Below are 116,362 nucleotides of genomic sequence, written 5' to 3'. Positions count from 1 at the left end.
CTCCCTCTCCCGTTTTTGATCAGATAAACCTTAAGACACTTTGATTATTTGTACCACACTGTCCTTTATTTCTTTCTGAATGAATATGTACGTATATATAGCCACAGACACTAAAAGTTGAAGCGCATAAATTAATGCTTCAAAGTTCATATTATCTCAAGAAATTCATGAATTGAATAATGTAATCAGAAAACCATAACAAATTATCAATCATATAAACATAAACCATTCATCAATGAGCACAAAACATGATAAGCACCAGCTAAGAAAGTTGATTAGATGGAGTAAAGTTCTACAAGGTAAATTAAGGAAGGCTGTAATTGACATATAACACAGAAAAAAGTACTTTGGTTGTTGGCATTCTAAACAAAATCACAGTTCCACCACGTTTTTTGAGGCTAAGTATGCAGTAAAGTGAATGATTAACATGACTTTTTTTCCTGTGTGCCTTCTTTAGAATTGTTTAATTACCTACACAATGAATGACATTATGTTTTAGATTCTGCCTTGTGTCCGACCGAAGCTTTAATGGTAAGATATTTTGATCTTATCATTTTTTTTTCTTCATGTGGACAGGGAGAGATTGTCAATCAAAACAATATGCACTATCTCAACCAAGAGAATCTAGAGTTTGTCAAACTGGGGACACCTACCTTATTGTTTTAGTTGCCAAATTACTCCCACTTGAAAAACCCTTTCTCAGAAAGCTTCTAAATAATTTTAAAGTTTGCATCAGTGTCTCCAATATGCTCTAACATTAGAGGCCTACCTCTCTGCCCCCATCCAATTTCACTTCCTTTGCTGGAAACTGCACTAATATTCCCTCAGCATTATTTTTAATTTTAATAACCATTTTGAGGTACAATGTCTTATTGTTTGACCTAGTGCTGAAAGCATGAGAAGCCAATCATTTTTTCTACTTTAAGCAAGATAATCTTTATCGGTAGTACTACTACGAAAAAATAAAGTCGTGTGGCATCACGATCATGAAAAAAATACCAAAACAATAATGATTCATGTGGGTAGAAATAATGAACAAGGTGTGGTTGATCTCAAGGACTGTTAAGTAAAGCTGCAATGTTATATGGTCACATGCTGCAGTTTAAATCCCTTTATACTGCAACAACCCATTTGCTTCTAAATGGTAAAAGGTCGAATTTTCTGTTTGGCACAATGGCAGAAACTTCTAGTCTCTAGTATGAAAGCAGATAAGAGATAATGGCAACAATATGGGATGTCATCCTCAACTTATAAGTGCTATCCAACCATAATTTGACTGACATATGCAGCATAGTTCCTAGCATTCACATATATCTATCACCACTTTTCTGGCATGGACTAGAAAAAATTGTGAAACTGAAAAATTAAATAATCCACTTTAGGATATTCTGATAATGAGGGAACAGGATATGGAACGGATATTGCTAGTTGCATGTGTGTGTAAGTGTGTAACGATCACTTCTATTAGTGGGAGTTGTGTGATTTGCTTGAGAAACCTACAGTTGCACACTGAATTTTCAATTTTTTTGTAATTGTTCTGTTTAGTTTTATGATTAGTTACAATGAAGATAACTTGGTCTTCTCTACAAACTCCACAATTTAAGTACATATCCAATTGGTAATGGTCTTTTATGCAAGTTAATTATTTTTTGAGGCATATAAAGCTCTTTTCCAATCATTGATTTTTCCTCTAATTCGGGCACTGTATCTGGACTAATTTGATTCAACTTTACGCCAAACTTTACAACCATATCCTTTAATTCGAAAGTCTTTAATTTGCTCCTACTTAATTTGGCTTTTTCTTGCTTAAAGGTTGTGTACTATATTCTTCACATTCAGAAATAAGCAGAGCTAACACTAACTAAAAAAAATAAAACTACCTGTAAAAAAAAATACTAAAGATAGAAACCGTGTATGATTGTGAGCAAGTCAAGAAATAAGTCCAACTAAGCAACGACGCGTGGAAGCCAGTTTTCTTGTAATATTGCTATTGTGCTATGTTATGTTTGTTAGTCCAAGGAACATGGTTCTTCTTACAAGGACAAATGGGATCACATTGTTTCTTCTAAAGGTGACTAATTCAGTTATGGTTCCACCAATGGTTGGACAACACTTGAGTCATGAGCTGCTAATTGTGGTTGTTATTTAATTACGCGTTTGAACTTAATTTCTGATTCAATAATTGTTATTTTCTGATTACTATTAAATGTTCCATTGGTATCAAGGCTAGCTTGACATTGAGGAATGTTGGTTTGTCTAACTTAATTAATGTTATACTATAAGTCATCAACGCATGATACACATGATGTTGAAATGCTGCTAGAGCTGGTTTTGATTTATTCATCGTACACACCTTATGCTTATAAAGTAATCATTTCTAGAACATTTCTGTTAAGTTTTCTATTTTTCTTAATCCTATTTAGGTATTCAAGTAGAAGATAGCATGCGGTATTTGACATTGTGGGGGCAAGCTTACTAACGTGGTCTGACTAATTAAGAAGTATAAAGTTTTTCTTAGTACTGACAAAAATTTCCATCCCCTAATAAATTTGAGAATATTGTTGTTCTTACCTATAAAATCATGCACTGAGCTGTTATGAACTTATAAACTTACACAAATTATACGAAATGTCTCACTGGTTTAGATTTAGATTTATGGGTGATTTTTTCAAAGCGTTATTAATTAGTGTATTTAGATGTTGCCATAAGGTCAGCAGTGATCATTTTAGTGTATGGAGTGTCGGTTGTAAACGAGTGAGTTTTCCAAAAAAATTGAAGTTCAAATGCTTATAATAATTATGAAATGACTTTCTATTGGCTCCTATGTTATTAGTCGTTGCACTTATGTCATAATAATCTAGAATAAAATTTGCTTATGTGAAGAACATTACGTAGTATACATAAGTAAGATGGTTATTAGACTTTTGGATGTTTGGAATTATTATTCCTTTCACGCTCTTTTCAAATGATCAGGTAATAAATATTAATAAATGTAAAAAAATAAAATTAATCTTACTAGAACAGTACCTATGCTATCCACAAGCAACAGAGAGGAAAAGAGAGAGAACAGTAAACTCATGTTATATAAAATGTTAACCTGTAAATATAAAAAATGGTGATTAGACAATTTATATATATATATATATATATATATATATATATATATGATAAAGTATTAAATAAATAAATTTATCTAGTAAATGGAAAAAGATAAAACTAATTGAATGCGTCATACTTATTCATACACTTACTAATTTCTAGTATATTTATTTATCATTTAAACAATTTAATTTATATTTTTATATTTTTCAGATACAAAATGACTCTTTTATCAAAAATAAAAGATGATATTTTGTTGAACCTTATTTTACGCTATTTATTTATCATTTTATATTTTATTGTATGCTGTAGTTTTTGTTCTTTTTTAAATTTTAAATAAATTTACATATTAAATAAGTTAATATATAATTTAATATTTAAAATTAATCAATATATCAATAATAGTTATCCAATCATATCATTATTTATCTATAATAAATTTATTAGCTTTTAAAATAATTATCTTAAAATAATTTAAATAATGATATTTATTTAGATGATGGTGAAAAATTATTTTATATAATTAATATATAGGCATTAAATTCTTATAATTTTTCTTTTTTGTTGTCCTTGAGAAAAAAGTTACTAAAGTAAACTTTATGTCAAAATAAAATGTAGATGTTAGAAAGTAGCTCTCTCTCTCTTTAACAGTCACACAAAAGAAAATAATCAAAATATCAGTAACACATTATCGTTTGAGTAAAATCCGATGTGGGCTCTAAGTAATAGAAAATTGTCCTTAGTTATTTAATTGGCTTCATATGCGATTTTATCGTCTTTTTTTGTGAGAATGATATGCGATTTTATCTTGTAATGGAAAAAAAATAAAATCAAAAGGTATGTTGTTTTTTTTACCAAAAACGTATGTTGCTAACATCTTCTATATACGGATATGTTTTGTTAGTAAGTATCTTAACACTTAAAATGCTCAATATTAAAGAGTTTTTGATACATTTTATTCAATATTTGTAGTTATTTAAAAATATTAAATACTTTTTTGTGTTTAAATATAATGAGTATTTTTTATTTTTATTTTATCAATGAATATTTTCATTATACTCAAACATTTATTTAAAACTTAAATATATTTTTGATCCTTATCTGTTTTTTCATTTTCATTCTTGTAAAAAAAAATTATTTTTGTCCTTAGAGTTTCTTAGATAACACTTTCAACAGTAAAAAATTATTTTTAACAATAAAAAAATATTTTAAAGACAAAAAAATAAAAACAAATATATTTTACAAAGACTAAAACAAAAATAAATACAAGGAAAAAAATAAAAAATACTAAATTATAAGAAATAAATATATATTTAAGCATTTATTTAATAATAATAGTCAGCATTGGCGACTTTAAGCGCCCCCCACCCCCCGTTGTTGTTGTTTATCATTTTGGTAATCTTTTAGTTGACTCTTCCTTTTTTCATGCATCCAAAATAAAGATTTTTTTTCAATAAAAAAGCTAAATTATTTATAAAATTAACAATGATGACATTTAAACCCTTTCACTTGCTTTTTTTTCTTTAATTTCAATTTTTTATGAACCTTAAGTAGTGTCTGAGTAACAGGAGACATTTTCTTGTCCCAGAATTATAAATTGATTAGCCTTAATCAATATAGTAATGAAGTTAGTTAGATTGGTGAATAGGCCCCAGCTTCAATGAGCACAACTTTCTTCCTCTTCATTTCAAATTATTTGAACTTTAGAAGGGCTTAAGGTCCACACGGGGAGGACCTCCTCCTTCACTTGTTTTGTTCATTCTTTTTTCCTTAGCAATGCCTTAGCTCTGCATATGGAATTAACTTGGGACCCTGGCCAGTGGCCACCAAGGACAAACAGCTTCAGCATTTACTAGTTCATTAAAAGAAACTTCAACAAAATTTTATAATTACACAAAAGAGAAGGCACATGCATTAACATCATTCTTGAGCATTTTCCTCATCATTTCAGCTTGAGTGGACCTTATTTCTTATTTTGGAAATAGAACGTGATTGATTTAATTGATTAAGATGTCAACAGTTTGCTCGATTTGATTTTTTTTTTTTTTTAGCGCATGAAGTAATTCTAGGCAGCACTTTATATAAGGCAATTCGACCACATTTGAAAACTAAAAGGTAAAAGGCCAATGGCCATAGAAGAACTATAAAAACAACCAAGTTAAACATTGAAGCATATTAAACATCAAAATTGCCACTTTAGATGAAAAAAAAAAAATCAACATCGATATACATGTAAACATATCCCTATTTCAACTAAAAAATTAAGGACATAAAAAAAACAATTTCAAGTTCAGACGGCCCAATTGAAGTGCTATGAAGAGTGGAGACTACGTTGGGGATGGACTAAATTAAAGCCTTGAAGTTTGGAAAGATTTATGATGAAGCCTAAAGACAAAAATGAGTGTGGAAGAACAAGATAAATACCCGCTAATCCCCAACTACCTCTCCACAAACCCATGTTACAAACTATGTATTTTTCCAACTAGAGGGGAAAAGAGTAACAAATGTGAGTGGGAACATAGAAAACGTTAATCTGCTTTTTTCTGATGTCTCAATCTTTCTTAGGACCTTTTTTCTGTTTAAATCTTTAATTTGGACTTATCAATACAATTCGAGTCACGAATTTTATTTTTCTTGCATTTTATTTCCGCGAGCTAAGGCTCAAAGGTTCTTCTCACAAAATTGAGTGTTTGTGCCCCCACACCTCAAATGACCCTACCTTTTATGCTCCATTATTTAATAAGCCACTAGGGTCTTAGCCCTAAGTCATTTTCAATGCATTGCCACATAAGCTAGTAGTTAAGCGTGGTGGTTGCTAAAGAATATTAATGTCTCGTATGTGGTAGCATGTGTAACTGTAGGCATATTACTCTTATCTAATAAGAGTAATGCTTTCTATATGATACTAGGCAGCTGGTACTGGTCGAAGTTTGAACCAATACTGCTATGGAGAATATTAGAGTTTAGTTTTACTCCACTTCTATCATGTGTATGCAAATAAAAAATGGTGAAAAATATAAAAATAATACAAATAAATTGAGAGTAAATGACTATTTGGTACTTAGATGTATAAATTGGTGATAATTTAATTCTTGAAAGAATAAAATGTTTGATTTAATCCTTAATTGTAGTGGTTAAATTTTAGTGAAACTATTTTATTATTAAATAGTAACATTAATTAATTTAACATTAATTTTTAAAGTTTAAGAACTAATTTGTCATTTACTAAAATCTCATTAAAAGTAATTATAGTAAAAGAAAGATTTTTTTTACTAACTTTAAAAGAATTTTATAATTTTAAAAAAAATATAGGCAACTTTTTCAACCAACCACATTCACATATCACAAGCAGAATTGAATACTTCCGTGGTACATAAAAATTGGCGAAGCATAAGGTTAGTAACATGGGTGCCGATAACTTTTTTCTCCTTCGGGGGTGGGCTTTGTAGGAGTTGGGCGAGATGCAAGACTTTTTCCTCAAGGTGATCAATGGAATTGAAAAATACTCATAGGCTCCGATTAAAAAAAACATAACTTTGAATCATTGGATTGTATTAGTCTTTTTTTATAGATTAATGTCTTCAATAAATAAAAACTAGTATGACACTATGATAACCATATATATAATTTTAGGTAAATGTATTTTTCTTTTATTATCAGACACTAACGTGTTTCACCGTTAAACTTTTTTAAAGATATAAATTTGAAATTCTATTTTACTTTTTTAGGTTACAGTAGTATTTGTTAACCCCATAGCCTCTGAAAAGACAGTTGACCTCGTAATTTCTAGAGAAAACTGCTTTATACTCAGTCTAGGGAAATAAAAGAAAAAGAAAAACAGAAAAAAAAGGTATTTTAATCACATGCATGAACACTTGTTAGACAACGTACATTGTCTCAAGACATGGCACTATCAGCAGCACGATTACACGTCCCCACTTCTTCGCTACATTTCGAAGTAAGAACAAGAAATATTTTCTAGAAAAATATATTTTACCAACACATTATCAACTATACCTATTTAAACATGTTATTTTATTAGTTGAAATTTATTAAAAGCTATAAAATTTTATAAATCTCACATTACATTTCCGGAACTTTTTCCGTGATTTTTTTTGTCTAAATTAAAATATCTTTTATTAGAAATAATCATGTTTGGATAGACTGTTATTTATAATTTTATAATTTCTCTTAAATTTTAATCAATAATAATATATTAAAAAAATATACTATCAAACATAATCTTAACATTTCGCTATTATCTGAAACATGACAAAAGCATGAAATTAATGTTCAATCGTGGTAGTTCCTTTCAGTACTCCTAAGTCCTAACTGTAATACAGGACAGGATAACTACGTTGTTTTTTTTCCCTCTCCTCTCCCAATATCCACAGAATTGGGTACCTTAATTTGTAAGCATCGTCCCCAAAATAGTGGGTGTAGCTACTATATCTGTATCACAACAGTGGCATGCAAGAACGGATTCTATGCACATGAAAATTGGATACCATATGAAGGGGACCAAAACAACTGTTATTCCATCAGGATTTTGAACTGCGAAAGTCCCATACTAATACTATTGTGGTAAGTGAAGACCAAACCGATTATTTTGAACTATGGGTATAAATTAACGATTGAAAGCTACTCAGTGATTATCCATTTAACTAGTTTAGGGGTTGGGGGAGATGAACTCAAATACATGAACGTATGAATCATATGTATGCACGTTTTTAATTGACTTTGAACGAATGAGCAGTGGCTATTCTAGGCTTTCTAGCTGTGTCATAGCAACCATATATAGTTTTTAACTTCAATGAATAAATTATGCTGGAAAGATACATGTGAGTCATTTAATCATATGCATGTGACATAACCGTTGCATAACTATACATGTTTTCTTGACTTTGAAATTGGTATTCTATAATCTATATATAATTTAGACACAAAAATGGAATAAATTTCTCTTTACCTTGTGTTGAAATTTAATTTTTATTTTAAAAATAATGACAACTCGCTGATAAATCATCTTGATCCTAATGTTACTTTGACTTAAACCACTCTTATATGTAATTCAAAGTTTAAATATAAATATTAAATATAAATTTAATCGTGTTGAAATAAAAATATTTATTTTATGTACGTTCACGGTCTTTAATAAAAAAATCATCACTACTTTTAATAAAAACTATTTTATCCTAATATGATAGTCAATAATATTTTTTTTATTATTGTTGGGATACTTTACTTTCAGGATGACGAAGGAAGGAGACGTTGTGTACCTGCAAAAGTATTGATATCAAGTACCAGTAAGTTATAACTAATTAAATTAGGGAATTATGAGGTTCACCAAAATAGATCGAATGATTAAATACTTCTTTATTTAATGGTCCACATATCATGGTGAAAATAGAAAACCAGTGCTTTAATTTTCTCCCTTTTGATCGAAGATAATGTTGAGCATTTATAATAATTTACATATTCTGTTCAATCAAGCTAGATGCCTTCTATGCCTAAATTAGGATTAATTAATAACACTTTTCTTTTTAAGCTGATTCATTGTATGCATAAAGAACTATTCTCTTGTATTTAATTATGATGGTGTAGGAATATTTGTCCCTCAACTGCACGTGCTGTTACATTCATGAGGTCTGGTCGTTACACATATGATACACGTACATTAACACACATGGTGCGTATTTGAATTAAGACACCGAAAAATATGGCATGGCATCTATAAGCTTGCAAGGTTGAATCTACAGGCTGGTAGTGAAATATTGATCAAAGAAAATAAATTAAACAAAGGGTAAGGTATAGATATAGAAGTTAGCTTTTGGAATGTCTCCAACGCAACTAGCACCTATTTGCCAGTTCCCTTTCGACAGTTCATTCGATTGTGATTCATGCTACTGCGGCCGCGGGACGGCTGTTATTTTCACATTACACAAAACTGAAGGATTATGGTTTGTTATGCCAAATATAGACAAAGCCAAAACATAAGCACCAATTATATAATCAGAATATTGTTACATAATCAAAATATATCAATTAAAGAAAGGGACATCACATACAATTTGTTAAAACTTCATGTTGTTCGGACTATCATTGGTCCAATATACAAGTATCACTGTGCTTCGGCCTATCACACACATATCATTTCAGAACATTTTTCTTACCTAAATCATGAGAATGAAAATAGAAGATCTAAGTTAACACATTTATTTACTTGAGAGATTGTCCGAATAAAATCAATCTATTTACAAGAGAAGCAGAATTGATAAAAAGTTGTAGGATGAATCTTATTCCCATAGATGAACAGTCTCTACTGACTCAAAAATATATTCAATAGTTAGCTGGTCTGACTAACCTCTGAAGAAGAAGAAATTAATTAAGATTATAAAATCTTAAACGAATTCACTAGAAATGAGTATACAAATCTATACCCAGTAGATGATAAATACAATTAGTATGAAGAAATCCTTGATGATTTGGGATACAACTTAATGTTTAAAATAGAATTAAATGATTGTGAACATGAAATACAATTTCACATAGGTCCAGAACATAAGGAATGTCATTTTTGTAAAAGATATTCCCATAAAACATTAAGAGCTCACTGTAGCCTATGCTATAAGAACTTTTGCAAAACTTGCGTACAAATTGTTTTAAAAATAGAATTTCTTGATCCTAAGAAAGAAAATGATTCTGGAAACAAAATTATGAACAATCGGATTTTCCACTCTGGAAATCAGGTTAAATCAAATAGAAAAAAAAGTAGATTTTCTTTACGAAAATTTTGAAAAAAGTCAAAATCCAAACTGTTTTGTAGAACATATAAGTGGGCTTATGGCACTACAAAACAAAGATTGCATCCCCATAATTTGCAATAAAGAGAAAAATAAAAGCCTACATATTTTGGTTAAAATAAATTTTCCTAAAATAAATAAGTTTAACCAAGCAAAAATAATTTTGCAAGCCTTGGTAGATAATGATTGTTCTTTTACTTCTATATGCCAAAGTGTTGTACCCCAGCACAATTGCTTCAAAAGTAATATAATAATTAAAACTAGAACAATGTCTGAAGATATAATAACAAATGATACAGAAACTAGAAATTTCACCATTCAATTATCCACAAATTGTGAAATTTTCAGTAACAAAATCTTCATAAATAAAGCAGATGTTGTAGACTTGCAACCCGCTAAAGAAAAAATGATTTTAGGACTTGATTTTATCATACATGATAATAGATCAATTACTATTACAAAAGATTATCTATTAATTTATACAAACTCACAAATGCCACCTATAATAGATGAACTCACATCAGAGTTACGAGCAAAGCGTGGTGATACCCCTACTAATTTGAATAAAAAGAATCAATGTCCTTGTGACACACCTGGTAGCTGTAAAATAAAAGAATCAAAAAATCATGGTAGTATAAACACTCTAGAAACATGTGACACATCCCATGATTCTTACTACGAAAGTATTTTAGAAAGCATAAAAATAGAAACCGAGCTACAATACGACCCTACAAAATATTGGGAAAAAGATCCTGTTATGTGCAAATTAAAAATCATAAACCCAGATATGATAATTAAAACCAAAGATATTTAGTATGGAAATTTCGAACAAGAGGAATGTAAAAGCCACATAAAAATCCTCTTGGATCTAAAAGTTATAGTACATAGTACTAGTCCTCATAGAAGCCCTGCTTTTATTGTTAATAAACATTCAGAACAAAAAAGAGGGAAAACTAGAATGGTCTATAATTACAAAAGGCTTAATGATAACACCCACATAGATGGATACACCATTCCTTCTAAAGATGTGTTGATAAATAGGATACAGAAAGCTAAATGGTTTTCAAAATTTGATTTAAAATCAGGATTTCACCAAGTAAAAATGCATCTTGATTCAATTAAATGAACTGTTTTTTCTTGTTCAAAAGAATTATTCGAATGGAAAGTAATGTCTTTCAGACTAAAAAATGCACCACAAACTTTTCAAAGAAAAATGAATAATATTTTTAGAAATTATAAAAAATTCACTTGTACATATATAGATGATGTACTCGTCTTCTCAAAAACTAAAGAAGAACATTATTTACATCTTAAACAAGTTCTTCATTTATTTGAAAATTTTGGCCTAATTATCTCAAAGTCAAAAATGGAAATTTGTAAAAACCCATATCTCTTTCCTAGGAACAGAAATAGGAAACGGAAAAATAAGGCTTCAGCCTCATACCTCCCAAAAAATTCTTGATTTCCCAGATAAAATGGAAGATATAAAAACCCTGAGAGCTTTTTTAGGCCTGCTTAATTATGCAAGAAATTTTATTAAAGACCTAGGAAAATACACAACTCCTTTTTACAACAAAACATCTTTAATTGGACAAAATAAATTCAACACGGAAGATATACAATTAGTCCAGAAGATAAAAGAAATGGTTAATAACTTGCTATATCTATCTTTACCATTATATTTTGACTATCTAGTCATAGAATGTGATGGTTGTAAACAAGGATGGGGAGTCATCCTAAAGAAAAAGAAAAACAAATACGAAAAAATTCATGATGAAGAAATCTGTAAGTATGCTTCAGGAAAACACCACACAAAACCACAGGTATACTCAACATCTACAGATTACGAAGTAAATGCCATAATAAATGTTTTATAAGGATTTAAACTCTTATTGATTAATAAAAGTGAAATTTCCATAAGAACAGATTGTGAAGCAATAGTGGCTCATGGTAGCCAACAAAAAAATACTAATAAAAAACCTCACAAAAGATGGCTTTTATTCCAAGAGTATGTTTATCATAACGGAATAAAAATAAATTTTGAACACATAAAAGGAGTAAAAATGTTGTTGCTGATATTCTCTCTCGTTTTGCAGGGATACAACAAGATGAAGCTTTGTAAGGTTTCTTATCAAAACATAAAGCAGAAAATGAAGTTCGACAATCAAGAATTGTCTGTACTTACAAACGAGTTTCACTACCCCGATAGGGAAGCTGTTAATGACAAATTCAATTGTCTTATTGATAATTTTTGGAATATTCCAAAACATACAAACAATAACAAGCAATTTGTCTGTTCAGTAAAAAAGGGCATAATTTGCTCCCTATACAATTTGTGCATAGCAGATAACCAAGGAGTTCCTCTCCTTACAAAAGCCTCTCTTTCTGGAAAAGGTTATACAACTTTTGTCCTATTATCAGGGTCTCATAAAGGTGTTTATACCAATTTTAAAGACCTTTACCTTACAAAGGAGGGTATTCAAAGCCCAATCTATAAAGGTTTCTATTCGAGGGAAGAAGCAGAAAAAGCCCTTAAACTAAATACCACATACATCCATAAAATAAAAACGGCTCTTGAACCAGAAAACATGACTATAGTCATAAATGCTGGTCAAACCAAGACCATCCAGAAAACCTATAAAGACCCAATCAGCCCAAATATCCCCGAACTAATAAATGGCCTGAACTTAGACAATTTCAAGAAAATACAAAAATTATTGTTTAAGGTACACAATAACCAAACCCAAATTCCGGGTCTCTACATAGGTGCGCATGTTTATTTCAACCAAAAATTTGTATGCACTAATAAAATCCCATTCTGCGAAGACAAAACCAATTGTCCTTGCAAAATAAAATTTCTTTTTAGAAAAGTCAGATTAGACCTAGACCAATTTAAGTCCTTTGGATACGAGGACTTAGCAATTTCCACAAAGAGTCTATTGGATTATGGATGTTTGGAATCAATCTTGATTCCTCCATCAGATACATTTGAAGGATTTAACCCCTCAATTAATGAAACCATAAACTTAATACAGGCAGAAACGATGAATTACATTGCCATCAAAATAATAGCTTGCCCGAACAACTTTTCTGCCCAAAATTACCCTTGCCATGTCATGAAACTCCTACCAGAGGATCATAGAAACTTTTCCTGCCTGTTCAATGATGAATATGAAAGTTGGGATGTACTGGATAATACACAGTACCAATACAGCCTCATGAGGGCACAAATACAAGGGTACCAATGGTTCTTTTCAGAATCAGACAAACGAGAGTTTGACTTGATAAGAGAAAATCATGATACAAAGCTCTTCCAGCCATCGTACAATGAGAAGTTCTTTATTCCTTTCCCGGTTGATCACAACAATAAATTGGTTCAATTCTTCCAAAAAGAGAAGAATGACAAAGAAGTTTACGAAGCCAGTGGATGTCATGGACAACAAACCCCTCCTTTCCCATCCACCGATCTCTCAATGGAAGACTCATTAGACATCTTCTGTTCTGGAAATATCCAAGACAAAGAAGATGTTACTTTCACAAAATCAACCAAGAGTTGAAGACAGATATCCTACCAAAACACAGCTAAAATTCAATGTGGGAATCTTTACCGTTGCATAGACTATGGCATTGGGTCTATCTATAAAACTTTATTTGTAAAAACAACTATGCAATAAAGTAAATGAACAACAACTTTATTGTTCTTGACTGAAGGGGCTTTTGTCTTTTTCTATCAGTTTTCTCTATATAAAGGGTTTTTGGGATCAGTTGTGGGTATGCTGAAAACCATTAGACCCACTAGTGAGAGAAACTGAGAGGAGAAAGTTGTTGGATCAAGTGACCTCGGAATAATTAAGAAAATGGGTTGAATTAATTATTAATGTACCTTGACTAATTAAAAATTTAACCTTCTTAATGTTACTAGATTCAATTAGGCTTTATTACTAAGTTGTGAGGATGTAAAGAACAAAGACAATAACTTAAACAAAAGTAAAATGGAAATAAAAGAACACAGCAGAAATTAAAGAGTGTAGGGAAGAAGAAGACAAACACAAGATTTATATTGGTTCAACCACAATTCGTGCCTACATCCAGTCCCCAAGCAACCAACCGGTTCTTGAGATTTCTTTCAACCTTGTAAAATCCTTTACAAGTCAAAGATCCACAAGGGATGTACCCTCCCTTGTTCTCTTTGAATAACCAAGTGGATGTACCCTCTACTTGAACTGATCCACAACAGATGTACCCTCTCTTGTTCTCAGTATAACAATCCCCAAGTAGATGTACCATTTACTTATACCACAAAGGATGTACCCTCCAATGTGTTGGGACAAAGAATTCTCAGGCGACTAGTCTTTTGAATCTTTGTAAGGGGAAACAAAAGATATCTCAGGCGGTTAGTCCTTTGAGATCTTTTGTTTAAGGGGAAGGGAAGAATCAAAAGAATTCTCAAGCGGTTAGTCCTTTGAATTCTCTTGGAAGAAAGAAGGGAGACACAAAAGAATTTAGGCGGTTAGTCCTTCTATTCTTTTGGCAAAGGGAGAAGTGAATGAAGAAGATGAATAACACAAGTTTTTGAACAATGAACTTTTCTTGGAAGAGAAAGTTTTAAACAAAAACTCTTAGAAAGAAATTGAGAAATGAATTAGAAATTTCTGTAAAGAATTTGTTGAAAGATGAAGAGAAATGAGTTAGAAAGTTCTGTAGAAAAGCGTTGAAAGATGTTGTGAAATTCATGCCATGGTCACATATTTATAATCTCTTGATGACTCAAGTTAAAGTCTGTGACTCTTGACAATTTCTTTAAAACTAGTTACCTTTTAAAAATTGTGACTCTTTTGAAAACTAGTCACTTAAAAAGTTGTGACTTTTGAAAAAATCTTTAGAAACAAGTCACTTGAAGAATTGTGACTTTTGGAAATTTATTTTTCGAAATCAGTCACTGGTAATCGATTATCATCAAGGTGTAATTGATTACACATCAACAAATGTGACTCTTCATGTTTAAATTTTGAAAATCAAAATGTTTAGAACTCTGGTAATCGATTACAAGTATTGTGTAATCGATTACACAAGGTGAAAATAATTTGAAAATGTTTAAACACAAGTTGTGACTCTTGAAATTTGAAATCTAACGTTTTAAAACATTGATAATCGATTACATGATTATGGTAATCGATTACAACTTTGTAAATCAGTTTTGAAAATAATGTTGGCTACTGGTAATCGATTACTACCTTCTGGTAATCGATTACCAGAGAGTAAAACTCTTTGGTAATGATTTTGTGAAAACTTCTTGTGCTACTCAATATTTTGAAAAAAACTTTTTAATACTTATCTTGATTGAGTCTTCTCTTGATTATTGAATCTTGATCTTGATTTTTCTTGAAACTTGATTCTTGAATCTTGAATCTTGATTCTTGAAACTTGATTTTTGAATCTTTGGAATTTTCTTAATTCTTGATTCTTTGGCATCATCAAAATAATCTTGGAAAACATTGCTTCCACAAAAGTTTGTAATAGTAGTCTGTGTAATAATACCAAGTTTCTTTTTGGATCTTCCCCCTCTTCTCCCTTTTGATTCCTTTATGTCTGGCTAATCTTTTCGAAGGCACCCTCAAGGGGCCTTAGTTATCTTTATTTAGAAAATACGAATATGATTTAGAACCCAAATGTTTACTTTACTCTTAAACTTTTCGTCTCTTTTTCTTTGTGTTTTTCGAAAACTTGGGATTGGTAAGCCTGCAAAGGTGTGCCCTTGATATCTGTTTTTGAAGAACCATGGAAATCTTTTATGGTTAGGCTGGTGCTTGGTATCAAGTAAGATCATCGTAAGATCCAAAGAGTATGGACTGGTAAAGATCTTCAGTACTTGGCTTAATATCCAAAAAATCGATAAAAGATTTTGTTTTAAAAAAAGTCTGAGATCATCATATTTTATATTTTTCTTAAATAAGATAACTTACCGCGTCCACTTGAGGAGTGTCCTCTATCCATCTACTTTGATCTTTTTAACCGCTTTCCGCTTATCCTTAATTGTGCTTTAATTACTTGTCCTAACGGTAGTTTAATCATCTGTTATAATATAATATAAATCTAACTAGGAGACTCTGTCACCTTTGTTGATCTATATTATATTATTATCTATATTATTGCTTTTGTGTTCTTTATTATTATCTGTACTATTATTTTTGTGTTCTTTATTTTTACTTTTTACAATGTCTTTTATACAGGCTTCTCGGTACCTTTTTGGTATCAGAGATTTGTAAACAGATCTACACTCCATAATTTCTTCCTTTTGATCGAAGATAATGTTAAACATTTATAATAATTTACATATTCGGTTGAATCAAGCTAGATGCCTTCTATGCCTAAATTGGGATTAATTAATAACACTTTCCTTTTTAAGCTTATTCATTAATTGTATGCATAAAGAACTATTCTCTTGTATTTATGATGGTGTAGGAATATTTGTCCCTCAACTGCACGTGCTGTTACATTCATGAGGTCTGGTCGTTACACATATGATACACGTACATTAACACACATGGTACGTATTTGAATTAAACAAAGGGTAAGGTATAGATATAGAAGTTAGCTTTTGGAATGTCTCCAACGCAACTAACACCTATTTTGCAGTTCCCTTTCGACAGTTCATTCGATTGTGATTCATGCTACTGCGGCCGCGGGACGCCTGTTATTTTCACACTACACAAAACTGAAGGATTATGGTTTGTTATGCCAAATATAGACAAAGTCAAAACATAAGCGCCAATTATATAATCAGAATATTGTTACATAATCAAAATATACCAATTAAAGAAAGGGATATCACATACAATTTGTTAAAACTTCAGGTTGTTCGGACTATCATTGGTCCAATATACAAGTATCACTGTTCTTCGGACTATCACACACATATCATTTCAGAACATCTTTCTTACCTAAATCATGAGAATGAAAATAGAAGATCTACGTTAACACATTTATTTAAAAATTTATCAAAAGATTTAAATATATTTTTGATATTTTTTTATCTTTTTAATAAAATTAGTTTTGATCTCTTATCATTTAAAAGATTTATTTTGGTATTCATTTTTTACTAATTTGAGACATGAAATTTGTCTCATTAAGTAAATTCATTGCATAAAATGTGGATCGATGTTAACTAATATTCAAACCAAATTAAAATAGTTTGAAAAAAAAAACTCAAAATGCTTTAACTATAATTTTTATTTCGTACTATAAAAAAACATACACATGAATATTGTTATTAGCTAGCAATATGAATTTAATTTTAAATAATATCTTGTTATAGATTGCCAATTAAATGTGTATTTGTAAAACTAAAAATTATTCACACAAGTGATTTGGTATTGGATTTTTTAATTAAGATCTGAAGTTCAATCTCAATTTGAACATAAAGTTATGATTGGAGGTATTATTTTATCTAAAATAATTCAATTCGATAGGAGATAAATTACTTAAGTCTCAAATAAAAAGTCTCTAACATCTCCTAATTAGAAAAAAAAATATTTGCAGAAAACAAAAAACATATTCAATTTTTATCGGCCAACAAAATTATGAACAAAGCATTATTTACATTACTATTTTTTATTATTTCATATCATTATGCAATTTTATATTTATTTAAATTATGGATTTTATTCGTTTAAATCATTATCAATTAAGGGAAATTAATTGGTTATCAGTCAATTCAAGAAAAAATGGCTATCATTGGGACATTGGATGAGCTACGAATTTCTTATTGAATATAGAAAGAAAAGCTCAATGGTATATTTAATTAGCCATACTCTCTCTCACCTAATGGATTGAGTTTTTAATTTGGACTCTTCACTTAAACTTGAGTCATAACAATTTTGTTCTTCCATCTAGATCTCTTTCATTTTCTTTTACAAGCCGAGTAGAAAAAATGCTTTAAAAGTGTTCACTTCCCGGATCTCAAGGGGGAAAATATATATATCGGTCTGCAAAACTTTATATTATTGTCCATGTGAAATCAGATTACGACTTAAATTATACGAACATGCTCAAGTAGCTTAGAAAAGCTAGCTGTTTGAATTCGACAAATTAATGGAAGAAAAAATCTAGAAAAATATTTCTATGGAAAATCCACCACATTCAATACCAACTTTAAAAACTTTCTTTAGTTTGCTAGAAATACGAGATTATTAATTTCCAAAAGCTTAAGTTTATATATATAAGATGTGATCATGATATGATATTAGACTTTCGATTACCGACTGAATTAATATTCAATCCTTAATACTGTAATTCTTCTAAATGAATTATAATTTCAAAAAACAAAACATTCTCATTTCATCAAATTTTCCGCTCCCCTTAATCAAACCAATTGTTACCATGCATGTTCCATTTTCGGTTATTTATAATTTATATACAACCTGCATCAATGATCACCTCATTCTTTTCTGACTTTGGACAATATTAAAATTGAATGCCAACGTTTTACAGTGGTTATTGCAGATTTGCCTGGATATTAAATATGTTTAGCAAGTCATCGCCATCACATCGGAAAAGTTTTAATTTTCACCTTCTTTGACAGTTCAGTTGTCACTATAACAGTTACTATTGCTTTGCTATTATAATTATCACTATGCAATAATTATTACCGTCATTGTTTTACGTCGGTATAGTGATTATTGTTGAAATGAACATAATGATAACATTTAACCATAAATGATTACTTATACATATTTCTTCTTAATCTATGAAAACCTTGTAAGAATCGCAAAGGTCAATTTCTAAAGGACCACATTGGATACCAAGTTTACGTTATGCTGCTGCTATTTCTATGATCTAAATTAAACTTACCATATAATTCCCAGGTTTACATTGGGGACCAGGTTTTCATCATAATTTCAATTGCTTAAGATATATAAGAAAGTGTACAACTATACATATATATTATTTCATACATATTATGAAATTTCGCACTTGATTAATTAATCATTTTTCTTTGTGGAAATCCATTGTTTTGGTGAATTAATATTGGAGCAAAGCATATTCGGAAAAGATATAGTTGAAAGAGAAATAATCATTTTAAAAAAGAAAATTATATCTCCAAAGCTTAATCAACAGACAAACACTCACGTTCTGGCACAAACCAGAAGTTTCTTGAATGTTTTTCTTGAATTAGTACAAGCCTATAGGGTAATGACGACTAATTACTTCTTACAAAAATTATCTGAGCTCCTTGTTACTGTTATCACTTTCTTAACGAATTTTTTTTCTTCTTCTTAATTTCTCCCCAGCTATTCCTAATTTCACCTTATAAACATTAATTGTTCATTTATTATTCTCACATTTCCGCGTTAAAAGAAAACAACGGATAATTTGTCCGCTAGTATCATTTCATAATTCATACACTACATTCTAATTGCATGCTGAACTGTATTATTCCTTTTGTTAAATATTATTTAAATAATCACGTTTGATATCAAAACAATTTTGTTGAAAAAATCACATAAAAAATATGTTTTCGGTTTCTCCTAATTACCCACTCATTCCCCCAGCACCCAAAAACTGGCACACACGGTAAGTTCGTTGACCATTGCTTGACCGTGCAATGATTAACAGCAATACAAAACCCGTTTTACACACTGTTATATATTCTTTCACACCAAATCAATAATCATAGTATTTAAAAAATGAAATCAAATTAACAACATTGTTTAAATCAACTTATTAAATGTAACATGATGTAACTTTACTTGACAAATGTTTTCATAATGAAACACCTTTTTTTCTCAAGCAGGTCATTCTATACGGCTTTATAAAAAATACATCGTCATACGTAGGAATGAAGTCACACTTCTCTGTCCCCTTCCTTTTGTTGGCTCTATATATATAGCCAAACTCACCCTCTAGCTTTATCCTATGTAAGAAACCAAAAAAAGTCCTATTGAATACTCATTAATCTTATTTGCTCTGTTTTCCTCTGTTTCTCACAAGACACAATGGAGTACAAAGTGAAAACCACAACATCAACACCTTCTCCACCAATCCCAATCCATGTTCCCACTATGCTGTCAAACTCTCCTCCATCTTCATCTTCTTCACCTCCTTCACAATCTCCCACTCCTTTCCCTTCACCCTCTCTGGGCTCTCCCTCTGCTGCTCCACCGTCTCCGCCGCCGCCTCTGCCACCGGTGGTGGTTAGCCCTTGTGCTGCCTGCAAGATCCTCCGCCGTAGGTGTGTGGAGAAGTGTGTGTTGGCTCCATATTTCCCTCCCACTGATCCTCTCAAGTTCACCATTGCTCATAGAGTCTTTGGAGCCAGCAACATCATCAAGTTCTTGCAGGTACCATAGCATGCATTTAAACCAATTATTATTATTATTGTTGTTGTTGTTTTTAATTGTTGTTGCTTTTAATTGTTGTTGCTTTGTGTGTGACCAGTTCACACTTCATGGCATGGCATTTTTTCTTGAAAGGCAACAAAAGAATGGGTTGAATTGACTCTGATCATTTTAGAGAAACAAAATAATGGGTTTTGGTCAAAAGTGGGAGGGAAAGCTAGCAAGGGGGCATACCTAATTGATGGGCCTGATGGGTTGTTGTTTTCTAACTTCCTAACACATCAAAGCTATGCATGATTCTCTCTTCTTTCAACACTAGCTACCACTACTTTCTTTTCCATCTTTTTGGGAAAAGAATGCCCAAGTCAAACATGTTGCATACTACTACTTATGTATCTTTTCTTTTCTATCTTCCTTGGAACTCCCCATTCTGACCACCAAGGTTAAACAAAACGTTCTGCAACCACAATTTCAGCCACAATATCAAAGTTTTTTTTCTCTCTCAATAATCGTAATTGCGATTATATCTGTTCACACTTTCTCACAATGTCAAAGATTGTAAGTTTGTGGCAAAACTACAATAGCAACTGCAACCCTAATTTAAAACTTGGGTTACCACTATATAAGATAATGCTCAAAATTTAGGTGCCCACATTTGGAAATTATCTTTATTAATTTTGGTTAAATTGGTGCTGTACTACCCATTATGACCAGCATAGCACCAATTTTCTAAATTTGTCCAATTTAAATTACCAAGGGTTTAATTTATGTTAACAACAATGAAATTGCATTGATTTTCAGGAACTGCCAGAATCCCAGAGAGAAGATGCTGTGAGCAGCATGGTTTATGAGGCAAATGCTAGGATCAGAGACCCAGTTTATGGGTGTGCTGGTGCAATATGCCAACTTCAAAAGCAAGTTAGTGAGCTACAAGCACAGCTGGCCAAAGCACAAGCTGAGGTAGTGAACATGCAGTGCCAACAAGCCAATTTAGTGGCGCTTATTTGCATGGAAATGAGTCAATCACAGGAGCAGCACGTGCTTCAGCCTCAAACTCACGTTGATATGAGCTGCTTCATAGAGGACAACAGTTTTGGGACTGCTTGGGAGCCTCTTTGGACATGATGGAAATTAATGAAAAATGTTATTCATGTATCTTAGATATTTGCATTAATTAGAGAGAGAGAGATTAATTTTATTCTATAGTAACTGGTAAAACTTTCAAGCTCCCAATAAGTGGAGAAAGAGATAATGAAAATTATACTCGGGGAATCCAATTTCAATAAAAGTCATCTAATTAGTTATATGGTAGATGTGCTTGCTACCTCATTTTGTCATTTCATAAGCCAAACCTTTGACAAAAAGAAAAAAGAAAAGAAGAAGAAGAAAAACATAATTGATGGCGGTCTTCTCCAATATAATGACTCAAGAGAGAAAAGAGGAATAGAAGAGAAGAAAAAGAGAGAGATAGGTGTTTTAGATTGAGTCAGTCTTGACACAGGCTTAAACCAAATTTGCCACTGTTTGTTTGGACCTCCTAATTTTTCTTTTTCCTTTTTTTTTAATTTTAAAATTAATAAAAAAAATTGAGCTTTTCGTGTCACACCAACCGTGGACAGTATCAAAGTGTCTTTCCTAGCTATCTATCTAATAGTAACATCCAAACTACAATTTTAGCTTTCTGCTTGCAATACCATAGCACCTTTAAGATGCTTCTTCTAACGTAATCATTTTAAGACTCCTATATACTTCTCATAATGTTTTTTAAAAATTATATTCATTTTTTTGTGTTTAAAATTTTACTCTAATTCGTATCTTAAATTCTCATTATTTTTTAAAACTTTAATCAAATAAAAAAGTTTTAAAATTAACATGAGAAGACTTATTCCCATTATACAATGACATTCAATAATAGTTTATCCTCTCACCCATTCAGTGTGGTATGTTCTGGTTAGAACTATATAATATAAGCTAAGACCAGAAATACAGGAAATAAAATTAATGATGTAATGTCCCTCCTTTGGTTAAAAAAATGATGTAATGTTTCTAGATGACCTTCCTCTTCGAATAGTCGAAATAGGCATTTTGAATGAAAAATAAATAGTTTAAAAAATACAAAAAATGTGGCACATGTTAATATTTAGAGTAAATTATATTGATATTGTCAAAAAGTTTGAGATATTGAGATTGCACAGACTCTGTGGTATTTTATAACATTTATGGCAACTATCTCTTATAAGAAGATATAGTAATATTTTTTCAAACAATTAAAAAAGTTAGTGTTTTATAAATGAAGTGGATGAATCCCACAGAACACTTTACATTAGGCAATGACTCAATTACAAGAGCGAGAACAGTACTTTGGATTTGGAGAGCATAAAAAATGATTTGGTAGATAGAGCATTTGAATCATTCAGTTAAGTAAAACGCGCTTAATCTTGTCATTTTCTTTCTTTACAGGATCTTTTCATTTTCATCCTTAACGTTTCATGATTTTTCTCGTTGCCCAAAAAAACGCGTTGCAAACTCTATTTGCGTCGTTGTAAATCACCTTCTGTCATCTCACGTGCAACCCTCAATGATCCAAGAGTAGACTGAAAAAAAATTAACTAATACTAGAGTTTAATGCTTTATTTAATCTCTTTTTTTTTAAAAAAAAAAAAAAGGCTTTATCTCATTGTTTACATTTTACTTCAAAAAGGAATATATTGTTTTGACAACCATGTGGCCATCGAGGGTATACTCCCAACTCATCTCATATCCAACAAACTAAGTGACATTGAAATTGAAAGCTCGTATAGTCAAACCTCAAAATTATACATATTTCACCATGATGACTTACTTTCTGTTCACAAGCTAGGTACATTCATTTTTGTATCCATGGGCCGCAAAAATTATTGCCATTATTGTAAATGAAACACACACACACACACTATAATAACTAATTTTTTAAAGAAAAATCTTGAAAATAAATTGAAAACTGGTATAAGAAGTGAAGAAAGTATTTTGAATAAACAATGACAAGAAGAAAGAAAGGGAAAGTAGATTAAAATTATCCACTTTTATTATTGAATTAAAAGAATAATCAAATCCAGTAAAAAAAAAAAGAATAATGAAATAAAATGTATAAATTAATTACTGATTATAACATAAAAGGGTTCGAGGTTATAAAATAAAATGCATAAATTAATTACTGATTATATATAAATGTCTCCATAAAAATAAATGAGGTATTTATGTTTAGAAAAATTAAAATTAAAATACCCAATGAACATTTCAAACACGACAATAGTCATCTGATCGAATTACTTTATTAGCTGTCTTGGAAGTAGTCAAGCAGGATGTTGATGAGATGATCAGAGGAGTTTCTTTCATCCCGTTCCCATATGAGATACTCATTTCTAGATGATTTTCGCGAGTAAATTAATATTAAAATAAGATTTTAAAAATTGAATGAAAATATTAACCTTATAAATTAAAATACTGTCCAATAATTTCAAATGTTTATCTTTACATTATAATTTTGAGTTTTAATTCTTAAATGTGAATATTTTTTATTTTGTTTATTTGTAATACATTCCTTTATTATTATTATTATTATTATTATTAAAAACTTATTTCTATTTTACATTTAAATTTGTTTTCCTTAAATTAATTATATTTAAAATTTTATTATGTTTTAACTCAAAACTCAATTATTTATACCATCAATTTTTTAAAAAAATTTAAAATATGGTTATCTCAAAAAAATTTAAACTTCTTAATTTTTTTCTATTTATTTATATGAATTAATTATACATATTTTTTAAATTGTAAATACTCTTTAATTTATATTTTTTAAAATTACTTAAATAAAAAACTATTCATCTAATATATGAGCCATTTTAATAGTATATACAAAATTAAAAGAATTTCACAAATGGTATATTAATACATGTCAATGATATTCCGTAATCGTCAACGCACCCAAACAAACAATTATTACTTAAATGGTGTAAGTTTTTCAGTATATTTTCTTATTATGAATTCTTTGAGTGTCTACAAAACATATACTATGACGTAGATTTTTAAAAATAATTACTAAATTTATAATTTAAAATAAGAGTATTAAAACTAAAATATAATTCTTTTAACAGTTTTTATTTCTTTTAATTTAAAAGAGATAACCTAAAGATAGAGAGAGACGAGAAGGAAAAGAGAAAAAGAAAGCAGGGAACATGAAAAGAGAGAGATAAGACAGTTTGACTTTTATTTAAATTGTTTAATTTTTAAGAGTTTTCAGAAAATACATTAAAGGGTCAAATTCTAATATTACCATATTCTCATTTAATATGAACTTAATTATAGCTAGCCAGCCCGATCGATCATCTTTAGGAATTTCATGCTTTTATTATCCCTACTCTATAAAAAAAATTATATAATGGTAGGAAAGGAATGCTGATAATTAAGTTTATTTCTATAATAATTAGTATAGATCAGTTTTATTTAATAATAATTAAATTATTGATTAATACTATTAAAGGTTTATATTAACACTATAATATATCATATTAATGATATGCTATATCGAATTAATACTATATATATATATATATAAATTAGTTTGTAAATAAAAAAAAACAATGGGATTACAATTTGTTTTATTTTGCGGACTAATACAATCTATACAGACTAGACTCTAGACCTATCAAACCAGACTGACCGGTATTCCTTCTGGAAGATTGTGATGCTATGATTCAACGTCAAGATAAGGACTTAATTCAAATACCGTGTATATGGTATCGGTCTCGGCATCGTAATAACAGTGCCTTCCATATAAATATTAGGTAATAAATAATTATATAAGTGGATCATATGTCACGATTTAATTCAAAAGCTTAAGATTTAAGTTTTAAATTATTTATATGATATTTAATCTTTTTATTTTCATACTGTGAAACTTCAACGTGTAAAAAATTACACAAATAATGTATCAAAATTAAATTCATCATGGAAAGTGAAATTGGAGGGAGGAAAAACCTTAATTTACACATATAATCAAATCCTTCGAACTCCATTTACAAGGATTAATATATTAAGATTTATTTCTTAAAATTTTGAATTATTTTAATTTAAATCAACTGTGAATAATTCTTTTTATATGTATTTTTCATTTTAAAAAGGTCAAATCAAATATTATATTCTTAATATCTATTTATCTTCTCAAACACTTGAGATATTGTAATTCATACCCGAATAAGGAAAGAAAACTTTAGAAGTAAGATTAATGTTATCTTTCCAAAAGCCATAGTTTTTCTTCTACTGTTTTTGTTATTCCGAATCAGTTGCATCTATATAATTAATAACTCTTAAGTTACGTATGTAAGTATATATAGTATTAGCACGGTCTTCCTGTTATCCAACTGGCCTCAATCAATTTAAGAAGGGACTGAATTGAGTTTATAAACTTTTTTTTTAATACACTTTAATTTATTTTTATATGATAAATATGATAATATATTAAAACTTTGATTAAAAAGAGAAAAAATAAATAATTAAGATTTCTATCATGATAAATTAATACAATAAAAGTAAAGAAATAAGAGAAGAAAAAATTGCACAACTAAGATTTACACACATTCAGCACTTCTTGTGCTTAAGTTTTAGTTCCCAAACAACATAGTTTCATTATTTTTAAATCCTTTACAACAATAAAATATTCTTACACTTTGAAATTTCTTATCCTTTATGTTTGAATCTTTCAAGAATCATGAGATACTACATTTTTGTTCTTACAAGGGATGTTTCACCTTTTTCAAAAGTTTAGACAAAAAATATAAGAATTAATAAATGTATATCAAGAATCAAATGATTAAGAATGATTGTTAATAAGATATTTTTAAAAGTTTCTCATGTAGTTTAAACGTGTTAAAATTCATGTTAACCGTTAAGGGTTATTTTCAAAATATGTAACTGTTCAAAACATGCTCTTTGAAGCAATTTCAAACTTATATGATTGTTTTTGGTAATTGATTATATTGATTCAAGAACTTGAAAAATAACTTTAATGTTTAAAAGAAAACTTGAAGATTTAATTTAAAGTAATCAAATGATCAAATATGCTTGTTGAAAAAACCTTTAAACAATTTTAATCCAAATCTTCAATCTTATAATGACTTGTTTGTGTTTAAGATTCTTTCTGTTATTTTTTTTCCTTTTATCTGTGTATCATTTATTTTTTAATATTATCAAAATTTATAACATTACATAATTAGAGCGACAAACTTTTCAAAAGTAGCAATCAATTAACCAAGAAGATAAACAATCCATTGAACTTGAATCTAATATTAGCATGTGCTATGAAGATTCTTCGATCCTGTTAGGTTCCCCCCCTAAACTGACTAAACATATATATTCATGACCTTAACAAAAGCAATATGGTGAATAACTAGTTTATCCACTTGAAGTGATGGATAAAATCAGAAATTTCTTCGCACTAGCTAGGCAATCCACACGAATGGAAGTAATTAATGTATATACACACACTTTCAGTTGATCGAATCAGAATACATACAATATATATAAACCGTTGGCTCATATATATTGCTTGTGAGACGTGACAAGTGTTCTTAATTAAACCTATATATGGTTAGTTTCGTATTAGGAACCATTTACGCTATGGGTTTTTGTATTATTCTTAATCCTTGATTGTCTTGTTAGTTATGATTATTTCCCATGCTTCCTTCTCCAAGTCCATCCATCTACTGATTTGAGTCTGCCTTGTTCTAGTGCTTCCCCCAAATTACGGTATAGCTTGAACTATACCAACGCCAAATGGCTGTTAGAAAATGAAATATTGTAAGCATACCAGAAGCTGAAAAGATGAAAATGACCACTCAAGTTAGCAAAACTTGACCTGCAATGCCAACGTCGTCAATTAGCAGCCTTCATGACCGTCTAGTCTTGGTTAATATTTCTTTCTACATCTTCATCCCTAATTAATCTTTATGAAACTTTCTATGCGTGTGAAACCCTTGAATTTTTTGGGAGAAGGGGTTAGTGACTTAGTGCATTGATATTTCACTTCTAGCTTTGGATAACTGATGATGATATTCAATCTGTAGAAATCAACATTATGTATAGCTTAATATTCTCTAAGGTGACATCCTATGGCCAATCAACAATGACCTCAAGAGCTTAAGATTTCGGAGATATTTTTGTATACGCCTAGTTAGTTACATCTCCACTACTTGTCACTACTGTACATTTTTTTTTTTTTATAAGCACTACTTGTCATTGTCTACCCCGTCAAAAAAGTATGAGTAGTACCCGTACTTGTTTGAGTTGGTTACTTACACATGGAATCAACAGCATTCTAAGTTGCACTCAATCAAGTCTTATAGAATTTTAATTATATTAATATAACTAATAATAGTGTTGAAGTACAAAATACGATTGGGGAGGGAAGGACCAGAAGAAAGCACAATATGAAAGTTGTGTGTGTATAGTTGGCTAGGTAAAGCAATTAAAGAGAAAAGACATAGTACATGCTTTTAGGTACAAGATCTCCATTGTGTCTTAGTCCCTCAATTTGACGTGTCAAGGAGATCATAAGTAATTGAGCAGCCTATAGGAAGAAAATGAAGAGCATATATTTTTTTTAAAATTTGAAATATGACTATTTCACGAGTTTGCATACACACGAGCATACATCTAGAATATTTGGCATTTTTTAGGCAAAATAAGCAGACTTAAAAAAGACATCACAACAGGAATTAACATTTCAATTATGTTGATACCCCCCACCACTACTAATTCTATGCTCAAGAAACCTGAAAATATACTAAACCAACAAGAGACATGAACAAAACAAAACACTTGTGGGGCAAAGCCAAACATAAGGAAATGAAGCTAAGAAAACTTGTAAAATGAAAGTCTTTGCATCTATCTTTAGAGTTCCGTTACTTTGCATTTGGCATGACTAACATTACATTTCACTAACATTTTTTAAGAATCCTTATTTCTTTATTAGTGAATGCGATTTGATCTTAATTAACCCTACAAGATTTAAACATCTTATATTCATATACAAATTTTAATTATCAATTTGCATTGCAATTTGCAATTTTAATGTATCGTAGCTAACAAAAATGAAGCCATGGAAAGCACATGAAAATCAGATGCTATGGAGCACATAAGTTGACGACACAATGTCTATCAACAATAGACTTCATTATACAAGATGGAAGCAGCTAATCAAGGACGTACATGTTAAACGGAATCAAAGGAAATATTGTGTTCACATCTTTTGACTCTACAAATGGCTGTAGAGTTTGAGTCTGAGTTTTGGCTTTCGACCTCCTTGACGGGTTTTCCATGTTGAAATTGGGGAAATTACTCGCTTATTATATATTCATGCATTGAAAGAAACATTGAGTCTGCGTTTTACGTACTTTATTAGCTTTAAATTCAATATAGTGTCTATGATTAGCTAAAGAACTTATTACGAGTCTATAGCATAACCGACAAATGTTCACAACTCAAAGATAAGTAGATAACCTTCTCAACGAACTCATTTTTTTAATCAGCACTGTAGGCCTCTCTAGGCTCTAGCTATTCGCTTTCTACGTGTCTATGAGAAGACAACCACAATAATTTAACTTTCTTATTTTACTATTTGTTTTGTTATTGGTCCCAAGTAGGGCCTTATACTGATAAAAGCAACAAAGAGGAAAACCATATAAGCCCACATATAGGCCCAATGCAGCAATACAACAATGTACAACTAAAAGACACCACAACGCACATGCTTGCTTTAGAAAGCAAAGCGAATCTAAACCTAGATTTCGATTCTGACACAACCAGTACATCCGCTAAAAGCACATTCTCTTTTAATACTATTATCTATGATTAGTTTGTCATTTGTTTGGGCCTTTGATGACCCACTAAATTTCCACAAGTTTATGGGGGCAGTACTATACACACAACCACACCCCTTAAATGACTATGGATACCTTTCAACTTTTCATCTGTTAGTAGAGGTGTGAATTCAATATATACAACAGAAATTTGTTTTCCTTGAGTTTCAAGGTGTAAATTCCTCATACTCAACATAAACTTATTTCTGCTGTGCTATTTTTTTTTTCAAAAAAATAATTTTCTTTTGTTATTTTTTTATTCCAAAAAAAATTAACACAACTGAAACAAATCTCCATTGTATAATTAATTATATATACAAGTTTTGTTAGTTAAAAAAAAACACAGGAAAAACACATGCTTACATTATATTAAAAAAATCCAAAAAATTACTATTCAAAATCAACAGAAGCATGTTTTCATCTTAGCATGTTTCTATTATGTTGTTTTATTTCATAAAAATATTTAAACAACTAAAACAAATTTCCATCATATAACTAATTCTTTTTTTTTTTGGGGGGGGGGGGGGGTATTGTATAACTAACTCTATACACAAGTTTCTGTTAATTTTTTTTAAAATAAAATCAACACGAGTAAATGCAAGTTTACGCTGTCTTTTTTTTTTTTTTTTGAGAAAACATAATACAATGAAACCAAGTTTCCAATGTGTAGAATAATCAAAGGAAACATGTTTTCAGCAAGAGCATTTTTAACTAAATGCCAAAAGAGTATTTTTGTCTTCAGGTGGGGGTTTCAATAGTAAACAGGGTGTTGATAGTAGGGGCCTACGGTTATTTGGATTTTATAATGGGCCGGCCCCATAAAAACCGGCCCAGAAGAGGAAGCAAGGTAGTGAATGATAGGAGGGTGTGAAAGGGAGCGCAGTAGCAAGCAGCGAGGAGAGGAATCAGAATCGCGTTAGGGAGAAGAAGAGAAAATCGCAGGTGAAAATGAGCGGAACGGTGAAGAAAGTAACCGATGTAGCATTCAAGGTGGGAAGGAACATCGATTGGGATGGAATGGCGAAGCTTCTCGTCTCCGATGAGGCTCGCAGGGAGTTCTCCAATCTCCGTCGCGCTTTCGACGAGGTTAACTCCCAACTCGAAACCAAGTTCAGCCAGGTACCTTCTCTTTTTCTTATACATTAGATTTACGATGCGAATTTCCCTCTCTGTTGTTCTTATATGTTAGATCGATTTGATTTTAGGGCTCATCACTGATTTACACCATTTTCTGTTTTATTCCGCTGTCGGTTTTGATTATAAGCCGTTTTCAACGCAATAAGCTAATCTAAACACGCGCTTAGTGTCTCTTATGAATGGTCTTAGAAATGATTTTCGGGTCACTTTTGGTCGAACGCCTTTGCGTCATGTTTTGAATGAGAGAGAGGGCTTTGCGATTCGAAGTGATCATGTGATAAATTAGTTAGATGCTTGTTGTTGATTTTGTTTTTGGAGAAAAAAGTTATTATTATTATTATTATTATTATTATTATTATTATTATTATTATTGTTCAGCCGTTGCTTTTTCGTTTTTCACATTCTGCAGGAACCTGAACCCATAGACTGGGATTACTATAGAAAAGGAATTGGCACTCGCTTGGTGGATATGTACAAGGAGCATTATGAGAGTATGTTTCTAAACTCTATGGTCAATGCTCTTAATATGCATATATTTCAGATTTCTTGATGATACCAGTACCTGGTAGTTTGTTTGACTGGTTCTTAGTTTGCTTGATGGTTTAGTTCTTGTCATGCACTTGCTCTCTTCTATGAGCCAGCAGCCTTACAATCATTTTTATCATGTGTGGTTATCAGCTCAATTGAACGCATTCATCTCCATTCTCCAATGAAATTAATTCTTACTTCTCTATTTCATGCCTGGGATGTATGAACTTCCATTTGCATCATCGGGTTTCCAAACATGCCCTTTGTTGTACACCTTGGTTTGATTTGCAAGTCGTTGCATATATGGTCATTTTTTACTACAATTAAGGATTTTTGTATTGTCTTTTGAACTCTTCTCTCTGTATACAAAATTGTGGGAGTAGGAATGGTGCATAAAGATATTAATGAATTCAACTTTGTCTATTTCTTGCTCTTTAATGGTACCATATTCTTTTCATAAACAAAATGAGTTATATTATTCTTACACAATTTTTACCACTCATTTTTCCTCTCATTTATCCTATTCCATATTTCTCTCTCTCTTTTTTTCTCAGTTGTAAAAGAAAAATTGTACAAATTTACTATACAAACAAAATTTCACAAAGAATATCATATAGAAATTAGGAAAAATACAATTAGGAGGTTGACAAGTCATCCCCCAAAATTGATATTTCCATAACACTTTTGTTGCTTCTCTTGTTAATTGATTTCCTTATGTTGTGATCTACTATGCATGTTAAAACACAATATACTCAAATTATACATGGACTGCACAGTGTACAAAATTTAACATGTAGATTTTGGTACGTTTTTTTATTTGATTATTTCACAATTTGTAAAGTGTAAAGTACAAGACAAAAAATCTGGTGCACAACTGAAACAATATTTTTCTGTTGCTTTCACATTTAGAAAATACCTATATACTAGGTATTAGAATTTCGAAAATGTATGTAGTTTGATACTATTTGATATAAAAGTTTGCAGATGTATTTCCTATAGGCTTGTAGCTACAGTGTAAAATACTACATCAGCCTTGCACCATAGTTTCCTTTTATCATTAGTTAATGTGGAATGAATCCTTCATTTGGATTCCTATTGGGCAGAAGATTTTTTGTTGAAATTTTTACTGAATTCCCCATGTGTGAGTGTCTCGTTCTGACTATATATGTAGGCAGTCTATCAGGTGAGAGCTTGAGAAGTTAATCTAATCATGACTATTCTATCTTACATGGATGGTCAAGATTAACTTGATATGCCCACATATATATGTGTGTATTACAACCAATATTTCCTGTTATAATTTTACTGTCTTACCTGCTATTAGTTCAATATTTAATGTTCGTGCAATGCCTTTTTACAGGCATTGAGGTCCCCAAGTTTGTTGACACAGTAACTCCTCAATACAAGACTAAATTTGATGCCCTAGTAAGAACTTGGTCAAATCTTTAGTTCATATTTTGTTTAAATTCTCCTAAGCCATAAGAAAAATCTTTTATTCAAATACATTACATTTAATTTTGCTATATATTTGTGTTGTCTGACTGCAGTTGATTGAGCTTAAAGAAGCAGAGGAGAAATCTCTGAAGGAGTCTGAGCGTTTGGAAAAGGAAATTGTTGAAGTACAAGAGTTGAAGGTAATAAAAATCACCTCAGACTTTTCAGTTTTATACAATTTTAAAAAACTCTCATACTGTCATTTTTTTTTCACAGAAAAAGCTCAGTACCATGACGGCAGATGAGTACTTTGAAAAACATCCTGAGCTGAGGAAGAAGTTTGATGATGAGATCAGAAATGATAACTGGGGCTATTGATTTTTCAATTAGCAAACCATCAGAGGTTGATGTTGTTCTTGCTGGTTTAATAATAACAACTACATTGAATTCTTTGTAACTCGGTTCTCTTTTTCAGTTCAAAGGTTCTTATATTACAGTGTTGAAATTTTGTGGTACTGTAGTTAATCACTTGAGACTTATCCACAAAGTGCGGTTGTGGTCGTCGGCGAAACTGCTGATAAGGTTTCCGTCCGGAGACAATTTGAAGAAAATGTTGTTTTGCGTTAGTCTTAATAAATTATATGTCTGCCCCCTAATGGAAAATATCGATTTCTGTTTGTTTAATGGTATCATTAAGAACATGTGACAGGTTCACGTTTCTAAAGATCAGGCCCTTGCTCGTACCAGTACCCTTCCTCACCGAGGAGGCATCAAAATTGGCCTTTATAACAACCTGCATTGGAGGTGGACTCCATGTGACAGGTTCATTTTTGGTTTATCCTTTGAATGGACGGACACATTCTAAAGTAATTATATGTGAGAATTAACAATTTTTTCGTTTAGTTGATGGGTCATTTGAAGGGTGCACAACGGGAAACAAACATAGCCTTAAGGAGTTTGCTTTATACAAAAGTTGGTTCAGAGGTGTGTCCTTGTTATAAAAAATCAGAAGATTAGGCGTTTGTCATATAGGATAACAGTTCACATACCTTTGTAGCAACCTCGTCATCTCCAATATGCAACAAATCCCCGAACCTTCCATGAAGTGAGAATCGTCCCTTATATCAATCCTGAACGCTAACAGTGAAACAAACCACCATCTTTTAACTTCTTCACAGGTTAGAAGGGCGTGGGTTACCGATTCATCAAAACTCAAAAGTGCCACACCTAAGATATTTAGAGTCCACAAGCATTCACTAATAATATGCATAAGAAAAATAAGTGTATAGTTTTGATATACAACCTACAATTTTTTTCAACCACTAGAGTTGACTCAGTGGGAGATTTGAGAAGTATGAATACCAAATGTTGTTTAAAAATAAAATATAAAAAAAAAGTGAGTCTCATTTAATTCCTTAGAAGTTGGGGTAATTTCTCAGATAAGAGAAAAAGTAGCATATTTTTTAGTTTCGTTTAAAAAGGCAGTAAAAGTATGCATTCATTTTGAGTCTCACTTATTGGTGTTTTTGTATTTGATCACCGCGTCACTCCCTACGCCATAAGTGATCCTTTGAAGCTCTGCCAATATCTCTACGAGCATCATCATCATTCTACTAGAGACACAATTTCTTTATTTTTATATAAATTATGTGCTAAAAAATAAGAAAAATAACTAAAGTATCTTATACTTATAATTCTAAAAGACAATTTTGTAACTTTCTTTTTAATTTTTCAGAGATTAAATTAGGTGTGTTTTTTTTCTTTCAAAAGAACAAATTGGATATCGACTAAATAAAAAAAAGATCAGTCTGGACTCTGGAGGAAGGAGTCTAGGATGAAGTACTTTAGAAGGTGGTTAAACGGGTGCGCCATTAAAGTTACCTCCTATAATAAGCTTTTTGTCGGATAAATTATTGATTTATTTATAAATTTTTAAAAATTGAAAAATCGGAAAAATTTAAAAACTATTCTATGATGTAGGATACAAAGTTGTAATTATTACTGCCAAGTACTACACCTGTATAATTATTATTAAATAATAACTAAATTAATAGTAATTGATATTAAATTATTAAAACAACATAATTTATAGATAGTAGATGTTAATTTATTTTAGCTTTTTTAATACATGTACGTATTAAAGTCACAGGTAAGAAATAATAGTAAAATAGCATTATAATGTTTATTTACTTTTAATTCTTTTGCACTTTTTTATACTTAGCCACTAAATATAACTTCATTAGCAAATTATAGAGACACCCTCTCAGTTATACTTTTATTACACATTCATCCTCTTCTTCTTTTAGTCCTACAAAGAATCCCTAACTTTTAATTATTTGTTACACTTGCATCCCCTCATCCCTTAACACCCTTAGTTCACCTTAGTTTGTACATGTCTTTTAATGAATTTATTTTTTGGTTTAAAATACTCTTATCTTTTTTTTTTTTTGGGACACCCATTAAAAGGATCTGAATAAAGAAATACAGCAAGAACAAGTCCAAACCAATTTTTCCAATTTCAACTTTCAACAATCATTCATTATTCAACAATCCAAATAAACACTAACAGAATTAATCCAAATACAATTTCAGAACCAATACAATTCATCTTTCTTGTGACTCTAAAGAAATTTGTAAACTCACAAGTTCGTCTCTAACATCGAATTAATAGATCCCAGTCCCATTTTTTTTTTCCTTTTCAAATTCACCAATTCCTCACTCACATTGAACTGATTCATTTCAGCATCTCAATCAACGATTCAAAGGAAGAATAAATTAGCAAGCAACAAAAACATATAGAACCAGCCAGCGTAATTTCAATAGCATATATTCCTTTTCGTTTTAACATTGAAACATGAGGAATTGAAGAGGCATAACAAAACCCAATATTAAGGAAACTCTGCCATATTCAACAACGTCCTGGAGAATGATGTTGTCTTTTGCCAATACAACAGCTTCCATTAAACTTCCCGAACCCACTCCCTCTTATCTCAAATGCGAAACTCTAACCCATCTTCCATGATGTTGTGCGTGTGGATCCGAGGACATCGATCCAGTTAAACAAGTATAACTATGTAAGTGTAACTTTGAGTTTCGCTACAGAAAATTAGCGGAAGTTGACACTTAGACGGGGCACCAAATAAATCTCTGAAAAAATGGAGATACATATGTAATTAGCTCTTTCATTTAATTAGAATTAGATTAGACGTTTCATATAACATATAGTACCAATTAAATATTTTCTGAGTATATGTTTCATATAATAAATTCTAATTATTTAGTGAAATTCAATTAAATAATTATAATTAATGCAAACAAAGAGCATCCGTTAATGACTTAATTTAAATAATACAAATAATTCTAATTGATGGGATGTAATTTAATTAACTTTTCAAATGATATATTGCTCCCGAGTGCTTGTCGAAACTGTCTCCCTGTTATTGCAGATAGTTTTGAGGATGGCTCCAATCGGAAAATTGAAAGAAACCAGAAAGTACAAGCCTACCCAATCAGAACATTGCTCGGTGGGAACCTCCTCCAAGTGCAATGTAGATGCTGGCTTCAATACATAGCAACAGATTACAAGTTGGGGTATTTGCCTCAAGAATGCCCATGGTGAGTTTGTCAGAGCCAGCAAGAACAGAATGGATGAAAATCTGAAAATTGAGAGCCCCATCTAAAATTCTGATGATGAACTCTTTTAACTATAATCCTGTACTATTTATTTATATATAATATGTTCAATGTCATTTCTTTACGTTACTAATTGTTATCTTAGTGGTTAAGATCATTTAATCTAAAGCTTTTACGAATTGAATTGTCAATGAGACTATTTCTAGCACCACCAGAGTACTTGAAATGAGGATGAGTTTGTGGTTTTGATAACAATGATAAGTTAGTCATTATTATTAATAATAAAATGAGCTAGTAAGTATTAATGGTATGCAAAATTTAGAACTTAATAGAACTGAAATGTTTTAAAACAATTTGATTCTTAATACAAATATGTGAATTGATCTAGAGACTCGGTTACAAGCCAAACTGATTTTAAACTAGTTATGTGCTTAATTAGTTATAAAATCCGATCTTGTTTTGAACTTTATTCAAAAACTAAACTTAAAACTGGTTTTTCAAACTTTTTTTTTATAAATTTGGGACTCAAGTATTTTCACCTTTGACCAAAGATATAAGATATTATATCAAAAAACTTTAAGGGAAGGGATGTTATTACCAACTTTAACTTGAATATCTATGAAGTGAATAACATTATGAAGAGCAAAATTACAAAAACAATGGATGGAATAGTTACATTAAGAAAAGAAGGAAGCAATAATGACACTCTAGCATATCCTCAAAAGTAACTCTCTAAAATTGGATATGCTTTGATTGTGTTGGATATGCTAGAGATTTATTATTAATTTCTTCTTTTCATAAGTAACCATTCCATCCATTACTTATGTAATTCCGCACTTCATAATGACATCTACTTCATATGTATTTAAATCAAAGTTGATAATGACATCCCTCCCTTCAGTTTTTTGATATATTTAAATCAAAGTTGATAATGACATCTACTTCATATATATTTAAAATATCGTATATTTGTTGTCAAGAAAGAAAAAAAAAACTAGAGTCACAAATTTAAAAAGAAAGGTTTAAAAAAACAGTTTTAATGTTTAGTTTTTTGAACAAGTTCAAAACCAGTTCGATTTTTAAAACTGGTTTAAAATAAGTTTAATATAAAATTGGTTCAGAATTGGTCTTAAAAAATTGTTCAGTTCATAATCAATTCTCTAAACCAGTTCAGAAATTTGCATTAAGAACCAATCTTTTTTAAAAGAAATCGGTTGAGTTCATTTTAAATTTTAAAAAAAAAAAGAATTATGCATACCCCTACCAAAGGTTCTACACATGTCGCACACCAAACACTCATCCATCTCAAAATACTGTAATAGATGGTGCTCTTTTTAATTCTTTTAGTAGCTCCCAAAACTAGCACCGAATTCCTCCTTCCACTGCCAAATGATTTCATATTTAGAACAGTCTATGAAAGATTGTCCTCCGTTATTAGTTGTTAGAACCTGAAAATTAGAAACACAAAATTCAATACAAGCTTAACATGTTAACAATCTAAAATTCCAAGACTATAATAAAACAACAATTAGATTTTTAAATTAAATATATTATAAATAAGTAGATTGAGAATTAAAACCAATTAATTAATAGATAGATAAATCAAAGGAAATCAAAATCAAAAAAGAAAAGTGATTTACCAAAATAACACACTGCGGAGCAAAATGTTTGTAACCGACATACTAATTCACAAATCTAAAAGAGAACAAGTAAAACGTATTTGTGCCAAAACAGGGGAGCAAATATGTTTTTTTTTCGTATTGATTGAATTGCAATGCCAAGAAAAATGGTAGGGTAAATATGGGACCCAAATTTGGTGCAACTAAAATTGATCTATTAAATACATAAATTACAATTGCAACTGCTTAGACACCAACATCCAAATACCAAATTAACACAAGGATTACAACAAGAATAATATTCAATTCTTTTTTTTTTGAAAGGCACAATATTCAATTCTAAGCCCATAACAATGCATATCTCAGCAATATCTTGTTAGCAATTTATGTCAATCTCAACCATGACAGAAAAGGAATTAGCAATATTTATTTTCATTTGATCATTAGAATTGTTTTTGTCAAAAAACACTTATTTAAAATTGAAAACTAGAAATAAATACCAGAAGCCTGTAAATCTACATTAACATTGGATTTTGAGTTTCACATTTACACCAATGCGTCAACTAATAATAATGAATCTTGATGGTTTCCTGCAAAATTAGGACCAACAAAACCCACATTTTTTCAATAAAATGAAGGAACCGGAAACAATAAAAAAAAAATCCCTTTTAACCTGACATTCATTTTTGCATAAAAAAAATAATAATAGTACCCAGAAAAAAAAAGTGGTGGAAAGATTTAGAGAATCAGTTTTCTAAACAACTTACCAATCCAGAAAGAGGAATGGATGCCTCTGCAAGGGAGAAAGACAGAACTTCACAGTCAAATATTCCCCACAAAGAGGTGAAGGAGGTGCCAGTAAAGAACAACCATGATCTGTGTCTGATTATGACACTACTCCATGAAGAAAAAATCGATTAGGGTGAAGGAGGCGCCGCTATGGTCACGACTCTCCTAGGGTTTTTTTATCCTCTCAAATGAAATTTATAAATTCACCCTAATCATGTTTTTATAGGAAGACTAAACAGCATAAACATATTCCGTGTTATTAGCTGGTATCAAGTCAGTAATCTCTGCCATTCAATTTCTTATTAGTATATTTGACGGTTGATAAAGGTGGTCACCGATGTACCACTAAAATAGGTACTTCATCTTAGACTCCTTCATCTCAGTCATTTATTTGCAATGCTTGTCTCGTCGAAGAATCAACAATATTTATAAATCTTTATAGAGAGTTAAATATGTGTTTACTCCCTCAAATTTAAAAATTATTATTTTTAATTCTCCAAATTAAAACTTATATATTGTAGTACCTAAAATTTGTAAAATACTTTTTTAAATTCCTCTTACAGTTAAAACTAACACAAATTATACATGCAAAAGAGGAAAAAAAAAATCAGTTAGGAAAGACTAAAAAAGTCATATTTAATAAATTTGAGATACTAAAATTGAGGATAACTTTGAAAAAATAGCATAAATATTTAATAAATTTAATGTGATTAGCTAAATTAATTATTTTTTAAGAATTATATAAATTAATTAAAATGATTTTATATATACAAATTTTATTTTAAGGGATTAAAAAAGTCATATCTCATATTTGAGAGATAAAAAGGTATTTAAGTGATGATAAAAAAACATTTAAATCTGTTATAAACTTTGCTTAGCCGTTAGTCCCACATGAACAACTAATCTCACATCTATGTCTATAAATATACTCTAAAAAAATGTATATTATTCACTACTGATTTACATGCCATCAAACCTCATAATATTCTTGAAGCGTATTTTTAAGCTGCTCGAGTATAATTTCTCTCCTGTAGTGTGTATCAAGAAAGTAAGCCTAAAATAACAATCTCATGCAGCCATCTGAACTTAGGGTATGCAAAAGTTTATATCCCGCATTCACGAGATATGCCAATTTTAAGCTCCTGTCTCGACCGCAAGAATTATATTCCAATAAGTACATAACCAAATAAATGATTGTAAAATACACGGAGTGCTCTAATAAAATAAATGGAAAGCTGCTAATTAACTTTAAAAAGGGATGATAAAATGAAACAAAAAAACAAAATGATAGCTGAATGATACAAAGGATTAAAAATTTAAAATCTGTACAATAGATAAAGAAATAAATTGAATCTTTTTAGTTTGTAAATATATGATGTAATATATTTTTTAATTCTGCTGCTACAAAGGGCAATATCATAGAAGTAGAAAATGAACAAAGGAAACAAAATGTGTATTTTCAGAGCAGCATCAATGGCCTTATTCCAATGATTACTGCAATAAACTCAAAAATTCAACCAAACATTTGGTTGCTGTGTGACACAAAATCCCAGGTAACTAGATATATTACTCTGAACTGCCTGCCTTGCCCTCCTCATTTTTATTCATGGCCTTCTTTGCTAACTCATAACCTGCAAAGTTCATAGCACCTAGAGGAGCAATCCAAAAGAACCTGGGTACTGCTCCTTTGAACAAGCCAAGGGGTCCCTCATGTTTTAGTATGGAGAAGGCTATCAAGGTCATTGACACAGATCGGCCCTGTGCAGTCATCATTCTAGTTTTCATGACATCAAACGGCGTTGTAACAACAGCCGCCAAGCCACCAGATAAAGCTCCAACAGCAATTGTTTCCAAGGGACCGAGTTCCCGCTCTAGTAGTCGTTCTGCAACCTAAAATCAAATGCCAATAGCATTGCACTCAGTTACCATCCATGACAATTAACCATTTCAATGTGGCTTTAGTGTGGCATTAAAGGAGATTCACTGGTAGCCATGCAAACACTATGCAAAAGTGTACATGCAATTTATGAGTGAGTTATTCCCTGTTAATTTTTGGGTATATTTTCACATACATCAGAGTATCACTTCAGATTTCAGAAAGCATTTGTCACATAATTTTACAGAGCAATATCCCATGGCTTAAAGTTAGCTAGATGTATTACAACTCATTTGATAATAAAACAATCTTTAAAATTTACTGCTGCTAATTTGTTGCATTAAACTGTAGCTAAAGAATGAACTGGATGTCTATCTCCATGAAACTGTCAAAATTCCTAGATGACCCTGCTAACTCGAAGTTAATCTTTATTTTGGTGAATGTAAACATTCATTTTAGCACACAATTAAGTTTCAAATAATTTTATAATACAACAACAAAGCCTTATACCACTAGGTAATGTCGGTAACATGGGTCACACACTCGTACATTATTCAATTCAGCTAAAGATCAACCACCAAAGTTTCAGAGATATTATAATTATAATGCATAAATAAAAAATGTAAATTCCATTAACAAACACAAGATCAAGCACACTGGATCATGGAAATTACACACCTTTTTAGATTCAGCATAAAGCCCCATGCCAGCAACATAAAATGGAACCTCACGGCACAAGGTAGCTCCGGTTCCACGGAAGAAACCCCTAAGACCATCCTGCTCCCAAGTCGCAACAAAAGCCTCACCCACATTGTCAAAAAGACCAGCCTGTAACCTCTGCTTCAACACTTCACAGGGGATCCGCACAGCTGTTCCCAAAAATGTGCTACAGAATGATGCCACAGATTGTACCTACATTTGCTCATATGTGAAACTTCTAGATTTTAAGAAGTAACAGTAGACACTATTAAACAACATAAAGAACTTATTACCAATCTCCTAACGTAAAAATCCACTTTTAAAGGTCAATCAAATTGAACAAACCTTTTAAGTATTAAGAACTATGAAATAGAATTTGAAAAATATTGATCTATTTAGGTATGAACATCTCAATTTAAAGTATTTGCTTCATTCTAATAAGGGTGCCATTAACCTGTGCCCTCAGGTTAAGAATCATTTATTACCTTTCATTTTAAATCATCTTCAGTACTTAACATGTCCCTGTGAGGAAAGACATTATAGAACAATCCTTTCTTAATAAAGACAAGGAGCTAAAAATTTTAGCTTAAGTAAAACATCAATTACAACAGAGTTTAGCTATCTTCTCAAACACTTTTCTAACAGCTTTAACTAATACTAAATTATACAATGCACAAAATCTGAAAACCTGATCTTATAGGACAATATAAGGACTTAGGTATAATTAACTGAATACGGAAATGTGGCCATTCAGTGTATGCATTCCCAACAACAAACAAGGAAAGCATAATCAGGACTCAGGAGTAGTCCAGACTATATAAATAACAGCAAATAGGCTTTACAAATTACCTGGAGTTCTGGCAGTGTAGGAGCAACATTTATCAACACCAATTTACTTGCTTCAAATATCCCAGTTCGCAAGCCATGGCTGCATTATCAAAGATAGCATGAGCTTGAAAGGAAAATAACTATTATATGATTGCTAAGGGAAGGTATTAATGAAGCTTAAAACATCAAATACTTTTCTGCTTATTTGTTTCAAGATAAATGAATATGAGAGGGAAGAAATGAAAAAAAAAGGGATCAAATGAACAACCTCGAAAACTGTCCAAGAATTGCAGGGATTGAGCCCCTGTATAAACCCCGCCTTCCAATCTCTGGCAGCTTAGAAATTATTTCAGGGAAGGACATTGTTGATGCTTGTACTCGAGTCTAATATACCAAATAAGACAATGATGAGGCCTCTAAAAGAAACCAAAAAAATCAAACAGCTAAGAGAGGAATATGGAATTATATGCATTATACAAACAAAGACATGAAATCACCAGAGAAATAAATAAGTTCATGAAAGTTCAAGAGCATACCTTAATGGTATCAACTGGATGCAGTAACGCACATGACAGGGCACAAGAAAGGCCACCTGCCAATGCAGATCTCAGAACGCTTCCAGCAGGAATTTCAACAGCTGGTGGAACAGCAACTACTGTCGCAGCTTCAAACCAAATACTCCTGAAAGTATAACCATAATAAAAATAGTCCTTAATATAGAAGATGAATCTTAATCATTGACTGCTGGTGTAAGTTGAATCATTGAGGAAATTAAAATACCAACTGCAACACTTCTACATAATTTAATCTTGTTTACAGGTCTTGATATAAAGGTTATGCTAAAGCAAGGAGACCAAAACTTTGGGACAATTTACACTTCTTTTTTCTTTTTCTTTTTTTGGGTTTGTTTGTGTTGTAGAGTGGCACTTAGAAGAGTGATGGTGGTTGGGGGGTTATATATATGGAGAGAGAAATGGGTAAGGTTCATGCATGCGCGAGTTGAAGGGAGCTTCTAGGAAACTGGGGTGAGCAATTATGTAATTAATGGTTTGGGAGAACAAAGTTTTCTTTCTTTCTGGCTGGCTGGCTAGCATTCCTAATTGATTAGGTTCTGGTGTTGTATTAATTATTTCTGAGAGTAATAATACATAAATTATTCTTCATTTTAAACACCTAATCAACATCTACGATAACTTATTTTTCTTTTTCTATCATATCATAAACTTTATCTCTAGGGTACTATTATTTCTCTCTTTTTTCTCTATCTTCCTAGGTGTTAGATAACACATTGAGTGTCAATCAAACATTTTGCTATTCCTACTGATTTTGATTAATTTGGGTTTGTCTTCCCTTGTTTCTTTGACCAGTTTGTCGTTTTTTACCAGGTCTTGATATAAAGGTTATGCTAAAGCAAGGAGACCAAAACTTTGAGACAATTTACAGTTTTGGTTGGAATAGAATGCATACATCTCAAAGGGTGACTCTTTGTGAGATAGAAATTAGTTTATGGCTTCCCTGCAACACCCCAACGAAGCACACCAGAAAGAGAAGGATCTAGAGACTATATAGGTATGAAATTGTACAGTTGCTGATAACTTAAAGGAATTAATTGGTACTACTTAACCAACAAGATGCGTCTACTTTTCAGTAGTTCATCACTTAAGAATTTCACAGCTAAGCGTGCTTGAGTTGGAGTAGTTATGGGATAGGAGACCTCCTAGGAAGTTTCTTGGAAAGTGTGTGAGTGAAGACAAAGCACGCTTAAAAGTTTCATGTTGATTTATGGGAAAAATCATTGATCCTGAGAGCAATTGAATGGTGTCAGAGCTGGTTGTCAATGTCTTGGAAAGGACTACCTATGAAAGGTTCTGAATGGTGGAACATTCCGACCAACGAGGAGTTCAGTGAAGTCTCACCATTTGAAGTGTCGTAGTGTAAGAGTTACCAAGAAGTTGACAATCAGGGGTTTTACATTTCCCATGGTTTATTTTGCCCATGACTGCTTAATGTTCCCCTTTTTTTAAAATTTTTGTTTTGAAGGATGTCTCATCCTCGCACTTTTGTACTTCCCCTCTTTTCTCCATATTATTATTTTTAAACAAAATATATATTTAAAAAGGATTATCGATGGACATTATATCTAATGCATACAGGGGGAAATAATTAAACAAAAAAATCAATTACTCATATTTATCTTACCTAGGATCTTCTTGAAGACGATCGGAGGGAAGTAGAAGCATGAAATTGCGGAAATGTCCATATGAAATAGATTCTTCTGTATCTGCTTTCAGAAATCGCATCATAGCAACAGCATTGTCTTCATTTGCAGGGAGTCCTGCATTCTTTAGTGATTCCAATATTTCACTTTTCTTCAGTGTCCCTGACTTGCTTAGACATAGAGAAGTATATGCACGAAGAATTGTTGGCTCCTTCTGTTCCATTAATGATAAGAACTGCTTCCAACCAAAAGACCTGGAAAATAAGTGACTTCTAGCACGGCTCATAAATTCTTTAGCATATCTTCGTGGCAGCTTTCTTTTTCTCATTGCAACTTCTAGATCTTCCAGAGTTACTTGGCCATCCCCATCTCTATCCAACTCCTCAAAGAACCTCCTCCCTGTATGATAATGAAAGTGACAGTGAAATTTGTCATTCCAGCCAATACCACAAAGAGGACTTAAATTGTAAGTACAGTAGCCAGTTCCTACATAGTTTAGTAACTGGTGTTGGAGCTAGGCTATCTTGTCTATCTGTTAACCAACTGTTGATAGTGCTGAGTCAGCACCTAGTACTATCTGTTTCTGATTATCATTACCTTTCTCTAGGCTCTATATATAGAGGATCTCATTGTAACAATATAGAGTAATTGAATAGTAATAACAAAGTAGATTTCAAGTTCTTTGGTCGAGTTCTATTTTTCAATGCCTAGGTTCTTTTCTAACAATACAGAACAAATTAACAGTGAATCTTAACTAAAAACTTAAGCAAAGATGTAAAAAACAGATTAGCTTAAACATATCTTACATGTAGGTAGGTACCAGACCAAGGCACAAAAAGTCTAAAAGATCACTACTGCATAGGATCTAGAGCCTGTATTCATTTGTAATAGAAGTTATTTATCGCAAGAAATATATTATTTGATTGTATAGTCATAGGGCTGGCAACATGGACAGGCCGAACCGGCCCAGTCCAGTGGGCCAAACAGTGAAATTGGGTCAGGTGTGGCCCGGTCCATATTCTTACAGGCTGGGTTTCTTAGGCCCAGCCCAGCCCTATGTCGGGCCACCCAGCCTATTCAGGCTAATTTAGAAATATACAAAAATGAATGAAAAAAATTACAAAAACCAAATCATCGAATAATTGCAAGGAGCAGGAAGAAGAGGAGAGTGCAAAGTGAAACTGATAAAGTTGTCATGGAATAGGGATCAGATATTGAATCAAATGGGCTACCATAGGGCTGTTAGCAACTTAGCGGTAGAAAAATAGAAGGTGGGCCTAGTAAAGATGGAAATAAAAAGAAGGGGAGTAACTCAGGTGTTCTAGGGGCTGCACTAAGTAAATAAGATAGAGATGGTCTGGGCTGTTGTGAAGAAGGGTTTGGGTACATTTTATTTTTTAAATTATAAATACTAACTCACTACATTTTATTTAATATTATTATATTATTAACCGGGCCAATCCATGGCCCATCGGGACAGCCCGGCCCGAGTCAAACCTGGCTCTATTCGCTCATCTCTATTTGGACTACCTTTTTTAAGCCCAACCTGGCCCTATTTGTGGGCCGGACCCATTTTGCCAGCCCTAAGTCATACGTAATTACTAATTACAATTTTGATCATGCAGAGATTTATTGCCACAACACCCAAACATTAATCCAGAAAAAAATTAAGCAGTCTTAAAATTTTGTTTTATAAAATTATTTTTGTAAAAAAATAATTTTAAAAACTGCTTTCAAATTGCTTATGATAAAATTTTGAAAACAGTTTTTAAAATATGTCCACCTTCTCCATTGGCATTCACAATATTGCTTGTGTTGTCAATGGATTCAAAGCCAGCGTTTTTTTTTTTTTTTTGCTTTTCACACTGAAAACTGTGACAAATTTGAAGCCAGCACTTCCTCTGTAACGGAATGTTTGAGAGACCCTTGATGACAGATTTGGAAGCTGGGAGAGTCCCATACCAGTTGGGTTATCAGGCCCAAATAGGGATGGCAATCAGATTCGGGTATACCCGCGGATAACCCATTACACTCTTTTATAATTCTACTTTCCTTATATATTTTAAATAAATTATATATTAAGATTTTAATTGTATTTTAATTCAAACAGCATATAAATATAATGGATAACAAAGAAATTAAAGTTAAAAAATTAAGAATTCAATTATATTTATAGTTAAATGTATATTTTTAAGTTTGTTATTTAATTATTTAACTATTAACCTAAATTGATTTATATTTTCAAAAATTATAACAATAAAATCTTTAATATATATTATGTACGTATGTATATGTTGAGACAAAAAAATTATAAAAAAAAAAGATGTACGGGTACGGGTATAATTTGACACCCATCCCCGCTTAAATAGTTTGGGTAATACCCATACCTGTACCTATACCTGATCAAAGCGAGTATTCTCCGTCAAAGTTGGGACAGGTTCAGGGCGGTGCCCATGGGTACAGGGTTATTTGTCATGCCTAGGCCCAAAGAAGTAATCACAAAGATTGAGATTTGTGGGGAGATGAAATGTTCCACTAGTATGAAATGTTTGCTGCCAAATGGTGGGGAATGGTTCCTCAAGATGAAGAGGGTAAGAGGGTTTAGAACTGGATATTTTTTCAGAACAAGGGGATGGAACTTGGAAGGAGCCTGTTTTGGATCAGGCCTCATTGCTTTGGATCTGGAAGGATCTCATCCAATGGGAATTTTGGCCAGCAAATGGTACAGCTAGGCACCTGGGTCAGCAGGGAAGATAGTGTGGGGTTGGCACTGACTAACCTAAGTGAAGAGGTGAAGGTCAGGGTTTAGCCTCAATTGAGGAGGTGAAGGTCTCAAGGTTGGTTAAAGCATAAACATGAAAACAAAAAACATCTTTGAAAACATACTTGACTTGTTATTGTTTAAAATTTTAAATCTTGAAACCAAAGCAAACCTTATCAAATATATTTTTAAAAAAAACAAAAAACCTGTTTTCAAAAACAGCAATCTACAGACCCTAATTTTGTTTGTTTCCTTTGTTCTAATTTTTTTTTTTTTTTTTTGGACTTCAAATGTTTGCTATGCTCTGCTAAGACAGCGAAAAAAACTCAATGAAAACATCAAGAACTAGGGTAAAAGGTTACATTGGTTTGGAAACCATCAAGACCAACAAAAACATTTAAACTATGGAGTAGTTTACTGATGTAAAATAAGCCAGGGAACTTAGCAAATGTTATGATTTTGTGCATCTCAACATAGAAGAAATACTAGTGATATTTAGCAGCAAAGAGATCCAGAAGAAACTATTTCATCTCCTACCTTCCTTAACACTGATAAAACTGGGAAACTACTAACATTCACATTTTACATTCCTATCAGTCCTCAAGCAGCCTAATTTATTCTTCACTCCTTCACATTTCCAAAATCAAACTCTAAAACAAATTGTTCTCAGGGAACCAAAGCCGTGCATTTGAGAACCATAAGCAGATTTATTAAAAAAACCTACATTACTGTTTACTCAAATTCTATTATATGCCTCAATAATATTACATCCCCTATCATACCTCTAGGAACAGAAATTATAAGCTAATTGCCAATATCATTTAACAATTAAAAATGTACCTAACCTATACTTGTATATTTGTTGAGGCAGATTCCTCCCTTAAAGGCAAATTGAATTGATATTTTCACAGATCCTTCCATGTCAAGCATAACTACATTTATTTCCTATTCCTACGTGCAGGTATATGCTTATAAATGAGTTCACAGTTTTAAATAACAAAAGTACACCATAATCCAAAGGACTCTACGTTTTAAAAATCAATAATTTAAGTTATTAAGAAGAGTTTGCTTCTATTTCATGCAAGCAAATTTAAAATTGTTCTTCCTATCCTATATAAGATGCCCATACCTTCAGCTTCTGTGTATCTAAAGAAATCTTGTACCGAGATTAGTTTCTTCTTATCAGGATGGTCTTTAGATGTTCTCCCCAGCTGCGGTAGCAGTTCAATCAATTCTGTCAATGAAACTGTGGAAAGTGTCGACTTTAGACGCTCCACATTCGAGAGAGGAATACTGAATATGTTGTTGGCAACCTTCTGCGGCGAATTTCCTCCGGTTTCATCCTTGTTTTCATTATTACCATTACCATTGTCACTACTAATATCTCCCTCTCCGTTAGTTGAAGGGCTTTCTTCTCCAGGCACACTTGATGGCACACCACCCACCTTTGCAAACCTCAAATTCCCCAAGAAGCTATTCACATATACTTTGTGCTCCTCCAAGAAACCTGCGAGTGCATTCACATGACCAAAATGAGAAAAAGAAGGTTGGGGCAGACTAGTTTTCCCATTGTCAAGGTCATCATTATTATCTTGCACCCCATGATGATCAAGACTCTGAAGAGTCTGAGATAGCTGATCAAAGATAAAACCTATAAGGCACTCAAGTGAAACATTTTTCCCATCCTTCTTCCTCACACCCTTCTCCCTAACTGCTCTACCAAACTGACCCCCCTTGGATTCATTCTGCTTCACCTCACATGATGAAACAGTAGGCTTCATGCAAGAACACAGCTTGTCTTCATCACACACTTTCTGACACTTCTTCTTCCCAGATTTGAAAGGAAGTGGCAGAGACTGAAGGAATCCATTAACCAACAAAGACCAAGTCACAGCAAACTGCAAGCAATTGGTGCAAGAGGGTCCATCTTCCTTGCCCACTTGAGCTCTAATATTACTACTACCATTACCATTACCATTCCCTGAATTCTGTGAAAACATGCCCCAGAAAGCCTTCAAGGGAACCTTCATTGACAAACCTTTCTTCTTCTTCACATCACAGATCTGAAATGCACCACTTTCCCTCACTGGGGCAATCAAACAAACACCATTGTTTACCTTGTTCTTTGACCCTGCCAAACAATGCTCAAGATCCTTCGCCGCCTTGCGAATACCCACTTCAAGTGGCGACAGCGAATCCTTCACAACTTGAACGGAATTGAAAAAAGACTCAACTGGGTCGCTCCCTGACACCATTTCTAATCAACCCTTTGAAAAAGTCGCAGCCTTCTTTTCTACCCCCTTATCAGAAAGAAAACGTGAAAGTGCCCAAAAAGAAAAAAAAAATCAAAATCAACAGAGAATATATATATATGAGTGTGTGTATCAAACTGTTACGAAAACTGGATTGAAACGGATAACCCAATTGAACTCATGGATAGAAAAGAATCCAATTTTAAGGACACGTAACCGATGAAGATTGCACATTATGATTCAAGATTATATTCAAGATTAGACCCATTTCGGCGCAGAAAAAAGAGTGAAGAGAATTGAAGGGAAGAATTTGGATAAGATTGGAAAAGATAAAGAGCATCAAGCGGTGATTTTGGACAGAGTTTGCGTTATGAACCCGATATGGATGGCAGAGGAAGAAGAAGAACATCAAGTACCAAGAAGCAGAATGAGAACCATAGAACTGTGAAGGCTTATTTACTTTTTATGCTTTTATCAGAAAAATTAAAACCATGCAACGGAAGAAAATTAAAAAAAAAATGCATTATTTATATGCACGTCTTCGTTTAATGACAAGAAACATTTTAGATATATTTGATGATAACATTTTTAAGACACTCTTTTAATTCTATTCTATATATTATTATTTATGATTTTATCATTTTTAATATATTTCAATCATTTATATGAGTAACATTTTTTGTTATTTATGTGCAATAATAAGCGATGTTGGAAAATATTAAATTCTGTACTTATAATAATTATAAAAAATAATTATTATATGACTAATTGCAACAAGAATAGGAATAGAAAGGGAATGTCTTATGACCATGTACATGTACCTAATTAAATATTAAACATTTCTCCCTTTTTTACCAAAAATTTAAAAAAAAAATGTATTCCTCTACTCTACTAACATAACACCTGGGCTGAAAATTTCAAAGAAGGTTTTTATTGTTTTGGATAACGAATGCTGAATGGATAATTGCTGACGTAAGGCCATGTGGGAGTGAGGATTGGGGACACCACATCAGGGTAGGGTTTGTTACCCTTCTTGTTATTGACGATGCTATTATTATCAGATAACTTGTTTAATCAAATGACACTTGAAATGAAATGATGGTTGAACACATCAAGCTTGTTTGTTTTTTTTTTCATGCATGGCAAAGTGAACTGTAATCGCAGGGACTGAACAAGTGCAAAACAACAAAGCAAAAGACACATACACAAAATGGTGATTTAAAAGCTCAACTTGTTGCATGTCCGGCTTTTTCAAATATATATATATATATATATATATATTAGACTTTTTGAGTTGAGACTGTTTTTTAATGGCCAAGTTCATGCCAAGTGGTAATGTATTTGCCAATAGTCATAACACACTTCAGTTTTGATTGGACTATTACATTTTTTTTAGGCTTTTTCTCTTCTGCAGTTAACCACACATTAAAGACCACGGGAGTTTCGATGGTTGTATTTGTATATACGGGTGGGAATTTTTCTGATTGTCTTAATTTAAGATTAAAATACAAAAATACAAATGCTGAATTCTCTTGAAAAAAAAATACAAATACTGAATTGTAGCAAATCAAACTTTTTTTTCTACATAAAAAAAAACATTTTTTTTCCTAAAAATGCCTTTTGTGGTTGAAGATGGTTAACAACCATTTTATTTTCAGTTATGTATTCAAATAGTAAATAGTAATATTCATTTAACCTAATATTATTCATATAATCAAAACTTTACACAAGATACTAGATTAAAATCTAGTGTGATCATTGTACATAAAAAGAATAATCGAAGCATTACACTATTTTCTGTCAAAAAAGAAAACAATTGAACCGTTTCGAGCAAATCAAATCATCAACATCATATCAAGTTTATAATCAAAGTAGATCTTTTCTCGTATCATGTGATTTTTTTATGTGTAAAAATATGTCAAATTAAGACAATTTTTTTTAAGACCCTAAATCAATAAAAAAAATTATCGAATCGTGTTGGGTCAAATTTATTTATTAGGAAAAAATTCAATTTAACTTAAATTACCCAAATTGTTATCGGATTAGGTGGGGTCATATCATCAGGTAGTTATTTAAAAAAATATAAAGAGAAAAGAGAAAATAGGAAAGAAAACTAAAGAATATAAAAATGGAAAGAACATAGATATTTTATCTCCAGATTAGAATTAAAAATAAATTAATTAAATATTAAATGTTTTATATTTTATTATAGTAGGATCGAATATAAAATTTTTAAACTTGATATCTAACTCAATTATTTCATATTCATCTGTTTCAACATGTTTCGAATGGCGTCAACCCAACCATAACACCTACAGTCCTTCGTCTCTTTTAAAGATTAGAATATGCCATCCTCAAAAGAAGTAAAAACATAGGCGGCTTATAGGATGCGAGAATAAAGTAAATCCCCACTGTGGGATACAAATTTAGTCCGTAAGATATAACTTTTTTTTGAGATGCATGCAGGAGTAATGTAGGCATGTCTACACTGAAATATATTTATATAAAAAAAATTAATTACTCATTTCGTTTTTATAATTTCATTTTTTACTTTTTATAGTTTTAAAGTAACTTTTTAATTTATATAATTTATATTTTAATTTTCTTTTAGTCTTTATAGTTTAAAAGTAATTTTTTATCATTTATATTTTAATTTCTTTTTAATTTCTATAGTTTAAAAATAATTTTTTTAATTCTTATATTTTAATTTCCCACCTCGGAAGCCACCTTAAAACATATACAGTTTTGTGTTATTCTGTATGCTTTCTTCTTTCTTTCATTTTTTTGAAGCATTCTGTATGCTTTCTTTAAATGTTTCCACTATGGCAACGATAAATATTATGTGTATAAAACTGTTAGTTAGGCTATCTTACCCTCGACATATTAGTTAAATTTTAGTGTTTTTTATTGGCTAAAAAATTTATTTCAGTGTTTGATAAAAAAAACTATTTTTTAGTAGCATTTTTTAAAGTGTTAGCTTTTAACTTCTAATTTTTTTATATTTTTCATTTTTTAATTAGTATATTATCTAATTTTTTGATTATCCTTTTTAAATAAATTATAAATTTTTTAATTATTTTAACAACTAATTTTATCAAACTCTTATAATTTAATAAATTAATTTTTTAACTTTCAACTCATTTTTCAATTAGTTTTATCACTCGTAACCTTAGTGTTAATTAAAAAAAATAAAACATTTGATGGGAGGCAATTTTACTTGGTTGACCGGGGGAGGGAGGGTTTGGATAATCATATTATTAGAACAAGATTATGTCTAATCATTATTAAAAAATTGATTAGTCATTTTTTAGTGAATTTTTTCTTTTTAATTTTTTTATTGTTAAGGGTTAAACATAAAATCTTGCTTAATTCTATGTGGTGTTTCTTAACTCTTTTTTCCACTTGAACAAATGATATCCTGTAATACAAATATCATTGTTTATATAGATTAACATTGTTGCTTAATCAAAACTATTTTTTAAATATGATAGGACCCATAAAAAGATGATGCCATCTTTTATTTGACTCATCTTCATTCATATTTCTATTCTAAGTACAACACCAATGGCATGCATGAGCATGATGCATCCCTACCTGCTCCCTCCATTTCTCACTCTCACTTTCTCCTCATCAGAGATGGTATAGCATTAGCAACACTCTTGTTGGAAGCCACATTTCCCGGCCTAGTTGAAACAGCATACCTTCTTATACCGGCTGGAGAAGCAGGGGAAGAAAGCCTCTTCTTTAGGGGAGCAGAAGTTGCTTTTTCAGGTGTTCCATTTCTATGTACACCAAACGATGCACTTCTCACTTTGGATGATGATGATGATGACTTTACCTTGGTTGCGACCTTTGTAGACGGTGATGAGCTTGAATTGCTCTCATCATCTCTCACTTGAGACACTCCAATGCTGTGCCTGCGAGTGTTTTCTAAGTTTTTGCTGAACATGCTTTTTGAGTCACCATCACCCCCCCATGAACCACCCCTTGAACTTGATAGTACCTTTGTTTTTGCTCCATTGGCTAATGGGACCTTTGAGGGTGTTGTTGAAGGGGAATTGTGGCTGCAGGGACGGGTTGGTTTTTGGTTTGCTGGTGAAGTTTTGATATCATTATTCTGATCACGGAGAGAATACAATTTAGTAATTTCACCAACTGACATGGTTTGGCTTGCAACACTTTTGGCAGATGCATGGCCAATGTGGTATGTAGTGTTTTGACCCTCCCACGGCCTTGCAGCCATCCATCGCTCTAGCCAATTCCAACCCCAATGGGGATTGTTTGGATCCATAAATGTGGCATTTGTAGCAGATTTTGAAGAGTTCCTCCACGTTTGCTGTTTGAGGATCAAGTAAATGGTTATCCATAGGAAGAGATCATTTATATTTTACTAGTCTTACAGTCTACACATGAATTTTCAGCCTATTTTCTAGTTTTCATTTTCAACAAAATTCTACATTGATGACTTGGTTTAGTACTTGAGTTTATTTTACACTTATGCTATCCATACCAAGAATCCAAAACTTGTTTCTCTTGTTCCACTAAAATCCAAAATAAAAGGCAGTCTCTTCTTACTTGATGTGTTGATGCATAGGCCAAAGCCTTTTCTCTTCTCATAGCAGCTACTTGCCTGTTCAACAATTTGGCTTCAACTTGCTCCTTTGATTTCAAGCTATCATCCCACTTCTCTCCAATCTGCTGCAAAAGTATTTGCCACTTTAGAACAAAATTTAAAGCCAGGAGAACGTTAACATATTAATGTTTATATTTTCATATGTTTTGAAGGGGGTAATGAACAATAAATGGGAAATAATTAACAATTAGTCATAAATTAACTCAGAGAACATCATATATACAAGGCGAAACACACATTCACTAGCAATAAAACAAAAGTGCATTACTATACATGCCACATTCTCCGAGGCAAATACGCATCAGAATAGTATTTGCATAACTCATTCTTCCTATAACATGCATTTCAACATAACATGCAAATACTCATAAAGTGCTTACATTAGCTTGCGACTTGTCAAATTCCTTTTCACGTTTCTGCTGCAGTTGCCTTTGAAGAGATTGATTCTCCTCAGACATTCTGACCTTCCTTGCACGAACCTGAGACTGCAACCGTGAAAGAGTTTGCATGCATTGCAAGGTAGTAGCCGCTTGTCGTTGAACAGATTGCCCTTGCACCAACGTTTTCAACCTCGACAAACCTCTCAAGCCACGCAAGGATTTTCTTGCCTGAAACCCCACATAACATGGAACTATTACACACAAAAAGAAGGTTGAATAAATTAAATTTCTCCTGTAAATTAAAATCAACTTATACACTTATCTGAGAAGAAAACAAGAATGTAAAATGCACTTAAATTTTATAGATAAATTTTATTAGGACATAATTGACTTTGGTGGTAATAACATGAACCTTCCATGTTATTAGTCGTTTCATTTGTGTTCCCAATAAATAGGATTCATAAAAGTCTATACCGAATATCCACGGTATGCTGTTTGAATCTTGATAGCTGTCATTTCTTGATTCGCTTTTCCATTAGAACGAGGCGTGTTTGTGAGACGAGTAACCTCTGCAGCAGCAGCAGCAACAGCAGCCCCTGCCGCCACTGCAGTGGCCAAAACCAAAGAAAAGGCTTGTTTGCTCTGTTCATTATTCTCTGCCTCACTTATTGGTTTGGGGTCTTTTCTTGGTGGAAGTGAAGGAACAGCGGCAATTGGCGCTCCTTCTAGATCCTCATAGTGATGAGTCCCAAAACATCCTAACTTTGACTTATGATGATGCTGTTTCTGTTTTATATGAACAAAAACAAATTGTTTTGCATGGGAATCTTATCTGATTTCAGGGTAATTTTCTTCCATTCATGTCAAAGGTAATGTAACACATGTTATTCACAAACCTGTTCCTTTTTGGAATATGAAACAAAAACTCTCTTCACTGCAGAAAACCAACCCCCTTTCCTCCCCATTGGAGTTCCTTTATCTTGATTAACAAAAAAAGGAAATTACTTCTAAGTCAAATGACATAAAATCAACAAACTTCATTCAGGAAAGGGTAAACAAAGAGAGAATAGATGAACAAAAGTCGTGGCAGAAGCAATTAAATTGCGTGTATTTCAATTTAAAGCATGTTGAATTTAGAGCCAATTGTTACAGAAAACAGAATTCCATGCATGGAGTTGTAAACGGGAATAGCCATGGAAAATTAAATAGAACCTCAAAATGTAGAGAGATCATAAATGCTGAAAGCAAATGTTTTCCGTAAAAGTCATTCACAATTCACAACCCCATTAATGAAAAGGACTAGAAACCGAAACCAAATAGAAAAAACCACCACTTTCTAAAAAAGAAAAAGCAATGACTTTTATCCGATTCATTAATGTAATGGAATGATCAAACGAGGAAGAAGCAAAAAAAAAAACACATAATTCAAAAATCCATCAAAAGTTCAAAACAACGTCAAAAGCACCAACTGTGAACACCTAGTTTCATGGAAAACTAACTAAACAGAAAAATGAAAGATACAAAATTGACAACGAGAAGAACCCAGATAGCCTAATTTAAAAGACCGTCAAATTTCGAGATAACACGATTCAAAAAGCACAAAAACAAGGATCAGAAGCGACAAAAAGCACGAGAAAGAGGGCAAAACTGAAATACTTGACATTATTCCAAACACCTTTGTATGAGAATAAAAAATCTCTATGCAAATTAAGGTACATACATGCCCTGTGAAGAGGGAAGAAAGGACAAAAAGGAGGAAAGGAGAAAACCTCAACGATGAATCTATTACAGCAAGGATTGTGATTTGGGTGTCAAGAAAAGTGGGACCCCACACGGAATGTGATTCCCAATTTTAACGTTCATAAATGACAGCGTACCCAAACAAAAACACCTATGTAACGACTAATAACGAAATAACAAACTCTTTTCGCTGTCTTTTTTTCAGTTTTTCATGGGTTTTACTTTTTCAAAAGAAAATTCAACTGATATTCTTTTTAATATTTTATGTTATGTATTCCTATTTTTCTGAATAATAAACAGTTACTTACATGACCTATAAACCTCATTGGTAGAATTATCATATTGACTACTAATTAGGACGTAAATACTAAAAAAAATTATGAAAATGATTAATTATTTTCCCTTCTATTTGATGCAAGATCTGTCGAATTTCTAGACATGTGTCTTTTCTTCCAACTCGGATCTTATTAGAAATGATTCAAACATTCCAAGTAAACCGGCTAATTCTTTTGATCTAATCTAACAATCATAGACGGAATCAGAAAAAAAAAATTGAGGAGACATAGAATCAAAAAGTGGCATCAGACATACCAAGCATTGGGACATTGATCCGTCCCGAGATTTTGGTTTTGGTAGCAACGATCCCCAACCATAACGGTTGGTCCACCCTGCCTGAAAGTACATTAACTATATTCCTAGGTATCCTCGTCGGACAGAGTTAAATATTAGTATATTACAAATAAAATATTAATGGTATTTTTTTTCTTCATTTTACTACTACTATTATTTTTTTAAGCCATGTTTTAAAAATACATCAATTTCGAAGTTTTTAACAATTTACCTTTTTCTGTAAAAAAAATCTACCTTTTCTAAAACAAATTTGAGACATGTTTTATTTTTTATATATATTCAGAATAAAATGATTTTTTTTATATATATTCATGGTTGGTTTATTTGGTAAACTAACTTAAAAAATTGATATTTAAATGGTTGGATTGATTATGATTTTTTTATGTGTTTCCATTTTTATTGTGTTTACATAATTTTACTTTTTGTCTAAAATAATAATTTTTTATTTATTTACAAAAGCTGCAAGCTATGCGATGCGGATGTGGAACCGTAAAACTTGACCCATTTATGTTCTGACCCAGGCCAACTTAACCCGGCTGTTTAAGTTGCAAGTATTTGTAATTAAGGCTAGTCTAAGTTTATGTTTGATAGAGTAGAAAAAAAAATGAAAATTTTGATTTAAAGTAGAGAATAAAAATGTGAATTTTATAAAATTTTATTGTTCATTTTATTTATTTTTTATCTTCTTTAGTCTCTACCAAATAGTTTTTAAATGAGATAACTGACATGTACACCCAACTTTACTATTAATTTTAAAATATTTCTAGATATGATTTTTTTATGACAATATAAACAAATATGTTTTATGTAAGTAATTTTAATTAAATTCTTACGAAATATATAACCTGCAGTCACGTTTTGTGCTACAAAATTAAAAGTCGTTCATCAATCATGCTTTACAAAATTAATCCACCCGGGGCACGAATTCGTTTATACATGAGAATTTTCATGTACAACAGTATGAACAATTTTCTGAGGAAAATATTCACGAATTATAAAATGATATACTCCTATCAATCAAGATCTGTGCGTGTTTTGACTTTTGATTTATAGTTGTGAGACCAAAAAGCAAAAAAGTAAAAAGAAAGAAAAGTCGTTCAAAATCAAGTTTAACAAAAACTCTAACGCGCAATTTGTTACACATGAAAGCACATGGACAAGAATAATAGATTATGCTCTCTTTCTTTGATCTACAATGACCAATTATTCACAAACACGGTCTCTCTCATGAGTTATATCATGTTGAGTTTAATCCAAATATAAGTAAGAATATTGTTAGTAGTAACTGGTTAGAGTGTTAATTTTATACTAGTTTCTGTTTTCTATTGTTATAGTTTTTTTATAAAAACACTATATAAAGAGTTTATTCTCCAACAAATTGATATTATAGAGCTCTAAGATTTAAGGACCCGATTGAAGGAGCTACAATGGCTTCCACAACAAACATTGGTGGATTCATACATGCGTTACCAGTTCTTGATGGCAAGAACTATGATCAATGGGTTGTGACGATGGAAGCGATTCTTGGCATTGTGAAGGAAGGAATCTCAAAGAAGGAGAAAGATGATGCTGCAATTATGAAGAAGGACTTCAAGGCAAAGTGTCTTCTTCATCAGTGTGCTGATCTTGTTGTATTTGAGAAGATTGCAAAGGCTAGTACAACCAAGGAGGTTTGGGAAATTCTACAGAAGGCATTTGGAAATACAAGAAAGACCAAAAAGGTGAAGTTGCAATCTTTAAGGAGGCAATACGAACTCCTCTCAATGAGTGATCAGGAAACAATGGTTGATTACTTCAACAGAATGCAGCTGTTGGTAAATTCAATGAAGACTTGTGGAGAATCATTGTCAGATCAAATGATTCTTGAAAAGATCTTGAGAACTTTGTCTCCTCGATTTGATCACATTGTGGTAGCAGTTGAAGAATCGAAGGATCTTGAAAGATTAAAGATTGAAGAACTACAAAATTCTCTTGAAGCCCATCAGCAGAGGTTGATTGAAATAGCAAATTCAAGGGATTTGAAACAAGCAATGCAGGCCCAATTTACCAAGAATGATGGAAACAAGAAGAAATGGAAGAAAGGAAAAGGCAGAAGGCACAAGGAACATTCTTATTCAGAGAAAGGATGGAAAAACAACATTCATTGAAAATGTGTTATATGTTCCTGGGATGAGATGCAATCTGATGAATGTAGGCCAACTGGTGGAAAAGGGATTCTTTGTGTCAATGAAGGATGGAATGTTGGAATTGTTTGATCCTAATCTGAAGCTAGTCTTGAGATCTCCACTCTCAAGAAATAGAACCTTTCAAGCCAACATTAAGGCAGCAGAAGTATAATGTTTAATGGCTACAGAGATCAACCAATTGAGTTGGCTTTGGCATCTCAGGTTTGGTCACTTGAATTTCAAAAGTTTGAATATGTTAGTAACTAATAATATGGTTATAGGTCTGCCAAAATTAAATGTACCAGAGAAGGTGTGTGATGTGTGTCTCATTGGCAAGCAACCAAGAAATTCCTTTAATTCCCATTTGCCAATGAGAGCTTCCAGTGTACTTGGTGTTGTGCATTCTGATGTGTGTGGTCCTTTTGAGGTACCATCATTGGGTGAGAACAAGTACTTCACATCATTTGTAGATGAGCACAGCAGAATGATGTGGTTATACTTGATCAAGGCAAAAGATGAGGTGTTCTCAGTTTTCCAGAAATTCAAGGCTTTGAAGGTTTTGAGGACAGATGGAGGTGGTGAATACACTTCCAAGGCATTCAACACCTATTGTGAGCAACATGGAATAATTCATGAGGTAATGAAACCTTATACACCACAACACAATGGCTTGGCAAAACGAAGAAATAGAACTATCCTTGACATGGCAATGAGCATGCTGAAGCAGAAGAAGCTACCTCATTCATTCTGGGGAGAAGTTGTGAGCACAACAACTTATCTGTTGAACAGATGTCCTACTAAGAGATTGAAAGAGAAAGTCCCAGAAGAGGTTTGGTCTAGAAGAAAGCCACTGGTTAGTCATCTCAGGATCTTTGGATCCCTATGCTACAAACACATTCCTGATGCCAAAAGGAGGAAATTGAAAGACAGAAGTGAACCAATGATACTGATAGGCTATCATGTTACTGGTGCCTATAGACTCTATAATCCACACAAGCAAAAGGTTGAAATCAGTAGAGATGTATACTTCAATGAGTCAGAGGCATGGGACTGGAGCAGACAAAGGTGGGAAATCAAACCAATGATATCAACAATTGAAGAATATCAGAATGAGGTTAGCACTATAAACGCAGAAATAAATACAGAGGCAGAATCACCACAAAATCAAAGGCCACAAAGAGAGATAAGGATGCCAACTAAATACTATGATTTTGAAATGGGAAGTGATATTGAGGTAATAGAAGAAGGAGAATTGGTTCACTTTGCATTACTAGAAGATGCAGAACCAATTAGTCATGACGAAGCATTACAAGATCAGGTTTGGAAGAACGCAATGCTAGAAGAGTTGAATGTTATTGAAAAGAATAACACTTAGGAGCTAGTTGACTTACCAAATAAGAAGAGAGCAATTGGTGTGAAATGGGTGTTCAAGTTGAAATTGAATCTCAATGGCACTGTTGCAAAGCATAAGGCAAGGCTTGTGGCAAGAGGCTTCCTTCAAAAACCTGGCATAGACTATTTTGAGGTTTATGCACTAGTGGCAAGAATCGAGATTGTTAGACTAGTAGTAGCAATGGCTAGCAACCACAATTGGGCACTGTTTTACATAGATGCAAAATCTACTTTTCTGAATGGTCCATTAGAGGAATCTGTTTTTGTGACTCAACCACCAGACTTTGTGAAAGAAGGAATGGAAGACAAAGTGTATAGGCTTAACAAGGCATTGTATGGCCTAAAGAAAGCTCCCAAGGCGTGGAATAGAAGGATTGACACATTCTTGATTCAAAGTGGATTCAAGAAATGTTCGGTTGAATATAGTGTTTATGTGAAGAAGGAGACAAGTGTGATTCTGATTTGCTTGTATGAAGATGATCTACTAGTAACAGGCAATGAATTAAAGGGTATTGAGTTCTTTAAGGCACAAATGATGCAGGAATTTGACATGACAAACCTTGGTACTCTAGCTTATTTGCTTGGGTTAGAATTTGTAACTACCTTAGAGGGAATTATGCTTCACTAGCAGAAGTATGCTAATGATGTATTGAAAAGATTTGATATGGCAGATTGCAATCTTGCAAATACTCCAGCAGAGGTTAATACAAAATTGGAAATAGCAGAAGAAGAAGAAGTAGTGGATCCAACCATGTATAAGCAACTAGTTGGCTCCTAGAAGTACCTATGTAACAATAGACCTAACCTCTCCTTTGTTGTTAGTTTAATCAGTAGGTTCATGAATAATCCATAGGAGTCTCATTTGACGGCTGCCAAAAGGATTTTGAGGTATGTGAAGGGAACATTGGAATATGGTGTTTTGTTTACTAGGAAGATAGACTAGGGAACAGTGAGTTTACTGGGGTATTCTGATTCAGATTGATGTGGAGACAAAACAGTTAGGAGAAGCACTACAGGGTACTTGTTCAAATTTTTAGGTGCTCCAGTTTCCTGGTGCTCTAAGAAGCAACCTGTGATGGCCTTGTCTTCCTGTGAGGTTGAATATATAACAAGCTCATATGCTACTTGCCAAACTATTTGGCTAGATTCATTGTTAGATGAATTGAAGTTTGAAGCAAAGAAACCTATTAAAATTCCTACTTGATGACAAGTCAGCTATTAATTTAGCTAAAAATCCAGTCTCACATAGGAGAAGTAAGCACATAGAAATCAGATTCAATTTTCTAAGGGAGCATGTGAATAATGGAAAGCTTGAAATGACATAGTGTTCAACGGAAATTCAGCTAGCTGACATACTAACTACGACAATTAGGTCTGACAGATTTGTAAAGCTCAGAATAAAGTTGAGAGTTATATCTTGTAATGATTTAGATTAAGGGAAATTTAAGTTTAATCCAAATATAAGTAAGGCTATTATCAACAATAGTTGGTTAGAGTATTATTAGTTTTATACTGGTTTCTATTTTCTATTATAATAATTTTTTTATAAAAGTACTATATAAAGATATAGATGTATAAGTGCTTAATAAGAAAATACATACAAAATTTCATTGAAATATATTTTCTGTTCATATCTGTATATAAGTGTGAAATGATTTATTTTCCAATATATCGTACTTTGAGTTTAATTTATATATATAATAACATCAATCAATATATAAATTAAATTCAAGTACAAAACCTTTGAACCCTAGCTAACTAACTTCATGAACCCTAAGTGCGGATCAAATTGGAGTAGTAGGTGCATGTTCTAGAGGCACGTGACACGTTCAAAAAAGTCACACAAAAGCAGCCTTTACTACGTCGTTTGCAATCTTATTACTACTATGGCAACCTAACACCATAGAGATTGATCTGAACATCTTCCACATCCCTTTGCAGCTGCTTCTCTTCTCCTTCACAGCAGCCACCTCTTCTTTTCCATTTTCCGGCGCAGCCGGAATCATCATCGTCGCCGTGGGTCCCCTCCGGCGGCGGCTTTGCCTATTTCTAATGTCTTTGAGTTCCATCTCAGTGGTGATGGACAACTTTGACATCCCAAACATGAACAAAAACCATCTTGACTTTGTGGGACTCCTCACCAGTGACACCTTCCCAACCGATGATGAGTAGTCACTGGCTGCAAAACTACTCTTTGAACCCTTTGAACTGCGTTTTGTAATACCCTTTTGGACATTGATATTGCTCTGATCACCACGTGGAGGATTAATATCTTTGAAGGGGATGAGTTTGCCGCAGAAGATTATATTCTCTGCGGTTGCATAATTGGTTGATGATGCGGTGAATTCTTCACTGAAGAACTCGAACAAATTATCGTCGTCATCGTCAACAAAGTTTTTTCCATCTTCTTTGGAGAAATCACCACCCCATCTAGCTGAAATTGAGGCGCCACTGTAAATTGGAAGGTCAGAAAGAGATAGAGTTTCTTCTTCTTCGTATGGATCTACCTCATGCTGCAGTAGAGTGCTTTCTTCATTTACTGCTTCTTCTTGATCTGATGAGTGAAATAATTCTTTAGTCGCCATTGATAGCAATAAGAAAGAAACAAAAGGGAATAATTAATATACGAACACACAAGATCGAGTGTGAAGAATATTTTTTTTTCTCTTATAAGGTTTTGCTGCTTATGGGGGTGTCTTGATCTGTTCAATAATATTCCCAGTATATATGGAAGAGAAATAGAGAGAGAAAGACAGAAGTACTTGAAGCTAGCTGTGTTGATAAAGTCGATACCTGCATCTAGATGAAAAAGAATAAATAAATAACAAGGTATAGTCGAATTTAACAGTATGATTAACCAACCATCTAGAAGGAGCAGGCGCCAAAGGCTAAAAAAGGAGGTCATATAATATAATATTCATAATTCAAAGTACTTCTAGATGAAACTATACTTATGCATGGAGATATAACAATTCTCTCGTTCTAGAAAGTGTTACTATTATATTACTAGTTTAAATGGAGGCTGCTTAGGTTGTGTCCACATGTCTGAGCTAAGTTTGTGTTTGGCTTCTTGTCTGGAAGTCAAAACCAAAGGTCCCATTAGAGGCACTTAATTTATTTATATGCTGTTTGGCACAGTTGACGTATGTGGAGCCGGCATGTTCAGCAAAGTTAGCTTGCTTCTAGTTCTACTCTTCTGCCTTTTTTGCCTCCACTACTTATTGTTGGTGCATTGATATTGACTTGCTTTTTGTTTTTTGTTATTTTGTGGAGACAAATGAGGACACAAGACTGGTTTTTCATCCAGGACTTGTTACCTACGCAACTAGATTTATTGATATATATATATATATATATATATATATATATATATATATATATATATATATATGTGTGTGTGTGTGTGTGGCCTGAGTATTATTTACCATTTGAAACTTGAGCAACACAAGAGTTGCTATATAAATAATTTCATTAACAGTTTTTTTATCAGTAATTTCAGAGAGTTGTTTGTTTTTCTAGTGCAATAATTAAGAGTGCTAGATTAAAGTATTAAGTTTCGGTTGTTGCTAAAGAAAAATGTGAAACAATTCATATTGATGATACCTATGCGACCAGATTTCTATTGATACATGGCCTTAAATATATTCACAATTTGAAACTTGAGCAAAACATGGTAAAGATCGAGTTGCGATATAATTTCATAAACAAATTTGAGAGCGTTGTTTGCTTTCCGAAGCTAGTGTATTATTACTTAATAATTTACATACACTCAACTTAATCGGGCAGGATTGAGTAGTGTATATATATATATATATATATATATATATATATATATATATATATATATATATATATATATATATATAATTTTGTTAAGAAGAACTAGTTAATTCATACAGTACGTATACAAATATGCTCTTTCAGAATCTAATTTTTTATATAAATTTGTTCAAACTCTGCTAAACAGCGAAATGATCTTTTTAGAACGTTCCTAAGTCAAAGGACTTGAATGGTCTTTTTAATACGAGATAGTGTGTTGTGACCTGTGAGTTGATTTTGAGCAGTGATGAATTTGAAATATATAAAATTTACTTCAAGTTTTGACTTTTTTATGGTGAAATTATTTTCATGCAATTTTCATCTCAGTTGAGATTACGTTCCTTTTTAACCTGGAGTTACTTCAAAAAAAAAAAAAACTGGTGCAATATTTATTAGAGAAATTAGTTCTCTTCAGTATAACATTTAAACCATAATAGCTAATTAAGGAGAAGTGCAACTTAATTATAGTCAATTCTCTTTAAATGACTTCAGATTTTTATTTTTTATTAGTAAATAATTTTTCAAATATTTAAGAAAACTATAAATGAGTTTAATGTATATGATGTGCAAATCAGTTTTATAGTATCATCTAATCACATATTATAATTTGAATTACTTTAAAATAATTATTTTAAAAATCAACAAATTTATTATAAATAATAAGTTATGATTAAATAACTTACAGAACTTTTTCATTCATTTTTTCTGGTTGTTATATATACAAAACCAAATGGAGTACATAACAAGTATTATATAAAAAAAATTAAGCAATATTTTTTAAAATAATATTAATAATAAAATATAAGTTAAAATATATAAATTATAAACAGGTAAGACTTTTCAATTTAAAATTTTAAAATTACTTCATTTTGATTCATGAAATAGTATTCTAACTTTTAAATATGTTTTTAGTTCCTGTAATTAATTATCTTTTTACTTTTTTGTTCTTAAAAAATTGTTTTAATCTTTTACAAAATTATTTTTGTTTTATTTTTTTTATTAAAATAATTTAAATATTTTTTCACTATTTAAAGTGCTATTTAAATCTCTTTAAAAACAAAAAAAAAAGTATAAAAATTAAAACTATTTTTTTTCACAAGGATGAAAAGCAAAGTTAAATTGTCAGAACTAAAAATATGTATTTAAGCCTTATTTTAATAATGATACTGAGAAATTATTGTGTTACCCAATGGTCAATGCTGATTAAAAGAGCTAAGAGGGTGTTTGGTTTGCCTGTTTTCTGTTTTCATTTTCACTGAAAATAGAAAATGGTGATGAAAATGTGTTTGATTAGATTTTTGAAAATATTTTCAGTGAAAATGAAAATAAAAAACAATCAGAAAATGAAAACAATAAAATTTTATTTTCAGTGTTTTCAGTTGAAAACAGGAATCTCATTTTAAGTAAAATGAAAATAAGATGACAATGAATGTAATTTTAAGCAAATTTAAAAATACAAAAAAGACAAGAAGTCAATATATCATAAATTTTCAATGTTTTTATTTCCTAAAATCAAAAAATAAGAAATCAAATTAAACATATCTTTAGAATTCTAATATTTTAAAAATGAAAACAATTTTTAAAAAATGAAAACAAAAAATGAAAATGGAAACCAAATACACTAAGTATCTTTTGTTTTTTTTCAGTGTAACATTTTGTTTCCGAATTGAAAAGAATAGATTTTGGTGTGAGACTCACCATTTTTTTTTCTTTCCTCTCTAATTTTTCTCGTATACAAAATTAAATGAGGAAAGTATCCTTTCTTTTTCCATTACTAAAACCAAACATCAAACCTTACTTAAGATAAATTAAATTCCTTCTTACTTTATCACATGACCTAACAAGCATTTATTAATGCATGTGTTATAAAACTAACTTCAACGAATTTACGAGATATTTGTTGTTTATGGCTAAAACTTGTTAGCTTAACTCAGTTACTGCCAAACTTATGTTTGAGTTACTCGTGTTATTTCTTTCTATCGATTGTTAAATTAAGTTACAATATACTAAGAAAAGTGATTTTTTTTAACTAGTTATGTTAAAATTATTTATATTTTTCTAATATACACCTATTTATAATCAACTAAAACAGACTTATAAATCTGAGTGGGGCAGGAACTGATGAAGGGACTATGATCTTTTCCGGAAAAATACTATCAGTTAGCGAGAAAGACACAAATAATTTGTAGAGCTCATGGTAATTCTTAGCTTCATATTTTAGCAATTTAGTCAAAATACTAATTTTTTTTGTCCAGCTAGGCTGTGTTGGAAAATCAAATGCTAAGGTATAGTCTCTGTTTGCCTAAGAGTCCAACAGAACGCAACCAACATTTGCGCAAAAGTGGCACTTAAGAGATGCTTTAGACTTAATTTTTACATCAGAACGCGAGAACCTTTCGATTGAACATGATTTGAACGTCTTTCCAAATACACATATAGATATCTAAATTCCCAATGGAATCTATTAGACATACCCATGAGGATGAAAAGTGGAATTTCCATTCTTGACAAACTTGTGTTATATATTTTATATGCATATTTTACTTTTTTTTTTTTTAAATTCCTTCTTATCAAACATTCTACAAAAATTTCTTACTTTTCATTCATCTTCTTCCTTTTCTTTCACTTTCTTTCTTAAACCAAAAATACTCTTTCTTTATTAAGGATAATTCAGGAAATAATAATATTATTAATATAGAATTTAAAAATAACAACTAAATAGAAATAAAAAAATTTCCTTGAAAATGACTTGCAGCCAAAAAAAACCTTGAAAATGACAGATAAAGGAAACAGAAGTAACGGAAATATTACTTTTAATTTATAACTAATAGGAAGATACACGTCGGTTTCGTTTACAAATTATAAACGCGTTAATGTTCCATTTATTTTTATTTTTTTTACAAGCGCGTTAAAGAAACAATAAATGAATTTATAGTTTCTTACTTTGACGTTTACTTTAATGGAGTTTGTTTTTTCAATCCATCGTCCATGTGCGACTTGTGTATTTGACCAAATTTAGCCCACTATTATTTCATTGCGTGTAATGCAACTCACGACGCAAACGTAAAATATATTTAATTACAAAATGGGATTTAGAACTAAATTAGACCTAGCCGCCTAGGTATGATTGCTCGAGCAATGTTTCTTTTAAAAATAAAAAATTAATTCTTAAAAATAAAATAGAGATTAAAATAGTAATTAAATCTAAATATAATTTAAAATGTTGACATTGTACACATAAAAAATATACATGATGATAACGTATTTGAATTTGAAAATCTTATATCTTTATGGCATTTAAATAGATCTGATATTTCTTTTTGACTGAAAGATAAATCTGGTATTATCATCTTTTATCTTTTATTATTACTAATATTTAAACTGATATTTAAATTAAATAGGGTTTTAGCTTATAACTGACAACCCTAATTCGTATGTTTCTATCTTGTGCCGCCAGAGGAGACAACACAACAAGCAATCGGCGTCAGAATGGGGTTTCAATTGGCGCCACGTAAGCAGAATAATAGGGATACAACTGGAATTAAAATTATAAAACGCGAAAAAGTGAGGATATTTCCGTCAACGCAAACAAACGAGTTCTAGTATATAAACCCTCTAAACCCCTTAGTCAAGCAATTTTCTCTGCTACACTACACTCCTCCTCTTCTCACGGCCAGGGTTTTAGGGCAGCTTCTTTCTTTGAGGTTAACTCTCGCTCAATTTTTTTTCTAGCTACTGATGTTCTTATCCTAGCTTCGTAGATTTGTTAAATTTTCTCTACTTGGCCATGGCGGATACTTTATTCCTCGTTTGTTTTTTAATTATTAAATTGTCAGATTTTTATATTTAATTTTGTTTGTAATTTATTTGTGCCTGTTAAATCGAATTTAGGATTGGAGGAATTGGTAGTTTCTTTTGGTTATTGTTGTATAAACATATGCACCTGAATGTTGTGATGATTTTTGTTTTGAATCATATACTTCGTATCGTTTTGAAGGTTATACAGTTTTTACCAAACCTGCTTTAACATGTGTCGTCTGCCATGTTTGATCTTTCTTGTTTTTGATCTGTCAGCTCCCTGATGCTTTGGTTATATTTGTCGTCTAATTTTCATTGAGTGTCAGGGTTTATGTTTTCTCGGGGAAGGGTGTGCTGTTTTGTTGATTTTGTTTTGTTCTTGGATGATTGATTTTTGTGTTAAAAAAGGGCAGATTAAGTTACAGTAATAATGGGTAAGGAAAAGGTTCACATTAACATCGTGGTCCTTGGCCATGTCGACTCTGGGAAATCAACCACCACAAAACTAATAAATTACAAAATGGGATTTAGAATAAATAAATGGTTGAGATTTTTTATTTATTAGTAATTTAACCCAGTATGAGACTATTTACAAAATGAGTATTTTTTTAAATATACATTAAAGTTTTTATGCACTTAAATAGATAAGGTTTAAGGATTAAGCTTTTTTTTGGACTGCAATCCACAATGATTAAACTTGATATGGGACAAAATTAAAGTTTAGTATATTTTATGTACAAAGAGATTAAAATTTAAGGATCTACTGATTTAAGATGTTTACTATAAAAGAGACGAGATGACAATTTAAAAAACTAAATAGAATGACTAATTTTAAAACACAGTATGACATAACATAATATAAAACATTCACAAAAAACAACATAATATAAAACTTATCTGAATTGTCGTGAACATATAACAAATTTAAATTAGTGTGTTGAATATTTTAAATTGTAAAGTTCCATTAAAAAAGGGAAAATAACTATTTTTAATTGAAAAATTATCAATTTTTAGGGGAAAAATGATCTAATTAGTACTTGGGGTGAAATAGCATTTTCCTAATCGTAGCCAAGTTGTGTATTCATTTTAAAAAAACATACATTTAGTTATAAGATTATACATTTTAGTGCACAAAATTACAGGCCACATGCAAGTAATATGTTCAACTTCGTAAATGAAAAGTAACCAAGTAATTTTTTGGCCTGTATGTTTGTTTTCAGTTTTGGGGGACAAATAAAGTTTGTGCCACAAAGCACAGCAAAGTTGTTCTGTTTTAAGATTAAATAAGCGAGACACGAAAAAAAGTTTAAGCATAATCAATAAAATAAATTGACTCAGAATAAATTGGAAGAGGCATTGTTAGCTAAGCATGGAACTTCACTTTCTACGTCTTTATATTTTTTTGAATTTGCTACTAGCTTTATTGCTACTGCGGTAACAGCAGATTCTGCTTGTATTGTTTTTCCTAGAGGCTTCTAAGTCTTTATATTCACCAAAAAAAATAAAAATTGGAAGAGGCATTGTGTTACGATGTTGTTCCGCATTTAGTGACTTGAATTAACTTTGCCAAATTAGAAGGTCAGTAATATTTCTAACGTGTTTTTTATGATTAACTTCTATTTTTTCAAAAGTTAATACTCACTTTAAAAAATAAATTATTTGAGACAAATATATGAATTATTTTAAAATAATAAAAAAACATTTGTTAATTCTTGTAATTCTTTATTATTTTGTGGTGACAAACACAAAGAAGGAAGACTTGATTTGTCGTCTATGACTTGCCGTGCAAGGTTAGCTATGTATTATTTGTAACATTCTATGACTTGCTACACAAGGTTAGATGTTTGTTTATAAACCCTCTAATCCCTTAAGCACTTTTCCCTGCTACACTCCTTCTCTTCTCGCGGCTTCTTTCTCCAAGGTTATCTTTCCCTCTAAATTTTCTTGTTATTGATGGATTATTATCGATTCACAGACTTGTTAACGCTGTTAATTAGTTTATCTATTTGACTATGGTGTATAATCAATTCCTCTTTTGTGTTTAATTATTTGATGTTTGTTGGGATTTATGTGCCTGTTAAATCGAATTTATGAATCTAGATAGTGTGAAAATCGTGTAAATTTGAATCAGTAGTTTCTTTGGTTATTGTTGTATATATTTTTATTTCACTGAGTGCTTGGGGTCTTATGTGTTGGTGTGGATAAACATACGTGCATTCTATTGTTTTGTATCATATCCGGAAACAGCCTCTTTGCATATGCAAGGGTAAGGCTGCGTACAACATCCCTCCCTCATACCTTCGCATAGCGAAGAGCCTCTGGGCAATGGGGTACGAAGTTTTTTATACTTTGTATTATTTTGAAGCTTATACGGTTATATAGTTTTTAGTTTTTACTCAATCTGCTATAACATGTTGTGTCTACTTTGTTTGATCTATCTTGCCGATTTGAAGATTTGTCAGCTCTGTGGTGTTGTTGGTATATGGTTCATTTGATTTTTCTTCTTTTTGAGTGTCGAGGTTATGTTTAGGGTAGAGGTGTTGTAAGCTCTGTGATGTTGTTTGATCTATATTAGATTATTGATTTCTGCTTTTCACTGGCAGATTTTTCTTGCTCTAAGTTCGAGTACTAATTGTTAGATCTTTTTTTTTACCGAGTCTGAGGTGTTACGTGGTTCTGTGGATAAACATATGCATATGGATGTTGTGATGCTATTTTTGTTTTGAATCATATACTTAGGATTGTTTTGAAGGTTATACAGTTTTTTACTAAACCTGCTTTAACATGTGTAGCCTGCTATGTTTGATCGTTCTTGTTTTTGATTTGTCAGTTCCGTGATGCTTTGGGTATATTTGTCATTTAATTTTCATTGAGTGTCAGGGTTTATCCATTTTCGGGGAAGTGTGTGGTGTTTTGTTGATTTTGTTTTGTTCTTAGATGATTGATTTTTGTGTTTAAAAATGGCAGATTAAGTTTCAGTAGTAATGGGTAAGGAAAAGGTTCACATTAACATCGTGGTCATTGGCCATGTCGACTCTGGGAAGTCAACCACCACCGGTCACCTTATCTACAAGCTCGGAGGTATTGACAAGCGTGTCATCGAGAGATTCGAGAAGGAAGCTGCTGAGATGAATAAGAGGTCTTTCAAGTATGCCTGGGTGCTTGACAAGCTCAAGGCTGAGCGTGAAAGAGGAATCACCATTGATATTGCTCTGTGGAAGTTTGAGACCACAAAGTACTACTGCACAGTCATTGATGCCCCTGGACATAGGGATTTCATCAAGAACATGATTACTGGAACATCCCAAGCTGACTGTGCTGTTCTTATTATTGATTCCACCACTGGTGGTTTTGAAGCTGGTATTTCCAAGGATGGACAGACTCGTGAGCATGCTCTCCTTGCATTCACTCTTGGTGTGAGGCAGATGATTTGCTGCTGCAACAAGGTATCTGACTTTTAGATCCTTATCTCCCTGCACTTGAAAGTCACATTTAGTGCTTGTTTGAATGAGTGTATGCAAAGTTGATTTTGGATAAAATTGATTTTGAAGTGATGTGATTTATATTTGGATGTCATGTTAGGAGTAAACTTAGAAGTATAAATTTTTTTGATCAAATACAAAAACTACTCAAAGTTGTTTCAACTTAGAATCAATTCTCCAACATGAAACCAAACACGCTCTTGGTTATTATTGATTGTTTTTTAGTTAATTTACTCAAGTTCTCGTTTCTGGCTCACTTGAATAGATGGATGCCACTACACCTAAGTACTCCAAGGCAAGGTACGATGAAATTGTCAAGGAAGTTTCTTCCTACATGAAGAAGGTCGGATACAACCCTGACAAAATTCCTTTTGTTCCCATCTCTGGTTTTGAGGGAGATAACATGATTGAGAGGTCTACAAACCTTGACTGGTACAAGGGTCCAACCCTTCTTGAGGCCCTTGATCAGATCAATGAGCCCAAGAGGCCATCGGACAAGCCTCTCCGATTGCCCCTTCAGGATGTCTACAAGATTGGTGGGATAGGAACTGTGCCTGTTGGACGGGTTGAAACCGGTGTCTTGAAACCTGGAATGGTGGTTACCTTTGCACCAACTGGACTAACAACTGAAGTTAAGTCTGTGGAGATGCACCATGAAACTCTCACTGAGGCCCATCCTGGTGACAATGTGGGATTCAATGTTAAGAATGTTGCTGTCAAGGATCTCAAGCGTGGTTTTGTTGCGTCTAACTCTAAGGATGACCCTGCCAAGGAGGCTGCTAACTTCACATCCCAAGTTATCATCATGAACCACCCTGGACAGATTGGAAATGGCTATGCACCTGTTCTTGATTGCCACACCTCCCACATTGCCGTCAAGTTTGCTGAACTCTTGACCAAGATTGACAGGCGATCTGGTAAGGAACTTGAGAAGGAGCCCAAATTCCTGAAGAATGGTGATGCTGGTTTGGTCAAGATGATTCCCACCAAGCCCATGGTGGTTGAAACCTTCTCCGAGTATCCTCCACTTGGTCGTTTTGCTGTGAGAGACATGCGTCAAACTGTGGCTGTGGGAGTCATCAAGAGCGTCGAGAAGAAGGACCCTACTGGAGCTAAGGTCACCAAGGCTGCACAGAAGAAGGCCAAATGAATTGTGCTGGATGGTTTATCAAGGAAACTCTATTATTATGACTACAATAAATGGTTTCTTGTTCGTAGTACTTCATTTTTTCGTGTAGGGAACTTGTTTATCAGATTTTGTGTCAGGTTTGCTCCGTCATCTCGCAACTTTTGTTCCCAGAACTGGGTTCTTGATCGACGGTGGCAAGGCTATTTCTTTTTCATTGTTATGCTTTGTTTCTATTACAATGTGTCTCTGTAAGAACAATAAGCTGCATAGTACTAGTCCTATGCTGCAGGTTTGGCTTTTGAATTTCAAGTCTATATTGTGTTGTTATAATTATTCTTATTTTAAATCTTTTGTGGGTCATTCATGTGGCGGTGAAAGATATTCTGGAGCCAGAATGTTGGAAGCATTTCAAATGTGATTGGTGAGATCTTTAAAGCTTACCGTGTTTGCTTCTGGATCATAACTCAAAACCTGCAACAAAATATGAAGTTATATGGACTAGCCCTTACTTTGTTTGTGAGAATGTGAAGCATGTCAACCAAACATGCTATACGGATCATTTGGTAATTTATATGGTACCAAGACAGATGTATAAAAAGAGCCCTTATTCAGGTTCCCTAATTCTAAAGGCCTAGTTTGCTCTATATTGCTAAAGCACTTTATGTTTACTTAATTTCGGCAAGGAAAAAAATTGTCATGGTGGATAATTTTGATAAAAATAAATTTAAATCTCGAGATTTTTAGTCGAGGAGAAAAGAAGTAAACATTTTTATCATTTTTAAGTGTAATAAAGTGAAAGTTGAAGTGTCAAAGTTTATAAAGATTTATTTGTGTTTAGATTCGCATATAATTAATTTTTAAGCAATTGAGGGGTAGAAGAGAAGAGAAAAGAAAAGAAGAAAAATAAAAGATAAATTCATAATATAAATATGTTGAAAATTAGTATGTTAAAATTAATTGTGATGAAATGTTAATAATTTAAATTTTTACTGATTTTTCATCAAAAGAGCTTAATTTATTTATTTTTTTCTCAAATTTCTTTATAAAATAAAACAATAAATTATATTAAAAATAAATATACATAAAATAGACTAAACAAATATATTTTATTCCTAGACATGATTTCATGGTGAGTAATTTATTTATTTTTAATTAGAAAAAAAAGAGTTAAACTATGTAACAAGAGATTATTATTATCTTGTGATTCGTGAATGGTGCTGCAGTAGTGCGGGAGACAGAGCACAGAGAACCAAGCAAACAATGGGTACTGACAAGTCAAACCGGGTCGGGTTAGTGATATCCAGAACTGACCCGATTCGGGATTTCCTTTCCGACGCATCAAAAGACGCGACTCTCTCCGACGAACTTCAACGAACATCCTCCGATCTGCTCCTCCAGTCGGAGATACCCTACGTGCCATTTCGCACTGTGTGGATGGCCTCTGACCCATCAACCAGACCCGACTTGACCCGACTCTTTTCGGGCACCCGCTTCATCTTCTCCAGCCCTAAGCCCAGGGAAAAGGTAAGTACAATCAATCCCTACTCCCACTCACCTTTGCAATTCCCTTCAATTATGTTGTTTTTGTGGCTTCGAAATTTGTTGATCCATTCAATTTTATGTAACTATTATTGGTGCGAAGAGTGAAGAATTGAAGGCGAGGCTGAAAAAGTTGGAAGATATAGCGGAGAGGAAAGCGTATCAAGAGCTTGTGAAGGATATTACGCCGCCTAAGGATGTTCAGGAACCCTTCTCTTCTTACAAGGATCAATTAGGCTTTGGTAAAAAAAAAAAGTCACTTCAATCTCCTACAACAACTATGCCAGACTCACATATATGAATTTAATTAGAATGTAATTTGAACTATGATAGGATTGTTGAATTTTGTAATAATTACTATAAAAATTATATGTAGAGTGATTTCTAATTAGTTGACAGTTTAAAAAAAAATTACAGTGACACTTTGAAAATTAAACTCATGTAGCAAATCCTTGTTGAAGCTTTGGCGTGTTAATTTGCTCATTGAGTTTTTGAACATCCTTTGCTGGATTGAGTAGCTCACCAGGTTTTGTTGCTGAACCAAGTATGCCATATATTGCGATGCAGTTTGGCTGGAAGTTTTTCACAAGTTATTAGTATTACTACAAAAAATGTAATTTGAATGCATATGTAGTCAACTGTTGTGTTTTTTTAGGTCTTTTATGTACATTCATGGTAATGCCGTTTTTTTTTATCTTTTTCTATGAAGTTTGTCAATTGAACTTGACAACGTTAATGTTTGTATGAAACTAGAAAAGGAAAAATGCATAATGGGAAGTGAAAAGGAGATATTACATTTTATTGACGTTCATCTTTTCGACACTTCATGCATACCTTTTGTCTCTGGCTTTTTGTTTTTCCATGCTTGTTGACTGCATGTGAAGAAATATTCTTCTGGCATTGGTACTGAGATCTCTCCGCCCTGCTTTTCTGTTTCTGTTTGGGCCAGGCTATTGGTGGTACTGATGGTTAATGATTCTGTTAGTTATCTTTGGCTAATAATAGATTACAGACTGCAGTACCTATTATATATACAGGCACCAGATATTCATATTAGAATCTAATTTCTATGTACTGTTCGTGTAAAGATTTTTACATTGTCATCCAATTAGAAATCACCCTAGATATGACTTTTTAAGTAGTTATGACAAAAGTGAAAAAATTTACCATACATGATAATCTATGGTTGTGACTACTTGTGACTGTCAGTGAGAATTTAGTAATGTGTAAGACTAGTGAGTATTTAGTAATGTGTAAGACCTAGCAATTTTCTTTATGCTGGAAGTCTTTCTTTGGTGATTGTTGGGAGTAGTGATGTTACTTAAAAATTAGCCCTTTCAATATTCTCTCTGTTACAATGAAATAGAGAAATTCAATTTTGATGACAAAAATCTTTAGTATTTTCACCCTCTATTTTCTAGGGATGTGATTTGCCATATTCAGTATCTCTGATGTCATATATTTACAAGGTTTGTGCTTACCTGCATATCTCTGAAGTAGCTCTATTTGATTTCATTTTTTCTATTTTTTCCTTTAACATTTTCAGGTTTGCATGTTGTGGTTACCATGTTTACTGGCTATCTTCTCGGATATGCAGCATTTAGAGCATTGTTTAATCACAGTCCTGCCATGGTACTACCTAAAATCTGTTTTTCATTGTTATTCATTTATATCCTCAAATAGTTGTAGTTATGAGTTTTCATTTCTCTTCGTTTCCTTCCTTTCTTGTCTCTATTTCCAGAATGCCGCTGGAGGAATTCTTGGGTTGGTTGGTGCCATGTTTGTTGAAACTTTCCTTTTCATTATTAGAAGTTCCAATGCAGATGCCGACAAAACAAGAAAATCCAGTCAGAAACCGAGATCATCCTTTTCAACATCCAGGATTAAGAAAAACCAGTAGACATGATCAGGTAGGTTATTTTTCAGTTTTACATTGGGTAGAAAAGCAAAATCATATAATGTAGTCCATGGTAATTGTAAACACTGTTTTCTTTTATAAATAATCTAAAAGAAGATGCAGAAGCTAAAGCTAGTAACTTGAAAATTTTTATGTCAAATCTACCTCCGAAAGCGTTTCCAAACAAAGTCTGTAACCCTAACTTTTTGTTATACTAAAACTCGAATGCTTTCCACCTGCTGGCATACATGACTTTGTTAGGTCTTCATATTTTGGAAATCTAGTATGAACTTTTCTTTTGAGTGGTTGGCTACAGCTGTTTGTTGATAGGAACTGATGAAGAGCCTTCAATTTTAGAATTACGCGCGTACGCAACCTTTATTTTTTATATGGCAATTACCAAATGTTAATTTTAAGGATTAAGGATTTGAGGCTCTTTTACTGGAACTTAATAGTAGTTAGTCGCAATAGAAGTGAATCGTGATTCTTGATGATGAACTTTACTTGCTGACTCTTTGAGGAAATTTTTTTTTAACTATTATTCCTAACTTGAGATTTGTTGCTGCAATGTTTTGATGTGGGGTATCAGTAAAAAAAAAAAAAAAACTACTTTTACTTATATTAACACTTTTTTTTTTTTTTTTGCTATTGAGAAATCTGATCAACATATATTGGTTTGAGGGTATCAGTTGAAAAATAAACGTAACAAGGACTTTATTATATTGAAAATATAAAAATTAATTAATATTACTTTTGAATAATTACAAATACTTATAAAGTATATTAAATGCTCTTTAATAGTTATGTTTAATGCATATAACCGGATCCTTAGATTATGTAACAACGGTTTTTACACAAAAAAAAATTGTATTTTTCATTGTACTTATTTTTGTTACCGTTAATGGAACATAAAAACATTTAATTGAAGTGTATGAAAAAAAATACCAATCGATCTAGGTGAGCCCTTTAGAACTGTATAAATAAAAAAAAACTATTTAGTGGAATCCTAAACTATTGCCACAGTATGCACTAATAATTTAAATTATATTGTTATTTGATAGCAAATTATTATGAAGGTTAAGTCTATTGGTTTTTATAATAATTATTTTTAAAAATGTAAAAAATTTATATTGATTTTTTATAGTCATTAAAATCAATGTCACATGGTACACTGTTAAAGAAAAAATAAAATAAAAAAATCTTGTACATGACCATAAGACCATTACTCACTTGAGTACAGTGTGTATGAAAAGTAGATGAAAAAGAAAAGGGAATAAGATTGCTTGAAACTACTCCCTTAGTATGATTTAATATGCTAAAGTTGTCCTGCCTTAGTATACTTTGCAGGATGAAAACTTTGGAGCAAATACCACTAACCATTTGCAAACATCATTGAATCATTGATGTACTGTGCAGAGGAAAGACAGCACGTGAATCACACAAAATACCCTTCCTATTTAATTTCATGTGATGATAAAGTATTTTGAATTACTAGTGTACAAGCATGAAATTTATGGCTAAATTATTCTACATGTCCTTGAATTATTGAGTATTTTTTTAACTTTTTTTAATTGAACCCTTAAATTTATATTTATTCTTTTAATTAAGTCCTTTTATCTAATTTTGTTACCGAAAATTAACTATCTGAATCTGCAACAAGGTTAGATACTAAATATAAAAAAACTATATATCATAATGATGGAGAACTTTGAGAGAGGAATTCAAATTTTAAGTAAATTTAAAATATTATATATCAAAACGACTTATGTGGATATCAAATCCAAAAAAAAAACTTTTTAAACGATAGGAAGTTTATAGCTTCTTTTTTTTTCAAGCAAAATGAAGGAATTTCAAATAATACAAATGAAATTTTCATATGATGGAAATTAAACTACTTGGCTAAACAAAAACTTTGAAATACAAGAAACTTAAATCACTTAATCCAAATAAGTATTTTAAAGATAAAAGAAAATTTGAAGTACTTAAACTCCTATACATTTTTAATTTCTCAAAACTTTGAAATTCTTTATTCAGACATCACCTACAATTTATACGTACGGTGATATCTAGTTGTTTATAAAAATATTTGTTATTTAACTCAAAATTTTAATTAATTTTTAGTATATGAAAATTAAACTGTTTTTTTTTATTTTTAAATAACTTTAATTTATTCTGACTTAATAAAATTAAGTGTTTATTAAATTTTTAGTCCAACGGTAAGGTTAATTAAATATTCATATTCTATTAAAAGTTATTAAATTATATATGTATAAAAGCATTTAGCTTGTACACACAAATGGTAAGATTAATTAGTTTCATACTGTGCTAAAAGTTATTCAATTATGTAAGTTTTTTGACAGGATATTCAATTATGTAAGTTATTCTACACACGCATTCTATTTTTAGTTTTATAGACAAAAATATGTTTTTAGATAATATAATTCTAACTTTACACCTCTTCAAAAAACAAAATCTAACTTTACACACATACGTATGTTCTATTTTGGTTTTATAGACAAAAAAATATATGTTCCTAGGTAAGTGTAATTCTAAGTTTACACACATACTTATGTTCTATTTTTGGTTTTACAAACAATAATATGTTTTAGATAAGTACAAGTTTAATTTTTTTAAAATTAAAATCGTTTTTTAAAGATCAAACGTTTTATTAACATTTTTTAAAAAAGAATCTGATAATCAAAATAAATAATGTAATATTAAAATAAAATAAAATAAAAAACAAAAACATTAGTGGTTTTCCCTTAATTTTAAAATCATGCAATTTCAAATTGAAAAAAAATGATACAATTTAAAATTAAGCGAGCAAATTATTTTAATAGTATCCTTATCAAAAAAAAAAATCTGATAGTTGCTAATAATTGTGCATCCAATTTATTTATGAGATAAGTAACTCCTAAAAAAAGAACAACTTACTAAAGGGTTTAATTAAATATCTAAAAAAATTAATTAAAGAGTTTAATTGTATGTACTAATGATGTAAAATAATTTTATACTACCATTTAATTATAAATTATTATTTGAATTACTTTAAAATAACTAATAATTATTTTAAAAGTTAATAAATTTATTATATATAATGAGTTATGATTGAATGACTTTATAAAAATCTGTACATTAACAATGCATAATTTTTTTTCTCTTTATCAAATTGATTGGATAATATATGAAAATTGATATAAATCTCCTAACAGAAATATTGTTGTTTAACACTTCCCTTAAATAAATGAAAAAAAAAGTAACTTCTCTATAGTTTAGCTTAAGGAAAGACAAAAGCTTATAGTAATAGAAGACCACAATTCCATATTTATATCATAAACACGTCAATTACATGGAATCAAAATGTTTCACTAGAAAAAAAAAATGGAACCAAAATGTATCTAAAAAAATATGGAATCGAGGTCTAAAAAAGAAAATAAAATGATTCTCAATTTACCTTTTTGTGACCTATGGGGCCAACCAAATAAATCAATTGAAACATTCAAAATGTAAGCGACGCCGCAAACAATAGCTTAAAAATAATCCGTAAGAGGTGTGAAGAGAGGCGAGAATCTGTTCAAAGAAGCGTACAAGTACATCTATGATCTATCTACCAAAACCAAAACAATACCAAGTCCAACCCCACCCAACACTGACCAAACCAAAAACACAAAACAAAAAATATGTAGATTAATGAAAGTAAACAAATAATATGTAGACCAAACCAGAAACACAAAATCAATTTAGAGATAGAAAAGAAATGATAGATTCAAAAGAATAGGTGGTTAAGAAGAAGTAAACAAATAGTGAAAGTAATTTGATACAATTGAGGGACATTTTTTTAACTAGTTACGAGAATAACATGAAATAATGTACATCTAAGTAAGAGAACAAAAAATATTTATACCATTATATAATATATAAAGGGGATATAATACTTTTTGTCTCTGTATTTTTAAATTATTTTATCTTTATTTTTAATAATATTAAAACAGTAATAATAATTAATTTTCTTTAATTAGGTAGATTAAACTGATCCATTAATCAAAATTAGATAACCACCCACTAATCACTTTTCATTTTTTAGTAGATAATTTTACCTTTAAATCATTTTTTAAATTTTAAATTTTTCTTTTAACTTACATTAAGTTTCCTCTACTTTTATATCATTAGTTTTTTTATTAACTGTGTTTAACTTCTATTTTTTATTATTTAAAAAATTTAGAGAGTTTCGATTCCTCTTGTATTAAGAATATCTATTTGAAAATGTGAGGAGAATGAAAATGTTATTTCAAATTGAGTATTTTAATTCATAATATAAGAGTAAATTTTTAAATTATCTTATATTTTATTTTAAAAGGCACTCTATCCGTCTTATTTTATTTATCTCTTCTGAAAATATAACTTGGTAAATCATTTGTCACTTCAAAATATAAAAAAATAGTAATGACTTTTCTCCGATATAAAATAAATGGTTAGTTGCAAGTAAGCAGTGTAGTTAATTCATTGAATAAAGGTATTTAAATTAGATAAAAAAAAGACAAAGAGAATTTAAAAAATTTATAAGCGATAAAATACAATACACATTAATTTGTTTTAATCTATATAATATACAGACATCTTAATAATTTATTTTAATTTAAGCGTTTATGTTGTATAATGAGTTATTTCGTAAAATATATTTCAGATGTCCTTTAAATTATTTAAAATGCTCTTTTCATCTGAGTGTTATTCGAAATAGTTAAAAAATATTTTGAACTTTTTGAAATAAGATAAGATAACAAGTGAATTTTTTTAAAAAATAAATAATCATTTTCAAAAATAAAATAAAAAATCAAAGTCAATATTTTAAAAAAAGGATCATTTTGAAAAAAATAAATAAAATAAAAAATCAAAATAATCATTTAGCTAAAAATATATACATTAAAAAATAATGAATTTAATTTAAATAGATTTTAATATCTGAAGAAGAAACGTGATACATATTCAACTTTGGTTGATTCTCCTCTGGCTTGTGCAGGCCACAACCATTTCTTTTCCTCTCCTCTCTTAATTTGATTCATGTTAAAACAAATTTCAATAATATTTTTTAGAAGAGGAGAGAGAAAGAGATAGAGAACCCGTTCTTCTTTTTTTCCATTAACATTTTCAATCTCTTTCACCTAAGACACGTTCCTCTTTCCATTCCTTTCTTCCTCCGTCCCATTCTCGAATTGGCGTGTGCCTCTTGCTATCCCTCAAAGGTATTATTCCCATAATTAATGCTTTAATTTTTTCCATTTTTTATCTTTAAACTTTCCCCATTATTTTTGCGTTGCTCGTGCTCGGCTCTTTCATTATCTGTTTCTGCGCTGAGGCAATTTGGATCGAATTTTTCATCTTTAATTTGGGTGATTTGCCCCCTACTTTTTTCCCCTCTTTCTATTTTTCGTTTTTTTTAGGTACGGTTGTCGGAAAGTTTCGATTTTTTCATCTTTTTTGAATAAATAGGCGAATTTATGAGATGGGTTTGGGTTTTTATGCTTAATATTTCGTTTTTATGCAAATTTTTAAAATAGGTTGTGCTAAGGAGGTTGAATCCGAGAATTTCATTGCGTTTTGCTTTGCGTTGACTTTTGTGGATGCAGAAGATAACTGATAAATCTGATGATAGGATCACTGGGGTTGTGAATCAATGCATGTTGGGAAGTGGGAATGCTCTACTTGCTTAAATATGTAGTCATTAATTTGTATTTGATATTTAGTGTAGTCTTTTTTGTTTGACTCAATGACAAAGGGTGGGGGAGTTGGATCCAAGGTTCAAGTCTTGACAAGTTTAGAGTTATTTTCTGTTTCTGAACTGCAAAAATCATGAAAAAAAATTATTTGATGTTGATCCATGATATCATATAGATTCAGTGTTGTATTAGGTTTTGAATCCTGATATATGAACTTTTTGGGTTTGTATGCATATTTTTGGTTTGATCTATTAGATAAATTTAAGAAATTTAGTCTGATTTTAAAGGTTTTTGACCCTTTAGACTTAAGGTTTTGTTTAATTTTGTTTATCAGAATTCTGAGAATAATCCTCCACAGATCGTGTCTCTGACTTGTAATTCCATGAAGTATTCTTATGTATGTTTGCCTTCCCTCCTTATGCAGGTCTTTTGAAGCAGAAGAATGGACTTCTTTACTAGAGACATAAATGAGGACTCTATGCTTAGATGTCCATTCTTGAGGAACATCAATGAGCCTACTAACTTCTCATTCTTTTCACCTTTGGCTTTACCAATGCCTGTAAGTTATCCTCCATAGTTGACATAATTCTCATTTTATCTTTTATTTTAGCCTGCATGTATGGGTTTTGCTGTGACCTTCCATGTTTACTGAGAATGATGCCTATCATATCATGCTCTTTCTTTTAGATCTATTGAGGAGGTCTGGCCTTGTTTATTGGGAATGATTTATGATTCATGTCATATCTTGCTCTTCTTAGATCTATCTACTGAATCAGGCAAAAACATGTGTTTGTGAACGAAAGTTTCTGTTTCATGGAATAAATTATGTGTTTTTGTGAGCCCCCTGTGTCTGTTCCTTATAAATTATAATATTATATGTAAATGTTATATGTGGTTCTAGGACTTAATGTTTCAAGCACACCGTTTATCTGTTCTGTTATTAATCTTGATAGAAATCGGCACACTTACAAAATATCTGATTGTTACTCAGGTTCGTGGAGCTAAAGGTCCAATTTTTGAAGATGGTCCCAATTTTGATTTGGCATTTAGGCTTTTCCACGGGAGTGATGGTGTAGTACCCTTATCTGACAGATCTTTTCGGCCTTCTGAGAAGAAAGTACAGGCAGAACCTCCCAAATCCCAATTCAATCCTTTAGCTGCAAAGGCAGCAACTATTAGTCTGTCATCATTTGGATTTGGCGGGGCTTTCGGTTTTGATGCATTTTCTGAGAAGTGGAACAACCAGAAAAGAAAATCCAAATCATCAAAAAATGAACCTTCTTCACAGGTATACATTACATTCAATCTGCTGTTCTAGTCACTATTACCAAGACATTCTATAAGAATTTTCTTGGTGAGTTTTTAAGTCATGAATTACACGGTTGGGCCTCCTAATTTGTTTTTTCATTTTCTTTTTTTCGAAAGTGGGATGGGGACGGTTAAGAAACCCTTTAGTTGAAGACAATCACCGAGATATTTATTTCTAAATATTTAAAAAATAGTACACATTTGAGTCATGATTTAGATTACTTTATCAATGTCCCTGATTTGCATTTAACTGATGTTCAGGATGGTTCAAAGCATGAGGCCAACAATGATTGGCTTCAAAATGGTAACTGCCCCATTGCAAAGTCATACCGAGCAGTTAGTAATGTCCTTCCACTTGTTGCAAAGGTCATTCAGCCTCCTCCAGGCATAAAATACAAGTGCCCACAAGCAGTAGTTGCAGCGCGGGCAGCTATTGCACGCACTGCATTTGCAAAGAACCTCCGTCCTCAGTCCCTGCCTACGAAGGTCCTCGTGATTGGGATGCTGGGCATGGCGGCTAACGTTCCCTTGGGTATATGGCGGGAACATACTAAGAAATTTTCGCCGACATGGTTTGCTGCAGTCCATGCAGCTGTTCCATTCATAGCAATGCTAAGGAAGTCTGTCTTGATGCCTAAATCAGCAATGGCATTTACTATCGCGGCATCGGTGTTGGGGCAAGTAATTGGTTCGAGAGCTGAGAGGTACAGGCTGAAGGCAGTTGCTGCAAAAAAGGTGTCTATAACTGAAACCTCTGGTGTTGGTCCTCTCCTGTTACCAGTGGCTACTACAAAAGACAAGCACTGTGGTGATGCTGTGGATTGGAAAGCAGTTTCTCTTCAGCTGGCAGCAACTTCACCAACTGATGTATTTTGTTGATGATTAATTTGTTGTGTGTAATTTGTCTCTATTGTTATCCGAGTGTGCAATTAGTTACCACTTTTTCGGTGCTCCCATGTCACTCTGAATGCCTCAGTTGGCAGTAATAAAAGTATTGATGTTTTGTCATTTAGATTTTTTTTTCTCATGTTCAAACATAATAAATAATTAAAGAAAAAGCCAATACAAAACTAGTGTCAGTATTCGCTTTATTTGCTCCTTTCTTCAATTCATTCTCAACTATGCTCTGGAATGTGAACTAGTTAGTAATTTTGGAATGTTTGTTTCTTTATGATATTGAGTAGTGAAGTGATATGTACGTGTACAATTCCTCTCAAATCTGAGCTTTATTCACTTGCAGATTAATTTAATTACTTAATCACTTACGGTTAATTATTATTTAGGATATACATAGAGAGAAATAATCAATTTGGGACTGGCAGGAAAATTAGCTCGCTTTTAGTTTTTCCGCTCTTAAACTTATGGAGTATAAACTTTCAACTAGTTTTATCAAATATATATACTCATTAAAATTTTTTAACAATTGGTTTGCTCAACTGTACAGAAATTTTTTAATAAATTTCGTCCAATCAATCGATAACCAGCAAGTGAGGTCTCATGCAAATCCAAATTGAATTTGTTAGCAAGGCATAATAGCATGGCAAATGCTAAACAAATTATCACTGATTAAGAAATTCAAAATGAAAAAATTTCATTAAAAAATAGCATTTATACAAATCTATTATGATTTATACTGCATTTTCAATATGAATTCAAATAAAAATATATATTTAAAATTGCTCAATCAATGTCCTTGACAAAATCGTATAAATAAAAATGTAATCGTTCAAAATTTTAATAACACTAGAGTCAAGGTAACTTGTCCAACAAAAGATTAAAAATTTCCAACCAATTGGAAACTTTCAAACTTTGTCCACGGGAAATGAGAAAATCACCAACTTTCCTACCAATAATAAACTTTCAAACTTTGTCCACTAGAAACGAGAAAAACATCATCATTCTTGAATGGTGATTAGGTACTCCTAAATATTTCCTAATAGCACACTATTGATTGGTATCTTAAGATCTTCAAGTAGTAGCAATTAATCTCCCTCAAAAAGCTATTGACCAATGCTAGGAGATAAAAAGGTCATTGAATGTGCTAAATTAACTTCTTTTTTTGCCTCGAAGAACTTAACAAAAGTCATTAAGAATGAAATTATCGGTTCATACTTTTTCCAACAAGAAAATTATATCTCTTCCGGCCCTCGATCTCTCTAGCCAAAAAAAGAAAAAGAAGAAAAGAAGAAAAGAAAAGAGAAACAATAAAAATAAAAAGGAGGAAACCAAATGATAGAGACTAGAGAGAAAAAGAGAGGCCATAAAAATGGTGAAGAAAATTATATTAAGATCCAATCCTTCCAACAAGAATGTAACTATAACAATTAGACCATAAACAAGTAAAAAAAGATGAACATTACTCTCTAACATATCTTTTCTAACATTTTTCAACAAGAAATGTACTATCTTTTAGCATTTTTCACAAGAAATGTACTATCCTTAGAATCACTTTTTTCTATCAAAATAGGCTTCCAAGAATCATATAAAACTTTGTTGTCGCACTCATTTTTTTAATTGATTTTATGCATAGAAGTAAATATACTGATAGTGAAACAAAAGTAAATTATTTTAATTATTATTCTCTTTTACTATTTTTGGGTTTCTTTTTATATATTACTAAGTATTACACTATTTCATTATTTTTTAAATAAAATATCTAATCTTTAAAATAATAAGAATTTAAATTTAATAAAAATTTTAGATGATAATTACCTTGAAATATTTTTTTCAAAAATATGTTTTTGTCATCTTATTTTTTGTCAATTATTTTAATATCTAATTTTATCAAATATTTCTAAGTCAACGAAATAAATTTTAAACTTTAAACTAACTTATAAATTTTAAATTAACTTAGTTTTGTCAAACATGATATTTGTTCTATATACCAAAAGTGATCAATGCTAGAACATTACTGATTTATTGAATCAAATACATTCTTTGCAAAGCACCTGGATCTAACGAGTTTGGTGTTCTATATTTTTTTTTATAAGATTTACTCTTATCTAACAATCATGTATTAATAATAGTAATATTTTTTATACATTCAATGAATAACATTTTTGGTAATACGATATTATGTAAATTGATTAAGATTGATATATTGTGTAAATAAAATAAGCCAAGTACTCATTATAAAAATAAAAAACAAAAAATAAAAAAAAAAAGGTCGAGTCTTATCATACATGAATCTTGATCGAAAGAAGAATCAAGGTCCAATGACGAGCCGTAAGAAATTTGGAATTCCTTGGCCTGAATGCAACGACGGTTCGCTACTCCTTCCATTCACACTTTTCTTTTTTTTAACAGTTGGTTGCAGCAAATAAAAAGTGGGCAGGTTTGATCATCGATGAATCCGAAATAGTTGACTACATGGAATATATCATCTGAGTGGCTGTCATTAATACAATGCAGCAGACTGCTTAAGGCTGATTGAAATTATTTTTTATAGGTTCTTGCAGTTGATTGAAATTATTGCACCACTTCCCTCCACCCTCCGCACAGCAGAAGAGGCTAAGGAAATTACTACAATGCAGCAGACTGCTTAAGGCTGAAAAGATCAGAGGAGGGATATCTGAAGATGCTCTACAGATTCAAGACAAACTATCTTTCCTGTAACTAAGTGGAAATCTTGAGTCATGAATGATCTGTAACTAAGAATTTCTACAATGACAACAAACCAAGAGAACGAAACTGCTGCTCAATTTTGCTAGCTCAATTCCAAAGCTCTACGTGAAAGGCATGATTTAAGGTCTAATTGTATTAAACTGTTTTTCCTTGAATGCGCTACACATTATCACAACAAATACTTGTTTTCTACTTATGAAATTCTCCACCAGGACAAGGCCCTACACCGAATGAAAAGGACTTCGAACTGCCCAACATACTTTGTCAAATTTAGGTGAGACTTTATTTTTTTGTATGTTGTCAAATCTAAATGATTGGAGGTAGTAGGAGTAACCGATTGCAGAATTCGTCCTAAACAGTATTTGTCAAAAAATTGTCACCATCTATTGCAAAAGAGGACGCTTCCTACAGCAAAAATAATCATTTCAAAATGGAAGCTAGGCAAAATGACGAACAGTTAACTCTCTCACTTCTACCAACTCAACCTGTTAGTGAAAAACAGATATTCGCAATTCCCAACTTCTGAACTTAGAAAAACGCCGCTGATTCAAAAACTATCTAAAGCAACTACGGGTAGTGTTAAGAAACAATCATTAAAACCCCGACCAAGTCGGGTACAGTGAATCGGTACCTCAAAAATCGAAATGAACCGTCAAAACTTGTCAATTATCCAGACAACCGGTTGTAACTGTAAGAATGAGCAGGTGAGTGAAGGCAGCAAAGGATCCAGAATTGGCAATGGCAATCGCCCCTCCTAATTTTTTCAGAGATTATTTCTGTATTTTCATCAAATACAACAAATACAAAGCTGCTGCCATATTACAAGCACCTAAATATTTTACCAAAAAGACGGGCTTGAGAACCATTAAATCACCCTACACTGTATTGAGCAAATAACAGAAACTATAATACAGGAGTGCGGCAAAAAGAGGTGTTTGCCGCTCAGCACAATCTACTACCTGTCTCAGTCAATCCCCTTTCCCTCCCCATGATTCATCCTCTCTTGCAATACTCCCAGTCTGACCACCATACTTGTCAGAATTGGAATAATGCATTTTGATTGCAGCCACAGGATCTGAGACCCCACTGCAAGATCCTCCCACAAGAATCCCCGGTCTTCCAACACCATTCATTCCCCTGCTCTGCTGCTGTAAACTTGAGATTGCTTCGAAACCATTTCTTCTCTGCATCTCAGAGAATACATCTTGGCAGTGCTTGACATCTACCATAAATGGTTGCACTTTTGGACCATCCCTTCTAAACATCTGATAATCGATCAAAGCATTGCTGCCATTGATGTCTCTAGTCGTAAAAGTGGATGCACCATTCAGGAGCCGTTCATTATTCTTGGAATATGTCTGCAATGACGGTTGCTCCAATTTGGCAGAAGACGTGAGATAATTACTGAAGGCTGCGGGATACTTTGCTAGCAAGATGGCAGAATCAGGCAATGTCGAGAGACCAGTCTGTATTCTGTTCCCATCCCAATAACCATAACTCCTCATGGGAACATTTTCAAGGCCAACATAATCATTATGGTCAAACTTCAAAATTTTCAAATTTCCATCAGCACTATGATGGCCAGTAATTTTCGGATTAGAAGACTTGCTGCTTAACTTAGGATGATGGGTACCATTTTCTTCACTCCCTTTAGCACCCACATTAGGTTTCTGGGTGGTTGAAGGATTGGTTAGTATCTTCCCAAACAGTTTCACATCACCATTTCTGAATGTTTTATCTGAATCTGACGACTGGAATGCTTTGATATGATCATCATCATGTTCAATCTTTTGGGGCAGAAGAGGCAATTCAGTTGCTGAACTGGTGCAATTCATATCACTGTCCATTTCTTTCTTCACAGGAACTTGCAAGGGATATCCCTGGAGAATGCTAACAGCATCAACGTGGTCTGATAAATTCCCAGTAATATGCTGATGGTCACCATTGCTAATGGAATTCTGACAGTGCATATCTCTACCTCCCCGAATATCACAAGTAGAGGACATTTGATCTTGGCTAGCAGTTTTCTCACATTGAACATCAACAGCAACTGTATTTTGCAAAAGTGCATGAAGGTTGTCCATAGACAATGCAGAGACACGAGGATTTCCAAGGGGCACATGCTTATTTTCAGAACTAAAACTCAATCCTGAACAAGAATTGCCCAAAGATGAGATTGAAGAATTTATCATAGTGCTTAAATCATGCACAGAGCTTTTCATATCAACTATAACACCTGAATCAGCTTCATGCTTATTATCTCTATCATCAACACATAGGGTAGAAGACACTCTATGCCTCTCCAATTCATTTCCAAGACCGCCAGAAGATACCTCAGAAACCACCATTCTATCCTCAGCAATGGAATTACTCTGGCATGGTTCCCTTGTATTTGGAGCAGAAATCAATTCTGTAGCTGCACCTCCCAATTTATTTGCTTTATCATTTTCAACTTCTGTGCTATCTGACATAATTATATCTGCTCGTTCACCAACAGATCCAGACTTGTTAGAACCACACAAGAAAACTTCACTACCATCACAGCCCTGTTTAGAATCAATATTGATTTGACAAGCACCAGAAGTGACATTTGCATCTTCAAGATCTACTTCTGTCCAATTAATTTCCTTTGATTCATTTAATTCAGCTGACAGGTTCCTAGCTTCCACAGGATGGGATTCATCATGGTATGTGTTTGTGCCATACAAATGAAGGTCCTCATCTGTTTTAGTGCCAGACTTATCAGTTTCAACCACCGAGCCTGTCTCAACAACACATGCATCATCTGTGTCACTCTCACCCCCATTTGCATCATCATTAACTGGGGATCCAACATTCTCAGGTATTGGGCGCATGAGATCTAATCCAAGGCATTTCCGGCCCTTGCTAAAGAAAACTTTGCACTGTTCCTGGGACCTTGTCCCAACACACCGTGCTATCTTGGCAAAATCCTTCCCAAAAGATGATACAGCCCGAAGAAAAGCAGTTTTCTCATCATCGGTCCAATCTGTTGGATCCATTTCACCACAGCTCTCATCTGAACAAGTCTCATCATCAACATCTTGAGTAACATCAGGTGTCATGGGCAGTTTGCATAAAGGGTTTACTTTCAGGAACTTCCTATCCCTGTTACCTTCTACAGGATCCACTGAACTTGTTATGCAGGAACTCATAGCCTCAGATGAAAGAGAACCACATATACCAGCCAATACATCAGCTGCAGCAGCAGTCTCTCTTTCATCCCCAAGAATGTCAAAACTGCTTGATTTCTCTATGAAGTCCTCACCCCTATACGTCTTCACTTTACCATATCCACCCAAAAGTGAGCTTCCTGCCCGCAATTTTTTATTACCTGCAATGCCATCTGCCATCAATGAGGCTGCACTCAAAATATCAAGCGAAGAAGCATTCAATTCACGGTTCCATTTTTTACCTGATGCAATCAAGTCAGTTTTGGCAGAATATGACTTCCCAAGCTTATCACCATCTTGCTTCTTAATTTTCTCAAAACAATCAGACTTATGATTTTTGTAGTAGAATTCAACACAGTCAGCAGTTGTCTTGTGGTCAAAAAAAGAAGCAATTTTCCGAAAATCTTTTCCAAAGGCAGCAAATTTCTCCAAGAAAACTTCTCTCTCTTCTGGGGTCCAAGGATTGATCATAGTCCTTTCTTTCTCGATAGCCAATGGATCTTCAACCAACCCATTACTGGATACAAACTTGGAAATCATCTTCTCTTTTTCATCCAAAATTAATGCTGGCATTTTCAGGGTGTTTCTCTGCACTTTAACTTGGGATTCTGAAAGCAGTTTGCTTGTAAAATTGATTATCTCTGATGTTGAAACCAAGCTTAGTTGATTTCCTGCTGTAGACAAAAAAAAGGGCTAAATAAATTAGGAAATGAACAAACTATAAAATGTCATGTGCAATTTAAAGCATCACAGAGAAAACCATTAAACAATGAAGATAATGTGTGACAGCAAAATCACTAAATAATCCTGGAATTATGGCAACATAATTATAACATAATAAGCTGAACAGAACCTCCAACTTACTCACAACTTTTGCCTTTCATACTGACAAAATCAAATTTCTTCTATCAAACAAACCTAGCTTCACCACCAAACCTCTCAACATATTTAAATCATTACCATCAAGTTCAGACTTCAGAACCCTACTAAGCACCAACTAAATAATTTACAAATGAAACTGAACAGGAAAGTTGCACAAATAAAACAAAACAGCTATAAACTACGACCATATCCATCATTTACAAGCAATGTTGCATGATGACACATCACCATGCTGGATTCACTTCTGATCATCAGGTACAAACCATGTAAAATATTCAATGATTAATGTCACAAATAGTTCCATCTCAGAGATGCTTACAGCAGTTAATCAGGCAGAGATCTCATTAATCCCTGCTCTTCAGCTTCATGTCTACAAGTCAATCCCTATTCGAATATGTTCTAAACTAGAAGACATGTCATTCAATTTTCTGGAAAATATCTTTTATTCAATTCTAGCCAGTTAGTTTTGCAGACAAGAAGTGACAAATGTCCAAGCTACTTTGGGATTGGTTTCAAATGTAGTCTAAACCCAAAGCAAGCTTAGTTTATTTCGAAAACAATGGAACCAAACTAACAAAAATTAGTAAAGCTACCAATTCAAACCAAATAGGAATTAGATAGATCCATTGCTCTATCCTCACAGAGAGAACCGTACACGAGTATTGAGTTCACAAGGATATAAAAAACCAAGCAATTAAGCACCAAAAAAATATCAAAATCATCTTGAATTTTTCTTTTTCCAAAATCCAAACTACAATACAGAATTAACCACCTCTTTTTTTATAAATACTAACAAGCAACTGCCATCTGAAATCAAACTAAAACATTTTTTTTTTTTGAAAGGCCAAAGATAATATTATATAAATGATAGTAATAGTACCAGAGGTACTACAAGGAAGATATGATACAGTATCTCCTAAGAGACAAGTACATAAACAGCAAATGAAAGGCCATAAAAAACAGTGCCCAACCCTACACATCATAAAAAACTAAAGCATGATTTCCCAGCTGAACCAATTAAGCAAGTAAAGACTGCGAAATCACTGGCATAAGTAAAAGAACGAAGAAGATTCATACCAGGAAAGGGGAAACGTGACCGAATGGATGATCGATTCTTCTGGATACCATTACAGGTAGATCGCACACTTAGTTCATTTTTTTTGTGAGATTTTGGTCTGCATTTCCTGATAGACAGTAAGCGCATATCTTCTTTCCACAGGTGATGCAAGGCTCTGAATTTAAGTGCAATAACTCTCTCCTTAAATCTTGCAAATTGCTTTCTCTCAGCAAATTTTTCCATGATGAAGGTATGAGTGCATGCGTCACTGCTTGCTTCCATCTTTTCAATCTTGCAACAATCTTTAGGCCATAACTTATCAAATACCTCACTAGCTCTGTTGGCAGATTCTTTATTGGAAGAAATAATTGTTTTATATAAAATATCCATGCTATCCTTTAGCTCCATAGAGATATTGCCATCAACACAAGCAGGCACACTAGCTTCTTTCCTAGTAGTACAGGGAACTAGGCATTTCACAGCTGTAGACAGAACAGTATCCAAGTCCCGGGAGAAGTTATCATGTCCCCTGGTATCACAAGAAACTGCTTTAATTAAAGGCAAAGGCTCAACAAATTTAGAAGTAGCTGTTCCAGGACTATCAATGTCCTCTTCCTTGCCATTTTCATGAATACTATGTAAATTAGTTGAAAGAGGCATCTTCTCCGTATTGGGATCATCAACAATTTTCAACGGTACTGGCCGGATGACCTGATCAGAGACCCCAACATGTTCTTCACAGGATTTTTCATCACTACCTACCATCTGGGAGCCCAAGGTTACTGGACATGGACAAGGACATGTTTCCCCAGATTCAGATTTTAGTGACTTCAGTTCATTTTCAAGTAAATCTATTTCAGATTCAGTCATCTCCAACACCTTTGAAATGTCAGCTTTCCATATCAGTAACTTATTAATTGAATTGGACCTCATTGGACCAGAATCCAGAGAAGTTGGATCATCAGATTGTACCAACTCAATAATTGAAGAACCCAAATTATTCAAGGAGTCAATATCAAATTTCTCTAAGTTAAAAGAAAACCTAGCAAAATGACTTTCAGACACAGGAGCAGGCGAACCAGTCAAATTACTAGCATAATTGTCCACATTTGCAGTCTTCCCAAATAATTTATCATCCATACCTGCTAAAAGGTTGAGGTTAGGTTTTAGCACATAAATAACACATAAAAGGAAAACAAACACACACATATAAAAATACAACAGTTACAATACAATTACAGGAAATTTGAGTGAAAATTCAAGTTAGCATTTTTCATCTAAGCTCAGAAACTATGATATCAAAAAAACAAAGTAGAAAAATATAAGATATGCTCCTATCCAATTAAGGATTTAATATGCTGACTCGACTAACCATTCTATTGGATATTGATCTCATAATATATTATGTCCACTGTAACTCTCCTACATCTCATGCTCCAATCCAAGTTATGTTTGAAAACAGAAGCTAGAATACAAATAAATGTTCAAGAAACAGCATCTCAACATTAGTTGAAAACAAAGGGCAGCAATACAACTGTTGAAATGTTGATTCTTACCTACATTCATAAATCAAAGAAAGATTTCAAAAAGAGCTTTTGTTTTATGTTTAAGGAAAACTTCAGTCCCTATAGTTTTGACTCATTAACATCAATGAAGCAAAGCTTTTTTAATAAAGGAAGATGACTACAAAGAGACAAGACTTAGAAGGGTAAGAGATCATCCCAGAGTAAAACGAAAAAAGAAAAATCAGGGAAGCAAAGCTACAAAATTGAGTTTTGCAATAGCAACTACAAAAAGTATGTAGTAAACAAAATAGAAACATAAATTTTGCCAGATATGACTACTATTCCACCACAACTCTGTATACAATACCAAGATAAACTTCATAGTATCACAGTATTATTCACTATAATCCTATATATATATATGTGTGTGTGTGTGTGATAAAACAGATATTATTAATTCCCAGTACTAAACCTTTCTACAAATTGCAATTTTGCTTTTATAGCTCTTTCACCACAGATTATTTAAAAAACAGTGTCGCAACATACCAGGTGAGGAACTGCAGGCAACAGAAGATGGAGTTGCAGGAGATGCACATTCTGAGAATCCTAAAAGTTTTGGGCTTTTATCAACTAAGCTGGGACTGAGGAGATTACAAGGTTCCGTGTTGCTAGTAGACAAGACAGGACCTTCCTTGTTTGCACTTGCATCAGGCACCTCGACTTTCTTCTTCTCATACTTTGCAAGTCCCTCGCCCCAACCCAGCCTAGGCTTTTTTCTGGAAGTTGTATCCTCGGATGGCACAGAAGATGTTGCACAAGCAGCAGCTTCCCCTGAATGCGACTCATTAGCAGCCACACTTTTGGGTAGCAACTCAGCCTTCACTTCATGGGAATCTGCTCCTCCCATGCTCCTTGAGCTACTTGAGTGGCTAAAACCTGAGCCTCGAGATGACAAGCTTCCAGAGCGGGTCCATTTAAGAGGCTTCCAGTCACCCAGAGAGTTATCTCTATCACTTCTTGGTCCTGTTCCGAACATATTGACACCACCCATCTTATCGTGCTGGTCTTTCAAGTGGTGCTGATCCCAAGCGTTCCCAAAATCAGAATGTGGATGAGAGGAATATGCTAGGGCATCATCTACTGACCTCTGGTCATTGTTCACATCCTGCAGCCTCCTGGGAAAATTCATAGAACCATTGTTGGGTTCCCACGAATGCCCTCGCCAATCTCTCTGACCAAAGGGTCCTCCTCTATTTTCCCTACTGCTCCTGCCATACTTTCCATCACCGCGCGAGATCGACGGCCGACTATCATCTTCAAGCATCTTGTCACTGCTGGACCGAGAAATCGCATACCCATGACCAGGTTCCTCGGAAAACAGGTGCCAGCCACCCTGCTTACCATGACCTTCAGAAAATATTCAAACCAAAAAAGAAAAATACCAAAAAATCAACACAAGCAAAGGATATGTTCGTGCATCCAGGAAAAAAAATAACAGAGAACAAAAAATAAGGCACACAAAAAACTTGCAAAAAAGAAAAAGAAAAAGAAAAAACCCCCCACTAGGCAGAAATAAAAAATATTCCAATAACAACAAAAGAAGCCACGGATCTTCAAAAACAACCCAAGGTCCACCCTCAAAAACATATCGAACACGCAAAGGAGAATCCACCAAATCATTAACCACTGGAAAACTCTTTTCTGGTAAAGAAAATAACAAAACCTAAATAAATAAATAAATAAAAACAGATGAGCGGCATGTTAGGCCGAACGAAAAAGAGATTTGGAATGAAAACTCACCTGGCGGTCTGCGAAACTCGGCGGATCCCCAGCGGTTGAAGTCGCGGTGGTGCGAGGAATCCCTCCATCTGGCGACAGAACCAAGCGACTCGGACCTCTCGTGCTTCCTCTCCTTGAAGAAGTCCTTTCGATCCCAAGGCAATGGTTCAGGCGGCATCAAAACCAACCCAATAGCATGGGCAGCCACTTAAAAAACAATACCTAGGGTTCACCACCAAGCCCGCAGTCGCCGCCGCACACGCGAATCCCAACCTCCAGATCCAACAAAAATAAAAAAACAAAACCTAGGGTTCACAGAGCTGAACCACACGACGCCGTTTCGCAAGGTCCCACCGCCCGCAGATCGAACACGCGGCAGCCAAATAGCAGCGCCGCAAGCAACCTAGGGCTTCCGCGGAGCTCCAGCTATAAAACGATACGGAACCTGCGGATTTCGCGGATAGAAAAAGGAGTTCAGAAGCGGTGATTATTCAGATCGAAGAGTGAGGCCATGTAGCTGAGTCAGTGTTGTGTTGTGTTCTCTTTCTTCTTCGTTTGGCTATTGAAATTGTTCTTCTATCCGTTTCTTGGCTGGTGGAAAACCTGTATGGGGCGAGAAAGTGAGAACGTGAGGTGATAAGGGACAAAGAGAACCTTGATAGAGAGAGAGAGAGATAGGCATAGAGAGAGAAAGTGTGGTACCGGATCTCAACGCTTCTAATAAAACCATATTTCAAACTTCTTTCGAATCCGTCCTATAATATTATATTATTATATGCATCTCCTTTCTTTATTCTTTTTTCGTATCTTTCACTCTTTTTTTTTTCTTTCTTATTTTCTTTCGTCAATCAGCTTTTCTGTATGGGCCTCTCTTGGGTAATCAACGTGCCCATTTTTCGGCCGTTATTTACGCTAGCAGTAAACGGCCTTCTCAGTTTACCATACTACCCTTCTCACCTTTAGTAATTAATTATACATTTAATGTTTTTTATATATAATTTAATGTTTTTTTATAAATGTTCAATTTATTTCCTAAAATTATCCCCTTTTTTACCTTATTATCTAGATTTAACAAAAATTGAAATAATATAAAAGGATTGACATAATAATATAAGGTATACTACCATCACCTTATTAAACATGATCTATTTATATTTATATTTTATTTTCATTGTGTGTACAAAAAAATTGAATTAGGGATTCATATATACATTCAATCTCTCACCAAAAACAAAAAAAAAATATATAAAATAAATGAAAAAATTAAAAATCATAATTTGTTTAATCTAAATTCCTAAATCTAACCATTTTAAGTGATGGAATTAAGGCAAAGGTAAAATGACTTAGGCTTGATGTTTATCCCGTCCAAAATTTGTCAGCATCTTTATTCTATTTAATTTCTAATTTTTGTCACCTTATTTTAAAAAGTTACACTCGTGGTTCAATCATCAGCCTTGTTACATTTTATTCTTTTATTTTTTATACTTTAATTAATTAAATTATTTATTTATGATATCTTAAATAAATATATTATGTTTATGATTCAATTAAAACAAAATAAACATAAATAAAATTAGAAATTAGACCAAAATGATGGATGTTTTAAAATAGGAGACCAAAAGTTACCCTATTTTAAAATGAGAAAACCAAAATTGTATATTGAACAAAAATAAAAAAAAAAACAAAATTATATTTAAATATTAAGATGGCAATGAAATAATTAGGGGCTCATTGAATTAGGATTTTAAATAGCTATTTTGGTATAAAAAATCCAATGGATTTTTAAATATTTTATAAGAATGTAATGACTTTTATTTTTTTTAAAATGCTTTTATAATTATGATTTTGTAATTCAGGTTTTAATGAATTTACAAAATATGAATTTATAAGATTTGAAAAAATATTATAAATTTTTAAGATTTGAAAGAACTTTGTGAATTTTTTAAAAATATTTAAAATTATTGATAAAGATCCATCAATTTTGTCCATCTAACACTTTAAATAAAATTTATGAAATCAATTAAAATTTATCCTAATAAATAATCCATCAAAATTTGTATATTTTTTAATATCAAAATTTTGTTTAAGTTGTAAAAAATTTAATTGAATACCAAAATTTTTTATTAAATTTATTAAAAAATCCTAATAGTCTTGATTTAATATCACAAGACTTATTTTTATTATTTAAAATTTTTTATTGAATACACCCTCTTATTCCTTTTGTCCCATTATGATTTTCTTGTAATAGACAACAATGTTCTAAAATAATTATCATTTTAGCTTCCTAATCTAACATTAATTACTTTTTTATTTACATTTTCTATAATATTAATAATTGATAACAAAATTTATAAATAAATCAATGATTATATAAGATTAATTTTGTGAAATTATTATTATTTTTCATTTATTTATTATTTTTCCTAATACATGTAAAATAATCTATGGTGATTATTATCTGGGGTGAATGGGTAAATTATATAATTACATTAATAGTTGGGCTTTTTTTTCTTTCTGAATGGATTACGTGGGTATTATTGGTAGTAGAATTTATGTTTTAAACAATTTGTGTTCAATATAAAATAAATAAATAATTATGTACTTATTTTTTTACAGAAAAAAAGTACTTGTAAATATAACAAAATGAAATCTAAATATTGATTTCACCGAAAGTAAAATGCTTCAAAATCCTAAAAATAATAGGAAAGACATGATATGAGTATAATTGAAAAACAACTTTAACTACAATTGATTAACAACTTAGATTAAACCGTAAAAGAACTTTTTTTACAAACAATATTTAAAGTTGATAAATCTCAAATTTCTATATTAGTTCGTCATCAAATTGCAACATACAATTGATTATTAAAAAAAAAACTAACTAAAAAAAATTCAACACGTTATGTTATTGACTTTTATTTTACACTCTTATTTAATCATAATTTTTTATTTAAATTACTTTAAAATCATTTTTTAAAAAATTAACAAACTTATTATATAAAATGAGTTCTGATATGATGAATTTGCAAAAAAAATTATGTTGTTAATATATAATTTTTTCAACAACAAATTATAAATTATGAATGAATGATAACATAAAATTATAATACACTATCAATATATAATCATTAAACTATTCTTTTATGAAAAAATAAAAGAAACTATCTTATCTAATGAAGGTCAATCTTGCAACAAAGATTTCCCCCTGCATTACTACATGTTTTATGTTAATCAGGTTTGAAATTTAAAAACTCATTAACCATTTAATTTTACCATGAACAATAAAATTGAATTAAAGAGAGACTTAAAGTTAACAAAAATTAAAATAAACAAGAGAAAAAATACTAAAAAAAATGGTAGAAACATAAGAATAACATGAGTAATTATTCGGTCGCTCACATTCTAGCTCGAGTGTCCATATTGTAAGCTAGCAACCACCTATTTTGAGCAAATTCTAACTTGTATTTACTCTTTTTATTTTGAATGAAATGAAGTAGTTGCCCTTTTTTTGTAAAAAAAAAAATAACATGATAGTAACTAAAAAAGGTAAATCACATAAAAAATAATAATACTACGATGAAAAACATTTTTTATCATAAAAATTAAACATGAGTATAAAAAATTATAATAACACATATACTCTACTCAATTAACTAAATTATAGTCTCTTGATATGCCAAACAGTTATTATACAGATTCTATAAAAATACAATATGAAAATAAAAAGGTTAATCTCATAGACTTTTTAAAGTTTTTTTTAGTTTCAGTGAATAAAATAATAGTGAGATGCAAAATTTATGAATTAATTGATCATTTAGTCCACTTTGAAATATTAAAGAAAAGAAAAATAAAGACATCTTTTTATTGGAATAGATAGTAGACAAAAATAAAAATAAGTGTATATTTCTAACAACGTTAATAAAATTAATTTTAAAGTGATATGAATTATATTTAAATGATTTTATCATAAAAGTTTGTTTGAAGTGAAATCAGTGTAAACTTGTTTATCCAACGCAAAAGTAAGTATTTAAAACAAATTTAGATTAAAAATTAATTATTTAAGTATTTAAAAAAATTATGTTTAAAAAAATCATATTCTAATTGCTAAAATTTTTAATATAAATTAATATAATCGTAAACATTAAAAACTTATAAAAGATGTTATCAAAATCAAACAAATAAAAAAAGTATAAATAAAATAATATTTAAAATAAAACAGTACCTAACAAATAAAATAATGTTTTACATTTTGTATTATCAGTTAAGTTTATAAAATACAAATATTTTAAAGATTTTCGAAAGGTTTATTTCATATATAATCAATTATATTATAAGAATTGTCCAGACATTATCATGTGTTGGCTTCAGAAAATTTTCAAGGTTTTTTTTTTTTTTACTTTACTATGTTTTTACTCTCTATTTTTCTTTTTGTATGATAAAAAAATTGTGCAATACACATGTCCCATTGCTGGTTTATAGTATAATAAAATTGTCACAGTATATAATGGGTTTTGATAACATGTGAATCTTTAAAAGTGGTGATGCTATGAAATAGATACATGTCAAATGTATATAACCACATCATCATTTTCACTATTTTTATTAACGTGGTCTGACTATTTTTTTTACAACTAATGTGGTCTGACTTTTTTTTACTGCTATTTTTTTTTTTAATTTAAGGGCTAACTAATCAAATTCAAAACAAAGTATGAATGATGAACACTTTGTTTCAAACTTAACAGCTTAATCAAATTCACATAATCACTAAATGAATATATAATTCTGAAGGGATTTAAATAAATATATTAAAAATCAATAAAACTTAGATTGTCACGGTGTATCACATAATTTCTTTAAAAGTATGTGTAGCATGATTTAATAGTTTTTTTTATTATTATCGTTGGGTCCTGGGTTCAAAACAAGACAGCCACAACCACAATCTGTAAATCCTTTCAAATCCAATTCAATAACATGAATTCTTTAAAAAAAAAATCTTTATGATGAAGCAAATTATCTCTTTTTATGCAATTCACAGTAATATTTGTTTATCTTAAACATTATTATTTCCGATAAAAAAAATATAAGTATTCTAGACAAAAAGTATCTCTTGTCATGTTCTCTACTTTTTTTTTATTTAATTTATCTCATCTATAATCTAAACATGCGAAAATATTGATGGGGATGATCTACCTTTGGTACATCGTTGCTACACAAATATCAGCTCCAGCTGAGGGGTAGACCAATGCACTCTTGTAGTCTTGTAAATTGTAATCTAGTTAACTCCCTATTCCCGCGTTTCATTTGAATTTTCATTTACCAAATTTAGATAATTGTTTTTCCCTCCTTGTTCAATCTTTATGTCTTTATAGTTTATAGTTACAGTAGAAAAACTTCTTTGACAGGGGATAGACATGTTCACTGGCCAATGAGCTGACTTGAGTCTTTCTTTTTAGATGTGATCATGTTACTCTGATAATTTTTTAACTTTTTTTTCTCTGTCTTAAGAATAGAATCAAAACATCACTAACATATTTAGAAAAAAACAATTGCTTTTAAAGTGCTAGCTGGAAGCTTGAAATTGGGTAGGTAAGGTAGAAAATACACATTCATTGACTTGATGTGCATTTTTCAACACAATATTTGACACCTTACTAGTCACTACTCACTACCCACTACCTATATATTTTTCCGTAAGTCCGCATCATTTTCTCAGCATTACCCTTCTCAAATCTCACTTATGATTCATTTAGCACAATTCTTTCGAAAAAATTACTTGTATGCGCGCAATTTGTTGCAATTTACATAAGAGCATACGAAGCAATTTTTTATTTTATTTTTAGATAAGAGTATTTTTTTTATTTGTATATACGTAAGAGTATTTCTAAAAAATATAATTTGTCTAATGCAATTTTATCATGTTATTTGTATTTAATTCAATTTAGGCTACGAGACGGAAAAAAATAGGCAATGGCAATACTTTCCTATCTTTCTTAAACTATATTTAGATTGATAGAAAAATAAAGAAAAATGAAATAAAATTATATTCTCTTTTTTTGGTTTATAATTTTTTGATGGAATATAATAAAAAAGTGTGAAACATATTCTATTTTATTTTTTATTGGATAAATAGAATAAGACTTATATTCTATTTTATCACAACATATCCAACTAATAAAACAAAAAATTATTCCATTTTATTTCAGAAAAAAAAGTTATACATTGATAATATAATTTTTTTTACATCATCATTTAATCACAGTTCAATTCATTATATATAATAAAATTTAACTTTAAAATAATTATCTTAAAATAATTTAAACAATCATAATGATTTAAGAATATATAAACATTAGCTGTTTATTTTATTTCTTTTCACCGTTGCAGCTTGCGAACTTATCCTATCTCTTTAACAAAACAAATTTAGAAAAGTAAAGATAAATTTGCAAATAAGGGTGGAAATGGAGGACTACAAAGTGAAGATGGCAGTGTTCACACGTTCCGGTTGAAGCGTGTGGGTTCGAATACTAGGGTTGACGTGTCGAATCTTATTCGGCATCTTCTTCTAGAGTCTTTCAGATTCCTTTTTTTTTTCTGCGTTTATTTTTCACAATTATTTTTAACTCTTCCCTTTAAAAAATAACACAAACATTGAAAAAGTATAACTAATATTACTTTTTAGAGTAAAATATGTTTTAGGTCATTCATTTATTAGCAAATTTTGTGTATACTTCCTAATAGATTTTTTCTTTACATTAAATTTTTAATAAAATAATAATTCAATCTTTTTTTCTTATTGTTTATTTCTTAATAAATATTTTTCATTTATAATTAGTTCATTTGATAAAGATTATGAAAATGTTACAAAAAAAATATCAAATATAAATTATTTAATAAAATAAATTGTTATCTCACATATAAACATAACAAAATCTTTCATTTTTTTTAATCTTAATCTAGGTACATTTAATAGATATATATTAGGAGGATATTCTAGTTTTTACTTTTGAAAAAATGTTTTTTAGTTTTAGTTTTAACTTTTTAGAAGTTGTATTATTAATTGTTTTTTTTCTTCATATTTTGTGTATTTTTTTTTCACAATTCATTTTTTTTATTATGATATTGCTATGAAATAATTACACTTAAAATTTACACTTTAAGTTTGTCAGAACAACTAAAATAAAAAAAGTTTACAACACGGGAGAATTAAATATTTTTATTTCAAAATAAAAAATCAAAACTATATATTTTAAAAAACATAAAAATTAAATATCTCTATTTTAAATAATAAAGAAATTAAAATTACATTTAATTAAAAAAAATTACTTCCTACCATGATCCCACCTTACTGAGTAAGACTGTATTAAGTAAAAGTTGCATGTGCTTAAAAAAATGACTAATGTTTCCGAATAAATTAAATTTTTTAAAGTCACAGATAATTTAAGTATTTTGACGCGAGGCTCATTGTTCTAACTTCTAACCCGTCTATTAAGCATTTTAGCTCACCGACACTTTCCAGTTTCCACATGGCACGTTTTAGTATCATACGATGATTTCATTGATTTGTTTAACTACGGGGAAATATAACACAATCCATAATTTCTCTATAAAAAAATCCTCAATTCATTCAAACGTTAACTGTTATAACAACTTTTTTCTCTTTCTCAAATAATGAATTATTGTCTTAAGAATATTACACAGAGTGAAATATTTTTACTAAATTTTTAATATGTATACTATTAATAAACGAAATATCCTATCTGATATATACATTTTCTTAGACTATTTTATCATTTGTCAATTTTAAATTTTTTATTAATTTTCTTTTAATAACTATTTACTATTCTCATGTTGTTAGTTTTTCTTTTTTACTTCTAACTTTTTTTTTTCTTTTTTGTTTTTAGTTAAAATAGACAAAGAGGCGTAGAGTATTCTTGTAATGATTTTCAATACACTTTCAGCACAATATCTAATACCTTTTTATATATTAATAATCTTTTGCAAACACCGGTTAATATGACCTTTTTCCCTTCTGAATTTTGTTTATTCTTCTAACAACTGTTACTATGTAATAATATACGAGAGGTTGTGTTCATGTATTGTGTGTAATGATATCTATAATTTTATATTAAATTAAAGATTAAAATGTAATTTTTTTTTAATTTATAATTTTAGTTCTTTATTTTCAATTTTACTTTGAGATATTTCGTCATTTATTTTTTTAAAAATTATGATTTTGGTCCCATCATTTTTAATTGAGATATTTTGTTATTTATTTCTAAAAATTTACCATTTTAATTCTCATGGTTAATTTTAGACATTGATTATGTAGTTTTTTAATTCAGTATATTTCATGAGTTAAGTTTATTAGAAATTAAATAATTAAAAAAATATGTCACATGGTTAATAAATGAATATGTATTAGACAATGTTAATGTAATGGAATGTAAAGATAATGTTAAAAATTGGTAACAGAAATTAAAATGATAAATTTTTTAAAAATAAAAGATGAAATATTTCAATTAAAAAAATAATTAATATTATTTTTTTTTAAAAAAATAAAGAATCAAATTTTTCAGAAAAATAAAAAATCCTAAAATAACAAATTTAAGAACAAAAATTACATTTTAATCTAAATTGAACACTAACTCCGTGTCAAATTTGGCAAAATCCACGCCGGTTAGGCTTAGGAATAAACAAAAAATTATGTTTCAGTGGTTGCTAATTTATGTTTCAACATTTTTTTTTAATTTTCAAAACAGAAATTAATTATTAAATTATTTTAGATCTGGTCATTAGGTCTCCAAACTGCATGCTTCATCAATCCAGGTCAGCCGAAGGAGCAGAGGGAATAATTACGTTAGGCCCACAAAAAACTGCACCTAGTTTTTCTTCTTCTCAGATTTACCTTTGTTGAACCAATATTTTTCAGATTATGGTTGTTTTCATTCTTGGATCTACTTTCACAAGCACACCATTACTTCATAATCATAAAATCTTATCATATACAGCACATTCATACACCCCACACGTTTTAGAATATTCTTTTATTACCATTTCTTATATCTTACTATTACTTATGGAAAATCCATTCAAGTCTCATCAAATGGTAATTCACCCAACCGCAACTAAATTCATGACCTCATTTGGGAAATACTTTTCCTAACTACCGCCGGTGGTGTGAGTTTTCTTTTTTTATAATGATATTGATATAAACTGATTCTTGTTTGAAGTAAAAATTAATTTTGTAAGAAATTCTGAATTCACGATGATTATTACTTTCTCTTATTTTAATAAATAATCGAGATTCAACCTAAAATACTTAATTAACAGATATAAATCACTATCAATTTGTGTCTATTGTTGTTTGTCAGTTGACCCTGAAAGAGTTGGTTTCATAGTTATGTTTACCAAGACAAAATGTATTTAACCATGAGAATTTCTAAAAGGAACAAAGTAGTTTCTAATCATATATCACCAAAATGTTAAATAAATTACTAAAATGAAAATTACTGGCAAGGTATATCATATAAAAGAGAGTTGTTGACTGAACTATTAGCATACATATTTAAAGATATTTGAATTAATAATAAATCATTTTTCAACAATATAAGAAATTAATAAATTTGTCAATATAATTTTTTTCCTTTAAATTGATTATATATGATTTTTTCCCTTTAAATTTATCCGTGCATCCTAGGATACTATATAACTTGGTTTTATTACTGTCTTTAAATTTTATAAAGTACTATAGTCCATAACAGAGTTAACAAGGACTAATAATGACGCTAATAGATTCAAATTTCATAAATTTATTTGATATTTTTTCTAATTTTAAAGACTATTATGACACGGTTTTTGTAATGAAAAACCATCTATCTTTAGCCTCAAGAATGGAAACTTATTGCTCCCATGTGCGCATCCAACTGCTTCAGTCAACTTCTGATGCACAAAGCATAAGCAGTAAACAGAAAGAGCAAAGAAAATTCAAAGAAATGATGATTTAGTTGACGAACGAATGCATGGTGCTAAATTAATTGCTACAACTCATTATTATAATCATTGGAACTTCCTTATGAATATGTTGCCAGCTTTATACAATGTGTTTCTCACTTCTCTTTCTCTCTCTTTGTTGTTTTCATCCTCCAAGTAACTCTACTCTCTCTCTTCCTCCAAGTAAATCTGATTATGGACGAGTAGAGTCTGCTTCATATCTCTGGCATTGAAGTCTAGATCTTTTTCTATAACTGTGTTGGGATTTGTGTTTCTGTGTTTGGTCTTTGACCCTTTTTGTAGTACTTCCATTGGTTCTCTCATTATCTCTGCTTTCTTTTTCCATGGTTTATAATAAGTAGTAGTAGCCATCTAAAACGGATACCCAACCAAGAAATTATTTTAGTACTTTTCTTTCTGGGTCTTCGTTTTTTTTTTTTTTTTTTGAGTTTGGCAGAACCATCATGATGGGTTATCCTTCAAGACTCTATCTTGTTTTGCTTTTGTCCATTTGTGGGGTGGTTTCTTTAGCTTCCCCAATTGAAGATCAGAAGAGAGATAGAATTACTCAGCTTCCAGGGCAGCCAAAGAATGTGGGATTTGCTCAGTATTCAGGTTATGTGACTGTGAATGAGCAAAGTGGAAGATCACTTTTTTACTGGTTGGTGGAGGCACCAGTGAAGCGTGGACCAAAGTCAAGGCCACTAGTGTTGTGGCTCAATGGTGGTCCAGGATGTTCCTCTATTGCTTATGGTGCATCTGAGGAAATTGGTCCTTTTCACATTAGGCCTGATGGCAAGTCACTTTACTTGAACCCTTATGCTTGGAACAATTGTAAGTGAAATTGTTCCCATCTCCAATGGTTATTGTTTTTGTAATGTTTTTTTTTTAACATCATATATTATATCTTTTTTTATGCCTTTTTTATTTTGGGGTATTGCATTGCAGTGGCAAATGTACTGTTCCTTGATTCTCCTGCTGGTGTTGGCTTTTCATATTCCAATAAGTCAACAGATCTGTATACATTTGGTGACCAGAAAACAGGTAATGTATTATGTAGTAGTAACACATTTGGTTTTTCATGCCTGTTTTGTTTGTTTTAGCAACAATGGTTTTTTGTATATGAATTGTGGTTTTGACATGCTTATGTGTATCCGGGATCTGGGTTTTCTGACTTTGCAGCTGAAGATGCATATACTTTTCTTGTTAATTGGTTTGAAAGATTTCCTCAATATAAGCATAGAGAATTCTACATTGCTGGAGAAAGTTATGCAGGTGATTCTATGTTTGATGTGTTAGTTTTCTAGATAAGGATTTTGGTACTGTAATTATCAATTGAATTTCTTTGAAATACTTTTCAGGTCACTATGTTCCCCAGTTGGGTCAAATTGTTTACGAGAAAAATAAGGGAATCAAGAATCCAGTTATAAATTTTAAGGGATTTATGGTGAGACTCTAAGATTCATGAAATGATTGTACATTTTTTTTAATCTTTTTATGTTAAGGGAGAATTACCACTACCTTGTTGTATTCACATAATGGATTTGATTTTTCTCTGATTGATATCAGGTTGGTAATGCTGTTACTGATGATTATCATGATTATATTGGCACATTTGAATATTGGTGGACCCATGGTTTGGTTTCAGATTCCACGTATAGGATGCTAAGAATTGCCTGCAATTTTGGTTCCTCTCAGCATCCATCAGTGCAATGCATGCAGGCTCTCAGAGTTGCAACTGTGGAGCAGGGAAACATCGATCCATATAGCGTTTATACGCGGCCTTGTAACAATACAGCATCACTCAGACGCGGCTTGAAGGGGCGCTATGTAAGCTTTTATTGCCACTTATTCCATTTACCAATAAACACCTTGTCTGATTGCAAGTTCTTTTCATTGCATTGTAGTTGTCAAACCAGAATAGTGTTCTCTTAATGAAAACTGAATTAGCTTCAATTTCTAATACTTATATTACTTCTTGAGAAATATTATCTCCTCAAGAAAGTTATTGAAGTGGTTAATAAGCTTCTGAAATCTTGGAATTTAACATAGGAGCATTTTGATTACAAATTTACAATCTCTAGGAATTTACTGAGGTGAGGATGATATGTGCAGTACGATTCACTTGCAAAATAATCTAGATGAAAACAAAACATATTGGTCCTAAAAACTAAACCATATTGATTTTCTGTTGTGAATGCAATCAATTGTTTAAATATCATTCTTGTTGTTTTTTTTTTAAATCTTAAAATTACATGGTTACTAGTCTATTTTTTTTGAAAGGCTAAGGAAAATGGTTACTAGTCTATTTATGATTAGGAGTTTAGGACTGTCATATTTTCTAGACTAAAATTTTGCAATTGCTAAATTCCCTGAAGCAAAATAGGTGTTTGAACTTTTCATTGCATGTTTCATTCTTAAAATGTATAGCACCTGTAGTTGTTTAATTTAGATTTTGGTCACTCCTGGTAGACTGTTTCATTGATTTTTTTTTCTTGTTTTCTTTTCCTCTTGCCTTTGGCTTCCAAACTCAGCCATGGATGTCTCGAGCATATGATCCATGTACTGAAAGGTATTCTGATTTGTATTTCAACCGTCCAGAAGTTCAGAAGGCATTTCATGCCAATGTAACTGGGATTCCTTATGCATGGAAAGCTTGCAGGTATTATTTATAACCATTTTTTTATATGTTTTGTTGAGGCCTATTCTATTATTTCATATGAGTTTGATTCAAAAGGGTTTTCTTAACAGTGATATTGTTGGGAACTATTGGACTGATTCTCCATTATCTATGCTTCCTATATATCGAGAACTTATTAGTGCTGGTCTCCGAATATGGGTCTACAGGTACCTGCATTTTCTTTAATCTTCTCTTACTACTTCTACTATTGTGTGAGCTGAATTATTTCAGTTATTTGATTATTCTAATGTTACTAATGGATTTTGCATGGTTAAAAATTAATAGGAAATTCATTCTATCATATAGCTTATAGATAAAAATCTCCTTAGAAGTTTACAAAGAGAAAATGTAGGTGTATGTACACCAAAAAAGGAGAGACAATGAAGGTGTACTGCTCTAGAAAATTTTGGCATGTGTTCTTGAATGGAACTACTCCACTAAAAATCTGAGAGGAAATTATAAAGGAATACAACAGCAACCACAACCAACGCAAGTTAGGAATTAATTCAAGAGCTAGCGAAAGATATATGACCTTTATCAAGAAAAAATGGAAAAAGTAAGAACAATATAAATAAATGGAAGGAGCCTTGGCCCATGAACTCAACATGTTGTTCTTTACTTGACTCATTAAAGAATAGCCAAGTCCATGATGGAGAACTCTCCAAGGGCAAGTTTGAAATATAAAGAGGCTCCTCTAGATGATTTCCCTTTTTTTTTTTACATGAGATAATTTGAATGATTTCCCATTTTCTTAATATAGAAACTACTCTTTCTAGCACATAAAAACTTGAAAAGGACAAGACTTAAGTATTGATGCTTTTTGTTCAATTAAAATCAGAATTTTATTTTGGTAACTAGCTACTGTTTTTTTTTTCACTAACTAAAATAAACAATGATTGCTGAGATGAAATGTCAATTTTGATTGAAAATAATACTAACAGTACAAACAGTATTTTTTATTTAAGTTCTGTCTTTCGAGATATGTCAAGAATAATAGTAATTATTTTCTTGGCATTTTTTTTATCATTTTTAAAAACCCTGATAATTAGATAACTTGACATATCTCAATTTTTTTGAGATGAAATGTATTTTTTTTATATATTCAAGGATTTTTTCATTACAAAATAATCCTTTTATAATAATACTGATTAGGCGTGTCATGTTGTGGGTGAAATTTTTGAAGATTCTGCATTTGTACAGGCAAATACTAGTAGCAATCACAAGGTAGATTTAAGGAGTAGCTGCTTCAGCCTTGTGGCAGATAATTCAACAACTTGACATACCCGTTGAGTTTTCAAAAAACGTGATTTTGTGATACAATTTTTTTTGTTTGATTTTTTTTTCAAGCCTAATGTTTTTATTTCACAATTTTTTTAAGCTTTCATTTTTTTTAAAATCTTACGTAATTATTATATATTTTAAAATATATCTTTTTGATAAAAAAAAACCTTTTTTCTTTTAAAAAATTCAAACAAATGGTCAAAACAAGAAAATTAAGCAGTAGAAAAATCATTAATAAGGTTTCATTGCAAAACTACGATAATAGATGCTATTTCTAATCCTATGAATGGAGTTAACGAGTAAATTCCTAACTGGATATTTTCTTTCTCATCTTATTATTATTTTTATTTTATCAATTCTTAATTTTTGAATAATATCTTTATTTTAAGTATTGTGCCAAGATAACATGAATATGATTATAGATTTATAGAGCATCTTTACTCTATAATCATTTGAGTGTCACCTACAACATCAAACATGTATGCAATTTAGCTTCTCATCCTTTCCTAACATTTCACGTTTTGTGCTATAAACGATATTATTGGGGCTCAGTGAAATTGCTATTCATTATGTAGTATTCAGCTTAATTTTTTCCTTTAATTATCCCACATATTTTTATTTTATTTTTTTGTCTGGAATTGAAACAATTCATTTTTATACTTTTTGGCTGCAGTGGAGACACTGATGCAGTGGTTCCAATGACTGCTACTCGATATTCAATTGATGCCTTGAAGCTACCTACCATCATCAATTGGTACCCTTGGTATGATAATGGCAAGGTTGGTGCAACTTTTATGAGTAACAAACAACTGGTCTCTACAGAAACTATTTGTGTAAATTCTGTGATATTTCTTTTTTCTTTTACCTGTCATTGTATACATGTTAGTTAATAATTTTCTCTTATTATGTGAAGGTTGGTGGGTGGAGTCAAGTTTATAAAGGGTTGACATTGGTTACAGTAAGAGGAGCTGGACATGAGGTTCCTCTTCATAGGCCCCGTCAAGCATTCATTCTTTTTAGGTCATTCTTGGAAAACAAGTCCATGCCATCCACAAGTTAGAGACATTTGTTCATTATCACTTGATGAATATTCTTCACACAAGTATAGGACCATAAGTACCACTATTCTTGCTCCTAGGCTAAGAATAATTGCAATTCATATATATACATATGGAACAAGCCGAGACAGAATAAGGAATTCAATCCTCATGAGTTCACTCTTGGTTCTCTGCCTGGAAAATTGATAAATTTACCGATAGTAGTTCTACTACTTCTATTTGTTTGTTACTGAAAATATGATTATTTGTATGAAGTGTTATTCTTTATATGGTTTTTCCATTGTGCAAGACAATGGCATATCTTGTATATTCAGAGGATCTTGGCCTCCAATTAATAACGATCTCTTGTATCTATGTACAAGATCATTACTACTAGTGCATGTTTGGATTAAAACTTGTAAACTTAAATGAATTTTATTTTGCAAAAGCAACTTTGATATATTGCTTTCATTTGAAACTTGGTTTCAGACTACTAAAGATATGTTTGGTTTGTAGTTGAAAATACTATGGCGCGCATTCTAATGCAAATCCAACGGATAAAAGTAAAGTGAAAGCAAGAGTAAGGGTTTTGATCCTTTGACAAAATTATTTTTGCCTCAAAAGTACTTTTGCAACGCAAATCCAAACATGCCTTGTGCAAAAGTACTTCGGAAAAAAAAAAAACCAAATCATATCACCAAATTAGGTTTATTGGACAAATGGAAGTTAAAAGAGGCCAAACGGAAAACCAAACAAAGTCTTAATGACTAGGATAAACTTCAACAATAATCAACAATACTTGAAAACAAATGGGGGGTTGCATTCTGAACTGGAGAAGAGTTGAAAGTGACATAAGGTAACGAAGCATTCAATGCTATCAAGCATGCTCGAATGCGCTTGGGTTCTGTCATACATCGCTTTGCTGTAGTTGAACAGATAAAGGGGCACGGGCTTCTGTGATGGTGGATGCATGTAGGGAAGAGTTGATAATTAAAAATTTAACTAGATATATACCAAAACTTTTTTTTTAAAATTACAGTCAATGACTTAACTTAGCATGCACATTAAATTCCATTCTTTTGACAAATACTACTATGGATTTTGGGGTGATAAGAAGCACACCTACCATAAGCCTTTAAAAGTAAATCAAGATTAAAATATACAATAACAGATATATTTCTTTCCATTATATTTAATTTTGTATAGAAGATGGTGGAAAATAGACTTAGGTGGTTTGGGCATGTAGAGAGAAGACCGGTAGACTCTGTAGTGAGGAGAGTAGACCAGATGGAGAGAAGATAAACAATTCGAGGCAGAGGAAGACCCAAAAAGACTATAAGAGAGGTTATCAAAAAGGATCTCGAAATTAATGGTTTGGATAGAAGTATGGTACTTGATAGAACATTATGGCGGAAGTTGATCCATGTAGCCGACCACACCTAGTGGGATAAAGCGTTGTTGTTGTTGTATATTTAATTTTGTATCCACTCAAAGTTCACTTTCAAAAGATGATCCAAAATGTGGGGGAAGATAAAAATGCATATGATTATTGTGCGCTTGATCATTGATGCTAATTAATTGAGTCACTAATAAAAAAAGGCATCTACATTCATTGAATTAAGTAACTAAAAAAATCAAACTTCTATAATAGCAAAAGGTATGTTAATTGAACAATTGAAATGTGAACACTACGCTTTAGTTTTCACACATTTGTTGAATGGTCATACTGTAGCAGATACTCAGGGATATTTTGCCAATAAAATTTTTGCAAGATGGCAACGTTTTTGCATTTAAAATTCCTTGGTAGAGCACAATATATCAACAAGACAAGGTGCTTTGCTAAAGTATATTTGTCATTGACGAATTAAAGCTTGGTGGAACTTCTTTTAAGAAAAAAGAATTAGGCTACCTAGTGGAGCCTGAAAGACACATGGTATTGGTGTGACAAGAAGATTAGATGAGACAGGATAAGAAAGACAGAGCATCCCACACACCGTTTCATTATTCTATAATACCCATCTAACAACATAGCCCAAATCCGGTTCATGATCTTGCTTCGCAAAGAAGTCCAATTGGGGTCCATATCTCAAAAGCAATAGAATCATTTGTAGTTACCAAAAACACCATCACTTGTTCCAAATTCTTTGCTTGCCTTGTCTAAATTCACATGGAATTGATGCCTCTGTATAGACCAGTTATATGGATAAATATGTCAATTGTGTCACTTGTATACTTGAATAAAAAAGACCGGGAAAGGAGGGAAGAAAAGCAAACTCGTCACTTTAAGACAAAAAATAACTTCCTTAATAACTAAGAAGGACAATCTCATTTCATTTGTTAGTTTTCACATCCTCCAACATAAGTTTCTGAGTTTGAAACACAGCATAAACAAAGCAAAATATGAATGCCACTCTCCCTTTTTAAATGGAAACAAAGCTGAAGACACCACACGAGCAATCGATAGATAACAAACTAAAGATAGAGTGAGAGTGAGAGACATGTATAGGTTCAGCAACACAGTAATCGGGTTCTTGAACTTGTTCACACTTTTAGCATCCATACCAATAATTGGAGCAGGTCTATGGATGGCAAGGAGCAGCACAACCTGTGAGAATTTTCTCCAAACCCCTCTTTTGGTTATAGGATTCGTTGTGCTAGTGGTGTCACTAGCAGGCTTCATTGGTGCATGTTTTCATGTGGCATGTGCACTATGGTTGTACTTGGTGGTCATGTTGTTCCTCATAGCAGCACTCATGGGCTTCACAATATTTGGTTTTGGTGTGACTAGCAAGGGCGGTGGTGTGGAAGTGCCTGGAAGGGTTTACAAGGAGTATCGTCTTCAAGATTACTCACCATGGTTGAGGAAGAGAATTCAGGATCCTCGCTATTGGAACACTATTAGAGGCTGTATTTTGGGGTCTAAAACTTGTGAAAAGCTTGCCTCTTGGACCCCTCTTGATTATATGCAAAGGGATATGTCTCCAATACAGGTACAATTAGTTTTTTTTTTTTTTAATCAGTGTTAGTTGTTACGATCTTTCACTCTCAAAACAATCTTATAATTCCTACAGGTACAATTAGTTATGTTATGTAGCTTCTTTCTCTTTTGGATTTGTTTAAGCGTTCAAATTTTGATGTCACTCTTATTAGCTTCCTATGTGTGTAAATGAAAATTCTTAATGACTAAAAATTATGAGCTAATGAACTAAGAAGCTAAACTAGAAATAGATGATTTCAATATATAGTGGACTGGTGATAGGTTTGTATTTCTTCTTTTGGTTGTTACTACTACTAATTTCAAATTTGTGAGACTTATCATTGGTAAGTTATAATTGTATTTTTTGAATTTGGATTTTGCAGTCTGGATGTTGTAAGCCACCAACTGCTTGCACTTACAACGTGGCAACAACAATGATGACTCAAGACCCTGATTGCTACAGGTGGAACAATGCCCCTAATTTGCTATGCTATGAGTGTGATTCTTGCAAAGCTGGTGTGCTTGAAGACATAAGAGGGAATTGGCACAAGCTCTCGGTTCTCACAGTCACCATGCTTGTGCTTCTCATAGGGATTTATTCCATTGGGTGCTGTGCTTTCAGAAACACAAGAAGAGCTGAAACGGATTATCCCTATGGTGAAAACCGCATGACCAAAGTCCGACCTAGATGGGATTACCATTGGTGAGTCCAAAATTTACAAAATCATATTATTAATTCATTTCCCTTATATGAAAATCATGCCTATTAATTCAATATAATTTATCGATTTTTATAATAATTGCTTAAAAAATCATAAAAAAGTAATTATAGTATAAAAACTTTTACAATGAAAATGCATATCTATTAAACTTTATTTCAAACGCTTAAAATTGAAGTCTTTTGCTTTGGGTATGACTTTTGATATGCTTTTTCCCACAGGTGGAGGTGGTTACATGACAGGAGAGAACAGCTTTATTAGCTGAGAAGCTCTAACTACAATCCATGGTATAGACTAGAGAAGGCATCAAGGCCTTTCCATTCCCTGAATGGCTGCTTTTTTGTATAAAGCATAATTTCGCTTTATCTCAAATATCGTAACACGCCGTTACTTTTTCTCATTACTAGTTGATTTTGAATTTTAATACATCAACAAGTACACTGAATTATATGCAACGGGGTAGATAGAATAGAATACGCACTCTAATTAATCCCACTTGCGTTTCCGTTCTTACGCACAAAGGTAAAAATAATGGAAGATGGATGGAATAATCGAATAAGTATGTAGCATTTGGTGCCGTGTTTGCTCCAAATGGAACATCTACATTCCATCTTAGAACATAATTGAACTATAAAAAAAACTTAGAAAAGTAATACTATTTGATTTCATTGGAAAAAGTTAAAACAGTAAAACGAACCGGAATAATATTTTTTTTATCAAACACAAAATAGTACAAATGATCTTATTTCATTTTATAAATTACTAAACATAATACACAAAATAATAATATCTCATTTCATTTTATTCTACTTTATTTCAGTATTTGCCAACACTACCTACATTTATTAGAATTTAATTAAAATATATTAACAATGTATTATTTTTACACTATTATTCAATCATGAATTAACACGTATGGTAAGATTCTTAATTTTTGTAACAATTATTTTAAATTTATACCTAAGTGATTTTTAATTAGTTTACAATGTAAAAAATATATATCAATTAAACTCAATTTTAATTAAAAAAACAGAAAGATCAGTCCGAAAAACGCTATCTAAAAAGTTACGGAGATTGCTGGATTGCTATTACTCATAATAACCCCAAGGCCCAAAACTCTTTTTTAATTTCATTTTTTACTGGGTAAGAATAATGAAGCATTGAAGGATTCTGTTGGGCAATGGTTTCCTCCATCCCCATTTTTTACTTGATGCACCCTCAAAATTTTTAATATTCCCTGCTTATCCTTCTCTCTTGCTCACCCTTTTCTCTCCATCTTCCTCCTCTCATCTCCCATCGCCCCTTCTCACGATTGTCATTGCGGAATCAATCCCTTCCTTTGTGCCTCTCCTTCCTTGCGTTGCTGCCACAACCTCCCCCACCTTTATATTCGTGATTCATGATTATGGTTAAACATATTTTGGATTACTCACTTCAGAATCATGGAACCATAATTTGGGAATCCCGAATCCAAAATTATTTTGGATTGAGTGACCTAGAATACAATTATTCAATCCAAAATTATAAAGACTAGCTTTTGGATTTGGGATTCTAGAATTATAATTTCATAACTTTGGATTGAGTATCCAGAATACAAAAATTATGAAACCATACTTTTGAACCCTGAATCTAAAGGTGGAGGAGACTATGGCAATGATGCAAGGAAGGAGAGGCATGAGAGAAGGGATTGATTCTACAGTGGTGATGATGAGAAGGTGCGATGTGGTGGGGGAAAGGAAGAAGAACAGGGTGAGCAAGGGGAGAGGTGAGAAAGGTAAGTTGGGAATAAAGAGATTTTGGGAGGGCAACAAACAAAATGGGGTGCATAAAGTAATTTTCATTCGGTTGTCATATTTGTCCCGGTGTACATAGGAAAAAATTTATAGGCCCTTAAATAAAATAAAGAGAAAAAAAAATGCCTTTTCTAACATTTTATATATTTTTTTCAGGATATATATATATATATATAGTTAAATTATACAAATTAATAATACATCATATCTCTTTAAATCTTAGTTATTATAATAATTTAAAAAATATTACAGGAAAATATAATTTAATAGTTGGAAAATTATGAAGATGAAATGAGAATAATTAAATTTAGAGGGATAAAAATTACACAAGTAATAAAATACGAGGAGAAAAAAGTATAATTAAATTTAATAATTAGTAGCTAAAACACATCACCCTTTTCTGTAAAGTGTTTTCCGTTTAGATAACATTTAAACAATCCAAATAGATTTTCATGTGTTTTCTTTTAACAAAAGAGGTCCTCCCTATAGTTCTTGGGTTATTCAGAGTAGTTTAGTGCCGTCTTTCTACAATCATTGTGGGTCGACGAGTACCGTAACATTATCTCCAGCATTCAGAAGACAAAGGACATTAATGCAATGGTGGGGTTTAGATCACCTATTATTGGTTTGAAAGGTTGAAGGTGTTAACAGCTCTGTTGCTTCATGAATTGTTCAAATAAATTATTGACAAAATCAACTTAGAACTCTCTGGCGCTACTTTAATGGCGAACATAATAATTGTTTCCCGAACAACTTGCAACATCATTATGACGTCATTAACAAAAAAATATCCCAATATTACATGAATATAGGAGTGTATAACTATGATTAGACTAAGTTTGACTAAATCCGTCACCCAAACCAATAAACAAAATTTCATATTGAATTAGGTTGGATTTTAAAAAAATTCTATTAAACTCAACCCAAATCAACTCGATCATAAGTGGGTTGGATTAGGTTGGATCAATTGGATCAAAATATTTTAAAAATAATTTTATTTTGCATAATTTAATTTTTGAATAAATTGTACAAAAATAAAAAGGAAGTTCATCTGTAATTAAAAATTTAAATAAACTTCCTAAACTCTTCATTTTTAACAAAATTAAAAGAAAGTTCATCAATAATTATTATTTTTGAAAGTATTACAAGAGTCTGTTCTTAAGTGAGTTCAACAAGTTTCATATTAACAACGAGTCATCCTCACATCCCTTCCCAAGAATAATAGTCTTTTGTTTCTTATCAACATGATGATTAGGGTCTTTTTATCGTCTCTCACATGCTTTATCAAATTAGTGGTCCCATATTTACAAC

At 31.6% G+C, this 116,362-nt stretch overlaps 12 protein-coding genes and 1 non-coding gene across 32 annotated transcripts; 7 read left to right on the top strand and 6 right to left on the bottom strand.

Moving 5' to 3' along the window:
* The first annotated feature begins 19,794 nt into the window (after nucleotides 1-19,794).
* Nucleotides 19,795-21,527, top strand: LOC100779519 (LOB domain-containing protein 1). The gene is made up of 2 exons (XM_003536321.4): nucleotides 19,795-20,242; nucleotides 21,041-21,527. Exons 1-2 carry the CDS (start codon nucleotides 19,898-19,900, stop codon nucleotides 21,362-21,364), a joined length of 669 nt encoding a protein of 222 aa, XP_003536369.1. The 5' UTR covers nucleotides 19,795-19,897; the 3' UTR covers nucleotides 21,365-21,527.
* An 8,488-nt stretch (nucleotides 21,528-30,015) lies between these two features.
* On the top strand, nucleotides 30,016-32,642 carry LOC100500032 (uncharacterized). Its single transcript, NM_001248944.2, is given in 5 exon segments — nucleotides 30,016-30,255; nucleotides 30,683-30,764; nucleotides 32,162-32,226; nucleotides 32,349-32,435; nucleotides 32,512-32,642. Coding segments are annotated over 5 exon segments (507 nt in total). The 5' UTR covers nucleotides 30,016-30,084; the 3' UTR covers nucleotides 32,614-32,642.
* A 2,444-nt stretch (nucleotides 32,643-35,086) lies between these two features.
* On the bottom strand, nucleotides 35,087-38,466 carry LOC100527759 (uncharacterized). Its single transcript, NM_001250038.2, has 4 exons — nucleotides 38,255-38,466; nucleotides 37,127-37,316; nucleotides 35,741-35,891; nucleotides 35,087-35,382 (listed from the first exon to the last, which is right to left on the bottom strand). The coding sequence occupies exons 2-3, from the start codon at nucleotides 37,265-37,267 to the stop codon at nucleotides 35,745-35,747; spliced, it is 288 nt and encodes a 95-aa protein (NP_001236967.1). The 5' UTR covers nucleotides 37,268-37,316; nucleotides 38,255-38,466; the 3' UTR covers nucleotides 35,087-35,382; nucleotides 35,741-35,744.
* Nucleotides 36,526-36,689, bottom strand: MIR9767 (microRNA MIR9767). The gene has a single exon (NR_126821.1). It is a non-coding gene; the product is annotated as a microRNA MIR9767 (primary transcript).
* Nucleotides 38,467-39,630: 1,164 nt separating the features above from the next.
* On the bottom strand, nucleotides 39,631-49,403 carry LOC100807842 (mitochondrial substrate carrier family protein C). Its single transcript, XM_003535489.5, has 7 exons — nucleotides 47,788-49,403; nucleotides 43,879-44,296; nucleotides 42,216-42,360; nucleotides 41,948-42,063; nucleotides 41,701-41,779; nucleotides 40,831-41,064; nucleotides 39,631-40,166 (listed from the first exon to the last, which is right to left on the bottom strand). Exons 1-7 carry the CDS (start codon nucleotides 48,911-48,913, stop codon nucleotides 39,843-39,845), a joined length of 2,442 nt encoding a protein of 813 aa, XP_003535537.1. The 5' UTR covers nucleotides 48,914-49,403; the 3' UTR covers nucleotides 39,631-39,842.
* A 2,739-nt stretch (nucleotides 49,404-52,142) lies between these two features.
* On the bottom strand, nucleotides 52,143-55,821 carry IQD36 (protein IQ-DOMAIN 36). Of its 6 annotated transcripts, none has more exons than XM_014763318.3 (6): nucleotides 55,644-55,734; nucleotides 54,820-54,902; nucleotides 54,398-54,709; nucleotides 53,924-54,151; nucleotides 53,486-53,605; nucleotides 52,143-53,246 (listed from the first exon to the last, which is right to left on the bottom strand). In XM_014763318.3, exons 2-6 carry the CDS (start codon nucleotides 54,886-54,888, stop codon nucleotides 52,527-52,529), a joined length of 1,449 nt encoding a protein of 482 aa, XP_014618804.1. In that variant the 5' UTR covers nucleotides 54,889-54,902; nucleotides 55,644-55,734; the 3' UTR covers nucleotides 52,143-52,526. The 6 variants fall into 6 exon arrangements, with proteins under 6 accessions (XP_014618804.1, XP_040861810.1, XP_014618803.1 ...); XM_041005876.1 differs by having other exon boundaries at nucleotides 55,599-55,725; XM_014763317.3 differs by having other exon boundaries at nucleotides 52,146-53,246; nucleotides 53,486-53,608; nucleotides 55,693-55,821.
* Nucleotides 55,822-61,447: 5,626 nt separating this feature from the next.
* On the bottom strand, nucleotides 61,448-62,890 carry LOC102662800 (uncharacterized). Of its 2 annotated transcripts, none has more exons than XM_014763316.3 (2): nucleotides 62,713-62,890; nucleotides 61,448-62,404 (listed from the first exon to the last, which is right to left on the bottom strand). In XM_014763316.3, the coding sequence occupies exons 1-2, from the start codon at nucleotides 62,753-62,755 to the stop codon at nucleotides 61,689-61,691; spliced, it is 759 nt and encodes a 252-aa protein (XP_014618802.1). In that variant the 5' UTR covers nucleotides 62,756-62,890; the 3' UTR covers nucleotides 61,448-61,688. The 2 variants fall into 2 exon arrangements, with proteins under 2 accessions (XP_014618802.1, XP_006590196.1); XM_006590133.4 differs by lacking the exon at nucleotides 62,713-62,890 and adding an exon at nucleotides 62,613-62,696.
* Nucleotides 62,891-67,238: 4,348 nt separating this feature from the next.
* LOC100776330 (elongation factor 1-alpha-like) lies at nucleotides 67,239-72,405 on the top strand. Of its 2 annotated transcripts, none has more exons than XM_006589376.4 (3): nucleotides 67,239-67,373; nucleotides 70,435-70,913; nucleotides 71,215-72,405. In XM_006589376.4, the coding sequence occupies exons 2-3, from the start codon at nucleotides 70,452-70,454 to the stop codon at nucleotides 72,097-72,099; spliced, it is 1,347 nt and encodes a 448-aa protein (XP_006589439.1). In that variant the 5' UTR covers nucleotides 67,239-67,373; nucleotides 70,435-70,451; the 3' UTR covers nucleotides 72,100-72,405. The 2 variants fall into 2 exon arrangements, with proteins under 2 accessions (XP_006589439.1, XP_003536362.1); XM_003536314.5 differs by lacking the exon at nucleotides 67,239-67,373 and adding an exon at nucleotides 69,194-69,388.
* Nucleotides 72,406-73,259: 854 nt separating this feature from the next.
* LOC100499678 (uncharacterized) lies at nucleotides 73,260-77,075 on the top strand. Of its 3 annotated transcripts, none has more exons than XM_006588327.4 (5): nucleotides 73,260-73,602; nucleotides 73,721-73,859; nucleotides 75,164-75,249; nucleotides 75,359-75,527; nucleotides 76,850-77,075. In XM_006588327.4, the coding sequence occupies exons 1-4, from the start codon at nucleotides 73,339-73,341 to the stop codon at nucleotides 75,515-75,517; spliced, it is 648 nt and encodes a 215-aa protein (XP_006588390.1). In that variant the 5' UTR covers nucleotides 73,260-73,338; the 3' UTR covers nucleotides 75,518-75,527; nucleotides 76,850-77,075.
* A 3,418-nt stretch (nucleotides 77,076-80,493) lies between these two features.
* LOC100778628 (uncharacterized) lies at nucleotides 80,494-83,544 on the top strand. 5 transcript variants are annotated; one of them, XM_041005872.1, is made up of 5 exons: nucleotides 80,523-80,754; nucleotides 81,070-81,199; nucleotides 81,653-81,787; nucleotides 82,220-82,516; nucleotides 82,798-83,544. In XM_041005872.1, exons 3-5 carry the CDS (start codon nucleotides 81,671-81,673, stop codon nucleotides 83,413-83,415), a joined length of 1,032 nt encoding a protein of 343 aa, XP_040861806.1. In that variant the 5' UTR covers nucleotides 80,523-80,754; nucleotides 81,070-81,199; nucleotides 81,653-81,670; the 3' UTR covers nucleotides 83,416-83,544. The 5 variants fall into 5 exon arrangements, with proteins under 5 accessions (XP_003536367.1, XP_040861806.1, XP_040861807.1 ...); XM_041005873.1 differs by having other exon boundaries at nucleotides 81,070-81,226; XM_003536319.5 differs by lacking the exon at nucleotides 81,070-81,199 and having other exon boundaries at nucleotides 80,494-80,754.
* Nucleotides 83,545-86,892: 3,348 nt separating this feature from the next.
* Nucleotides 86,893-95,303, bottom strand: LOC100806246 (uncharacterized). 7 transcript variants are annotated; one of them, XM_006589374.4, is made up of 5 exons: nucleotides 94,596-95,302; nucleotides 93,342-94,202; nucleotides 91,311-92,435; nucleotides 89,594-90,025; nucleotides 86,893-89,512 (listed from the first exon to the last, which is right to left on the bottom strand). In XM_006589374.4, the coding sequence occupies exons 1-5, from the start codon at nucleotides 94,750-94,752 to the stop codon at nucleotides 87,129-87,131; spliced, it is 4,959 nt and encodes a 1,652-aa protein (XP_006589437.1). In that variant the 5' UTR covers nucleotides 94,753-95,302; the 3' UTR covers nucleotides 86,893-87,128. The 7 variants fall into 7 exon arrangements, with proteins under 7 accessions (XP_006589437.1, XP_040861804.1, XP_006589438.1 ...); XM_041005870.1 differs by having other exon boundaries at nucleotides 89,594-90,022; XM_006589375.4 differs by having other exon boundaries at nucleotides 91,311-92,432; nucleotides 94,596-95,301.
* Nucleotides 95,304-104,427: 9,124 nt separating this feature from the next.
* LOC100805722 (serine carboxypeptidase-like 27) lies at nucleotides 104,428-109,960 on the top strand. Its single transcript, XM_006589370.4, has 9 exons — nucleotides 104,428-105,398; nucleotides 105,513-105,608; nucleotides 105,747-105,839; nucleotides 105,926-106,011; nucleotides 106,134-106,394; nucleotides 107,099-107,226; nucleotides 107,316-107,411; nucleotides 109,199-109,304; nucleotides 109,439-109,960. Exons 1-9 carry the CDS (start codon nucleotides 105,029-105,031, stop codon nucleotides 109,583-109,585), a joined length of 1,383 nt encoding a protein of 460 aa, XP_006589433.1. The 5' UTR covers nucleotides 104,428-105,028; the 3' UTR covers nucleotides 109,586-109,960.
* Nucleotides 109,961-111,641: 1,681 nt separating this feature from the next.
* Nucleotides 111,642-113,658, top strand: LOC100775780 (tetraspanin-6). Its single transcript, XM_003536312.5, has 3 exons — nucleotides 111,642-112,552; nucleotides 112,923-113,242; nucleotides 113,480-113,658. The coding sequence occupies exons 1-3, from the start codon at nucleotides 112,061-112,063 to the stop codon at nucleotides 113,517-113,519; spliced, it is 852 nt and encodes a 283-aa protein (XP_003536360.1). The 5' UTR covers nucleotides 111,642-112,060; the 3' UTR covers nucleotides 113,520-113,658.
* The last annotated feature ends 2,704 nt before the right edge of the window (nucleotides 113,659-116,362 follow it).

The sequence above is a fragment of the Glycine max genome, chromosome 10 (genome assembly GCF_000004515.6).
Source record: "Glycine max cultivar Williams 82 chromosome 10, Glycine_max_v4.0, whole genome shotgun sequence".
In the NCBI taxonomy this organism is placed as follows: Eukaryota; Viridiplantae; Streptophyta; class Magnoliopsida; order Fabales; family Fabaceae; genus Glycine; species Glycine max.
The sequence above is the reverse complement of the archived record's forward strand: the minus strand, read 5'-3'. Positions and strand labels throughout refer to the sequence as shown.

Coding starts and splice junctions, on each gene's coding strand:
- LOC100779519 (XM_003536321.4), top strand. CDS start 19,898: ATGGAGTACAAAGTGAAAACCACAACATCAACACCTTCTCCACCAATC. Junction 20,243..21,040: donor ACATCATCAAGTTCTTGCAG/GTACCATAGCAT, acceptor ATTGATTTTCAG/GAACTGCCAGAATCCCAGAG.
- LOC100527759 (NM_001250038.2), bottom strand. CDS start 37,267: ATGAAATCATTTGGCAGTGGAAGGAGGAATTCGGTGCTAGTTTTGGGA. Junction 35,892..37,126: donor GTGTAGAACCTTTGGTAGGG/GTATGCATAATT, acceptor CTCAATTTTCAG/ATTTTCATCCATTCTGTTCT.
- LOC100807842 (XM_003535489.5), bottom strand. CDS start 48,913: ATGGTGTCAGGGAGCGACCCAGTTGAGTCTTTTTTCAATTCCGTTCAA. Junction 44,297..47,787: donor TAGATACACAGAAGCTGAAG/GTATGGGCATCT, acceptor ATTATCATACAG/GGAGGAGGTTCTTTGAGGAG. Junction 41,065..41,700: donor CTACACTGCCAGAACTCCAG/GTAATTTGTAAA, acceptor GAGCAAATGTAG/GTACAATCTGTGGCATCATT.
- IQD36 (XM_041005875.1), bottom strand. CDS start 55,641: ATGTACCTTAATTTGCATAGAGATTTTTTATTCTCATACAAAG. Junction 54,152..54,397: donor CAGCATACCGTGGATATTCG/GTATAGACTTTT, acceptor GTGGGGTTTCAG/GCAAGAAAATCCTTGCGTGG. Junction 53,247..53,485: donor CCTATGCATCAACACATCAA/GTAAGAAGAGAC, acceptor ATCCTCAAACAG/CAAACGTGGAGGAACTCTTC.
- LOC102662800 (XM_014763316.3), bottom strand. CDS start 62,755: ATGACCTCCTTTTTTAGCCTTTGGCGCCTGCTCCTTCTAGATG. Junction 62,405..62,712: donor GCGCCTGCTCCTTCTAGATG/GTTGGTTAATCA, acceptor TTCACTCATCAG/ATCAAGAAGAAGCAGTAAAT.
- LOC100776330 (XM_006589376.4), top strand. CDS start 70,452: ATGGGTAAGGAAAAGGTTCACATTAACATCGTGGTCATTGGCCATGTC. Junction 70,914..71,214: donor TGATTTGCTGCTGCAACAAG/GTATCTGACTTT, acceptor TCACTTGAATAG/ATGGATGCCACTACACCTAA.
- LOC100499678 (XM_006588327.4), top strand. CDS start 73,339: ATGGGTACTGACAAGTCAAACCGGGTCGGGTTAGTGATATCCAGAACT. Junction 73,603..73,720: donor GCCCTAAGCCCAGGGAAAAG/GTAAGTACAATC, acceptor ATTGGTGCGAAG/AGTGAAGAATTGAAGGCGAG. Junction 73,860..75,163: donor CAAGGATCAATTAGGCTTTG/GTAAAAAAAAAA, acceptor TAACATTTTCAG/GTTTGCATGTTGTGGTTACC.
- LOC100778628 (XM_003536319.5), top strand. CDS start 81,671: ATGGACTTCTTTACTAGAGACATAAATGAGGACTCTATGCTTAGATGT. Junction 81,788..82,219: donor CTTTGGCTTTACCAATGCCT/GTAAGTTATCCT, acceptor ATTGTTACTCAG/GTTCGTGGAGCTAAAGGTCC. Junction 82,517..82,797: donor AAAATGAACCTTCTTCACAG/GTATACATTACA, acceptor ACTGATGTTCAG/GATGGTTCAAAGCATGAGGC.
- LOC100806246 (XM_006589371.4), bottom strand. CDS start 94,752: ATGCCGCCTGAACCATTGCCTTGGGATCGAAAGGACTTCTTCAAGGAG. Junction 92,436..93,341: donor TGCCTGCAGTTCCTCACCTG/GTATGTTGCGAC, acceptor TCAACCTTTTAG/CAGGTATGGATGATAAATTA. Junction 90,026..91,310: donor GTCACGTTTCCCCTTTCCTG/GTATGAATCTTC, acceptor TTTTGTCTACAG/CAGGAAATCAACTAAGCTTG.
- LOC100805722 (XM_006589370.4), top strand. CDS start 105,029: ATGATGGGTTATCCTTCAAGACTCTATCTTGTTTTGCTTTTGTCCATT. Junction 105,399..105,512: donor CCCTTATGCTTGGAACAATT/GTAAGTGAAATT, acceptor ATTGCATTGCAG/TGGCAAATGTACTGTTCCTT. Junction 107,227..107,315: donor TATGCATGGAAAGCTTGCAG/GTATTATTTATA, acceptor TTTTCTTAACAG/TGATATTGTTGGGAACTATT.
- LOC100775780 (XM_003536312.5), top strand. CDS start 112,061: ATGTATAGGTTCAGCAACACAGTAATCGGGTTCTTGAACTTGTTCACA. Junction 112,553..112,922: donor GGGATATGTCTCCAATACAG/GTACAATTAGTT, acceptor TGGATTTTGCAG/TCTGGATGTTGTAAGCCACC. Junction 113,243..113,479: donor CCTAGATGGGATTACCATTG/GTGAGTCCAAAA, acceptor TTTTTCCCACAG/GTGGAGGTGGTTACATGACA.